Source organism: Phaenicophaeus curvirostris, chromosome 2, assembly GCF_032191515.1.
Source record: "Phaenicophaeus curvirostris isolate KB17595 chromosome 2, BPBGC_Pcur_1.0, whole genome shotgun sequence".
Taxonomy (NCBI): domain Eukaryota; kingdom Metazoa; phylum Chordata; class Aves; order Cuculiformes; family Cuculidae; genus Phaenicophaeus; species Phaenicophaeus curvirostris.
Window position 1 is genome coordinate 33,695,663 of NC_091393.1, and position 125,576 is coordinate 33,821,238.

Here is a 125,576-nt window from a genome sequence, read left to right on the forward strand (position 1 = left end):
ATCCAGTGAGAGGACAAGAAGCAATGAGCACAGATTAAAATACAGCAAACTACATTTAAACGTGAAAAACTGGTTTTATTGTGTGGGTCATTGAATGCTGGCACAGATTGCCTGGTAAGGTTGCAGAGTTTCCACTCCTGGAGATATCTAAACCTGACTGGACATGGCTCTGAGCATCCTGCTGTAGGTGACCCTGCTTTGAGTAGAGGTGCTGACTTAGGTGATCTCCAGAGGTCCCTTCCAAACTCAATCATTCTATAATACCATTTGGGGACTGTTTTGTTGAATGAGCACTGAAGAACAGTTTTAAGGTAATCTAAAGGCTTCTTCTCTTTAAGCTGCTGAGCTACACTATCTTCCTTGACAGGTAAAATGAGTAGCAGCTGCATCACAAAAGAATGGACTAAGAGATTTGAGGCACGCCTTCACCGAAGTCTTTGTCTCATCATGCCATTGTCTCGGCTCAGAGCTTGCAATGCCCACAGCAGCCTTCAAAAGCTCTATTCCTGCCTTAACAGAGCAAGTCAGGGGCTAAATCAGACATGACAGGTGTGGTTGGTTTTCCCCTCCTCCCACACAACTCACTCATGTTTACTTGCACGGTGAACCACAAACACGGGACTTATCTTACTGAAAAGATTCACCTCTCTGTAAAAAGTATCTAAATGAAAAAAAAAAAACATACTTCAGCCATGCCCAGTTCCCAGGCTGCTTCTCAGTTGAGGGAAGGCACCATTTGTGCCAGAATAGGCTTGAGGCAGAGCACTTTTCTTCAGTGACCCTTCCAGCTTAGTGAATGGCTCAAATTTTGATGCATGAGAAGCTGTCCCTGTAAACAGAGACCAGCTGTGGGAAAAGAAAAAAGACCTATCTCTGAGACAGGTATCGTGTCATCTAGACTACACTCTCTTCCAAACTGTGCTATTTGTGAAAACAGATCGTCTGGGTTGGGACCAAAATATGTTGATGTCTTGCAAGAACCCAGCTACTTTTTATGTTCAGCTACTGTATATCTGATTATCTTTCAGAGAGTTGTCACTTTGTAATCTCTTATTGGTATAATACTCGATTATGCAAGGAAAAAAAACAAAACAAGTACAAACCCTATGTATATGAGCAAAAATCTTGTGCTTTTTCCAAGAAAGCCTCACCCACTAGTTGCTTTGTATCTCTTTGCTGTTCCAGGCTGAAAAGAGTTCAGTTTTCATCTCTCTCATAAATGCTTTATGTCTTCTTTCCAGGCTTTTTTGTTAGCTTTTCCTCTTTCTTCAGAAGAAAGCAAGCTTGATAGGTTTTTAATAACGATCAAACCACTGCTTCTACACTAACTACAACGCACGTATAATTAACAATGGAAGCAAAAGGTTGAGTAAACGAAAGGTCATGGTAATTGAGGTTAATTTCATTAGACAGTGTCAGTACGTTATTGTTCCCAATGCAGAAATCTAGGTTTGAAGGAAGATAATGCATTCATGAAACTGGGCCACAGGAAATGATCATTCTTCCGTTACTTTTGGGTCTTCTGCAACTATTACTTTAATTAGGGTCACAAGCAGCCACTGCTAATAAATAACCTGAAAATGATATATGAATGTGCTTCCATCAGAATAATTCACAAACCATTAGATTCTTCTACACTTACTTGTTGTGTAAAATTTCACAGTATGAATAATCAGTTGTATGTTTAAGGGTGAAAAAGTCTCTCCCCTGGTTTGTGTCACTGCCATTTTAATCTCTTAGTAATAGGAAAGGAATAGGAAACTCAGGTCCACATGTTTTGATAAATTAAAACAGCTAGCATTAGGAAGCAATGCTATATCACATGAGAACTCTAGCACAGTACTTGAAGAGACACACAAGAGCAGCTTTCAGCTCCTTAGATGAAGGGTATGTTGCTGAAGTACAGATAAACTGCTTGAGGAAAAGGACAGGGCTTAAAGCTGCAAGTCACAGATTTGGCTACTTAAACACACAACAGTCTACGTAAATTGCAGTACTGGTGGTCAAGAATAATTTATTTGATACTTCTATTGCCTGCAGTGGAGTTTTTCTAGCAATGGAGTTAGCTCTGCGCTTTAGTAGCCTATATTACTAAGAATAATAACGTCAGAATTATCAATCAGATTATGCTAGTGCTCTGTTCCTGAGAGAGAAAAATGCCATACACCTGGATGGTTTTTATATATTCACAGTTCACCACCCACCTTTCCAGCTGTTGAGTGTTAGCCTTGCCTCCCTTCTTCCACATGTCCATCTGAGTCTGGCATAGAGTCTTCTCTTCAGTGGCTTCATTAACAAGCCAAATATTGCTGATACTTGCACTACTCAGTCCTTCAGCAACTGTCAGATTTTTGATGCTCCAGTTTCCCTGCCTTCCTTTTCATCACCAGTAGTTTTCCCCAACTGGATGACGAAACTTTACCTTCTTCACCATTCTGTAGCTGATTCGTTTGCTTTATTTTTTGATGGGTGGTTACGAACCAGAGGACGTTTAATGAGCACCCCAAGCACTGAGCAGCTTATGCTAAATGAAATAAAAGCACCTTAGCATAAGGCCTCACAGCTTTTGCACCAGAATTAAAGCTAACTTTGCAGAAGAAGTAGCTGCTGTAACTGACACACTGTCTTCAAGGTTTCTCTTTTCAACAACAGAGAGTTGTTCTACCTTATACTCCTCTCATTTCTCATGGGAAGCTTTCCTCAGTAGTCCTTGACTTGTTACTTTGTAGTCTATCAATTTGTAGACTGAAATGTTCACATAGCTATTTCTCATGGGAAAATAGAATAATGTATTGTAACTAATGATTACTTGTTGCTAATGAAGAATAGTCAAATCAGTTTGTAAAACAATGGCTTGCTTCAGCAAGTAAGGTATAAAATGTGTTGTGAACTTCGACTAAATGGCTTCACTTGGATCATATTGATCACTGCGTGTTGTCCCATGTTTTCTTCCGTCAATTTTGAGTTTCAGACATGCCTTTGTTTTTCATACTCCAGAATCTGTTGGAAAAAAGTCACAAGACCTTGCTCTTCCCACAGCAAGCTGATCCTCCACTTCCTAACTCAGTTTTATTTTGGCCAAGGAGCATCTCTTTTTCTCTTTTTGGCTTCCAAGGTTTTTCTCTCTGGCTGTTATCTGCTGCTTTTTTTACATATCTAAAAGAGCAAACAAATAGGATTTGCTAAGTTCTACATTCCATGCTTCCTTACCCACTGACAATTTAACTTGATCTCTGTCTGCCTAATTGTTTTCCAAATTAGTTCTGATGGCAAGAACAACGGGACTTAAGCTATACTGACATTTAAAGAAAGTCACAAAATAACCCCAAATCTATTAAAATACCATACTTCTATTTCCATTGTCTTTTTTTATTTATTTAAAAGCATGTGGGAAATATGGACACTCTCCTCTATGAAAACAATATTCATCTGAATCTGCTTAGCTTTCCATCAGTTCATCCTTTAGCAATGTGGTTTACTTCTGCAATTAATCTATGAGTGAATTCTGATTGACTCAAACTCAAGCGACAGATGTAAGGACTAAAGCAAAATTTTGAGACAATATTTTTGAGCACTTTAAGCCTTGCCTATCAATTAAGTTTTCTCTCTTAAAATTCATGATTAACAGTAAAAGTGACATTAAAAGTGAATGCTTGGAAATTACTATTCTAGTCGCATATTGTTCTAGTCCAGTGGAGATGCAGAGAAGCTCCTTTGAAATCACATCAAATGCCCTACTTGTTTTTTCAATATTCAACAGAATGAAGAAATGCTGACCTAAATGACTGTAATTAGTTCTTGTGATTGGAGTAATGATAGGTGAAGAAACAAAGTAAGTGTATAAACCAACTGTGGCTTACCACCCACAGACACATGAGGAAGGCACTTTCTCATTCTACACCCCCAACCCCATGTAATCATTTCCTTTCTTCACTACTGTATACTTTGAAAAATGTTCTGTAATTTTTTTCCTAACAGCTATCAAATCAGGTTTTTTAGGCTGCAGTTCCCGCAGGAAACCAGTTAAGACTCCTTAAATCAAGCTGTTATAAGGAGCCAGACAGTTTGAGCTGATGAAAACTGCATGCAGTGTAATGCAATAAAACCCACAGAACAGTCTTGGTCATAACAAAATAAAATTTATTCCTAATGCTAAACTAACATTTTCTTATAGTTGCTATTCTTAGAGGCTACACATACTGATTCTAAAAGCATAAAAATGTTACTGGTTAACCAAGTATATGTCGTTGAATTCTTAAAAAAGTATTTGATCATGACCGTGGAATAATTGTTTAAGTCAGTCAGGGGATCTTGAGCACTAGTTCAGCTTTACCATAAATCCCTCATCCTGCACCAAATTCTTTGCTGCTACTTTTAATAAGCACTAGATTAAAAGCTACACATTATTTTTCCTTATTAAAGTGCTATAACCACCACTCTTCTGTAGAGGAGCATGCTCAAACTCTCTGTTTGAACTGGACAGAACAGAAGTCAAAATCCTGGGATCAGAAGTAAAACAAACATTTAAAAACTTGGCCACAAACTACCACTTTGGGTAGTCAGCTGGACACAAGGAGATATGAGCTCGTATTCCCTGCCTACTATCTTTTCTTTTTATTCAGTGACGATGTAATGTAAAACGTAGAAGCAATTTAGACCAGTAAACAATGATCAGTCTCCTTGGAGCTAGCTCTTACAAAAGGGGTCCTCATAGCAGAGACTCTCCTTCTTCTCCTCCCACCACCCTCACTGTGGGGTCAAAACCCAAAGGCCATGTCTATACTGGCAAATAAAACAGTACAGGGGTCATTTTCTGACCTTGTGGCTAACTAGCCTGGCACCTCTCACAACCACACAAGGGTTTAACCAGTTATCCCCCCAACCAGGCCAAAAGCAATCTGCATTTAAGGCTTGGCTTTGGCCCATACTAGTTCCCCAACCCACAACCTGGCACCAATTGTTTCAGTGAGGCCTGGTTGGCACAAAACCACTTCATGGACTGTGCTCAACCAGTGGTCTGGCATTTGCCCTGGCCCTGTCCATTTTGCTAATTCTTACATGGCCACAGAGTCTTCATATCCCTGAACAAGCAAATGAGCAGTGAAGACCCAGGCACAGGATTTTCCATCCATGAAACAAAATATGATAAGGGGAACAGACAGATTGAGAGCAGTAGTCCAATACTGTTTTGTCAGGAGTAAAATATTTGTCTTTTTCCTTGATCTTTGTCCTTGATGTAAAACCGATGCCTGTATGACACACACGTGGCATGCTCATTCGCATTCATAGGAAAGCCCAAGCCAACAACACCTTTTTCTGTAGTTGCTTATATGGCCTTATTCTAGAAAGCAGAAAACAGCATCTGCGCTGATTGAGGGGATTCACAGCTTCCTCTTTGGTTTAGTTCTTTCTGATCAACTGATCACCAGCTGATGCCATGGCAAGTTTCTGGATACACACAACTCAGTTTACACACCAGTTTGAACAATGAGCATAACCTCAACTTTCAAATCAGCGTATCTGAGCAACTGAACAAGGGCAGAAATGATCAAGCATTTCAAGAAACCAATATAGCCGCCAGTTTGGAATTAAATGTAGTCTTTACAAGGTAGTAAATATTGGTTTAGAAAAGGCATGGAGAAGTCAACAGCTGAGGCTTGGCTGAGTGCTCTGAGTGTGCCTGTAATAAGGGTTTGACTGAAATACAATCGACTTGGCTGCAACTAAACAAATGTCAAAAAAAGGCATTTATGATAAAACGCCTTTCTCTGATTACCATACCAAATGCCTGTGTGCCTAGATATCTGTCTAGATTTGCACATGGAACATTTTTGAGAATCTTATGTTACAATTTCAATCTTCATAATATGCTGCAAGATTTTTACAAAACAAAATAAAACAGAACAGCATATTTTGCCACACTTTTTTCAAATTAACTTAAAAAAAATCACTTCCTTTCTTTGGCCCTGCTGGCAAAAGCAAATAAAATAGGAGAACAACAGAAGAAAAATAGGAAACTTTTCTGTTACTAACATTTTCATTGGGTCATTAAAAAACTAGAACAATCTCAAAGGGCAAAGAAGGAGACTAATGGCTAAAAGGAGAAAAGAGAAAGTTCTGTAACTGCATACAGCCACTGACAGTTTGGACCTTCATGAGGCATGAGCAGTTCTGGGGGAAAGAAAACAGGAAACAGAAACAAGACCCTCATCAGGGTCCTTCTATAACGCATTTTATATCAGCTTTGCTGCCAGCATGCAGGGAGCACTTAGCTTTGCAACTGCGGTAATTTTCTTTTGATTGAGTTCTACAGTATACTTGATGTGCTTTAAAATAACAAGTTAAAAAGGAGTTAAATAGAATATTTGGTAGTCATATGATTTGTCACCAGACTTGAGACTTTTAAGGTGTATACCTGGTGTACATCTTCCAAAGCTTAAGGTGCAATCTTAGTGCAGTCCTACTACACTGCTTCTCCTGAGATCACTGGTGGAACGAGAAGCCATAGGGGAAAGCCCACAGCAAGCAGTGCCACAGACAGGGAGGGGAGGCTGCTCCACTGGTGAAGGGGAACCAGGAGCCATGGGTGACATCAGGGCCTGCGGGGTCCTCTCCAACAAGGGCGTAAAGCAGGTCTGTTTGTGACAACCAAGGCCAGTCAAGAGTTCAGATGGTCAGATGAGCCCACGGGGATGAGGCAAGGCTGAGGTCAAGCTTGTCACCTGTTAGGCTTCAGATTAACAGACACGGCCATGGCTGCAGCGCAACTGCAGTGGAGTTTAAATAGGAACAAGGGTGGGGGCCTCAGCTTAAAACCAGCTCCTGTGTGAAGGACCAGCAGTCCCTCACTGAGGTTTCTTCTAGTGTTTCATTTCAAGGCTACCAGCTACATTATCTCTAAGCTGGCCCTAAGCCCAGGCAGCCACACACCCAGAAGGGGGAATGCATGCAGGACCCGCATACACCAGCCATGTATACTGTTACCATTCTGAAGTTTTTCCTATGTTTCTTTCCTGCTTTCATCTACCAGAGTTCCTTATCAAATCTACTTCAACACTCTTGTAACTCTCATCTTGCAGAAAAGCATCTAAATTTTGTTTTCTTTCTCTGCTGCATTCCTAGACTCTTTTCTTTCTTTTAGAGTATCCTTTTTGCCCACTAACCTCCCACACTTCTCTCATGGTTTTGTAGTCAAGTCTCCCCCACACATACTCCCAGTTCCTGCCCCTCACAACAAATAGGAAAGATGCTGCTACTTCCCACAGATCCATATAACAGTGACCCTGGTGTTCATTAACTCTTACTTCACATATTGTCGATTACGCGATACTGGCAAATAAGCGTGCTTATATTAGGTGAAATGCTCTTAGACAGTGTCTGCCTCTGCTCTCCGATTTCTAGACTTAGCTTTTTGTCCCCTGAACAGTTATGATCTCAGGAGACTTAATCTATTTTTTTTCCCCGCTCATTCTGGCCTGGCATTTGTCTTTTTTTTTTTTTCCACTTGACTTGGATGGCTTCTTCCTTCATGTTTCCAGGGTGTTAGCAGCAGGGTCACTAAGAGGACAAGAGAAAGAATTTCCTTGTTCTCAGTTCCCAAACAAGAACATGTTTGGGAAAAGCAGCAGCTAAAAGCATCCATGGAAAGTTTTCCCTGAGATTCTGTAGCCTGGACAAGGAGGGGGAGTATGTGTGTGAACTGTACTCATTCACTGTAGACAACTTGGTACACTCAGGATGTTGGGCGTTCAGTGTTGGAAACAACTTGGGTTTTCATTGGGCTCAAGGTTTTGTAGATTTCATCTGTTAATCAAGTCCCTCAGTGTGTGCAAACTGTGGTTTGGCAAGGGGTTATAGCTCAGCCAGACCTGGATTGAGTATCCACATGAACAACAGGCATTCTCCTGCCATTACTCTACATCTGAAATGCCTGCTTTAAATGTTGGGACCACTAAATTATTTTAAAGAAAATAATATGGAACAAACGTATTTCTAAAATACTTTTTCCTGGAAATGACTGGGAAAAAAATGTGATGACCCTGTAACATGAGGCAGAGATAATTTCATACCAAAGCGCTAACTTGCCGAAGATAGAAGCAACTGGAAAATTGTCTTATAATGGGAAATTTTTAGGCAATTTTACTAACAGTTGACACAAACACACCCACCTAAAACAAACAGCAGTTCATAGAAATATTGCAGAAAAACCTATACACAATTGCCAGAAGTACTTACTCAGAGCCCGATTAAGCTAGCATAAAGTAGACTAATGAAGGAGCTGGCACCTGGGAGATGACACCATCAGGAAAGGAAACACTGCATGATCGAAACAGAACACCAAGAGGATAAACGTGGAAGAATGGAAAATCTGAGGCAGCACAAAGCTGCGGGAGCAGCAGACCCTCCCTGCTGTACAAAATCAGTAAATGTACTCCCTGGTATGAGTAGCAATGGAGGTGGAATAGGAGGAACTAAAGCCTGGCAGCTCTGGCTTTGGACTAGTTTATGGAACCCAGGAATATGCCAAAGAAAGTATTACCTGGAACCTCAGTAATTCGCTCTCTGACATTAGTTTCTCAGCTCCTTCTTTTTAAATGTTCAGTGAATATTTCCTGCAGCTGGAGACACCATTACAGAATGGAAAACAGCACTATTTACTGAACGTTCTTTGTTTTCTTTTTTTTTCTTTCTTTCTTTTTTTTAACTTTAATGAAAAAGCTTTAGCAGACTTTGCTAGAGAAATATTATATATAATGATTTTATGACATTTTTTCATGAGCTATTCCAGAATTTATTTTGGATTGCAGCACAACACAAATAGACTAATGCTTTATTTTACTTTGGGTGGAACATAATAGCATGAAAAATTAAAAGTGCTTTTTCAAGTACTATCTTTTTTTCCAAAATATCTTCAGTGTTTTTTTCTTTTTCACTAGGGATGGCAGGTCACTTTAACACATCATCTCAGGAAAAAAAAATCTTTCCAGCTGCCTACTGATTGACTTCCCTGTTAGCTAATCCAAGCACAAGTGCTTGGTGAACCTGCCAGCCTACACACTGCTGGGAACCATCTCCGTTTTGCTAGTGCACAAGGGAGGGGGGGATTATGCGAGCCTACATAGAGGAGACAGGTAGAAAAAGGATGCGGAACATTAATCTGTAGGTAAATAAGCTTTTTCAACCTTCTTGTTTCTAGAATGATGTACACTTGAGTGTACACTTGGGTGAAGTGAATTCATGACCGTACATAAACAACCACTGGGACATTCTGTGGATATGTGAGGACAAGCTAGAAAAATGAAACTTGGGGATTTATAAAGTCTCATGCCTCGGGGAAAAAAAAAACTTGATCGTGGTGCAAGACAATTGGGAAGTAACAAGATCGGGACAAACCGTTCGGACAGCAGAAGCCTGCCTGCTTTGGGGATTTGGACAGCATGTCCTGAGATCTACCACCAGGTCATGGCCGCAGCTGGTTAAGGTGATATCATAGAATCATAGAATAACCAGGTTGGAAGAGACCCACAGGATCATCAAGTCCAACCATTCCTATCAAACACTAAACCATGTCCCTCAGCACCTCGTCCACCCACGCCTTAAACACCTCCAGGGAAGGTGAATCAACCACCTCCCTGGGCAGCCTCTGCCAGTGCCCAATGACCCTTTCTGTGAAAAATTTTTTCCTAATGTCCAGCCTAAAAGGTCTTCTGCAAGGTCTTCCACACAACAGTGACACCCCCACCTGCAGATTTGGGGATGGGATTTTCTTATTTTTTTCATAGAATTTCTATGATTCTATTTACTTGCAAGTGAACTGGACACGTTGCAGCTACAGGTGTTAAGAGCCAAGTGCAGTGATGGGACTTTGGACATTTGGGAATGGCTTCCATGATGCATGGAGATGTCTTCAAATACAATCATAGAATAGTTTGGGTTGGAAGGGACTTTAAAGACCACGTAGTTCCAACCCCCCTGCCATGGCAGGGACACCTCCCACTGACCAGGCTGCTCAGAGCCCCATCCAACCTGGCCTTGAACACCTCCAGGGATGGGGCAGCCACAGCTTCCCCGGGCAACCTGTGCCAGTGCCTCACCGCCCTCACAGTGAAGAAATTCCTCCTTTTATCTAGTCTAAATATGTCCCTTTCCAGTTTATACACGTTCCCCTCGTCCCGTCACCACTAGCCTTTGTAATCAGTCCCTCCCCAGCTTTCCTACACCCCTTCAGGTGCTGGCAGGTGGCTGTAAGGTCTCCCCGGAGCCTTCAGTCCCGCAGGCTGAACAGCCCCAACTCCCTCAGCCCGTCCCCCCACGCGGGCTGCCCTGCCCGGCTCGGTCGGACGCCGCGAGCCGCCGGCACGGGCGGGACGGGGCGGAGCGGCGCGAACCCGCAGCTCGTGCGGCTCAGCCCCGCGCGGGGCGGGGCGGGGCGCGGCGGGCGAGTCCCGGGCGGGGGGGGCGGGAGCAGCGGGGTTGGGGCGGGGGGGGACACCCAGCCCCGCCCCGGCGGCTCGCGCTGCCCTCGAGCGCCCCCGCGCGTGCCCGCCCTGCCCGCGGGGAGGGCGGCGGGCAGGTGCGCGGCGGCTGCGGCGTGAGCCGGCGCTGGGGCCGCGTCCCCCCCCGCCGCCCCTCCCTCCCTTCCTTCTCCTTCTTCTTCTCCTCGTCCTCCTCATCATCCTCCTCCTCGGTTCCGTCCTCCCGGCGGCTCGCGAAAGGCGAAGCCCCCCCCCCCCCGCCGCCCTCCCCCCCCCAGCGGGGGCGCCCGTCGGCGGGGTGCGCAGCCCCGCTTCGCCCGGCCACCATGGCGCGCGGGAGGTAAGCGAGCCCCCCCCCCCCCCCCCCCGCCCTCCCGCCGCACCTGCCGGGGCGCGGCGAAGGGCGGATTTTTTTGTTTTGGCTTTTTTATTTTTTTTTCTTTCTTTCGTCTCCCTCCTCCCGCCTTCAGGCCGGAGGGAAACTTGCGCCGGGGCGGCGGCTCCGCGCTGGGGCGGCGCGCGCCCCCGCGGGCGGCGGCGTGGCGCGCGCACTTCCGGGTTCCCACCTTTCCCACCCGCCCCGTTCGCCGCCGCCCTCGAACGGAGCCGCATCTCTCGCCCTCCGGGATGCGGGAGACAAGGGCAGCCGGGCCGGCCCCGCGCGTCAGACGCGAGTGCCCACAGCAGCCGTAGCGGGACGGGAGCGGCGGCGCTGGGATGTGCGGGACCCTCCGCCCGGCGGCGGTGCCCCACCTGCCACCCGCAGGTCTGGGGCGCGGCGGGCCGGCGCGGGGCTCCCGCGGCTTGGCGGGGGGGGTGGGATGAGGCGGGGGAAAGCGGCGGGGACCGCGTTGCGGCGCCGCGAAAGGCGCGGGGTCGGAGCGCGCTGCGGTGACCGGGCCGGGAGCCCCGCGCAGCGCCGCGCGGGGGGTTCCGAGGCGAGCGGTGCCGCCATCTTGGATGGCCCCGCGCCGCGGGGCTGCGCGGAGGCTCCGGGCGCGGCGCGAATAAAGTGCAGAAGCGGCTCCGAGGCGCGTGGTTTGTGCTCGGCTGGTGCCGCGGCCGCGGGGGGGAGCGGCGGCTCCGCTCGGTCGGGGCGGCGGGGGATCGCGCGGTGGGTCGCATCAACCGCAGGCGAACGCAAATAAGCAAACGGCTCAGCCGCACCGCGCGTAAAAATACTTTGGCCAGGCTATTACGCAGTACAAAATCGGCGGTTCGAAATAAATCTGAAAACTCTAGGTTGATTATTTTAAATATCTTTTTGTTTTAACGCAATTTTAATCTGGTAAACGCGTTACCTAAAGATATTTGAGTCATTTACTGGTTTCTCTCCTGTCAGTGGTCGTGAGTAAATTCTGCATGAGGTTGTTACAGGGCTGGGACGAAAGAGTAGAGCCCCCGGCCAGTTTGTTCACAGGCTTCACGCTTTTTCGTTGTGTAACTGGTCTCGCTGTTCTTTTTAAGTAGGCCTTCCGCAGGGCTGGGGTCTTTCCCTCTCTAACAGCCTGTTTTGGAATTTTACATCTTGCATGGGGACGCTGTTGATAACTGCAAGTACGGGGAGCTGTCGTCATGAGCCAGTCATCAGGCAGCAAGAAAATAATTACAGCGAAACTTGGTTTTAATTTGTTTAAATAGAGCTGTGTTTTGTTTGAGTGGTAGCTGGGTGTAATATTGTACTAAAACGCAATAGTCTGTGTTTACCTTTAGATTGATATCTGTATGCTTTGTTTTACAAGCCCACAAGTCTTTTTTATTTTTATTTTTTTTTAAAACATTAAAAACAACCTTAAAACTTAGGAGGAGGCAACACTGACAAGCTTGTTTGGAAAACATTTTGTAAGATATACAACTAAGCCATAGTTCTTTAAAGAAAGGTGATGGGGTTTCCCCTTGCTATAGAGTGGTTGGAATCAATATTGAATTAAATTATGACCTTAATTAGTAATACACCAGGAAGCTAAGTTTCCTTTGCTGTAGTGTAATGACTCACGTGTGTATGGCAAAAGTAGTGATTATGGCGGATGTTTGCCCTGTGTCGTAGTTACAGAAATGCAGCCTAGTGAAAGCCGCTCACATACGTATGACAAGAATAGCTGTATTCCACGCTGTTGTTAAAATATGTTCTGTAAAGGGCATGTGCTGCCATCTCGGTCTTATCAAAACTTCATTTTTTAATCAGAAAATTTATTAGCTAGCACCTATAAAAAATTTCAGAAGGAAAAAAAAATGGTGATAGATGGATGAATGCAGAAGGAAACCCCAAACAAACCCTCTCCTCTTAGGCCTGAACCTTCTGAGCCATTGCTGGGATGCGGCGGTAGGTCACAGGCAGCCTTCCGGATTGCATCCCCGAGCACAGAAATGAATTTTAAAACCCGGGAGGTGAAAATCTTTGTTCGTGCTCCTTTTCTTTCTCACAACGCCGCGGCAGCGCTTTGTTCGAGCGGCAGCCGAGCCCCGCGCCGCGCAGCCCGGTGTCTGGGCGGGTTTCCCCGGGAGCCGCTTCCCCGCAGCGGGAGCGGCGCGAGGGCCCGCGGGCCGCCGCCCCCCCTGCTCCGGCCGCCGCGCCGCTGGCCGCGGTGCTGAACGCCGCCAGCCATGTTGGTCTCGGCCGCAGCCCGCGGTCCCGGGGCGGGTGGTGCTGGCACGGGCACCGCTTGTGCCGCCGCCTCTCATTCCTCTGGTGCGTGTTTGCGTCGTTCACGAGGGGTCACGGTAGGGAAATGCTTTCGCCGAAAGCCTTTATGTAATGCGCTGTGTCACTTTGGTATTGTCTGCCGGTAGTAAAATCGGTGACAGAAATACTATAGAGCTTCCTTCTTTAGAAAAGGAACCCTTTCAGCAATAAAGATTTTTTCGGAGAACACTTGAGAAATGTAATGTTGCCTATGTAAAATGGAAGTGCAGCTGAAAGCAGCATCTGGACAGGAACTTGCTATTTTTAACCACAGGTTCAGTTTATGAAAGGACACTGAAAGCTGATATCAAAACAGCGTGTCATCAGTGAGAACATAATAAGCACTGATTGTATGGGGAAGGTTCAAGAAAAAAACAGGTATCCGCTAGCAGCATTACACACACAGACGTGAGGTTTATTTTGTTTTCCTTTCTTTAAGAGAAAACAGTGAAATTTCTACAGGCATGCAGTCCAGAGGATTTTTTTTTTTCTAAATTCACTTTAATGTGCTTCAGCATCTCCACAACCCTATAAAAAATAAAAAAGCTCTTTTTTACTACAGAGACAAGTGTTCATTTTCTGTAATTGCACACTGTGTGGTTCAAATGCAGTTGCATAATAAGAAGCAAATATGCTACTCTGGTTTGATGTGTAGAGGCTAAAAAGAAGGAGAAAATCAACCTGGTGTGTTTCATGTGGAAGGATAACAATTTTAAAAATACACATACTTTTTAACATTCTGCTTCTAAAAATAGAATTAATTGATATGCAGGGTCTTCAAATTAAAGGTCAGAGGTGACAAACCAGGACAAAGGTCATGCAGCTCATTTTCAGGCAATCAGTTCCTAGTTTTTTCATGGTTGAACAAAAGCTTAATTATACAGAAGTGAGGAGTGTAATATTTAACCAGTCAATTTTAACAGAGAAGTAGATATAGGTTGACCCAATTCCCTTTTTTCTTGAATGTGGCTGTAATGTGGAATTATTTGTGCTGTTGTTACTGATACAAAAAAAAAGGTCTGTCTAAACATTTAAATATGTTTATTAATTTATAATTTGCGTTAAGTGCTTATACTTGAGAACTGAGAGAAGATAACATAGCCATTTTGTGTTTTTCCAGTGATCTTAGCAAAAAAAAAAGAGGTCTATCCTGATGACAGATAAAACTGTGTTTTCAGTAAAGTTAAATTGCAGGTCCATGCATTTTTGGTAGTCATGCACGTACTTATTCTTTCTAGGACAACGCTTTCCTTCCCAAAAATCCTGCTTCCAGCCTGCAGCATTCCCTATGTCACTATGCAGTAATTACACACACCTAAAAACTGACCATGATTATCATTTTCTATTGTGCAGTGTAGTATTCTTTCAGTAATTAAGGTTCAGGTTTCTTAATCATTTGAAGGGATTGTTTCAATGTTTATGTTAATAATTTTACATTTACACTAAATCATGTTTTCAGAAACATTCCAGAAGTATTTAAAAATGATTCTGTAGGGAACATTTGATGCAGTACTGCAAAAACCTAAGGATAAAGCCCACAAATAATACTCTTAAAATTATACACTCCTTAGTACTTTTGTATAGCATAGGTGTTGTTTTTTCTTTCAGACACAGTCTCTCCTGTACCTACTTGAAATACTTAGGTGTGCACTGATTTTTAAAGATTTTCATCTTTGATTTTAGAAATTATGCATTTTTAGTGACGTATTACTGATGTTCCTGTGTACTTTATTCTGTTTGAATTAATGACCTATCTGCACTAACTTTCTAAAAGACGAGCATTGCGTTACTTTATTTGCTCAGTTGTTTTAGATAGTGACTTGGTCAGAAGATAAGACATACAGGGCTGCAGTCTGCTCCAGTTAAATCGAGAAAACTGTCATACGCCCTGTACCATCCATAGTTCTAGGAAAGACAGTGTCGGTGTTTAAAAGACAGACTCTTGTCTGATGTTTTTCTTTTATAACCTTTAGTGTGATTGTTTTAATCCACGATATCTATAGCAGTATTTGGTGAGCATGTTATAAAATGCAAAAGATAACAAAAATCTATCTTTGTTAATGCTCTCAAGTAATGATTTAGTCATTTTAAAAAAAAGATCCTCTGTTTTGTGGGTAAATGGCATGTACAAATAAACCAAAAATTCTATGCAAAGGAAAATATATGTGAAAGAAGTGTAAATTCCATGAAAAGAAGTCTTAATCTAAAACATCTCAGAATGGAGGTCTGAAAAAACCATAGTAAAATTGTTATAAAAACAAATTTAAAAATCTATATAATATACTTCTAAAAATAAAACTCGTTGCAGTGCTATTGCTTTTGAAGGAATTATGTTAAAGTCTTTAAATTAGTTACTCTTATAACCTAGATGAAAGTTGTAAATTATACCATTTGTTTATAGAATGTACTTAATCTTGGTTTGATATTAGGTTTGCATTGAGGAAACGCGCACAGTTCTGGATTAAAAATATAACATTTCTACAGTGATTGTCAGTAATTCACATACAATTTAGTGCAATCGGGGAAAATGGGAAAAAATGTGTTTTTCTTAAAGCTAAAAGCTTAAATATTGAATTCAAGTTGTTGCCATAATGCTCTTTATTTGGCCTTTAACATGTATCTTTTCACAGTTTCATTTAGTGTTGCTTTGTTTGCAAATAGCTTTTTTTAAATGGGGAAATAAAATCTTATGTATGTGTAGTTTCTTATAGAAATAAATAAATACTGAATAAATCAGTCATTAAGCTTTGAAAAAAAAAAAGTTGATCTATGATTTGAGAATTGTGGCTTTTAAAGTTGGGGTTTTTTTCCTTACAAAGTACTGATACTAATTTAAATAACAGAAAGAAAAATCCTTCTGAAAACAAATGTAATGAGATCACAAGGTAGCTTTCTCATGGTTTTGTTTGCTGTATAGCAGATCAATTTGTGGCAATTTCAATAGGCAAATGCTAACAGTAAAGTGGGAAGAAAATACTTAAAATATGACGGAAGTAGAAAAGCAGTAGTGATGGGTTTTATTTTTAAATTGTGTAATTTAAAAAAATTCTTGGAATCTTACAAAATTTTGTTTGAAACATACTTATCTTACGTTCCTTTTAATTTAATAATAGTCATAGTTGCTTTATACATGTACAGTAAAATGTAGACTATATGAAACTGCAGATTGTACTAAATCAAACAGAATAAATATGAGAATTGTGTATACCCATTTTCAATCCTTAAAACATAAATAATCTTGTTCCTTTAGTTAAAGTTTTAAACTAAATAAATACTAAAGAGTTTTTAATGCTGAAATAACTGTCACTATTAATATAACAACGGTATTTCATTTTGAAGGGAAACTTTGATCCTGTTTAAGTAGTTGGCAGGCTTTCATTGGTTCTAATCCTGATACGGTGGGTTTTATTACTCCTTTTGTATAACCCAGAAGAATCAGATTCATAAGAACGGTGGAAGCACATTTTACCATTCTGTGTTCCTGTTCCCACTGTAGTCAAATGACACTCTTACAAGTAGTTGAAAGGTGCATTAACTGGATGTTTGCTCTTCAAAAATGTGTACTTAATTTCTTAAAAACTAAGGTATGCTTAGCCTCTTTTTATATCCAAGACACATATATCTGGGTTATTGCCACCCATTTTATTTACTTCAAACTTTAGTTTACCCTCCTTCAGACCAGCGAGAAAATAGAGTGAAATTAGTAAAGAGAGACTAAATTTTAACTTGATAGTTGTTCAATTACTTCTCTTGAATCACCATTTTTAAGATGTTTTGGCATCTCACAGGAGCTTGCTTTTATCATCATTTGCTAGAAAAATATTGTAATGATGTAAGAAGAGAAGTAGGGGGGGAAAAAAGCAAAGAAAATTATGGCTAGACTAAGAATAAAATTGTGACAGCTTTCAACTTTGTTTTCCCTCTGTAATTGCATAAGGACATTGAGTTCTGAGTATACATTTTCATGAAAACTTTTCTTACTTATGCATTTCAAACTAACTATGTTTTACTGAATTAAACAAAAAGGAAATGAGTTAAAACAATGAAAACATCTCAGGAGGAAACTCACTATTCAGAATCGTACGTTAAGGAATCCGTCTACAGACTCTTAAAACAAGTTAATTCAGAGTATAACATATTTATGATGTTTGAAATCATGTGTGCATAATGCTTCTAATCAGCAGTCAATAATTGTAAACAAAAATAAAGTGTTAAAATTAACTGTGGTTGAAAAGACATACAGAAAATTGCTAATTACAAAATGCATTTTTTAAGTTAATATATCTGATCACTGTGCGGATGTGTGTCTGTATATGTATTAAAAGCTGATGTTTTATGTTCTTTCTATGCTGAGGTTCTGTACACAGAGCTTTATAAATTTTTTATTTACTTTACAGCATTCATCTATTCAAGCTTTCACTCCTGCTGCATTAACCAGAAGAACTCCCTTAACATCTGAATGTTTTCCCTTGTTCCTTTGCATCACTATCATACTTGTTTGTTATAAAATAAAGTATTGGTGGAGTTTGTTCTCTAGTTCTTCTGCACTCTGATCATACTTACAGTATCCAACACTCTTTTGAAAATACACTGCAGGCTTCATTCGGTGGAAGAAATCTGTGCCCTGGCTACCTCTGACTGTGAAATAAACAGATTTAATATCAGAATTTTTATTTTCAACTTGGTTTTGGAGGAAGTGTATAGCTTATTTAAATGGGGTAACTATGTATGCCTGCTCTATTTTCATCCAAGCAAATTAGGTTTCTCAGTCTTTCGGAAGCAAACTTGCTTCAGCTTATTAATTTAAAACAATGCTTATCAAAGAGAGGGAACTTTTTTTTTTTAAAATAGGTATAAATACAAATTTACTGTTTTCCTCTGGCCAATGAGTTGTCAAAAAATAAACTATATAAGCTGTTAAGTAAGTTCAGTTGTAGAATATGCTACCTGTAAGGAAAAGGGTATTATTTTTGCTGGATGTCTGTGTCTCTGATACTACTCTTTTCACTGTATTTCCCATTCTGTGATAACCCCATGTGGTGTTCTGTTGCATTATTTTTTTGTGCCTACTGTTACAGTATCCTTCCACGTGCTGTGCATACCTAGTTAAAACAAGGATTGCTTTCAAAGCAACTAACCTTTTCCTCCAACTCATCATGCTATTTAGCACCTAATTCTTAAACAGCATTAGGTTATTTGCAGTTACAGAGTTAATGTAAATGGCAAGATAGTTTCAGAACTAAAATGCCAAAATACGTTTCATTTTTGTACAGCATAAGGAGGAACAGGAGACTTCACTGTGAGCCACTTCAGAGCCCAAACCTGCTTCTGTTTAAGTCAGGGACTGATTTCTTATGGCTTTCAGTAAGATGCAGTAAAATACCTGCTACTTAGTTTCTCATCTAATCTGGTTTAGAATTGGAAACACTAATGTCCCTTGTGCCAAGTTTTAGGTATTGAGAAACTACTTACAATAAATACTTTATAAAAATATTACATTTCCTTTTTTCTACTCAATGTGATACGTTTATGTGACAGTCTTAAAATATGTGATGCTTACAAATATGTTATGAAATGGTGGTACCAGTAACAAGAACAAGAAGCTTGTGCTGTATCCTGCTGTAATTTTCAAGAACTGTACTTTATCCCCTTGAGTCTGAACACCACTCCCCCAAATATTTATTTTTAATCTCTTCATAAACTGAAGCGGGCTACCTGCCAAAGTCAAGAACAGATCCTTTACTTCTATGCTTGCATATTTCATTAAGTTGTATAAATAATGCAAGTAAATCCAAAAGACACAAAAGCCACATAGCCACAGGTTGACAGAACAAAGAGGCAGACAAAGGAGGTTGGGCTTCAGCGCCTGAAGGTGTAAAAGCAGAGCTAGATTTAATAGCAGGCAGAAGTCCACATAGTTGCAGTGGAAAACTTAGTTACTACAAAAGAAGAGGAGTTGAATCAGCTTGCCAGCGTTTTTGCACTGAAAATAAAGTTGTACTGTCCCCTTTTCAGATTTCTGGTCTTGGAAAGGATTCAGGGTAACTGACTGTAGGGGAAAAGAAGTTAATGAAATGTGATTCTCACTGGTCTTTGGTCATTCTGGCTTTGCTCATTCCTAGTGGAACATCCAATTTTTTAGTTAGAGAGCAGGATAAGTGTCAGGATGTGGTCTTGAACTGGAAAAAGATAAATCTCATATTTCTCCTAAAGAGTACTTGGGTTATATCTAAACAGGAAGATAATGTAATTTCTTGTTTGTTTTGGATGGGTTTTAGTTAGAGTATTCAAAAGACAGTAGAGTGACAAGAGGACAGGCTTGTAGCAGGTGAGTTTGTGCATGCTCCTCTCCACCTTTCTCTTACTAAGCAAACTGGTCAGCCTAAGTAACAGGCTTATTCCAAAACTAAGGTCTTTTTCCTTCATGCTTCCTACCATCTGTGTACCCGTTTTCTGTGTGAAATTGTTATTTGGATTATACAAAATCAGCCAGGTGTTGCTCAGCTATATCAAAAGTACACCTTTCATGAAGATTCAAGTTACACATTTGTACTTTTATGACTAATTAGTTTTGGTCGCATTGAGACCTGGGATTTAATATTCTTACGTATGCTGTGCAATTTTGTAACTGACGCAGTTGAAAACATTTTTCTATTGATGCTCGTAAACTGGCATCCATTTACAATTTTTACCATTAAAAGAATCATGAAGAATCATCTTTATTGTGTTTTTTTTAATCATATACAAGGCTTGACTGATTGCTTAATTTGTAGAATTTTAAGCGTAGTAAAGACAATTCATTAGTTCTCAGGTTACCTATTGCAATGAAATATTGATAAAGGAAACAAACACCTTCCAATGTCCTGCAAATCTCTGTCTTTTCGCTCTGCTGTTGTGAACTGTATAGCTTTCCTAAGAGAGCAGTGAAGGGGGCAACGCCTTTGTGGATGCTTTAAAGAAAAAAAAAAGCTGCTCATTTTTATCTTACACCTTGGTTATCTCATTGTGGTTCTGATGAGCTAGGTAAGTCTCCGACAGTTAATAAGTTTACAGGTCACTTCACAGAGTCAATGCCCTGGCAATTTATGGCCTTCTAATGAGTTGTTAAACTGGAGAAGGGGTAATTAAATATGGTACCCTGGCACAATGTACACAGTACTGACTCCAGCTCTCTGATTTTAGGTTCCTCAGAAGACGATGAGGTCATTCAAGAAGGTCTCGTCAGGCTCAGGTCAGTCTTCTCTATAGCGTCTTACTTGGCTGACTTTGTGTCTATAAAACTGAAGCACTGTAGCACTTGTGCCCTACTGATTCGGACGAACTTAATTCTTGGGGGGAGGGGGAGGATAGTTAACTTTGTGCACAGGCTTCAGAGTTCTTCCTTGATGCGTTTTGAGCGTTCTGCTCCTGTAATACAAATAAACAATTGTGCGAGCAAAGTTTACAGTAACCCAGCGTCAGGTACCTGTTGGATGCGGTGTGAGCCCGCCCGCCTGTACCTGTCACTTCTGGACCACCTACCGCTGGTCGCCGGCTCCGATTTTACCTCCTCCGGTTCTTTCCATGTCGTTGCCGAGTCCCGGCGCCGGCGGGGCGGCCCCGCACGCAGCCGCCTCGGAACGGGGGGCGCGGAGCTCCCGCCGAGAGGCGCTACCTGCCCGGGGGAACCGCGCCCGCCAGCCCTCCCGGTCCCGCGGCGGGGGGCGGGTCTCCCGCGACGGCCCTGGAGCCTCCCAAACCCGCCGGGAAAGGGCTGCGACCCCGCAGCTGAGGAGGCGTCAAAACCAACGTGAGACCGCGTCCCTCCCGCTCCTGCCCTCGGCTCCCCGCGTTCCGCAAATACCCCGCGCGGCACCCGCGCTCCGTCCCGCCGGGAACGCCCGTAACGCGCCCGCCGGGGCGAGCCCCTTCGGGCGGCGCTGCCCGACCGGCAGCCGGGGCGGCGGCGAGAGCCCCGCGGTTGGTCCCCGCGTCGGGCAGATCCCGACCCGCAGCGGGCCCGGCCGCGAGAGCGGGGATGCCCTCCGTTAGAAGTTGGGTGCGTGTCCCGCGGGAATAGCGAGACCCAAGCAGGGAAAAAAGAGCGCCGGGGGGTAGCTGGGCACGACTGACGGTGCTCTGTGAAACACGCCTTCTCCCGGTGGGAAGAAACCGCATTTTCTGGAAGCGTCTTAAAGTCGTCAGTGCAGAGCGGGACTTCGAAAGGGGGTGCTCACCTCTCATTCTCCGACAGTAACCACAAAGAAACACGGCAGTGGCAAAATCCCTTGCTGTGGTGGTCTGTGTTTTACATAACCTTCGCATAGCACTGCAGGATTTATTTTTATGCAAACGTTCACATAAAGGTGCATAACTTCGGGATCAAAGGAAACTTATGATATTCTTAAGGCGAAACCAATTGAATATTAAGTTAGATTAACATTGTATTTATGTTGTACGTAATGATGAGACTTTAGTATGTGAGATAATTGGATAAATTATCTCATTTTCTGTTGTCTGTATTCCAAGTTTGTAATTGCAAAATCTACAGAAAGAGCACAAAGTAGAGGGAAAAGATCACGATTACAGCTCAGTGCAAGAAACAGCATCAACCACACTCCTGACTGGGTTTACTCGGTCATGGTGATCCATGTGTGCGCAGACTGCTGTTGATGCTTGACAAAATTGACAGTAACCACAGAAGGTAATTTCATTATGATCTACAACATTACATTGATAGGAAAGCGACTGTTGCAGGAAGCTGGCATGGGGCTGGCACAAACCGTGGAGGACTGAGTGTAGACTGGCAGCTGGCTGGGATACTCGACGGTTTCTCACAATGTAGCAGACACCTCTTTTTCGCCCACTGAAAGCAGCCAGTGTTCCGCCAGTTTAGTGAGTGTTTGATGTAAAACTTAGTTCAGTTGTAACAGCGCAAGCCCTTCAAGCTGGGCAACGCTCATCTGCGGCAAGAGCGAAGGCGCAGCCAGGCTGGAGGTGAGGAGGTTGTGGTGGGAAGAGCAGAGAGCCCTGGTCGGGGGAGGGGGGGAGTCTTTGCCCCGAGGAAGCACCCGGAAAGCCCTCCCCCCCGGCTCCTCCTTAGGACGAGCCGGTTTCGATAGAAATCGGGTAGGAAACACGACGGGCGCCTCATTCGGTCAAACCTCGGCGGGGGCGGTGCGGAGCCCCCCCATCCCCCAGCGAGCGGAGAAGGGGGGCGGGGGGGCTCTCGGCGCCGTCCCTGCCCGCCCCAGAAGCGCTGGCTGAGCTTTGAAATGGGAAGTCGCGGCAGCACCCCGAGCTCTGCTTTCAAGTGCAAAACGCGTTTGGTTTCAAATGCACGCGGGGCCGTCCGTTTGTTTGGTTTTGTTTGGTTTTGTTTGGTTTTTTGGTTTGTTTTTTTTTTCCCTACTTCGGCTTTTGGAGGTGGAGGGGTTTGGGGGTTTATTTGTTTGCCCTGGAGAAGAGGAAAAAAAAAAACCAATTAGGACTTTAACAAGTTTTTAGGAAAGTGACAAACTGGAAATCCAACACTGCTGGTTTTGGTTACATAGTTTCAAGCGAGCTCTTACTGTGCATTTAGAAAGACAGGTTCCAGCTTCTTATAATCGTCTTTGCCAAAATTAGCATCTATTTAGCGAAATGTAAGGATGGAAATATATTTTTTAATATGTGAACTATTACCATTAAACTATTTTTTCCATGAACTGACTTGTTCTGTAGGGCTTTCTCCACCTTTATCTTCTCGTCCCCTTCCCCCCAATTTATTGCGAATGAATTTTGGAAGATTGTTAGTAGTGGGCTGGCTTATTTTCCTTTTTTTTTTTCCTTTTTTTCTTTTTTTTTTTTTTTTTTTTTTTCTAGAGAGTTCCCAGCTGGCATCAGCTCTCTACCTTCGACAAAACTTGAAAGGCTGATGTCCCTTGCAGGAAATGAATGAGTCGATAACATCTGACACCAGTGACCAGTCCAGTGACCCCAACCTTAATTTTACTAATACTGGAGGCCTGAAAATCTCAGTAAAGACCCTGTGCAAATCCCCCCTCCATTTTACAAAATCTCTATTTGTCTTGCAATATAAGAGATACTTTGCTACAAATATCTTTACATTCATGTATTTATGGGGTTTTTTACTCTTTAATTTATTTATCGAAGAACCTATTATTCTGAATTTTCTTTTAACTTGATTTGCTAATAAGACATTTTTTCCATTTAATGAACTCCATCAACTCGTTTGTGGCTGTTTAACCAATATTCTAGCCTCTAAGGAGTTTTTATACCAAATGCGGTGAAATAAATCTATCTGAAAAAATAAAGACCTTTAAAACTGTGTTAAACAGAATACTTCATATCTTTTCGAAAGGAGGGACACAGAGGGCTCGTATTTTATGAATATGCCGTTCTGCTACAGGAAATGGAGTCTTAGGCACTTGGAGCAAGTCTAAGCATTTTTATTCCGGTAATCTTAATTTCTTGTTCGTAGCTGGGGTTTCACATGTGTTAAAATCTCATACATTTATCATATATTAGATATCGTCCCGGTCATAAGATCCAAGCATATAAAATTACTCGTGAATTAATATTGTAAAATAATCGCTTTTGTAAAGGGGGAAGGGAGGGTACGGGCAAAAAGAAGTGGTATGTTGCACCAATGCGCAGGTCAGGTCAGTGTAAGAAGTCGACCTCCACTGTTGAAATAACCTATAGGAAATTTACGGTTGAAGTCTGCAAAGGAATTTCAGGATTTAAAGCTTTTGCTCCACTTGCCAGGCTGCTCCTATTTGTACACTTTTGCCCACCCTCGCTTCTTTCTAGCAAACGATCCAACCGAGCACCTTGGTATTTTCACACAGAAACGAGGCGCTAGCAGGGAATTTACGCTTTCCTGAAAGGCAACAAAAGGGGTAAACAGGCCCATCGGGGCAAAGGCGTCCCCTGTAATTGGGCAGACTGCTCGACGCCACTTCCAAAACAAGAGCAAGTGCTTTACAAATTCATAAACCCCTTGTATTCAGGTTCTGCGCGGATCGGCTTGGTGCTTTGGCTTTTGTTTGTGTGTGTCCTTGGGATAAGAGAGGATGTCGGGGTTGGGGGGGAGGGGAAAGGAAGGAGGTTTAATAAGAAAGTAATTGAGGCCAGGTTTTAACAAGGTATAGTCAGCGTTTAAAAGTTACGCACAGTGGACGTAAAGTGAGGTTGTATGTGAGTAGGTGGCGAAGACAGAAAAGACCTGTCTGATCTTTTCATACCTTCGTCTGTACCTTTGCATTGAAGAAGATAGGACAGATGGTACATAAAACGGGATCTCACCTAATGGCGGGGGGGGGGGAGGTACATTTCTATAAGTATTTTTAAACAAACTTGCAACCGTGCAGCAACAGCAGGGGCTTGCGGGCAGGGCAGGAGCTGGATACCAGTGTGAGAGCCGGGGAGGGCTTTTGTACAGGGGTCCCGTTACACAGACCACATTTCTTTTGCGAGTTGGATTCCCCCCTCCCGCTGGCAGTGAAGGCTTAAAACAGCAGTCCCCGGTCAGCGATATTCCTCTCCTCTTTGTCTTCCTCCTCCGGCTTTTTTTTTTTTTCTCCGCCTTCCTCCCCTCCAGCAAATCCTTTTCTCGATCAGTCCTCGTCCTCCTCCTCCTCCTTTCCCCCGCGCTCCCGAGGAACAATCGTTGCTGATGGAGGTTCACTCCAATACTAGGCTCGAAAACTGGGCTCTTATTTAGGAAGTCATTAATCACATCCCCTCCCCCGGAAAGAGATGGCGGAGAAACCTGTGAAGTACAATTCCTCGCCCCATCCCCCTCCAAAAATGTTTTGAAACGCTAAACCTCCGCGCATTCCGGGCCGCGTTAAGGTGATACCGCGTTTCCGGCGCGCTTTCCATTTGAACGCGAGTTTATCCCCGCGCAGCCGCGGCGGGGGCGCGCAGCCCCGCACACGCGTGGGAGAGGCGGATTCCCCGCCCCCTGTGGCGTTTCCCCCCCTCTCTCACGTGGGCCAAGGACGGTGCCCGGAGGCAGCGGCGCCGCGGGGGCTTTTCTTCAGGTGGACACGGCGACCCGGTGTCACACGTGCTTTGCGCAGACGGTAACCGGTGCGGGTGCCTCCCGACCCGCCGTCTGCGCACACGCGTGGGCTCGTTTGTGAGCGTCTTGTGCGGAGCCTGCCTAGAGCGGGTGGAGACACCCCAATAATCTCCTCTGCGCGTCTGCCTCCGCATGTATTTGTTGTTCTCTGGGCTGGATCTAGAAACACGCCGATCTTCCTGCGTATTTGTGCGCGCACGGGAGCGCGAAACCCCAGAATTGTACGTCATTTCGATTTCCCGTAAAGAAGCGCGCAGCTTAGCTGTCGAAAAATAATAGTAATATTGATAATAAAAAAAAAGTTGGAAATTTCTTGTTCATTCATAAATTATTTTGGCGTGTCAGCCCAGTTGAAATGGCGATTGGCTGCTCCTGCCTCCTGCCAACCCCTTAAGGATCCGATGTGAAATTAGTAGCAAGAAAGCATGTAATTGACCGAGTCACGTGTGCGCAGGGGGCCAGAACCGGAGCGAGCGAGAAGGGGAAAAATCAAAAGAGGGAAAGCACATTAGACCATGCGAGCTAAATTTGCGATCGTTCAAAATCAGGATGTTAGATTAATGCAGAAGACCACTTCGATCCGCAGGGAAAGTTTTCATCTCACGAGTTTGGAGCAGAGGGCCCGTGGGGCAACATGGCCGAAGGTTAATTTTCTTTTTCTATTGTTTTACTATGATTTTCGCTCGGTCGCTCGCTCTCTCCCCCCCTCCCCCCCCACCCCCCTTTTAACCCAACTCTGCATTACCCTTTTTTAGCAGCTCGCGCGAGGGGGCTTTCTCCAAACCCATTGTTACCCGGCTCAGAAACTGTTCCGTACCGCCCACACCGATTCACAACTTGAAAAGCTTTCAGGGGGCTATTGTTTGAATTGTTCCTGTTTGATTAAGCGCAGTTGCGGTGGTGGGATGAGAAAACGGCCGTACACCTGTCCCAACTTTAATCGAAAGTTTATTCCAAGGAGAGATGGATACACGTTGGAAAATAGTGGTTTCGGCGCTGCATGTGCAATAAGCAGTTGTGCAATCTACCCAATTTTGCTTATTCTCTCTCCTCCACCCTTCCTCGCCGGCCTCCCTCCTCGCCCCCCGGTCCTGCGCCTTGCGAGGAGAGACTAATTGGGCTGAGAAGCTCTGGTGCGAAATGGGATCGGTCTTAAACCAGCAATATTCAAGTAAAGTATTTCGTTCCGTGCTGTAATGTGGCTGAAAGATGGAGTTAAATGGAAAAATACACGTATGTACAGAAACGTGGGCTGACCCGGGCAAAGAGAGAGGGAGAGGCTCCGTATGTAGTGTTTCCTCTCTGTAACCTCCGGTGATTTTATTTTGTTATGTGTCTTGGGGAGAAGGTTTTTTATTTTGGGACTTGAGAAAAAATAAGCTCTTTTCGTCGTCTGTGTTGCGATTTTGTTTTGTTCTCCTTTCCCCCCCCGTTTCTTTAATAACTCCTTTAGGTAGTGGCAAAAAGGATGTTACCAGAATTTAACTCTTTGCTTTGCATCTTGTGCCCCCCTTCCTTCTCCCCCATCCCCCTTTCCCCCCACCCCACCCCCTCTCCCTCTCCCTCAGCAGGGGCGAGTAAAGGTGGAGACGAGCCCGGGAAGTTGCCGGAGCAGGAAGAAGAGGAAGAATCCCAGGTTTTGCACGGAACCGGCCATTGCAAATGGTTCAATGTGAGAATGGGATTCGGGTTCATCTCCATGAACAACCGAGAGGGAAGCCCTTTGGAGTCTCCAGTTGATGTTTTTGTACACCAAGTAAGACCCATTCTTGTCTTCCATCTCAGCCTGCCGCGTTTGGTTAAACTCAGTGGGGCTCCGGGTTTATGTGAAGAGAAGTAACCTACTTTTCCTAGGTATTTAGGTTCATCTGTAATTTAAAAGTTGCCTTAGGTAGTGGTTTTGTTGGCTGCCTACAGTTTGAGTAAATAAGGTCGTTAGATGGTGCTTAGTCTCTGTGGCCGGAGATCTCTGCAAAAGGATAACCTTGTTTCTTCATATGTTACTCCTTGGTTAGAAACGTCTCCTGTGTTTTTTTTCATTCTTTTCAAATGCCACTTTTTTTTTTTTAACAAGATTTTTCATTTGTCACCAGGCTGATCAGAAACAGCCTTTCCTTGGAAACTGGTTAAAATTAAGCTCGGAAAAGGATAAATAAATGTCGGGTTTAATTCAGATAACATTTGGATACAATTTTAAACGCTTTTCTTGTAAACCTCGAATTGCTTTTTAAAAGCTCATCTAAGATTAGCGAAATTAAGACGTAATTATCGTGTTATTCTACAGTAATTCAGACCTGAGAGCGTCCCTGTGGTGATACAGTGAAGCGTGCGTGTGGTTTGTTTGGTTGATTTTTGAATATTCCTTCCTAGAATAAAAAAGTGAGGATTAAGGAATCGGCCCAAGAGCAGGGTCCCTGTAAGGCTGCTCGGGAGAGAAGGCGCCCGGGGCCCTTGTTGGTATTTTTAAGCATAACTGCCGTGTTTCGAACATGGCAGCTGGTCTGAATGCCTTCACAAAAAGGGGGTTCAGATGCAAGATATGTACAAATTCGTACGGTTAAGGGAACTCTTCCCAAGGTTGTAGTGTGGTTTGTCAAGAAGGAGCATGTGTAGACCTTCCCCTGTCCTTTAGTTAATCTCCAGTTCCAGCATTTTGATCTTCCCCCGTGTTTTCTGTGATCAGAGAACAGAAGAGCGGTATCAGGTAAAGAGACCATTTTGGGTTTGGCTAGGGCCATGTTAGGAAGGGAAAAAGGCATCTTAACTTTTTACGTGGTTGTCCATTTTCTATGACGTTTGCACTGATGGGGTGGGGGGGGGTGGTGTTCCATGATTATATAATGAATACTTTTTTAGTGTTCCATTTGATGGTCCGGCCTTATTTTCTGGTAACCTTCCTCAGGCTTTTTTAAAGAACACACCTTTCATTAGGTTAATAAGAAGGTGGCTGAAGCTTAGACAGAGCTCTGCTGCTGTGGCGTGTCGCCTTGCTCCTTGCAGTGGTGGAGTGGGTTTCAGATCTTGCTCTCTTAACATGTACCCTAGGGGCCTGCACATCAATATTACTTGCTTGCATTTGGAATTCTGTAGAAAATGTAGAATCCAATAGCGAACTTACTCGATTCTTACACTTCCTGCTTTGTACTGGCATATGGGTGCCTCCCTCTTTGCTGCTGCCTTTTCTGCTTAGGACTGAATGAATGAAACCCTCCTCCGAGAAGGAGCAGTCCTATTTTTCTCCTTTTCTTCCCTTCTTTGTACCTTTTTAAGTCATGCAATTGCTCGTTACAGTTCTATAAATTTACTACCTAGATAAAAAAAGCTTTTTCTTGATCTAATTTTGTGTTAACACGTGTCATCCTCTTCGCTTCTCAAATAAAAGAAGGCAAATATTTGAAGTGTAGCAGTGTTGTTAATGAAAAACCCACATTTGGAAACAAAGATATTCTTGGAGCTGCGGAAATAGAAATCTTGAACTGTATGGTAACGAAACATTTGAGTAATACCAGAGAAGGTGTGCTGTTCAGTAATGGAAAGTAGACACAAAAAATAATAAAAATGTATGTGGTAAATTTGTAAGTCGCTATTCAGTTGTGTCCCCTAAAGGAGGGGACAGGAATGAAATGTTAAACACGTTTATTTACACTTAAATAATCAACAATTTTTTCAATATTCTTAGGTCTCTTAACACATATCACAATGTAAAAGGCAGTGAAAAATCGCATGTTTCAATGCACATGAACTGTACACCTCAGTAATTTTGACCATTACTTAGAAATATACCTTACAGAGTCAAGTTATTAGAATTCTGCAATGGATTGCTCTTACAACAAAGGAAATGTGTTTCTCACCTTTTTCTTTCTGATGGCATCTAGGGTATCCCCAAACTTCATGGTGACCTGAATCATCCTTCCATCAGTCCAAAGCAGAATTTTTCTGTTTAAATGTGATGGGGAGAAGAGGTACCTATTCCATTTCAGAGTACATGTTAGATAATGTATATTGCTGTATAGTATACTTTGTATTAGCTGACTACTTGATCAGTGGCAACTGTAGCAGCCAGAGCATAAAAATGTATTTAAATCACTACGTTATTTAACAGTGCTGCTTGTACAGCAGAGTCTGTTGCCTGAATAGTGATTGGACCCTATTTCTATTAGTTATAATTTGAAAAATTTAGTCAGTGTGAAAAAGCCTTTTCAAGGCAAAGTTGTTAGTTTATTAATCTGTTGAAACCAAATATTGCTGTTCACACCTGGTTTGAAAACACTTGATCATTTATTTGTGTGCACCTAGTGTTGTGTGCATTCACTTGTTCTGCAACGTTTGTAACTACTAGTATCGTTTTATAGAATCAAACAATCTGAGCAGGGGAAAGAATCTTTCATCTTGTTTAGTCCAAGTCCTGTCAAAGCCAGCTTGAACCCTGCAACAATATTTTTACTGCCTTACCTTATGTTTTCTAGGTGAGGTTGTGCCCAGTTTATGAGAATTTGCTATAAGCAAATGCTTACTGGATGTCAAGTCAAAATTCCTGTAATAGTTTGAGTTCATTTTGAGTACCTGAGCTTTTGAACACACAGCAAGTAATTTTGCTTTCTTCTTGGGAGTTCCCACTTGGTTGTGTGCAAATTATAGTCACGTTTTTCTGCAGTCAGGGCTTCGCTAATTGTATATATTGATATATCTTTAGAGGACTATCCTTTTGTTTGGACTTCTTTTCCCTTTCACCCAATTAAAGTTCTGTTCATGAAACAGCTGAAGTATGGAGTTTTAGCGCTAATAATTTTGACTGATCTTCTCTGAACTACCTTAAGGTTGTTGTTACCCTTCTGGTAATGACATATCTAGAACTAGATGCATTATTTAAAGTAGAAACACATCAGCCGTTACACATGAGTGTGTCTGTGTGTACAATGTAGATAGGGTACTTTTACAAACATCTACAGTATTGTCCATTTTTAGCTTTATTCTGATACAGATTATACCTTCAGGTCATGTGTTTGAGTCATTCAGCATCATGTAAAAATTACAAGTCATAGAAAACTATTTAATTTTTCAAACACAAGCCATGTCCAATGTAGCAACCTGCCTAGTGTTTATTTTACAAAAAAAACCCAACTAGTAGTAGCCATGTTGGTCCTATGTAACTTTCAAATTCAAGCAAAGGAGTACTTTATTGAATTTGGCTCAATATTGTCATTTGGACAATAGGTTAGCACAGAATGAATAATTTAGCTTGCTTCTCTCTTACGACATGAATTCTGCACAGTTATGTGTGAACAGCTCTTTTTAAATTTTAGAAAAAGATCTATTTGTGAAAAACAGGCTGGAGAAGTGAAGTGAATGAAACTTTCTGTGGTGCACATTAGAAAAGTTAATGATAAGAACTGAGAGTTCGAGCTTTCATAAAACCAGAGAAAAGGGTGATGCTTATTAAATTTTTTTTACATGTTCAAGATTGTACACACAACTTAGATACACACAGCTGCTTTGGATGCTGGCAGTAAGGCAAAAATGCTGCAGATGTTTTTTTTGCACACGTTTTGCATGGTTTTGTTAGAAACATGTCTGTTTTCCTTTGCTTAGCATCAAGCCCAGATGTTAAAGATGATAATGAAGGGTAGAGTGCTGGCTGTAAATAGATGCAATTAAATACTTTTATGAATATCAAGGTTTATAATTTTACATTTTGTTTCTGTGTAATGTGGTCTTTCAGGATGAGACAGATTGTTCAGTTTAAAAGATGTTTGTTGGGATCTGGCTCTGTAGTCCAAAATTCTTACTGCATTCAGGGATTGATGCAGAATTTCTGAACTGGGAGTTTAAACCTGTCTGTCTTTGGGATTCTCTTTTATGAGATGGGGAGAGGAAGGAAGGGAGGAACAGCATACAGGAGTTGGTGTATTTTGTTTTCTTATTAATAGGAACATGGTTGATTTGAAATATTTCATTTTCATCTAAACTTTCATACTGTTGCTGTAAGTTACTGTAATTGCAAGATTAGACAGAAAGGGGAGAGAGCTTTTTTTTCTTTCATTCATTCCTTCTGCATTGTGCTATCATTTGTACTTTATAAATTTTGCTCTTATTGTGGCAAGTACCTATCACAAAAGAAGGAGGGAAAATTACTGAGACTATTCAGCTACAATTGTAAACAGAAGAATAAATGGAAAATTAGACATGTAAGCAGTATCTGAAAAGTATTTTCTCTTAATTTGGCTGACTGTCCTTTTTCATGATGAATCAGATGCCTATTCTTTAAATTCCTAGGATTTTAGCTGCAGTTAACTGCTTTTTCTAGGATAAAATTGGGCAGGGCATGATGCACTGAACATTGACTTTTTTATATTGTGACACATGGGATCCTGTGCTTTTGCAAGGATGCATTAATACATCTAGCACATCTTTTCCATTTCTGCATTATTAGAGGCCTGTAAAAAGACCTCTTCTACCTCAGGATAGCTGGAAGTTCTGAGTGAGCAAGTGAGATCAATATTACATTGCTCCTTATTGTTAAATGGGACATAGAAATGCAAGTACAGAAATCTTCATGCAGAGTATGCTATTACAAAGTTGTCATCTTTGACTTCTACTGGGGACCAGGCAAGCCCAGTCCTAATCAAAACAAAAGTGGCTAGCAGGATTTAGAGAGGGAAGCTGAGGAAGGAAGCGAATGGGGAGTAAGTATGTGTCTGCAGTGAACATGTGTATCGCAGATCTGGCAGAGATCAGACCTGTGCTAAAAAGTGGGTGTTGAAGTCTGCTCAGCAGCCTCAACACATGTAGAAACTGTAATGGGTAACTGCTAGGGATCCAGAGCTAAGTTTTGGCACTCGCCATGTGTGCAGGATCACACAGAGAAAATTTGCTTCAAATTGTGGGGATCATGGACTTGTGGTGTGGTATAGCCCTGTTGAGATTTTTTTTTTTAAAAAATTAATTTTAGCTACCAGTAACGACCAGCCCTATGTTTCAAGCCCTGCCTGTGAGTGCATAGGCAGATGGCAAAATACTCCACCAAGAGCCTGATGGTTTAAGATGGTTGTATGAAGAAACTTGGTAATTTGGTATTTAATTTATGAAGTTGCCATCTGTGGAGGTATCTTCCAGATTTCATCTATTTACGTCTAAACCCAACATTACAGTGCATTTTTGTTGATAGACTTACATAGTATTTAAGTGAACGGCAAATCCCATTAAGCCTAAATGGTGTGAAACCAGATTAGATTTTGCTGAAGAAGTTTGAAATTAAGTGTTGACAAGCAAAAATCACAAGCTGCCCAAAATCAGAGACCTTCAATGGAACTGTTTTGTCTAAAGAGAGATTTCGCTCTTTGCCAGAGCAAAGTACACCCTTTCCAGAGCATGCTATCCTCCTTTTCTCCAAGACTGAGGAAGTTGTGCGCAGGGGTTAGGATACTGGAAGGAAGAGGATATTTTGTCTGAGGCACGAACATAAAATATCAAAGCAGATATATGAATTGAAGCTAAAAGGAAATTAATTGTCAAATCGGGAAAAATGTCATTTTTGCTTGTCCTGGTTTGCAGTTAAATTGCTGAGTTAGTAAGTGTATCTAGAGCCACCCAGAGTTTTGGTTTAGGCCCTACAAAGTGTACTCTCATCTAGGTATTGTTTGATTAATCTTCCTTGTGTAACCCATCTCAGTATAAGGCCTGTCATCTTTCCCCAGTAGTAATAAACAGAAGCAAAATTAGGGCCATCAGTTTCTACAAAGGTGTAGAAAAGTGGCCATAAAGGTATAATTTAAGTAAGATCTTAACGAACCTAGAAACCAGAGGGTAAAGACCTTTTATGATGGTCCTTAAACAAACACAAAGAAATTAGGAGATACCGCGTGCATTTTTCATTCCCGATATTTAAGGGAATGAATTTATTTCCCCCCCCCCGAAAGCTATCATGACGGATAGAAAGGTATTATGTGATATTTAACTCTTTCTAAGGGACAGTTACTCGGGACAGGTCTGGATTATGTGTTGCTTGTTGGATACCACTGGCCAAAGCAGTGAATCCTTAAATTGCTTTTACATCAACAGAGTATCAGTAAACACCTCTGCATGGAAGATGGGAAAGTGCTTCTGGTTGCTCAAGCATATTTGCTGGAGAAATTGGTGTCCAGACTTTTCCTCAGATTATTCTGGCTGGTCCTGACTTGAAATGGGAGTTACCTCCTTGGGAGACAGCTAGAGGGAATTCCAGATCCCCACTCCAGAGATGGCTCAGCTGTTTGCAGAGCAGCTGTGGAAGCTGCCTCAACTTTTACAGTCCACAGTATTAAGGAAAACTGGCACCGATTTTGATTTTTTCCTAATGTGTGAAGCTGTAACATGCAGCAGGTCAGTCAGCAGCTGCTCTGCAAGCAGCTGAGTTGGCTTTGCAGTAGCAGTGTGGTGAACAGGTGGAGGTTGAAATTCCTGCAGCCACACTTCTTGGTGGGAGCCCTACAGCCATGATTTTACATTTGACAGCAGTGCTGCTGCTTAAGTAAACTTCAAAAACCTTTAGCACTCTCCCTGTTGGATTAGCATAAGTGCTTGTGAAACTGCATGGCAAACCCAGCTGGGGAAATTTTGGGTTTTGTATCTGATTTTTATATCAGAGAAACTGTGATCCCCAGAAATAGAAGCTGGTAGTGTTGGCACCGTGGAACTGCAGGCAAGGATGCTAACAAGCAGCTGCCAGTATGAGGTGAAGGTATAGGAGGAAAGAGAGCTGGAAGCTACTGTTGCAGAAATGTGAATGAAACTGTGGTCTCTTCTGGTGCAGAAGAGCAGAATATTGGTGTTACTTTTGGCTGGGGGTGGAGACACAGACAGCAAAAGTGTTAGTGACTTTTCAAGAAAAAGGGCACTAGTGGTTACTAGTGGAGTACAAGCTCCTTGCAAATTGAATGTTTCAGGAATCTTTTTTTGGGTCACAGTTTAGTTCAATCTTACATTTTTGTCTTTTATTGATTACAGTTAAGCGGTGTTTTAAATCAGCACTATTTATAAAACAAAACCCAACAAAATAGGAAGCAGTTATTATTTGTGACAATCACGTGTTTCTTACTTCTTCAGAAAAGAAGTAAGTATACTTACAGGACATGTTCATAATAATTTAGATCTACCTTTCTATGAGACAGAAGAGAGTTTAGTGAAAACAGTCAATAATGTGAAAAGTATAGCTCCCTAATTATTCCATATATATGACTTTGAAAATTAAGTACACTTGAGAACCTACCTGTCTGAGAGTTTGTAGAATATCCTTGTTCTGTTACCAGCAGAGGAGCCAAAAAAGTCACATGGATACCATCTATTCCAAAATTCTAATCTAGTGCTTTGGAAGGAAGGAGACTGAAAGGTTCGGTTTGGTTTTGTTGACATCATAGGTTAGTATGTTCACCGATTAAAATTGTTTAACAGGTAAAATGTGAGTGAATGCATGTATTTGGAATGTATGAATTTGTCTGCAAAATCAAGGTAATATTCCATGACCTACTACAGATCTTATGATGCTCTGTTGAAAACAGTGATATTGTTATTACACTCGTAAGCATGTGCTTCGTAAGCATGAACATAGCTGATAGTGGCTTTCTCATCAAAGCTAATCTGTTCCCAGAGAGGCCTTCTTGTAATTAGTCATGGTAATTTATAGCTATACAGCATTGAGGGATTATTTTTTTTCTTTTATTATAGTGCCACTTGGGGCTGCTTTAACATTTGTGTTATAACTTTCTTCATTTATGGTCATATAAATACAGGCACCAAAATAATCCCAGGGCTGAAATTGAGAGTGGAAGTGATAGCCCTTGTGTACTTTAGGTAGACTAGAATAAGCATGAACTTGTAATTTTTCAAGGTACAGATGTCTTTAAAATCACTCAATAGTGCACGTGTGTTATAATTTTAAAAATGTTTTATTTCATTTTACAACAGTGTTTTGCAAGCTAGTAATCAAAATCTTGGTTGGTTTTATGGGCTATTTGTAATAATACAATCTTAGCGGAAACATGGGGCTTTAAAAAGTCTCTGCTGACCATGTGTAGTAATTTCTGAATATTGTTAGACTCATTATGATGGAAATACTAGAAATATATTAAAAAAATTAATCTCGAATGTACCAAATAGACCCAAGCTGACTTCTGCAGACCTTGGATTAGTCCCCCAACTACTCCCTTGATTTAACAGATATATATGGCTGTCTTACTCTGTTTAATTACTTGGCCTAAGACACTTAGATTGTGCATCTCGAGAAGTAGCCATTGCTGACACTGAAGAAGAAATAATAATTCCAAGCCTGTTTGCTACCCTCTCCCCCAGATATTAAAACTAAAACTACATCAGGTGAATGGAAATTAGAGGATTGTTGCAACAGTAAACAAAAAATCTGCCTTAATGTAGTGAAACCATGACACCTTTTCTTTTCTTGTGGATATTACAGACCTCATGGGCCAAATTCTGCCCAATTTTCTCATGTGAAGTGGCCCCACTGACTGGTGAAACTTGTTCAATAAACTGGACAGCATTAGGAGTTGATTTTAAGTCTTTTACGTGAATGGTGTTACTAGAAGTATGTAGTTTGCATCCTTTTGTTTTTCTAAATGTATAAATATGCATTTTGTGCTCAAAAGCTTGAGGGCTGGATCATAATCTAATTTGCTTCTTGTACAGTGCCTAAAATGTAGAGTAGTAAACTAGCATTTAGGTCAGTGCTGCTTAATGAAAAGTGAAATTAAAATGATACAACTTAACATAATGTGTGTGCATTAACTTGACATTTGTCTAACTTGTATTTGCTTTTCACAATATGCTTATTTTTTGTACTGTGAATGTATAATACTTAATGCCTTACCTCAGTTCACCTGACCACTAACCAGAGAGGCTGCTGTGGTGGAAAACTGCTATGCTGATACTATGAGATTTTTCATCTTCCTGTTGAAAAATTGCTCAGTCCCAAATCGTTCCCTCACAGGAGGAGAAAGTGGTAGAATTAGTATGTGAAATGCTCCTAGTGTGAAATAGGTTCTGTTGAAGGGGAATGAATGTCATCCTTGCAATGAAAGCGCCTTTGGGATCTTGATCAGCAGAGCCAGTTAGTTGTGCGAACCTGTACAGGGCCTTTGGTTTCTGGCAGGGGTAATGGGTTGCAATAGGTCTTGGGAAAACTTCTGAAGAACTTTTTAACTGCATTATTGTTTATCTGTGTTCACAAGGGGAAGGATAGAAATCCTCTTGGCAGTCCTTCACAGTCTGCCTTTTTCCCAAGCCGGGGTGTAAGGGATGTAGAGATCCTACTCAGATAAAAGGGAAAGCACTGACTCTTGGTGAGAGCAAGGTAGCTGAACCCCCTGTCCATGCAGGAGGGTAGTGGACAGTTTACAGATCTGGAGGCATAATATGGTTAAATATTTGTAAATGCAGTCAGTAAAAAAGTTTCAATTTCACCGCAGCGCTTTATAGCTCTGTACTACAGTGATTAAATTTGCATCTGGCTCTGCCAAACCTGCTTTGTTTGTCTGCTTTGTTGTTTGGTTTTGGGGGTTTTGTGTGTGTGTGTGTTAATTAAAGGAAGCATGTTACATTTGTAATAGCTGTTTTTATATGAATCAAGTTCACATTTGTTTAATGTTTTCACATAACTTGTTTTACAAAACCTGTTTAATAGATGGGAAATGTTTGGTATAAGGACTACGTGGTTTCTTGTATAGGGGTCTGTGTGGCTGTAGCATGCACACTGATTTTTAAGTAACAGGACATCCAGCAGGGCATCCTGTTCATTGTGTGTGATTCTGGTTTAGAAACTAGTGCAACCTAGAAACAAAGAGAAAAGTAAAATAATTTTTAAGTGTTTTTAATTGGCTTCAGGAAATAGTGATAATTGTTAAAGACAGACATTACTTGAAAGGTGAATGATCTGGATGTGAAGCAGCTGCATGAATAAACAATATCATAAATGAAGAGTTTCCTTATAGAGAAGTTTGCATGTAACCAGTGAGTTTAAAAGGACTACTCACTAAGAGAATACTGTGATATTGACCTGTAGATGAAACAAGAGCAAAAGATTTTGAAGGTGTGACATCGAGATGAAAATCATAGTATTTTCAGGCAGAAGTACAGTACATCTGAAGATAAAATCTTTGTTTAGACTAACTGGAATAGGACTTTGTTAGTGTTGATTCATGCTTTTGTGAACACTTAATGCAGCAGTAAATACCACATCTTTCACAAGGGAGTGCTTAATTCTCCTGGACTATAGTATATTATCTACCCTAAGAAAGCAGGGTATCAGATTCTACTCTTAGCAGTGCCTTCTCTTCAAGAGGAATTAAAAAAAGAAAATCTAAACGTTCAAAACTCTGATCTATCAGATTTGAAAATGTTCAAAATTATTTAAATTTAAAACACTGTGTTTGAAAAGATTCCTTTAAATTTGATCTATGCCTACATCTTCTTCAGTACAAGTTAGCAAAGATTTGTTGTAAAAAATAAAAAGGCATTTTCCATTTTGTATGATGTCCTTGCATTTAATGACTTCATAGCATTTTTGCAAGACAGCAGATACTTTTCAAAATTAATCTAGAGCCTGCTTTGAACAATAAAATATCTTTGTGTTTAATAATGTAATTAGTGGATTCAGTTTCCCTGAAGAATTTTTACATTAGTCTTCATTCATATATTTTCATTAAGCAATTATGTATTTTTTAAAATAGCAGATTATTTTGGTTTTGTAATACAACAATTTCTTTTTTACTGACAAACATTGACAGTTTATTGGAAACTGACAGCTGATTCCATGCTTTTATATAGGAACCCGTCATTTTTCTAAAGCAATACTATGCATTTATAATTTTTCCTTTTATCCATATGTAAGTTAGTATTTATTGCTTATTAATAGTATGTCCATTAGAAGGGAGCTAAACCAGCACCGACCACAATAGTTGTCACGAAATGCACCTATAGCATATTGTAGTCTCTTTAGAAGTATTGAGGCAATTGGCATAAAGTGATTGATTTTGCTGTAATATTTCTGGGTTTAGGATGATTAATGTAATCCATTTGTTAAATTCTTTAAAACTGGTAAACCTTAGCTTAGTTTCTGTTTTCTCCCTCCGTATGAACACATTTTAAAGGTACAATATATTTTAGCTACTCTTGAAGGACTAAATGTTACTAAGAGATAAAATGTTGAGCCAGGTGAAATCAGTGGAATAGTTGTAAAGAAGTTTCAATATGCATGCACAGTTTCTCTCAAAGATTTTTGTGTGATAGTTTCATTTGGGAGCTTAAATAATTAAACCAGAAAAGTTTGATTAAATAAATGTAAGGGGAGGTTGTGTGTATAAAATATCATTCAGTGTACTTGTTTTTCCCATGTGAGTACCTCACAATCTTTAAAATGCCCCCCAAACTAATATCATAATAACACTAATAATATGAAGGACAGTAGTCCGTGCTTTCTTTAAAAACTGGTTTGTTGAAAAATACTAATTACGTTTTTGTAAAATAATTTTGATGCATTTACTAAGCAAAATATTTTCACATCAAAAGCAGGTGCTCAGATTTTTAAATGTTTCCATTAATTTTACTAATTTTATAGAGAACTTTCTGGTAACAATGTTGCTCTTAAATTTAAGAAGTTGCAGTCAAACATTAAGAAATGAAATAAACAAAATTCATTAGATATTATGCAAAAAATGAAATATTTATTATTAATTAATATAGGATCTCTTAAATATTTGTATTCAAGCCTTGTTTTCATCTTCTACAGTGTTTGTGCCTACCTCAGGAAGGCAATACCAGTGTAGGCCAGTGTACATTCTGCTGCATAAAGGAATGGCAGAGACGGATGCTAATTGTAACAGTGTTTTTTGTATTTGTCAGTCCCCTTTTGGATCAATGCCTTGCAAATTCATGTAATTAGTATTTGGAAAGAGCCAAAAGTAAAAATTCTGGGTCTTATTTTTTCTGCTTGCTGACAAGATTTGCCAGTCAGCTATTGACTTCTCTGCTGTGCTGTAGTTGGATGGAGGAAAACCTCTGGCCTCACAAGACTTTTTCTTGTATAGATGTTGTATTTATTGCATGCTCAATTGGTAATATTCATGTAAGGCAGGTTGCTTCTAATATAAAAGTTATCTTGGACTGCTCTGATAATGAAGAGACTGTAGGATAAATGCTGTAAGTACCTACCTTCATTTAAAACACGTTTTAACTGCAGGGGGGGTTTTTTTGTGCTTGTTCTTATGCCTGTTTTTATCATCCTCACCGTGAACATAAACAACAGCAAAACATAACCACTGCAGTGAACAAAACATCAGAAATCCTGTTCTCAGTTACAAATTTATAAAGTGTGGAGTAATTGAGTGGCTGATGTAAAGACAGATGATTCTTTGACTCTTTTTCATGCCAGTGGCAAAACAAGCAGGAAGATTGTGGGGTATTTTTAATGTAGCAGTATAAAACGGTAACTGGTTTTAATGTTTCGCTAAAGAATTTGGCTAGATTAATTCAGGTGGGCAATTACATGCTTGGGAGTGAGGTATATTGCTGCTCAGGCATTTTCTTTAAAACAGGCCACATACCTGGGAGCACAGCAAGCCCGGCAGCAGCAAGTTGGACATCGCAGCCCCTTCCGCAGCAGCTGGAACCCGTGGGAGGGATTGGTACCCATGGACTTGGGCTGTGGACCCTCTGGTCCAGCTGGGAAAGCCAGGGCTCATCGCTGCCTATCCTTTCCGTGGGCCATTCATAACTCATCCCGCCCTGGTAGCAACCGCAGCCCGACGACGTGATGGATGGAAAAGATCAAAGATTTTCTTTTTATTACTCTTATTATAGGGTAAATTTTTCTTTAAAAGAAAAGCTAATTTGGCACGCAGTACAGAACTGGAAATATTGATTTAATAATAGATCAGAAAATAGGTATCTGACCATCTGACTTGCTAGAGCATGCAGTGCTCTGGAATGAATGGATTTAATGCCCCACCGTGTCTTTCAAGCAGTAAAGCGCGTGCTCTGCCTCTGCAGACTGTTGGCGTGGCTCAGTGGGGGTGACCATCGTTTCCTGTGCTGGAGGACCGGTTTTCCATCAGCCACAGAGCAATTAATGTGCAACAAATGGGTGACATTTCCCGGAGGTTTGCTGCTATTTATGCCGGTGTGTAGTGCCTCAATAGCGTGGGTTCCTGCGCGTGGCTGTCACAGAGACGTCGAACTCAGGCCTTAGCTTGCCTTGGGATGTGCTGCAGCCCCATCACGTGCCACCCTTTGTTCTGTGGCTGTGGGGCCGCCACACGTGGGCAGCCTGGAAGGTGCACTGGGAGCGGTGAGTACTTGATCAGCTCCAAGGTTCCAGAGGAGGCCTGGGTGGGGGTTAGTCCCTTCCACTGCCTGGGAGTGCGATGGAGGGGTTGCAGAGCTTGGAGAAGGGGATAGTGGGTGGTGATGTCTTTCCTCTCCTTCACGTTGTAAATGACTTTGAAAAGAAATGCAGTCTCTCTTTAAGGAGCATATGGAACCTGAGCGAAGTGTTGCATTTGTCGTTGGCTGTGTCGATGCTTAGAGGAAAAAGAATACCGGATGGAGAATGAAATGAATGAATGAAAGTTGGATGTACAGTGATTTTCGTAGACCTCTCAGTAAACAGCTAGACTCTCCCTCTTACTGATCAAGCAAAGTTGAATAACACACTGTGTTTGACTAGTTGTGTTGACAAACTATGTGACAGTTTTAAAGTAAATACATTTTTAGCAACAACCAATATTTTTCTTAAACTTATTAGAACTTCTCGGCAGCGTTTTACCTCGTGGCTTACAATTTCTCTCACTTCTGAGTATTGTAAGTGACAACACAAATTCTTTGCAAAATATTAAGCAGAATTATATGCTTTTTTTTTGTTTCAAAGGAGAACATAGTCCTTCATGCTAAAAATCATTCAAAAAGATTAATGATTGTAGGATTCTTGTCTTGCAAACACTTGTCCTTTAAAGTAAGAACTATTCATATAAACAAGGACCTTAAATATGTGAATTCTATAATTATTCACCTCTTGAAAATGGTCTTCTGCTTTAGTCTGGCCTTGGGCAAAGTTCCTCATGGAGGAGTTTTGTGTGTGTGTGTGTGTGTAAGAACTATAGTGTCACTACTTAAAATATTTCTTTGATTGAGGAAAGGATTGAGAATCTGTTGGTTTTTTTTCTTTTTAAAACCAAAAAAGTACATGCATATGCATATACTTCATATCATGTATATGAACTATATATGTTTCTTCCACAAAACCGGTTCCGCTGTAAGGGCAATAAGCAATCTTTAACAGCACAGGTCTCAATATGTTGATTTCTCTGTCTATGTGGGCAAGTTGTGTAAAACTGTTTTACAAGTTCTCTGACTGTAGTTTATAATATTATGATTAAAACCAATACTTCTTACATATGAAAATACAAAATACACTTCTAGGCTTTAAATAGGGTGTAACGATTCAGCCCTTTAGGACTCCTCTGTGTCTCCTGTGGCATGAGTTTTGGTGTAATGCCAGTGACCATGATACATTTCTGTCAGTTGCTTCTTCCCAGTCAGCATGCTGGAATCTTACGTCTTTTTCTAATAACATTTTTACTTGCAAACTATTTTTTTCATCTGCGTATGTTATGAATGGAATTTGTACTGACAGAACCCTAGGGTTGCTTGGAAATAGTTCAGGGCTTAAAGGCTGCTTTTTTTTGTGTTCTTAGCTTTGAATAGGTGACACATGCTTTTTGAAAGTGTCTGTCAAGCAGAAGTATTGCACGTTTCAAGTACAGATAACTTTGTCTCAGGTGTTTTATAGTTTGAATTAATTCATATATGCTGTCTGGCTGTGGATTTTCAATTAAACATAGGTTGTTCTACAAAATGTGCAGGCTTTTTTACTGCATATGTCAGATAATTGGAATAATGAGATAGTTTCCTTTGGAGTCAGCAACTTATTTTAGCCTTTTGTGTAAAATTTTTTTTCTGTTTTTTTTTAAGTAAATGTTGCTTTTACAATCCCAAGTGGTAGAAATGCTTTACAAAAATCACAGATCAGAGAGCCCGATAACTGTCATTCCATACACCAGTGCTTTAATGACATTTTGGTTGATACACATCAAACTTTTCGATGCTGTTTTTGTAACCTTCAAAATTTTGCTGCATGGTTAATTTTAAATTAAGCAAGCATCTCTATTACTCTAGAAGAAAAAAAATGTTTGCTGAAGATGTGATACCATGCTAGGCTTTTATTTTGTTTTGATTTGCTTTTTTTTACCCCAAGGGCAAATCGTTGCTTGCTATAATCCTGCAGTTTCATTGTTGCCTTAAGCCACCTAACTGTAGACTTCTGCTAGAAGAGGCAATCCCACCTAGCCCTTCCTCTACCCTGGCCTCATGTTCCTGCCTGGACTCCTGTGTCAATTCCACTGCCTAGTAGCTGCAGGAGGAATTATAATCCTTTATTTTTCAAGCTGAAAACTAGTAATCTATTTTGCATGTTAAGAATTTCGTTTGTATCACAAAGCTCATAGGACTTTGGTTTTGCTACTTGAAAATTTAAGCTCAATTAAGGACAGTGGTAGAAATATGCAGCCTGAGAAAGGATATGCAGAACAACCGCTCTGTTTGGTGTCAGGACAGTGGTAAAGTGTACTTTTCAAGGAACTGAGTCAAAACAAAAAGGGATTTCTTGTTCCCTGAACTTCTCTTTGGTCTCATTTATTTAACTTGCTAGCTTCGAAAACTGGCAGAGCGAGACTTTGCTCTACTGCATCTCCCAGAACCTCCGTCTTTATTGGCATATGCTTCCAGCGACTGCAGGCTGTATCAGTGCTGTACTTGGTCTGGTGTCCATTTGCTTAGAAAGAGACATTTACAGTCCAGTCCTGCAAATGGTGGATGAGTGTATTTCTGTAACTTTTTCAAAAACAGAGATTTCAGAGCAAGTTTCCCATTGCCATTGGTGACATTTAATTTGTGACTGTCAGGTATATATATATTTGTGACTAGCAGGTATAATTGAGATGTCTCCTTTACCAATTCACCTTTTATTTAATATTGCAAGAATACTGAGTTAAGCTCCCTCAAAGAGTCTCCATGATTTAAACTTTCTTAGCAGACCCTATGTAGTGTGTGTATTAGTTGAACTTGGTGGCTGCTTTGACTGAGGTTCAGGGCCAATCAGTGCTTCATCAAATAGCAAGGTTTCTCTTCTGGTGCCTGTGCTCTGTTTCAAAGCAGACTGTAGCAGTAATTTTCGTTTCTATTTTAAAGACACTTGAAAAATATTTTCACCAGAATAAATCACTGAAAAGTCCAGAATTAACTGAAGTATTTTTAAAGAAATAACTTCTTCTCATGCACATGCATGTGTTTATCATTCATGGTGTTAGTACAGGGCTGCAAAGTGTCAGCTACCTGTGCCACATCTACTGAGCTAAGAAGTCACTTGGACTTGTTTGGACTTGGCTGCTGCTGCTGAAGGTCCCAAACTGAGCTCTGTGCAGGACTCTCATGTGTGGCAAATTCTAGGACAAGCTCTTGATTTGTCTGAGCAGGTAGGACAGAATTCTGTCTGTGAAGGGTCGATGAAATTATGTCGGGTGCTGCTTACGCGTAACCTGGGCAGATTTAGTCAACAGATTGAAAATGTTGAGGTCTCATTGCTGTGAGTTTAACGTAAAGTCAGAAAGATGTCATAGTTAATAAAAAGCAAGAGTGATTATCTTCAGGTTTTCGTTTACCCAAGCTGTGCTGTGGCTGGCTGAGGTGCTCCACACTACAGATACAGTAAACATTATTACTATATGTTAAAGTCCACGCCTTTCCCCAACAGCTATTTGGTGAGGAGGTAATATACAGGTGTATGTAAATTGAAGTAGCCTTTATTTATATACATATATTCTATTATAATGTATATATTTGTTGGGAGTGAGTGGCCTCAGTCAGCTAGGATGGGCAGAATTGGAGTGGAAGGGATCTGGCAGCTGTTTAGGACACTGCTGCCAGTCCATGCTGGGTAGGGTCAGTGGTTTGGGAGAAACTGCTGTGTGTGGCTTTAATTGAGAAAAATATATATCATCAAAATTTGGGAAATACTTCTCTCATACAGATAGATTTCCTCTGATGAATGGATCCTGTCCAGTAGCAAAGCCCTGTGTTTAATAGAATTTGATCAGGGTCTTCATGATAAAGTTGCCTTTCATATATAAATTTATATATGGTTTGAATTTGTAGCTGCTTTTCTTTAAATGCATCTAGGTGTTCATTTCAGAAAGAAAAATTGCCAAATGCCACTAAAAAAATTCCTTCCAACTGCTACGTTAACTGTGAGGAAATTATTACACTTTTCAGTAACCATCATTTATTGCTTAGATTAATGGTTTCTTAAAGTAATTTGACAGTGTCTCTTGCAGACAATAGTTTGTGTGACTTATGCACTGATATTACATACACAGTCTAAGTGGATCATGGCTGTACACAGTTGCCTTAATGTAAGACTGACTAAAGTAGGCATGGCTGTTTCTGGCACACAGATAAGAATAAGAAGAATATCAGTATTAGGTATGTGGTAACAAATTGAATTATTTGGCATATTATTCTAGCAAAGACTCAGTTAAGAGAACAGAATACAATTTATCTTTATTTGTAGGTTGTTCTTTGGGTCATTATTGATTTCCAAATTTCAGGTAGTTAAAATAAGTTACCACCATGACATTAGCAGTAAACAATTTATCTTTTTTTTTCCAGTGGTTGGGGAGGGTAAGTTGTGAGCAAATGGGAAAATTAATGTAAGAAAGAATAAGCTGCATGCAAGAAAATTTTTTTCGATGGAGTATGAGCTATGAAAGCAATGTTTGAAGTCCTTATTACTATAAATGTAAATTTAATTTCCATTTAAAGATATTTGCAAAACATAAGGGTTTTTTTATTTTAAAATGAAGCAGTATCTACCTTTTCTGGGGAAAAATACATAAATTGTTAATTTCACAAAGAGAGAACTTTATAAACTAATTTTTTCCCCAATCAGGTTAGTATTTTGGGGCCAGCATTTTACCATTAAATCTTGAGTTCTTTACAAATAGGACATAACTTATAGTAAATAAAGAATTTCAGAACTGCCCCAGGAAATTTGGGGAGGTTGCCCAAGGAAGAGGTTTTCTTTAACACCTTTTTTATTTTAGTTCTCAAGTATTGATAAGGAAACACTGCTATGGGAGAACTGGGCAAAATGCGGTGTATGCTGTAGGCATTTCTGCTGGCTTTCCTTCATCTTCTGCGGGTGCCCCTCCTCCATTTTGTTTTCCTTTTCCGCAGGTTTTCTGGTTGTGCTCTCTATTGACCCCATTCTGTGAGCTTGTAGCCATGCAAGACACTGGTATGATCAGAGATTAATATTGTTGGATAAAACAAGAGTGCACAAGTCAGGAAAGAGACTGTAAAGGCAGCAAAAGGAAAGTAAAGGTCTCCTTTTTTTTTTTTTTCCCCCTATAAAATGATGTGGTAGTCCTAAACCAGGGCTTGAGATTTTGTGCACATTGTTTGACGTTTAATATTGCAAGATAACCCCGCTATTTGTAAAAATTCCCTAAATAGATTTTGTAAGATCTGTGTTTCTATTGTGATTCATCATTATAATTTGGGAAAAAAATAACAATAGTTAAAAGCACTCTTGATCTAAAAAAGCAAGCAGATGCCAAATAGAAAGATTATTTCCTTTCGTTTTTCTGCATTTCAAACAAGTTTCCAAAGATAAACTCTGGAAAACTGTGTGATACAATTTAAATATTAATTGGTCCTTCCGAATTAACGCCTTTTATTTATTCCTTAGAAATTACATCTCTGAGCTGTGCATAAGTATACTTTTCATTCAGAAGTTCACCTTAACTTAGTGTTTTGTTATAATGATATTTTAAAACCTTTTATGAGCATATTTACCCTGTTTCTTGGCATTAGTATTCCAGGATCGGTGTTCTGTAGAACAGTGTATTTACAGAATATGAGCAGAATATCCTTGTACTTTTGTGGTACAGCATGCTAGTTGAGTAGATGCTGAAGCTAGTTAACAGTGTTTTAGAAAGTGCTTCTTTAGACAATATAAGAAACCTACATTCCTCTTGTCCTTCTGTCGCCAGAGTTATATCTAACTTAAACTGTGATTTTCATCTTTTCTTTGACAGGATTTTAGCATTACTATTTGTTAACTGTGCCAAACAGTTAAATACCAGGGAACACTTTATGCAATCAGTTTTGCATTTCTGTGTTTACCAGTCATCATTCTCCATGTATAAAGAGGGAAGATATTCACAAGTTTTGTGAAATAGGTGCAGTATCTTATTATAGAATCTCCTGAATACTCTATTCAGTTACTTTTAACAGTCATTTAAGACAAAATAAGTGTTGCAATAGTTTGCTATTTGTCTGTACCTGGGGGTTTGGTTTTTGCACATCTTGACTATGGATTCCGTTTCTCAGCAACTGCTTGTTGATTATACTAAAAAAGTTGTGCTGCGATCCAGAGAGAAGTGATCACTGCTGAGGTGTGCTCACAGATATCGAGGTTCTTGCATGGGGCAGCTAAACATAATCGCTGCAAATACCTGCCTGCTCAGTAGCAGAAACTCTCTCTAATTAACTGAACCAGTATGATTCACTCTGTGGGCTTTGAGACTGCATCTGGTGATAAATAAACCAGGGTCAGGAGCAGGCTGAGGCAGCGGAGCGTGATCCTCTGTGCTATGTGAGAGGTAGGATGTTGTTCCCTATAACTATTTTCTCCCCACAGCAACTGCTGATGCATCTGGCATATCTGGCAGAAGGGTGCCTGCCCGGTGGCATTGCTCCAGGCAGCAGAGCACCACTGCCCTGTCTTTTGGGAACTGGGTGGAGATGGGGAAGGAAAGAGCTTTGCCAGATGGATGCTCAAATATGCTGTGCCACCTTGCTTCAGAGCCAGGGAATGATGCCCAAGCTGTTTAAGTAGACACATGTATGTAGTCTGAGACACCGAGGGATGGAAAGGCGGGAGAGGCTTTGAAATGGATGCATATGTGGCTGCCAGCAGATGTAGTCAGGAGCTCATGAATCACAATGTTTGTGGTAGCAGTACCATTTTTTTAGCCCACACAGTTTTGCTGATTTTTATTATTATTCATTTCCTCCTTACCTTTCTGTTTAATAACAGATTGCAACAATTGGTATTTTTGTTTACTTTCCAGAAGGACACAGTAAATTTTAAAATGTGAGAGGCACTACAGTGAGTAGGTAAAGACACACAGGGTTAGTTTGTACCTGGTTAAAGACACCTTTGCAATAGCCATATGCTGTGCAAGTGGGATAGAGGCATTTGGCAGCAGTGTGTTGGCTTGAACCACAGGTGAAAGTGTCCTGAGCTGCGTACTGTTTAATGTGATTGAGTGAAGTTCCTGTGCCATGTGGGAGGTAACAGCAATTCACTAAGCACACGTGCAAATGCCATGTGTGGATGCACTGACTCATGTTAATGTAATTACCTCATTGTAATTGAGTTAAGTACAATTGATTTAACAGTAGTGAAGAGGAGCCCACAGTCAAAGTCTAAAATGTGAGTTCATATTGGATTGTCAGGGTTACTGATTCTTGCAGGTGGCTGAAAATTTTCTTCATATTACAGTGAATGAAGAATGTGCTTAATTTTAGCCACATCCACAGGCTTAGTGGAACTTACACAGGATGGTAGTTACTGTTCCCTTGCATGTATTTTCCATACACTTGAGTGACCTATTGATAATACACCTTTTGCAGAGTGGGAGGGATCAGCACATTGTGCACATCACTGTTTTATTTGGTTGTCTGTTCTGTAGGCTGAGTTCCGATACTGATGTAGAAGTATCTTTTCTTGTCACTTAATTAATTTTTGGGGCATCTCCTGACAATAATTTTTTAAAGACCTGTGGTTCACTGCTCTGCAAGCTTGATCTTTTCTCAGAAATATTTTTAATTCCTGCTTTATATTTGTTCCCAGTTACTAAGAAGCTCAGCTGTTTACCCAGACTTACTCCAACAGTAGTCGGCTTCTGTAATTCAGTATGTTAGCATACTGATCCATGGCTTTGGAAGCAATGGGTGTTATCAACTGCTATGTGATGACATGAGAAAGTAGTTGAAAAAAATTAGTAGCTTGATTGGTTCAGCAGCTAATGGGCATATCAGATATGAATTGTATGGAGTCGCTATATTATGTTAATATGGATTTAGTTCCCAGTGAACTTTTTTTTTTAATTTTGCAAAAATTTTCTCCTTTGTGTAGAGAAGGCTGGACTTATTGATAGAAGGGTTTTGTCACAAATTCCAAATTTTCCATGAAGAGTTCATCTCTGTCCCTTTGAGTTCTGAACACAGTGTGTTACTACTTTAGTGAAACATCCCACAAAGAAAAAAAATTTGAAATTTTATTTATTGAACTTCATTGATCTTTTACAGGTTTAGATGACTGGTACTCTCAGGGTCTTCTTTGACATTACAATTTTAGCTACATTGGAAGGAGCAGTCTTACCTTCTTCGTTCTTTCTGCACAGGCCCAGGCTCCAGAATGAGTCAGTTCAGCAAGCTGAACCTGTTTTAAAAATGAAACAAACCAAACCTCTTTTTTTGTAGAATTAATTGCTTGCTGGCAAAGCTACTTAAACTGATGGTGACTGAGATGAGTGTCAGTTCTGGTACAGGAGGTAGAGGCAGGAATCTATCTGGAGCTGGGGAGAGCAGAAGGGGGCTGCTCCTTTCCTGAGAAGGTGTCATTTAAATTAAAAGTTATATTAACGAGTTTAGAAGAGTAATTATAACATTTTAGTTTTGTTTTCATCCCATAAATACTCAGTTTCTGAAAACAGAGTATTCTCTATATATTGATATAGAGATATTTGTATATCTTGTCTTTTTTCCACACGTGTTCTTAGGAATTTAGTAAGATAGCATAGATTCAAGCTGCTATTTAGAGAGTTTGGTATTTTTGTTTTACGAACAGTTCATTTGTAATGTTGGCAAGCTGGTTGGTTGTTTTGGTTGGTTTTGTTTTTAAGAACCAAAATGTCTTATTTGACAAAAAAAACTTGCCTGGATAGTTTCTCATATTAAGTGAAAGGGAGCAGAAAACAACATGAAGAAAACCAAAATATTACATGCAGTTGTGAGTAAAACATAATTATTATATGTTATAAATCTAAGCATATTATTAAGCATATTATCATTTATTTATTACTTTATTTATTTATTTATGACCAATCATATGTAGCTGGTTCTGTGTCCCTTTCATCAGACAACAAATGACTTTGCTACTGGTTTTGATTTCATGTGTGATAGGCCTTCGTTCTGTATCATATCAGGGAATTAAAAATTGATTGGATAAGTAACTGTGTTATTTCCCAGGAGAGATAACCTTTGGCTGAGGTGTCTGTGAGTACATTCACAATATATGTATTCCTTGATAAGAAAGAAAAGGGTTTAAATGCCCATTTTCCTTCTGCATCCTTTGGAATGCAGGGCAGAGGGATTGTTAGTTTTGAAAAGCTGCATCCAAGGAACAGCAGTCAATCCCTGGTTTTACTCTCCCAGAGAGCTTTTCATTCACTTTAGAGTATGTCATTAGGGGAAAAAAAACGAGGTCTTTAGCTGTGCTGAGGTATCCATTCCATGGTTTATTCTTAAATCTCTTCTAAATCAACAGCTGAACTGAAAATATGAACATTTTACTAATACAAGACTAATTCTTGCATCTTCAGCTGTTCCTATGTTCTTGCATGCAATAGGGAAGCCTGAGGTCTTGAGTGTATGGAGAAATATGCTTCTCCCAGCTCTGTATCTGTTTTATTATGTCTTTCCTCCTACCTCTGCCAGTAGCTCTCGCCTCTAGGTTTCTCATGTTTGTGGTTAGCCTCAGGGGCTTAATTCTCTGGAAACACTGAGGGTGATGAATCAAGCTGATTTGTGTTAATTTTGAAAATCCAAACAATCTGACTTTAATTTTGTGTAGTCTTAACTTGCGGTTTTCTTGTTAACATTTCTTTAAAATTTCTTATCTCAAAAATGTCTCACCTGTCTACCTAACAGACATTTATGCAACTGATTATTCTGAAGAATATTCGTAAGTCCACAGAACAAAGCCAGCTATAAGAAATCCCACATGGTTTATGAACTGCAGAAGCTTATCAGATGACTAATTCTGAACTTCCCTTGCATTCTTAAAATAATTATTCACATGACATGATGGTCATATCTCAGTGATTTTGGAGGTGCAGAAGGACTGTGTAGCTCTAAAGAAAAAAGTTGGTGTACTAATTTGTCCTTAAGATCCATTGAAGGGGTACGTGTTTTAGAAAGTGAAATAGGTTAAGTAAGATTGGTCTCAGGATGATTCATATCTGTTCAGCCAAACAGATGTAGGGAAGCTTTTTTCTTGGTTTGAGGTTTTTTTTTTTTTCCTATGTCTCTGCCCATGAGCACATTTTCCTTGTGAGCAGAATGTTTACTGAGCCTACATTGTCCTGTAGACCACGTTACTTATCTGTTTCTTGGAAGAAGCAGTTTGTCAGTCGTAACTGTGCTGTGTGAGTTTTTGCCTCGGATGTGGAAACACTCTGAGTGTGCCTCCACTCTTGGTGTCCAGTCTCCTGACCTGCTGAGACTGTGTCACGGCGCCTTCTGGGTATGTGGCTGCACAGCCTGCCGAGCCTTCCATGCAGCCTCATCTCCACACTTGGATAATCATTGTGTTCTCTGACACTGAAACTGTGGTGCAATAGCTTTGTCATCTTCTCCCTGCTGCGTAAGGTGGTAATCAGCTTCTGGAATTAATGTGCTACTTCATTGTGGATATAGATATTAGTAGTGTGTTTTTTGAACTTTAGGAATACCAGACAAGCAGATTTATTGGTTTAAAATTGGCAGCATAATGAACAGAAATGCAAGAGGTCTACCATAGACCAATTCCTTAGACTATGCCGGACTAATTAGAGACATACTTATTGCATTATCCTAAATTGCTGAAACTTTTTTTCTGCAGGAGGCCTTAGCCTCACTTGTGTATCAGTACCTTCTTTGTCTTTCAGTCAATGAAATCTTATCTGCTCATCTATTTATGCCTTTAATCCGTCATGTGTTTTTTAAGACAGAACGAGACTCTCCATTGTTCATGTTCCATTTGGCCGATGCAGGCAGGTCTGCTCTTCAGCCCATCCCTGTGTACCCCTGTACAACTCCAGGGCTCTCAGGCGTCCTCTCTCACAGCAGGAGGGAGATGTGCAATCCTGCTTATCATGGTATGGAACCTGGATGATTCCTGACAACCAGTAGATCCTGCTTGTCCCCTTTCTTCTCTGTACCAGTTTTGAATCTTCATCCGAAGGAGGAGATAACTTTTAACTGAGTGAGAAAAATCTGACTCAGCTTAAAAAGTGAGCATTTTCTCCAGCTATCTAAGCCTCATGGAAACAGCACAGCATCTACTCTCTGTTCTTGCAACTGGTAGTACTTATATCTTCTCTGATTCTTTCACAGTAGTTTTAGGAGTCTAATTAAGGTGGACATGAACAGCTTTTTGAGTGGGACTGCCACTCATGTTGATGACATTCTGCTTGCTACTACTGTATTTTTGGGAAGTTGATGTGGTATTTTGGGGATTACAGAGGACAGTAGTAACAAATCTTCCCTGAAGATTCACTGTGTTCCTACTCAAGGTTGTCAAGTTAGTTCACATTACAATTTCACCTGCCATCTTTTGTAAAACCACATTTACAAAAGCTGAGTCATTCCCACTCATAGGCAGTTTTTCAGTTTTTCCTGGTAAACTTACTTCACTGCATCTCCAACTTCACTGCATCACCACAGCTATTTTTAACTATAACTGAGAGTCAAAGACTGCACAGATGGATGTTGATCCATGATCAGATGAATGTGCTGGTAATAGAGCTTATTTAACTAGATCTGGGACAATTGCTTGGTAGCCTTCCTTCTCCTGTGCTTCTCCTCCTGATTCTGCTCACTTTCTCTCACAGTGGAGTATCTCTGTGGATGCTGCTGGTGCAAGAGCTGCTGGGTACATGCATCGCGTGTAGGTGCTGCTTTGATTTTAAAAAGCCTTTGTAGGTAAATACTGTAACATAGCTGTTCTTCGCCCTCCCCCAGCACAGTCTGTACAAGAGGCATTTTTTTCTGTCAGCAAACCTTTCTTTCTAGCTAGCCTTTTATTATACTTTGTAATGGGTACCTTGTGTGGCCTTGTGTTTAATTTGGTCTTCGTTAAGTTAATGTGTTTGATAAAGCTAGGTTATGGAGTTGGCTTTAAATTACACGTTTTCACGTGCACACACATGCATGTACACATGTATATAAACTGTGATAAGGAAGCCTAGCAGGAAAAACTTGAATTCTGAAGCCGAAGTTGCACACACAGCTGCAAGTCTACCCCTTTTTATTTCTCTCACTTTAATTTGTACTTAATTGATTTATGATAACCTGCAACCGCCAAAAATAACGTGTGGTGCTTTCATCTACAAGTGGTTACATCTTGCGTAGTAGCTAGAAAATAATTGTTGGTGTGAATGTGGTCATAAGATACGTCACTGAAATTAATCTAAATAAAGCAATGATACAGAGAACTTACTGTCTCCCACAACTCAGCTGTGTTCTTGCACCTTAGTTACTATGTGATGTACCTCTGATTTGAGCTTTCAGAGTTTTCTCTTTCAAACAGTCCAATAAAAACGGAGCCTGGAATTTGTTTACTTTATAGTATTAAAGGCAAACAGGCAACTTTTATTGAACTTGTAAAGGAGTAATGTAGATGGTAGAAATTTCAGGCTGTATTTTGTTTGTCGTAAGTTCTGGCACCTGGGGGTACTGAGCTGTTGATATGAAGAGGGTTGGCTGCTTTCACTGGTGTTAGGCAGTCTGTTAGACCTGACTATTGCATTAATACAGCAGAAAGAATGAGTGGAAACATAAATATGTTTTAGTGAAAAGACTTCAGTTTTTCTGCGGTTCTGTTTTTAGTTCCCGATGAAATACAGTGTTATGAGGTGGAAAAGTCTTCGATCAGAACTGAGAGGAATAGAATCATTACATATAGAACTGTTTTAGTGTTACTACAGTTGGGTACAATAGAAATAAACTCCTCAGAAGTTAAGCAAATGTAACTACTGCAAAATCAGTGTCCCTGGTCTTGTGCTGCCTTGCCCTGGGATGGGTAGTTGGAAGAGAAGATACTCACTTGTTGTTTGCTCTCCCTTCATCAGCCAGGACTTGTATCCCCAACAGGCAGTGGAAACCTGAACATCCTGTGTATGCCATTGATGCCCCGTGAAACAACATGCATCTAGTATTGAAAGAAGGATGGACAGGGAAGAGTCTGCATCTCACACTGTTGTATTGAAAGAATAGAACTAGATGATGCACCTAAACCATAAATGTGTGTTTGGAAGGATTTCTCTATGGAATATTTGCCATACAACTGCATCACCTGCCTGCATTTCATAATGAGATGTCTGGCATGTCTGAGGTGTAACCAAGCCACAAAAAAATTCAGAGTTGCAAGGCTGATACTTGTGGGTCTGCTCTCCCCCATGAGTGCTGATGAGAGCTGTGTCGTCAGAGTGTAAGAGGAAATACTTGTCCTTAAGGAACCCTTTTGTGTCTTCCTGCTGTAGCTGATCCTCTTTCAGAACGCCTCGGAAAACATTTACACTCTTTGGCCGAGCATGCTAAAATTAGGGCATAAAAATGACAGATTCTGTATTGGATTCTTAAATAATATTTAAGTAGTCTTGTGTAATCTGAGGAGAAGCCAATGTTACTGTCACTTGATTAATGCGGTTGTATGCGTGATACTCCAGTTTCACAATTACTTCCTCAATAAATATAAGCGTAACTATAGTAATAAGATACTATTTTAAAAGCAAAGTTTTTCAAGCATTTCCAAGTACTTCCCCAGTACCTATGCTAATAAATCAAAATAGTTTATCTTTGCTATTTAAAATCCTTTGTTGTCTTTCATAAAAACTGCCTTTTGTTTACTTTAGAAGGGGTTTGCTTGAAGTGCTGTTTTCTCATTTGTGTCACTATAAATTCAGAGATGTTTCAATGAAACATGGGATATGTCCTTTGTAACAGAATATAGCGTGTGCTTTGATACCAGAAGTAGCACCAAACCAATCATTTCTGTCAGCTTCTAAAATGCAGCTGTCCAGAGAGCTAGTTCACAGTAAAGCTACAAATTAAGTACTCTCTCAAATAACAATTTAAAGTTGCTGCTAAGTTGAAGTTACTTCTTGAGTCATCAACGCTATCTCCTTGTACTGCTGTGTATTTCTAAAAAGTAATTTCATTTGAAGTCACCCACTCATTTCCTGTTATGTCCAGAAGGTATCAGACTTTTAATGCTAGTTTCACTGCTGTCTAGTACCTTAACTGTCACGTATTTAGATGATTTGCCGTTCCCTTCCCTCCCAAAAAGTGATAGAGGTTTGAAGTAAAAAAAATAACCTTGTGTTCATTCTTCCTCCAAGACAGAAGTATTATTTTATTCAAAATCCGAATGTATGATCAGTATTTATAATTCTGACAATTGTGTCTAATTAAGATATAGCTGATTATAACTTTAACTTGGTAGATTATCTAGTACTAGATTTTAAGAAATGAACAATTGGTAAATGCATAATGTGCTGTACAAGAATAACTAAGGAAGATTAATCCTAATTAAAAAAAAACAAACAACATAGAAATACCAGAGAACTTGGATCATAAGTCAGGAATTGTTAATACAGTTGGTGCTGTTTAATTTTGCTTTTATAGTAAAGGGAAAAGTGTTCTGTTTTTACAGTAGAGATGTCATGAAAATAACTATAACTTAAAAAAGAATACCATCCTCAACAGAAATTTCAGCCTGTTTACCATTTCTTTGCCTTCTAAGCAAACATATTTGAACCCCACCAATTTTGTCAGATACTCTTGTCTTATTTTTGTGTGCATGGTGACTTTGGTTTTAGTAAACAAATATTCTAACCAGCGTTTTATTTTTGTTTCACTTCTACATTGGCATTTTAAATGCATTGAACTAAAAAAGATATAGTAAGTGTAGGTTCTGACCTCTGAACAATTTAGCAGCATTAGTGTATTGCCTGTTGATAAACCATGGCTTGTACGTTCTGTGCAGAACCTTGCACAGTGCAGTGTGAGTCCTTGGTGGGAACTGAGGACGCTGATACCTTAAAAGTAAAAACTGCATTTGCCCAAGAGCTTGCGAACAATTCAAGAGAGGTTCCTGTTTGCAAGATAATGGATTTTTATCCTGGGATTGCTTAGGGCATAGTTACTCTTGGTTGGCTAAAATATCATGAGTGCTCACTTACTCCGTTGCTCCCCAGCTCGCTGTAGCTTTCAAGCAGACAGCTTTCTTCTCTCTGAAGGGTTAGAAGAGGTCATTGAAGCATAGAGGGGCTTTGCAATAATGCAGCTGATCGTAGTTTTCAGAAAGCATTCTCCACCGCAGATATCTCGGGTTTCTGAGGTGAGGACCTGTGATGGCATCATGGCACAGGGCATGCTGGCAGGCTCCATTTCTTAGCCCAGGGCCTAGGAGAGGAGATGGTGGTGGTGTGAGGACAGTTCTTCGGGCTCTAACCTACAGGTAGCTGGGATTGACCAGAGGAGAAGAAGAAGGAAAGGGAAGTAGTGGCAGGGCTGGGCTGCCAGCACTTGAGGTGCTCCTTTGCCTTCACAGCCTGGGAAGAGAGGGGAGTTGGCTTATCTGCAGCTTTGAGAACCTGTAGCCACTGTAACTGTCAACCAGTTCTTATCCACAGATCAGTTTTAGCTTGAATCACCAATCAGACCATTGCCCCAGGCTACCACCTCTGGTTCTTTCAGCATGACACAGCCCTTCCACCACCCTATATCCTGCCCCAAGTTGCTGACCTCCAGCATGATCCAATCACTGTCCTCTCTCTACCTCCATCCTTCCCACAACACAGTCCTACCTCAACTTACTTCTCACAAGTAAGATCCTTTCTGTCTTGTGTATGTATTACCCTCTACCTGCCAATACAACTCGGCTACCCTCTCTCCAACTCGTTATTCCCTTGTTGGTCTTCAGAGTTGGTAGCTACCTGTTATACCATGCTTCAGGAAGAAAGAGGCAAGTTGGTGTGATTGGGATTTGTTTTACCATGACGATAGAGTGGGCTGAAGTGTCTTAACAGGTTCAGGACTCCCTCTGCACTGGTGACTTGCTAAATCATTTGTGTGAAATGCCTTTTTTCAGTGTCAGCCTGTGGCTTCTGTAGTTGCCCACAGTGTTAGCCGTTCCTCTATTTACTGATGAGACATGAACCACTTGATTTGCTCATGTAAAGCTGGGATATAAAAGGATGGATGAACCTCTTTCTTAGTATTTTTCTGGTACTATTTTTTGCTACTTGTATCCAATTTAGAGGTTAAGGAGAGCTTCCCAGAGGTGGATATTCAGGGTCTGCAGTAAGAAAACATGACTCTTGGGCTACTTTTATGCAGGGGAAGGGAAGGGTACATGTGCAGTGAGAGATCCTACTGTACCTGAATTAGCAGAGCACAATCTGGGCCTAATTTATTTTTAATTATATGCAGTCTCTTGGGGGCAGTAGGAGGTGGTGAGGGAGGCGGAAAGGAAAGCTTTATATAGCTAAAACATCTCCTGGCATAGGGGATCATCATTCCCATACATGGCAGTATACAGAGGAGCACAGAAATGAAGCTTATAGACATCATAGGGCAGGAATGGATGATAGAGGTGCTGCAGTTGTTTTTGAAAATGTGGTTAACGACACCAGAAAGGTGTAGTAAATCTGGAGGAAATAGTGGTTTTAGCTGCCATTGAGTCTATGCTTTCTACTAGAGTACATTTCCAGTACTTGAAAAATGCAGAAAACTGTGGGGCTTGTACATTGCATTATCCTCTGCTCTTGTGCTTCCACCCATGTTTATGAGGTGACCTACCTTGAAATCAGTTGATATTTCATTTGTTAGGGGGGAACTGTTCCAGTATGTACAGTGTGTTTTTCAAAGTGAATTGTAGCCATACTGCATTCTGTCCTCACCATTAAACTCATAGAGGGGAAGCGAGATAGGAGAGAGCTCAACCTGCATTCATCTTGTAGGTTTCAGTGCATTTATATCCCTTGTGGAAGAAAGGAGAGAACCGGAGTCAGTGGCATTCATGGATTTTTTTCTTTGCCAGAATGGCAATGGGGGTGGAGAAGGGAAGGTCTAGGTCTCTGTGTGACACCTTTTTCCAGGTAATAGAAGAAAAGCTGCAATAACAGCTTCCTTTGATGTCTGCTTGGGAAGTTTGGGTTTTTAACAGAAAAGAGGCTTGAAAAATAGTCTGCATAGGTGGACACTATGAAAGTACAAAGCTCACAACTGTCATGAATTTTTCATTGGAAGAGGTACACTGTGCTCATAGCCTAGCCATGCTGGTTTTTTGCACTTGACGTGTCACTAAAATGAACTGAATGTCAGTGTGCCTTGGTAAACCTGTTCATCTGCACCTCAGACCCATGTCTGGGTAAAGAAGAAAAAAGGAAAAAAAAACAGTGCTTCTTCCCAATGAAAATAGAAAGAAGGTAATGTTTCCTATTTAGTGATTGCATAAAAGGTCATGTCTGTTTGTTCCCAAGTTTTGTAGAAAAAGCCTTCAGGTTTCTGCAAAATTGCCTTACAGCAGACAAGACTGTAACAGAAAACAGGGTGGTTTCAGCTGCATGAAGTGACTGTACTCATCTGAGGGTACAGATGGTGCTCAGTGGTGAGTGAAGAAAGGGGAGGCTCTCCATCCTGAGGAGGATCTGTGGAGCTCCCAAAGGCAGTGTGGTCAGCTGGTAGCGAGGAAGAGCTTGTGAAGGGGGAGCTTGGAGATATTCGACCATTGGGAGGCTGTCAAGATGTCACATCCCGAGGGAGACAGAGTAGGACCCAGAACAGCATTTAAACATTTAGTTTGTTACCTATAATGTTACAATTTTAAGCCAAGAATATAAGCTTAAGTCTAGACCAATATTAGCATCCTATAAGGGTTTGTGAGGGACTATATGACCTCTCTGGAGTACAGTGATAGACTTTTTAGATGTTTCCACAAAGTTGCTGCAGGTGAAGTTTTGCAGATTCTCCGGTGCTTGGCAGGAGTGGATCCATCATGTTATGTTGATGTTGATGGGGGTCTCAGACCAAGTGAGAGGGAGCTCTGATTAAGGCTTATTCTTCTCATTCTCTTATAGTCCATTCTGGAGTGATAACATCTGGGGTATCGGGCAGCCCTGCTCCTTATCTTCTTTACCTTTGGCCAGTGGCACCGCTGGTAAGGGACATACTGGGTTACTTTAGCCGCCCTGCTGGTGCATCCCCCACCAGCGTGTAGGGATCTGAAAAACTCCAGGGTCATACATCAAGCCATTTCCAACACACAAAACTGACAGTTTCCACATCCATAAGTCATAATCTTATTAGTACTCGTGTTTTCATGATCACCTCTGATTCTTTGTTCTGTGGCTCTGGTGTAACTTCATGCCTGCGTTGATATGCGGGAAGGGATGACCAGGGGCCAGTTTGGTCATCCTGATTGGCAAATGAGTAGCGGAGACATAATGGCTCATTCATTCTCTCCGACTCATCCTTGCTGTGCATGTTGGCTTTGATGTGGCCGCTGATGTGGAGCAGCCACCAGACCTCCATCTCGCTCCTCTCCACCCCGCTCCTCTCCACCTCGTGACTCAGCAAAGCAGCAGCCCTCTTCAGCAGCTTCGTCGGGGAGGGATATGTCACAAGAGAAGATGATGCTTCTTGATGGTTGGACTTAAGAGGGAATTATAAATTGTCTGGGATTAGCAGCATGGTTTCAGGAGATCATTGAGGCAATGTAAGTGGTAAGTTGGCAAGGTGCTGCACGGGACAGCTTTATCTATCATGGCTGCACACTCTTGCGGCTTCTTGGGTTTTTGACTGCATAGATCTGATACAGGAGCAGAAACACAGCAGAAAACCTGACGTTACCAAGAGGAGGAAAATTATTTTCTGCCTGAGTCAATGTGAGAGTGAGGGGGAGGAACTGTCCCTTTGAATTGATTGAACTGAGTCCTAAAACTGTTCTTGTGACTAGCACGACTGATGAGAAAATACTTAAACTAAGAAATGGGAGAAGAGGCTGGCTTAATTTTCATGACTGGTTTAAAGCACAAAAGAAGGAAAACTGGGTAAATGAGAATTGCACATGTGGTAATACAAATGGTCTATGCAAAGGAGAAAAGGAAGGGTGAAAACTAGTAGAAGACTCGTCGTGTAGGTGCTACACTAACAGAAAAAATACTTACTATAGCGAGAAAAGAGGGTGAGGTCAGGGATATACTCTCTAGTATACAAACTAGTATACTCATTAGTATACAAAACTAGAGCAGCTGGTGATTAACATGTAACCAGATATAGAGGCAGCAGAAACACGGTCAAATTGCATTCATGGTCTGAACATGATTACTGAAAATTGTGCAGAAAATTGGTAAGGTGTTGTGAACAAAGTGGCACCATGTAAAGAAAAAACAGTAGCACAGGCACAGTAGAATCTGTTTGGTCAAAATCATTTTGGGAAGGAATTATGAAAGACATGTTGCAGACCTCAAACTTCATATACAGACAGTGTAATAGCAATATCATGAGAGAGGAATACTGGTAGGAACAGTAACATTATAGATAGGCTATGTAGTAGGCCAGATCTATATTTAAGCACAGATGATATTATAATGATATGATGTTTCTGTACATAACAGTCGATAGTTTTTCTTATCAAAAGAATAATTCAGAATAGAGGTTGTGTTATTTTGGACTTGGAAGGAATTGTTGACCTTACAGAATACCTGATTGTTTTAAAGATTAAGACAGAGTGTTAGGTGGGTTAATTTGGTTTAAGTTAAATGGGATGATGAAAAGTAAATAACAATTTTTTTAAGGCAATCATTTGTTAAATTAGGCAAAACAGTTGATGAATAGAGGTGAGGTGAAGTACTGGAAGCTTAGATGGAGAAGAGGTTCAACTTGAATCTCAAGTAAAGGAAAAAGAGAACTGTGGGAAAATACCTAATCTTTCTAGCAAAGGGCATTCTCCTGGAAGGGATATTGGTATAGAAAAGGTAATGTGAAAGGAAGGAGGAGTAAGTTATCAAAGGAAGTCCCTTCTTGGAAGTTGTGGAGCAAGAACTGAAAGTATTAAGCTGAATTTACTTAAAGATCTTAAGAGTTGAAGCAGTTAATGAAAGTTTCTTTAGATATATAAATAAATAGAGAAAGAAGAAATTATTCTGTTGTACAGGGAAGGTGGTTTGGAATTAAAGGAAGCCTTTAATTCAAAAGCTAAATAAATACCTTTGCACCCTTCTCAGCAAGAATAGTGACAGTGGGGGACAGTGACAGGATGATGAGTAGAAACCAGGTTATGAACCTGACTACAGTCGAGGTGGAAATTCAAGACAGAAACAAATTCCAAGTAAATAAGGATGTGAAATTGCAGTGTACCTGCTGCATTGTGGTGACTGCCTATGTATGAGTTCTTTCCCTCCTGTAAAGTTACTCAATAGCTTATCCTGTCTGTTACAGACATACCTAGATGTTGTATACATGGCTCTTCATTGCTAAGAGCTGAAATGCAATCTTTGAGAAATGAAGTGGTTCGTAGCTTTATTTTTAAAGTAAAGTTAATTCACTGAGCTGAAAAAAACATTAATACTGTGGATTTTCTTTTTTATGTAAAATATTAAGAAACACATTCTCATCTCAGAAGTTGCCATTTCCACTGTATATACCCTGGAGCTCATTGAACCTTTTTGTGAACAGATTTAGCTCACTGGAAAAACAAAACTCGATCCCTGTTTCCTCTTCCTCTTATACTCCCCTCTTTTTAAACTGAGTTTGTTTCCTGTCAGATTAGTGAGTTAAATTGGCTTATGTGGGGGACCAAGAAGTGCCAGATTTGGTGCAAGATAAACCTTGGGAGCAGGAAAGAGCCCTTGAGGTCAGCAGTAGCAATGGTGAGTTATCTTGTGGGTGCCTGGCCTTCTTCTGTATTAGTGCAGCAGAACTGCACATTACTCTCAGAGAGGCTCTTGTTCAGTTTAGTGGATTTTTTGTTTGTTTTAGCATTCTGCCTGCAAACATACATGATCTTCACAAACCTCCTAAAATGAACTTTTGGTGGACAGCAAAAGTCCTTGCAGCAGTGTTTGTATCGTGCAACTGATACTGTTTTGCAGCGCTTCTCCTAACATTTGCAGTATACAACAGTTAAATTCTGGTTTTGACCTAATGCAGATAAGAGCACTAGTATAGATAAAGTGTAAATTGTTTTATTTGTGTCCTCTTACTCTGTACTCTTGCTTTACTCAAAGGCTGCAAGCTCTTGACGGAACTGTATGAGGTTTTGGAGAGAATTTCATATGATCTTCAGTTTGATTTGGCTTCAGGATATGCTTTAGTCCGTGGCTTGATTTAATTGCAGATAATTTTGGAGGAAAACCCATTTTCTTACTTTGGGAAACCCGGCATACTGGTGGCATCTGGTCATTGTACTGAGCAATCAATCACTAGATAAAATGGAGCAGAAATGAGAGGTACAGAAAAGAACAATCCTAAGCAGAATGCTGCCAAATTACTCTCTGCCCTGCTTCACCCCCAAGAATTTAATGTCTGTGACAGCAGTTGTTCACAGCCCTGACTAGAAATAGCAAAGTTGTGTCGAGGAGGTGCTTACCGGGACCCTATTCCTTCTTCCCTCCCCACACGTTAATAAAAGTAATGCACATTTATCGGAGGGGCCCTGTAATGAGACTTAATTCCAAGCTTCCTTTCTTTTGCACAGACCGGTGGTGGTTGTAAAGCATTCCCTGACACTGCCCAGGAAATGGTACTTTTCCTTGGTACCATCTTGTTAATACAGTTTATATATACGTTTTTTGTTTCACGGCAGGAAATACTTTCCAAGAACTTGTGATCATGGGTTTCTCCACTCCTATACTCTTATAACATTATCAGCATTTTGGACCAAACCATTGCTTGTGACAGAGGTGTGAGAAACCTTACATTGTAGGCTAACTTAACAAGAAATAGTAGAAGAAAAAAGAAATGGCACTGTAAAGTTAAAAAAGAAACTAAAAAGCCCTACTCTGCAATCACTGTATTGACTGCTGGTAAAAATAACAGCAAAGACTCTGACAGCTGAAAGAGAGAGAAAGGAGGAAAATCATGTTGCTTTTAAGTTTTTCCCTTTGTTCCTTGGCGATGTGCCCATACACCCCGTTCAGGACTCTAGAAATGGTTCACTGACTTGAAACTCTGGCTGCTTTTAATTGTGTGAGTTTTATTTGTTTAAGTAATGTGAGGAAAATACCGAACTAGGTCTCTCAACATTAAATTATCAACTTAAAAGACATTTTTTGTCCAGCTCTTCAGACAATTTAAGAGGGATTCAGTGTTTAGATTTGTTTTGCTGGTTTCCAAATGCCATTTATTTGCTATGGCTTTGAATTGTTATCGCATCCTGAGAGAATCTCACTGAGCTGGCTGACAGCGTAGTAGTATATACATTTACACAATAAGTCAGAAGGTACCATCTGTAACATTGAAAAGCTGTTGAGGTGTATTCAAGGAGAGTACTGTGCAAGTCATTTGGACTGCTTTTTTTCAACGTTTTTTGTTGTTTAAAGTGCTTTAAAAAGCAAACATGCAAAAATGTCCACTTGCACAATATGAGATTTATGAAAGCATAGTTGTTCCATTACTTTGGCTCTTAAATATATTTTAAAAATCCTTCTTGTAAATATAGTGCTCTGTTTGGATATAAAAGTTCTGTTGCTAGAAGTGAAATGAGAAAAATAAAAACATTTTAGAGAAAAATGCGTTAAGTCATGTTGAGACTTAAAAATATCTTCCTTATGTTGTAATTAAACAAAAAGACACAAGCTTCCATGTTGTGTTCAGTCTTACCGAGAAATAAGGGCTTATGTTTATCTGCCTGAGGTTCCTCTTGTGATTAGCACCATTCTGTGTTGTCATGATTGTCTAGTTTTGGAACATTTAACTGTGTTTTAGTCTGGGACAAAATACATGTTGTTCAGTTGTTTTCTTATAAGAAGATTTTTTTCTAGTGGCTGCTGGAGGCTGAAGAGATGTGTATGGACCTAGGCCTGGTTTTGTGCCACAGGCATAATCTGTTGTTTCAGTTGATGAGTAGTGGTGTCTTCTTTGGGCGTATTCTCAACTTCGATGTTTCTTCATTGTGACAAAGATCCCTTTACAGACAGTTCAAAGTGGAAGGCTTCCTTGACATAGTACTACCTCCCTGGGTGGTTTCTTTAATTGGTTTATGTGCATTTACTCTCTTCCAGTTGTATTAGTGAGAAAAATGGCATATTTCCTTTTTCATACTTTATATTTTCATTTCAGAAAACAGGCAAGCTTATGATTCAGGTGACATTTTATACATTTCTTATTCCGTGTGTATGTGTCCCCTGTACTGTACCCCTTTTTTAAAATAATGCTTAATGCTCAACCTCTCACTTAGAAAAGTCAACTATTTGACTTATTCTTTGCACTGTTACTAGATTTGGTGGAAGAGCCACCTGTACTAGAGCTCCACAACTGGATAAGCAAGAAAACCAGCCTTCATCCTAAACAGTGGAACTGCATTCTTGCTTAGTTTTGACTGCTGGAAAAATTATAAGCAACTGAGTCTCTCAGTCAGACTGGCATTACAGAATCACAGAATCATTGAGTCCAACCATTGCTATCAAAATGTGTATTAGTATGACATTATAATTATGTATTGTAATAATAATATGTTATAATATTAATAGTGCCTTGTTGCGTTATGAATGTTTGCTTTTCTGTAGACTGTGAGAACTCGTCTGGTCCAATACTTGGGGGTTTTGGGAGCAAAGGTGTGTGTGCTTTCACATGATGTCATTATAAATATTCCCAATTATACAATAATTTTTAAGTTAGTCTGTTAGTGCTGTGGGAAATGGATTTTGTGGTGGTGTCCCTTTTAGAAAGACTGGGAGAAGTTAAGTGACACAGGTTCCCCAAAGTAACTCTGCTGCAGAATTTGGGACTGGAAACCTGTTTTCCAGTCTTACTGGATGTGATTCAGATCTGGATTAAGATATCTAGAAAAGTCTAGATTAGAAGAGATCTCTTGAGATCTTCTGGTCCAACCTTTTGCTGCAAGCAAGGCCTCAGGTTAGGTTATTCAGTTCCCTGTTAAGCTGAGTCTTAGCTATTTTCAGCAAAAGGAACTACACTACTTCTCTGGTCTTCTCTGTTTAATTCTTCTCACAATGAGCAACTTCTCCTTACGTCTGAATGGTGTTTCCCCTGGAAAACTCAGGCCACTTGCCTCTTGTCCTGTTCTCCCTGTGTCCTTGTGAAGGGACCAACTCCCTCTTTGTATATGAACCGTGAACTCTCAAGATTTTAGTTCTTGAGCTCTGCTAAAATAGTTCCTTGGTACTGCAGACCTCCTATAACCCATGAACCCATGTCAGGGATTGCTATCTGAGTTGAAGACGTTCCCTAGTTTCACTTGTAGAATAGTAGATGTGACTTTGAGAGCTGAGTGCCATTTTTGACATGTGACTGAGTGGGATGGCACCTGCAGTGAATATTCCCTTCTTGAGTCCATGGTTCAGCCATGTGAATGTTGGAGGGCAGAGTAGGGATTGGTGAGGATACATTTTCCTTTTTGCTGTGAAGAGTTCGTGACCAAAGGAAAAAAATACTTTCATAACTCTCCTGCAAAAACTACATCTGTTTGGAAAATGATGGATTTTGTAATGTTTTGTGTGAGTCCAACTGATCTCATTCATGTAATATGTAACTTCTGACACTTCTAAACATTTAGTGCAACCAGTGTCTATAATTTTCTCTTTTTCCTCATAAAGACTTGTCTTACTTAACTTGATGATAATTTTATTTAAGAGTTTGATTCATCAAATTTGTCCTGGGATGTAGACTTGCTATTGTACAGAATTTATTAGGAATTGAGATGAAAATTTTCATTGCATCAAAATTCATGGTGAGCTCCTGTTGTATGAATTTTGTCCAATATTTTGCTGGCACAATGTAATATCAAAAGGTGTATCAGTGTTTAGTTCACTTGCCCTGATGATAATAATTTCCTTTTCTGTGGATGAAAATACAAATCCATACCTAAATCATGCGAAATAGGTAAGATTTTTGTAGTAGTGGACAGAAATTTAGCAGCTCACTAGGGAATTGCCCTTTTCACTTTGTTCTGAGTGCCTTCCTCCTGTCTCATGCTCATTGTATCTTTGGTTCATGTTCAGAGCACCAGAGCTGTGTCCCAGATAAAAAGAATATGAATTATGATAATTTTGATTGTAAATGAATTTACTCTGAAGTGAACACTTCAGAGCTTTATTCAACGTTCTCTTAAATATTTAAACATTTCAGTTTAAATATTTAAATATTTCAGTTCCCGTTGCCTGTCAGACAGGAGTTTTAAGAATACCGTGTCTTCTCTGCTTCTTACATCTATAGCATTCATCACAGAAAAGGAAAATGTTATTTCAGTTTTGTTGATACTGGAAATAGATTCTGTTACTTGTTTAGTGTTGAATAGTGTTTTCAGTATATGCAGAACTATAATTTGTAATATTGTCTGCTATAGCTCATGCAGAGGACATTGTTATTCAACTTGTATGTATTCTAGAATAGTAGGCAGGATAATTTGTCCTGTTGATTGTGAATGTATGTACTGTTTTTAAGGCAATGGTAACCAAGAGTATTTTTCCTATTTACAGAGCAAGCTTTACATGGAAGGATTTAGAAGCCTAAAAGAAGGAGAACCAGTGGAATTTACTTTTAAGAAATCTTCCAAAGGCCTTGAATCAATACGGGTAACAGGCCCTGGTGGGAGCCCCTGTTTAGGAAGTGAAAGACGACCCAAAGGGAAGACAGTACAAAAAAGAAAACCAAAGGGAGATAGGTAATTACCTTACTTTGCTATTCCCTCCTTTTTTTTTTTTCTTTGAAAGTCATTTTCAACATTTATTCATTTGTGAAAGGAAACCCTCCTATGTAGATTTGGCTTGTACATGTAGCCCAGCAATTCGGTTGAACTTAGTAAGCTGTATCTATGCAGTTACGTATGTCACCCACTTGATTGCTTTTACTTGAGAAGGTTGTACTGAATTAGAGGGAGCCTGCGAAGGAATGTAATATTATTTTGAAAATATTGCTATTAGACTGAAAAGAGAAGTTGGTCTGAATACAGGTGAAATAACATCATGTTTAGATGAGAATTGCACATGCTAAAGAGACTGTTGTGTGCAATGGGGTTTTGAACTGTGTATCAGTAGTTTTATACAGAAGAAAGTATAAGTGATGCAGTCATGGTTGAGATGTACATAATTTGTTTAATTATCTTTTAACTTAGTGAGCAGAGTATCAGGTGTTGCCCAAAGTTTTAACACCTGGTGGTCGGAAGAACTGTTGTAATTTTATTTTATGAATTCCAGGTTAGTCTCGAGAGCTGCACTTGTTTATACACACTGCAGCAGCCTGACTTGCTCTGTTTTACTTTACTTTCTGCCTCTGATGGCTTGAAGAAGTTCTGTAAACCTCTTCACTACAAAGGTATCTACAGCTAGTTCTCCAAGGACAGTCATCCTGCCTCAGATCTCTTGTGTTTAGGTCAATAACGCTTTTTCCTCGCTGTGTTGCCCTGCCCAGTAGCTGTAATGACTGTGATCAGGAGGTATACATTACTTGTGAAGGATCCCAGTAAGAACATGCAAACAGCCAAGTTTTGCTTGCAGTATTTTATCTATGGCGTGACTGAGAGGTGGTTCTCTTCCACTGCAAGTTCTGAATGAGAGAGTAGCTTGGGAAAGAGGATGTCACCTGGAAATTCAGTGTAGCCTAGCCTTGAAAAAACCTTTGCCAGGTACAGCAGAAACTTTTGCTGGGTACTGATGAACTCTGGTTGTCCCCACCTCTGTTAAGAGGTTTGGGGTTTTTTTTTCCCACTTTTTTCATATTTTTTTCTTTTATTTTTTTTTAATTAAGGTCTGTAGACAACATGATAGTTGTCTCTCTTTCACCTTCTTTGTAAAAGCTAAAGGCCATGAACAAAATTTATTACTGCTGTAACAGATCAGAGTCCATAACCACAACAAGGAGAGACTTTGTAAGGCATACAAAGCTTTCTTTTTGATTGCTCACCATATCTGGCCTTTCAGAGTTGTGGTGCATGCAGTGGCTGTGAAAAATCTTTTCTCTCCCCGGCCTTGCTCACTCCCCTGCTTTTTTTTCTTTTTTTTTTTTTAATGAGCTAGACTTTCAGTATAGTTCATACTTAAACCATTTGTTTTCCATGGACTGTAATTACTATTAGTATTGTCATTGTTATTGATGTTTCATACTATGGCAGCAAATAAAGGTCACAGTCATGATGCTGTTGTCCTGTTCGTTGCACATGTATATGAAAGAAGATGGTCCTTGCTTCAAAAGCCTGGAAATTTAAATGAACAGGTTGTAAGTAGATCAGGAAAAAACTACTTTTAAGGAGAACAGGATCTGAACAACTGTAGATACCTATAGTGCACAGTGTAGTAACTGCAGAGGAAGTAGTCCTTTAAATACAACTCCTTTCATACTTGGTAAGCATCTAAAATAGAGGGGGTGAATCTTGTCTTGTTGCTGTTTATCTTCAGGAAATAGAAAGGCAGCCTAGCTCTGATGCTGTAGATACTTACACATCTTTAGAAGTTGGGCAAGATGAATCCTACTTTCAATGATGTTTTTACATGAACAGATACACCCTGATAAACAGTGCAGAGGTATGATCTATGAGACAGTGTACTCTTTAATGGTCACTTGCCTTTAAAGAAGGAAAAAATTCAAAATTAAATTTAATTGATTTGAATAAGAAAATGTAGGCAAAAACATCTACCCACTTCTGTCTCAAAATTCTTATGCTCGAGTCATAAGATGCCAAAAAAAAGGCTGAAATGTGAAATGTTTGAAGTAGCATTAACATTATCACTCAGTGAGCAGTGTTTTTGCTTGAAGGAAAATAGTTTTAACTGAATGCCTAGCCAGTAAAAAAAAAGGGCATCTCCAACATGTATAGTGGAAAAAGTATGGAAGATTGCTGGTTTACTGTGGTACCTGCCTTCATTTGTGAAAGCTAGTAACTTCTTGTGTTTAGCTCCTTTCTACTTGTATCTTTTTATATGGATCCTATTTGAATGGATTTCATGACTCTGTTAATGGTGTATTAGGCAGAAAGAAGACAGGCAGAAGGAGTTAGAGATAGCAAAAGTGAGGAAAAAAGGGGGTAAAAGCAGCAAGGTGTATGGAGAAGGGGGAAAAAAATGTCATGACATGGAGGTTACCAGTATTTGACACTTGTTGGTAGATTTTGTGATTCTTCCACAGTAGACTTGGATTCCCTGTAATTTGCAGTGTTGCTGCTGTGGGAACATTGCTATGACAGGATTTCCCCTTCAGGATTATTGTGAGCCACACTTATTTTGTGACATGGGTAGGAAGGCTTTGTAATCGCTGTTGATGATATTGGCCACTTCATCATCTTTCCTAGCCAGCACGCTAGCGCAGGCCAGTACAAGGAAGGGAAGGTCTTTCGTGGTCCATGTGAAATGAAGCTGCAGGTGTAAGCAGCCTGCAGGAATTAGGTTCCCAAAGCTTACTGTAAGTTATTGCAATCTCTGTGTATCTTGCCTATATATTTTTTTCACAGCATCTAGAGTAATTTGGCTAGAGAGGAGGTTTCTAAACAAGGCATAGCTGGGATTTTCATCTGACAAGTACTGGGTTCAGAAGTGGTGTTTTATGGCAGAGATGCACAGTGGCAGCTCTTGGGGCTGATCTCTACCTAAGCAAGCCAGAGGGTGAATTTGCAGTGCGTTACACTGCAGCAGGTTGCAGCTCCCTTTGTAGGAGATTTTAACACGTGCTGAACACAATGTGTTTTGCTAAACTTTGACAGTGAGCTGACACAGAAATATGCTGTGCTGCTCTCTAGGAGTGACTGTGGGGAGCTGATACAGAAAAGATAAAGTACTGTGAATTCACACCTTGATCACCTGCTCAGTAACTTGTAGGCAAATTTGTGAAATCTTGATTTGGAGTTGAATAAATGAAATCAGAACCTAGCCCACTGTCTCAGAATCAGGGTTGGAGGAAGAAGGAAAAAAAATTACACTTTTTTTTAAAGTAAACACAGTGTTTGTGTGTGACCGAAGGTAAAGGACCATTTTATTAGTTGTAATTTGTTATTTATCATTATTTTTATGAATTTGTATAGCTTGGAAAATATCCTTCAGTGTAGTGTGTATCTAAATAAATTTGATCCACAAACCATTGGCACAATATTAACAAAGAAAATGCATGATTCTCATAGGACTAGAAGCTACAGTTCTCTTTGGGACCTAAAGGTATTATCCAGTATCTGTAAATATTTCTAGTAGGATTTCAAACTTGAATACGTTTTCAGCAGTGTCTGTGGTGCTGCATCTGGTCAGCTTGGCTCTTGCTTCATGTGGAATGTTTCAGGGGACAACTTTTTTTATTCTTTTTTTGGTTTTGAAGTATTTATTGCAAAACGGAAGCAGTAAAATAAAGCAAGAAGGACGGGACAAGGAAGAAATAATTAAGGGTATAGCTTCATCTCCCAGTTTTAATTTATGAGGTTTTAGTCCTTTGCTATCCTCTACTAACATCACACTTGTGGCAGGGAAGCTTTCCAGCCTGGGTGACCTGTATCAGTAAGTGGTTTGGATTTAAACGTGTAATAATTAAGCAGTATGTTATGAGATTCGGGGTTTCATAGCATTATAGAATAGTTCAGGTTGGAAGGGATCATCTAGTTCCAACCCACCTCCCTGCCTTGGGCAGGAACACCTCCTACTAGATCAGGCTGCCCAAGGCTCCATCCAACCTGGCTTTAAACGCCTCCAGGGATGGGGCAGCCGCAGTTTCCCTGGGCAACTTGTGCCAGTTTGACATGAAACAATTCACTGACTTGGTTTAAAGTACAGTCCTGCAAGTAGATTGTGAGGGAGGGAGTTGGGAGCTGCTGGAAATGAGTGAGCTTAATGAGGCATCACCACTGGATAAAGGGCAATGCTGAATTATGTTCTGTGAATATGGCTAGTGAAATAGTGGTGTATTTCTAGCTCAGTTGGCTAAATAGTAATGAGCACTGCAGCACTGCTGTAACACTTCAAAAAACCTTTTTCCAATGCAGACATCTATGAAGGGGAGACAACTAGAAAAGAAATGGTTTTATGTTATGATATAATAAATGGTATTTACCAGTAACTGTTGGACATGATGAAAAGCATAGTTTTGAAACGAAGAAAAGCATTATTTCTAAACCGCTGATTAGGTGGAGATACAGCCACTTAGGGAAGGGGGCTGTAATAATACTTCCCTGATGAACTGTGTACTTAAAACTAGTTTGTGTCTGAGTCAGACTGAAAACTAATTTAATATCTGAAGATGTTTCACGGATGATCTGAAGTCAGAGTATAATAAGAAAATCTTAAAGTTTTCTTTATAAGCTCATGATCTGCACAAACAGCTGCTGGTAAGTGCTGTGGAAGACATTTAGGTTGAAATTAACAGAACTAGGAGAGCTTGTTTAGGACAGAAAAGTTACATGATACAGAGTCATTTCAAACTTGAGATTATACCAATCCCATCTCTACTGACTGCTCAAATGTGTAATTTGATTTTCAAAGAAAAGCCTTCTATGGTTCAAACCAAGGACATTTTTGTGAAGGAGATGTGAATAATGGGAGTGGTACGGCCTGGGACGGAGAGCCCTGAACTAGTACCAGAATGGGAGAAGCTCATAAAAACTGTGCTTAACAGACAGATGGGACTGATATGGGTGAGGAAAGCCCATCAAAGTCCCTTCACCCAAGAGGTGGGACAGAAGGCCAGGCAGGTGGCCACCACACACAGCTATGCTACAGGGGCATGGCCACTTCTGCCCTCAGTCAGCCACGGGGACCTGCTTTCAGCAGGTCCTGAATAGCACTGGGGCAAAATGGGGGGCAGATGAAGTAAGAGCACCCAGCTATCTAGAGAAGCAGATTAGAAGTTCAGGGAGTTGTAGCCTTTGGTACAAAATGATGTCAACATGTCACTGTCAGAGGGTTGTATTTTCCTGCTTCTCTCTGAGTGATTCTGTTGGACGTTTAGTTCCTCTTTCCAATGATGTTTGAGACTGCTTTTAGACTTACAGGCTTTGTTCCGTTACATGAAAACTGACGTATTAAATGAGTTCTCTCAGGCCTACTGTCCTGTTTCCAACAGGACCATGTACTGAAGTAGAGATAGTGAGAAATAAGGAGGTATAGCTTTCCATCTTTGGCAGTTAGTGATTTAGGCGTTTTTTCAGTATCAACACCTAATCCGCAAAAGACAATTAGATGATGTTAAGTACCCAAGCTGCTGGATGCAACTTTCTTTTGGATCTTCAAGCAAAATTTGAGATTGCTTGTGCAGAGTTTTATGTAGTTAATAATTTGCACACTTAGAAAGGGGGATAAACAGCAATCTGAAATGTGCTTTCTTACATGATCTTATTATTGATATTTGCTGACTGTGCCATAATAAGCCATTAAACTAGTATGAACTGTTCATAACAGAGCAGCAGAATGTCACTATATTAAAAAAAAAGAAAGGCAAAACCCCAAAATGCCCAAGAGCTTTCCACTACTCCAGTAATTGAAGAAGGTTAAGGGAGGAAAGACAAAACAACTGCCACTGGCTGCTGTGTATAGTGCCCAGTTATCTGTGGAGCATACACTATTTGGCGTGATTTAATCTCCAGCGTAGAACGTAGCTAAACTTCAGCCTTCTGGAAATGCCAGGTGTAGGTAGAATAAGTGCCCCAGAGTGAGAGCACAAGCAGGAAAGCTTTGCCTCTCAGAAGGCAGCACGCCATAGCTAGACTAACTTTTACCCCCAGATCCAGCACACAGTATCAGGAGTTGCCTTCCTCAAAAGATAATCGATTTCTCTTCCTGTCTGTTTCTGTAGCTCAAGCAGTAAGAGCCAGGATACAGAGCCAAAAGATCAGTACTCAAATGTTGGAGCTGTGTGTAGGAATAGTTACAGTTGTACATAGCAGTGTATGTAATATTGGGATAAAAGGTCCATTGCAAATTTCAGATGTAGGGAACGCTGTTTAATTTGCAAAGCTAAGTGCCCACAGCAGGCTACAGAGCTTAATTTAGTCCCTTACCCGGCTGCATTGCTTCTGAGACCAAGATCAATTAAGAGTTATTTTGGGGTACTCGGGCACACCATAGTGTGTTGGGTGGTGATAAAAGGAATTCCTCGTTCATTTGAAGAGCAGTTTTCTTGTTTAACATATTTTTAACTACCAAATTCATCATAAGGCAACTTGAAAGGAAGGGCTTATTTCAGATCCTCGATTGATAGCGAACTTGCACGAGCCATGTGGTGTTTCAGCCCGCTCACTCGGATGCAGATGGGGACTGGGCTTTGCAGTTAGGCACACAAATTGACAAAACACATGAAAATACATTTCTATCAGATGTGCCTTCTGATAGGGCTGTTCGTGTGCTTCACGTGAATAGAAATTTCTGTGCTAAAGCAAGAGATAGAAACCTGGTGGTAGTGGTATCACTAAGTGATATCCAAGCATAATTTTCCTTATTGTGAGCTTGTATTAAGAACAGAGCAGAGCCTGAATAAAGTTGTATTTGGTATCTGTTTATGAGTTTACAGTTAAGAAGAGAGAGGCCCCAAATTTTTCATGGTGTTTGTAATAGGAATCCCAAATTTTATGCTAAAGTAAGTAGATAAAATTATGAAAATGTACAGGGAACAGATGAAGTGAGTAGGAAGGTGTCGTTTTTATGCAGCCTCATGTTGAGTAAAGCTGTCATTGAACAGCAGATGGGTTTCTAAAGTACATATACCGTTTTCTGAATGTGGCATGTTTTCCTTTAATCAGATGTCTTCTCAGGCCGTGTGTTTTCTTTCACCCCCTTTCATCAAGGGGTGAGCTTTCTCTCGTGTACAGTAAAATACCAGCATGTATTCATGCCTATGCTGTGGTGTACTCATATGCCTAATGATCACACTGGAGTCTCACCTCTGGGTCTGGGCAAGTAAATTGCTACAAAGAGTATTACAGGTAGTTGAACTGTTTTAAAACGCCATGCTGCAAAGTGCAAAGGCCAGGAGCTGCTTCATGAATGATGAAGCCATGGGGAAGCAATGTGTAGGAGAAAAAAGGGGGTAGCGTTTTCAGCCATCCCAGTTCAATCTCGTACTGTTATTATCAGCTTTTTAGGTCCTGTTGTGCTCTGAGGAGCTCATGGCGATATTTCATACACTACTTAACTTACAACACTTCTGATAGCACTTGCTTGTTGTTATGTCAGGAGGACAAGTGTATACTTTACTGGTGATGGATTTCTTTGTTTTGAGGGGATTTTGAGGCAAGGGGGAGAAGTTAATTGCTTTTAGTCACCTGATTTAGCCACATTTCTATTCACAGAAGATTAAAAAACATGAATTAAGGATATGCTGAATAAAAAATTTTTGTTTATGCATTTTGTATCTGTTTCAAACAACTTAATGAAAAATCAGAACAGCAACATTTCTTTCAGTAAGAAAGAAAACAGTTAAGTCTCTGCTGAAAAACACATACTCTTACATACTTCCTTGTCATCTCATGAAAGCTCATTTTGCACTGAGCATGTACACTACCAAGCATAATGCTTTATACTGGTAATTCAGGAAGAAGGAACTGCCGATTTTGTGGAATGAATGCCAACTGCTTTTTTTCTAGTCCTGTGGTTAGGATTCCCCATGCTCAAAGAATTTAGAAACAAGGAAGAATTGAGAACTTTGGACAATTTGATAGCGGTTATGCGTAACTCCAGTTGAGTGTATGTTAAAAAGTATTTCAGTAAACAGATTACAAAACATCATTTCTCTTTCTAAAAAATCTTCCTTAATATAACTGGTATCTTCTTAATTCAAATTTGTCTCTTGGTTTTTAGTTTTGTATTACTAAGCTACTTTTAAGTAGACAAGAATAACAAAAAAGTGCATATATTTTCAGGGTCCAACTCAGTAAATACTTAAACCTGTGCTTTGAAGGTAGTAGAGGAGAGGGCATTATTTGATAAGATTTCCTGGGTGGTGGAAATGTTGTTTTAAGTTGATGTTGACCCTGGCCTACAGACTGTGCTGCTTTTTGCTAATGTGCTCTGTTATAGCTGTCAATGAACTGGGAACAGAACTGCTCACAGGACTGTCTTTTAAAAAAACGCACACAGTCTGTACTATATTTTAGTACAAAAATGTTCAGTGTAAATAGTTAGGCCCCAAATCCCAGTGTTGAATTCCAGTATCGCATAATAAACATACTCAAAGCATTTAATATACATGACATTAAGGAAAGACTATAGTGGTGGTGATTATAGATGATGGAAAAATATGCCCAGTATCTTCGCCTGTTGAAAAAGATACCAAGAACTTGAAAGACAGAGAAAACTGAATCACAGCATGGCTGCTAAATCAGATATTCCCAAACCATTGCCTTTGATTTAGCACTGTCGATTAATCAGAATATCTTCAGAAGGAATAAAAGTTCTGCAGTCCTTTAACTTCAAATTAATAAAGTCTGTGCAGTAATATAATTCCAGATTGCTACAGCTGTTTTTTTTTTATTAGCTGTGGCTTCATGTTTCTGTCCTTGACACTTAAAGATCAAACCTACTTAAAGATGAATCATTTAAAAACGTGAATTTACTTAAATATATTATTTTGTCAAGAAGCTCAGCAGCTCATTATATAAGAGGAATGTGTCACAGAGGTTGTCATCTCTGTAGTGGTGGTGCAGGCACACTACTGCTATTCATACTGTGCAGACACCTCCAGCCCCACAAGTGCTCCTACAGTGTGCTAGAGCACTTCTCAAGCAGGCTGTGTCCTGAAAGAAATCATGGGTTTAAGGCATATTTACACCAGGAAAGGTACGTTAATTTTGGAAAAAGTACTTGTTTAAGCCACCCCTGCACCGCAATGTAGCACCCTCCTCCATCCACAAGCGGCATAACTGATTGGGACTTGGCAGTCACTTCTGGCTATGGGAAGCTGTTCAGAATTGAGACAGTGGAACTCAAATAGAAATGCTCCTGTGATGTCCATGATCCCTCAGGCAGGATGGCATTTATATCTGCATGCACACACACCCTGCCCATCCTTTACTGTCCTCTTTGCTATAATAACTGCATAGGATTGAAAAGTCCTAAGGGCAGGGTCCTGGTATACCCACCGCATTACTGCACTGAACAGACATCTCCTTGCACTGTAAAGTCAGAGTCTCAAAAAGTCCTTTTGATCTCACTTCAGCAAAGCAAGGTGTTTGCATACATTTGAACATGTAACCGTAGAGCTGTGCAAAAAGATATTTCAACAGATAGGGAGAAGATTAGGAAGGAGCAGGAATATGAAAACACAGGCACAAGAGAGATCAGGAAAGAGGGAGAAGAAGAACTTGGAGAGGGGAGTACAGACCTTTTAAAACGGTGCCAATATGTGAAGCACAGAGTTTTCTGGTCTCCAGATCATCACCTCAAAGCTGGTAGTTGGAGCACTTTTCAGGGAGTGTGAAGAAGCCTGACCCACCTCAGGCACACGCAGGGATCGAATCAGTGCTTCCTCCATTTTGAAAGATTGCTGGGAATTGAGAGCTGAAGTGTAAGTGAGAGCTAAGCTCCTGCTTTGCTGCCCTGCAAAGACTGAGGTGATTCCAGTGAATCTGAGAGGACTGATCTGAAATGGGACTTTTTACAGTAGTCTGCTTATTGTGTGTTCCTCATTTACTGGGTGACAAATGTGACACATCTGGAGTTTGTTTTGTAGAACCACCAAATGCTCCCAGCTGTTATAGTTGCTCAGTTTGAGCTTTGCTGTAAATGTATTGGGTGCTATAAAATAGTAAGTGCTCTGTGGGCTCTAATATTTCAAATTGGGCATCTAGAATAAGTCTCTTGAAAACAAATTTGCCCTTCTTTTCTTGTGCTCCAGAATGCAGTGCATTTCCTTGAGACCAATTAAACCACACAATTTCCTGCAGCCATTGCAAAGTAATTAATACTTGTAATGCATGAAAATATTCTTGTGAGAGCCCCGAATCAACACTTCTATATAATGTTCAAGATTTAGCTGGACCTAGTGGTGAGTCTGGGCATTGAACTGAGTAGGCTAAAGATGAAGTATACATTATCTATCTTACATTTTGTGCAGCAAAAGAGGAAAGGTGATGTAGGAGAACTCACAACTCATGCAGTTCACAGGCTGGTACTACAGTTGTAAATTATTTCTTTCTTTTTTGAATGCTGACTTTATGTGTAATGGGTAGAAAGGAACCTAAATTCAAGAAGCTGGGCTTTGGGGATTTGGACCATTTCTTCTTTGAAACTGTGCTGGACATTCCAGGATGAGGATGAAGGGACTGGTTTCGTGGAATAAATTGCATTTACGTGTGCAAGAGAGAACAAAGGTGGCCGTGAGTAAGCTGGAGGAATAGCGAGCCGAGGCTGGCATTATTGATGGAGCAGAGGGAGCTGGGTTTGCTCAGTAACAGACCCGTGGAACGGTTAAGGAGGAAAGAGTTGTGAAGGGTCACTATGAAATATGGGGGTGAACTAAACAATTTCTTTTCTTTGATCTCCATTCATTTATAATCTTATTGGTGTTGAGTGTCCTGCACTAGAGCTTTTACAATGAATAGCTGAAAGTACAAGAATTTATTTTAATTGCACTGGTCCTGTACTGAATGGCTTTCTTTAACCTAGAAGTTACTTGGAGTTTTACTCCTAGCTATTGGACAGTTTAAATACTAAGCATTTAATTTACTTCAGACAGCTCTGAAAACAATAGCAAACCACAGACTGCTCTTATTTCATTGTCTGCAATTAATGTTGCAACAGCCTTTGCATCAAAGTTTCACCACAATGCTTTTATTTCCTCAATGATAAATAGATATCTTTTGGCCAATACAAAAAGCTGCAATAGTTCAATGTTTCAAATTCAGCTTCAGATTTGCTAGTGCTTAAAATTAGTACCTCTGCCTTTTTGTTGTGCTAAACTAAGAATGTAAAACAAAACAATAACATGTGTGTGTCAGTCTGTGCCTGCACGATGGGACAGGTTGTTCTATAAAATTATACAGTGTTGCTTCTTTCATCAATGGAAGGGTATCATCAATAGTTGGCAATAAGCTTAGAAATGCTCAGATGTAAGGAAAAGCCTGTTTATTAACCTTTTTGAAGGTTTCATTTTATTCTTTTTTCTGAGCTAATACTTGTAAATCACTTCTTTCCGGTAAATAAATTAAAAATCATTAATTTCCTGTTGATCAGACTCATTTTTCCATGTTTTAGTGCTTTGATATATTTTTGGAGAGTCACGGTTAGCAGCTCACGTAATTAATGCCAGGAATATATGCCTGTGTCTCCTCTAAATCATTGCTTAAAATGTGCAAAGCACTTTAGTTTTCTAAGTCAAAGAAGAACCCACAGAATGTTTTCATTTACTTTTTGTTAAATAGTTCAATGGGATTTTATGTCATTAAATGTGGGAGTGCCATTAATCACTTCACATTTAGAATTTTTGTCTTTTTGTACATTGTGTAATGTACAAATTTTACTTGGAGCTCAGAAATTGTTTTATCAAATAGTTCATTCCTGTTATCCCTGTATTTCTAACTCACTGGAGCCTCATGAAGTTATCTTTCTCCTTTACAATCTATACATTTCATCTATGCATAGAAAAGAAGCATCTGGCATTTTTTTAATGAGAGCTGTACTCTCATTGACTGAACAAGCAGCAAGGAATCTGTTGTATGGCTGATTATCACAAGAAAATGAGGTAGTGGTCTTACTGATAATCAGTAAAATTTGTATAAACTGGTGCTGTTTCATTTTCCATGTTAGCTAGTCTCATGCTTTAACCATTACAAGAAAACAATTGTAATTTAAAGTGCCTGGTGTGAAAAATGCTACTTTCAAATGTAGGTATTAGAAACATTTTAAACGTAAGTGTCTGTGGTTAAAGACACTTTATCTTGAAGTTTAGTCATTATTCTGTGTCAATGCCATTGGTTTTATTTATTTTTGTGTCCTAAAAAATGAATTTGTATCATTTAGATCCAGTCTTTTTAGGATAGTTATGAATGTAACATATCAACAAGTTTATATTTTACACAGCCTGTGGGGCTGGATTTTGGAATTTGCTTTTTTAGTGGTTCTTTTGTGGAAGAGAAATCTTTCAGGCATGAATTGATAGTCCAGATCTTTTGAGGTCTGTCTGTGCTAACCTATGACCTCTGTTCTTAGGAGGTCAACATCTGAGGGCAGGAGATTAAGGCAGTTAAAAGATTGGAATGGGAACTGGAATGGAAAAATTAGCCAGCACATTTGGGGTGGAAAACATCAAAGTCATCAAACAATTTGCTTATTTTAAACTCAGTTTAAGGGTAACAAGCTAATTGTACTTTGTTTGTTGATGCAAGCAATTTATATTATTTGAGGACATTAGCACTGAAGAATTTTTTTATTGGAGAAACATAATGCCTGTTCAATATTAATGCACTATATATTTTTTTATACTGAATGCTTACATGCAACATATTAAGAATAATGTTTCAGGATCTGATCATACAGTCTGTATGCACTTAATTAGCTCTGTTTCTTATAAACGGCAATAGTAAGTGTTATGGAACCTGAATCTTGCTTGTGGTCTGCCAAAGACCCCTCGCTCTTGTTGGAGAATAGAGGTGCTCTCAGTTCATTGGAAAAATTATTCCCATATTACAATTTCCTGACTGTGATGCTTTAAAACATTTATAAGCATCTCTCTTCATTACAGTTTTTCAAATGTGAATTCCTTTCCAATGCAAACTTGTCACCAAGGAATGTTCTTTCCTAGATTATAAATTGCTTTGAAAGAAAACAGCACTGTTTTTTCTTGTCTGTCATACTTCAAAATTCATTAGTATGTGTTTTTAGAAGAATGAGAACTTGCATCTTTTGTCTGTACAATCAATTTCAAAGATGGCATTGTCTAGAAAAACACACCTTTCCACATCTGAATATTATGTAAGTTCAAGGATTTGTTTAAGCAGTCATACTTTTGTCTTGCTTGTTCAAAGTGCAAATAGAAGTGATTTCATTATCACATGCAAAAGCCAGACTAGTGTTACAGTGTGCAAACCCACCTAGCAGGAAAAAAATCCCAAATAGTTAGGGATATCTCTTAGCTCGGGCTCTGACTTGTAGTGTATGGGTTCTGGCACTTGTCCTATAGGTGTGGCTACTAATTGAAGTACTATAAGCCACAGCTAAACTCAAGCAGACAGCTATCTGTAAGCCTCAGTCTAACCTCCATGTGTTATTATTGTTCTTTTCATAGTGAAGGATATGAGATTTAAACCCTTCTGCAAGTTCATAACTTTCCTCGTTATTCCTCTAAAGGCTAAAAGCTTCCTTTTGTAGCATTTAGCGCTGACTTGCTCCTGAGGGGAAATTGAGAAAAATTATGACCATCATTTCTTCTATCTTTGTGGAAGGAAAAGAAGGGAAGGAGGAGCTGTTGTGGACTGGAGTAGCCCATGGACTGTTCCCACAGACGCAGCCACTGCTTTATTTCCTTCCTGCCGTTTCACTGGGGTGGCTGGAGAAGCTCTACTGGCTGCAAGGGCTGTTGCCACGGCTGGGTGTGCCCTGCGACCCAAGTGGTACTGCCGTGGCCCACATCCCCAGAGGTACCACAGGTGTGGGGGAAAAAGGGTTTGAAGAGGCAGGAGCAACCCTGAAAGCCTTTTGTATCTTGGAGATCTGTTCCCCGTTTGAATTCCTGGAATAAAATGGAGTAGCTTCTGATCAGCCATTTTGTGATGGTTGCTTGTCAGCCCTCTCTGTGGTTAAATAAATCACTTGGATTGATGGATGGAGAGCCAGTTCTATTTTGCAGAATGACTTTGGTTGCCCACTTGAGAGAGCACGTGAATCATCGTGAAGGAACAGAGGAATTGTTAATTAATAAAGGAAAAATGTTAAGCAACTATAAAGACAGCATCCCTGATGTGATTTAAGATAATTTTCTTTTTTGCTGAAGCCTTATGTTACCTTTCCTCTGTTCTGTCTGTTCAGATGGTAAACTCTTCAATGCAGACTTGGTTTCCTCCTTAGTCCGTGCAATACTTAAAATCACTGCTGTTTTTATTTATAATAGTAATTGTGATTCTTGGTTATTTCATTTATTAGAAAGCAGTGAAATACACACACACTTTTTAATCTGGAAGACCTGCTCCTCAGGATTTTTGTTGTGTGTATCCTTTTGTTTCATGATGTTTGATGATTCAAACATCCTGTTCACAAGCCTTCTCTTCTTAACTATGTTTTGCCTACCCTTTAAAAGTAGTCTATAGACACATGAGATTTACAGACTGAAAATCGCTATAGTGGAGAGTAGGGTGCTGGAGGCTTTCATCCCATAGTTACTGTTGCACAATTTCTAAGTGTATTGAGAACTGCCTCCCAAGTTTTGCATGTCATAGCTTGCAGGGCAGAGAAGACTGCTTGCTGAATTTGCAGAAGGGGGTATTCAAACCTCAAAGAAGTTACAATACAATTTTTTAATTACTTAGAAATTATATTTTACTTTTTATGATGAAGACCTGCTTTGGTATTGCTTGATCTGTGTGAGAAACGGGTAGAGAATATATCCTCAGTTCCCTCACAAGTTCTTTTCACAACAAAAAATTGCTGCAGAGCTAAGCAAAACTGATTAGAATTACTGCAAATAGTATTTTCAGGCTTATGTGCCTGTGAAGGTTGAAATTTTTGGCAGCGCAGCTGTGCCATATTTCTGACTGCAGCCCCCAGTGCTCTTGGAATCAGTGTCTCCAAATGGGCTCTGTAATTTGCCTCAGCTGAGTCATTTCCTTACCCAAACTGCCATAAAGAGATGATTTCTTCTCCTTTGCTTTCTAGGGTTTAACCTGCACTGTCCCCCTCCTTTTGTAGTAATGCACTCGAGTTCAGAGGGTTTCAGAAATCTGGATTATTGGTGGCCTTTTTTGTTGGAGAGACTATTGTTTATCTTCTTTTTTTTTGTTGTTGTTGTTGTTCCTTATCTGTTTCTAGCTGCTAATTTGAACTAGAAGCCAACAAAGAAGTGTTTAATTTTTTTTGTAATTAGTGGTTACAGTTGTTCCCAACTGCCAGGTGAATGTGAATGTCTATGAGGTACTTTAGGTGACAGCTATCCATAAAATCTTTAGAAGTATATTGTAATATAGCTAGGCTATTCTATCTCAATTTTCTTAATGACCCACATTTCTTGCTTCGTTCTTGCATAAAATACGAATTAGTCAATTTTGAAAACTTTTGCATTTGGCAGTATAATAATAATAGTCTTTATGCTATTGTAATGTTAAGATGCATTTTATACACGATTGACTTTAATCATAAAGAACCTGAAATATTACTTAATTTCTTGTATACATAAGTGTTGTATACACATGTATAGTATACACACAATAGATTTATGAAAGGTTGCTTCAGCTGCATTGAAGAAAGTGAGTATCAAAAGGCAGATGACTTAATAAGAGGTCACTTAGGAGTGACCTGTATGTGTTGATGACCTCATTGATTTAAAAAAAAAAACACCAAAAAAACAAACAACAAACCATAGGTCATTTTTATAGTTGCAAGACAAAACTGACAGGATCCAATTAATGTTCCTTTCTAGTGCTGACAGTGATACTCACTTTCTATTTCAAACTTCCACTGTGTGAGGTTGTAACAAAGTCACACTGTGGAACTGGTGAATCCTGGCATTGTAACCCGGTTTAGTTTATTGCAGTCACTGGTAGCTAAGACGCTGCGTGACTAGGTTCTTCTGAAAGGTGCTGCATGTGTTGCATTAGTAAGGCATCTTCCTTTAATAAGCCAACCGTCCATGTCTGTAGTAAGCGTGGCCACAGCATGTGTCCCTTTCTCCCAGTTCTCTCTGCTTATGCATCCCAAGTGCATTGTTTTATATCATTCCTCTTTTGCAGTGGGAGATAATAGACAAAATTAAGCTCTACCAGCATAGCTGTGTTGGCTTGCTCTCATTTAGGCCAGGTAGCAACAGAAGTACTAATGTCATGACATGCCCTTCTGGCATCTGTGGTCTTGCCCATGTGAAGTTAGTCAAGGGTGTTCATAAACCTGCGAAAAAATAATGCACTACAAATGATGGTTGAAACTTTAAGTGAAAAACTCTATGAATTGTAAGGCGGTATTATTACTGGAAATTATTTGTGACACTGTGTGCACACTTATCACTATGGTGGAAACATCCAGTTGCTATAATGAGATGCTGTGTTGGGAATGGGATACCACCATGTTCCCTTTCTGTGGCAGCAGGTGGTGAATTTGCTTAAGTTTGAGTATTTTGTTACACTGTGGAGGACTATGGTTTGTGTGCATATAAATGCATTTTATTTTAACTTGGAGTTGTTTTCTTAAAGCAGATTCTCATTTAGTTAAAGCAAAAATAAAAGATTCCACAAGGACAGGTTTGTACACAAAGACTTGAAACAAATTTGTTGGGGTTTTTGTTTGTTTGTTGTTTTTTTTAAAGGCACTGCTTTATTAAAGTTTGTCCGTTTAAGAATCTGTATTTCCTTAAAGTAGCCAGCTGTGACCTGTAATGGCTCATGCATGTCAGTATGTAAAAGTTAAATGTGATGATTAGGAGCAGAATCGGGATGAAAGTGAAGGTGGGGGTGTGAAGAGCCAGACATGGGGAGGAAATGTGGAAAAAGGGATAGCTGGATGTGGTAGTTTCTGGGACTGGGGCTGACTGGATTAAAGAGAAGAGGTGGGTGGGCAATGCTTACCTCTCCATGGCAGACGAGGCAAAGCTCCTTCTGACTTGATGCTTTCTGGGGAATGAAGACTTGCGGTGCCTGTAGACAGGTGTTCAACATACTTCAAATCAAGCAGGCTGTAGTGTTTACCTTCCTTTGCCCCTCTTTTCCCCCTAGAAGAGTGAGGAACACTTAGAGAAGCTTCTTTAATGTGCATATTTGACACAATTCAGAGGAAGTGGAGTGTCAAACATGGGTCTGCTGCAAGGTGATGAGTCAAAGAACAACACAGACTGTAGCTGTGTGCTTTGCACTCATGGCCCAGGGCACCTGACTGGCCAGGGGTCTCTCTAGCTGGGATACAGCTCTCTGCTGGGGCATACTGGGTACTGTAGCCGCCCAGGGGCCCCAGGTGTTCTGTATGCATATGCACGGGGTTTGCATTATCTGCAAAAGCCAGTGCAAACGAAGATGTGTGCCACAACTGTGTTTGCACTGAAATCTGGTTGAGTAATGGCTTGGTGCTGAGTTCCAGGCTCCCTCTGAGGTGTGCTGTGGCTGGTGTATAGCCCGAGGGGCTGGGAGAGCTGGTATTCCTGGCTGTGCACAGACTGTCTGAGGAAGACTACCAAGTGTGTGGCCTGAAGGCAGGGGTTCTGCTAGTGATGTGTGGGAGGTGGATGAGCAGGCTCAGGTGTTCCAGGATGGTCCCCCCTGAGAGAGTTTGTTGTAAAAAGACAGATGCTTGTAAAATCCCCCTCTTGGTATTTCAGACAGGCAGCACTTGTGGCAGTACCCTTGGGCTGAGACTACTGAGGTGGTCAAGCAATGTGGCCAGGAGAGTTCTTCTGAGGATGCTGTAATAGATGCAGCCCTAGAGACCTATTTGGCAGAGTGTGACAGTAACTTAATTCTGCAGATGCTGCAGTCTATACAGAGGAGAAGAGCCTCTCTGAAGAGAGATGAAGATGAGCGAGGTACAGAGATGGCCTTGGCCCAGCCCCAGGCCATAACGTTTCTTGGGGCAATTCAAAACAGATTCATTCAGATTTAGGGGTTAACTTTAGATTTCTTGTGTCAGTAACAATGGTTCTTGAACGTGCAGTAAACGTGTAGTGTTTATTGTTGATGTAGGCATTGAATATAGTGAGATCTTTTTTTCCTTTGTATGTGCTTGTAAATCATATATGCTGAATATGAAGTACATAAACTTCCAGTGGTTGGTTCTGTATCTTATACCTGTGTCCTTTTAATACCTAGCTGGATCTAGGGACTTTTCCTCATCACATGCTGACATCCCCCAGGGTCATGCATCTGATCCAGGCTTGCCAAAACTCTCCAACAATTGCCCCAAAACTCTTCAGCCAAAGACTCAAGCAGCTGTGCTTGACAACACCACTAATTTTTTTTTTTCCTGTGGCTGACAAATGATGCTTTTCAGGCTGTTTTCTTTGTTAGAGAGGCACTATTAAGTTGAAAATACTGTAAATTTTAGAAAGCAATACTGAAGTAGTTTTAAGTATAAAGCATATGAGGTTTTATAGTTGTTGATTTTTCTGCCCCGTGCTGGTCAAGCTGAAGAAATGGGAGTTTCACAGGTACTGGTCAACATTAACAAACTGACTCCCCATTCATTATTTTTTTTTCCTGTAGAGGAGCTGTGTCTTTGAAAGAAACGGATGCTGCCCCTGGCTCTGTGAGCCACGTCTCTGCTCGGGTGCAGTTGCAGATTACCAGGGGCCATCCAGCTGCTGCTGCCGTCTGCACCCACAGCCAGTGCTGTGGTCTGGACCCCACAGGGTCACTGGTGCTGATCTGAACCTGCAGAGAGCCAGTTCAGGGAGCAAAACTGAGAGAAACTGGTCCTGAAAAAACTAGCACCAAGGGGCAAACAGATAGGGTGATAGCAAAGCAGGGGACACCTCTTGGAAACAGCTCTGCTTTTGGTGGCTTTATCTGGAGTATGAAACCCTACTGGCAGCTTGGCATGGAGCATGTTGTGCTCTTTACTTGGCATGGCAGATAAGTTCCTCAGAACATGGTGGTGGCTTTGTGGTCCTTGTAGTAGGAACAAACGCAAAGTCTGCTCTCATTGGTGGCAGGTGGGGATTTAAGAGCCGGAGGAGTTTACTGGAGGAAAGCATCAGGAACACAAAACCCAGCAGGGAGTTGGGTTTGGCCTCCAAAAGGCCAGAGGTGTGAAAGGCCAGGTGTGTCTTACATCCGCAAGACCTTGCAAAGGGTTTGGGGAGCGTCTCAGGCAAGGCCTTATCTATTCAAGCTTCCCCGGTCAGACTGCCACCCAGGTCTAACATACTAGACCTCCCTGCACACAAGAACAATGGTACGTGCTTTTAGCAGTGCTGCAGCTTGTGGGTTTCCTGGCCAGCAAAAGAAAGCAGGATGAGAAAAGCAAATCCTACCTGTTTTGGATGCTTTGGTGCCACCACACCATTAACTTTTCTATTAAACTGTACTGTACCAGGAAATCAGGGACTGTCTGGAAAGGTGAGCGGTATTCCTCAGCTCTATGCCCAGCATCCCTATTGGGCTGAAGAGCAACCTTTAAAAGCTGCACTGATCAGGCTTAATTCACTGTTAACCTCTAGTTTGGTATTTTAGTATGGCAGAGTACACATATGCAGTGGTCATTTCTCTGTTCCCTTCCTGTCTTTCAGCAGCTACTCCTCAAAACTTGCAAACTGTGAGCGGTAGGCTTGGAGGAGTGAAATGTGTGGTGTAATCACAGATCTTCCTTTCACACTAGCTTCCTCTAAGCAATCTGTTTATTATTTTTTCAGCTTTTGTTGCATTAGTTTGAACTGCTGGGAATGACGTGAAGACAGTTGGAAAAAGCTAGCATTTCTTACTGTAGTGTTCTGCTATTTCACATAAATCATAACAGCTTAAGCATGTTGTAGTTTCAGAGCTTTACTTTCAAACTTAAATATAGTAAAATGATAACCTGCCTTCTTTGTGAGAGGGAAAAAAAATGTAAATTTCACGCACAGTAGTAAGAGCCATATTCTTTCCGTCTAATTTTACTGTATGCATCAGTTGTAGAGTGTTTGTGTGTGGTGCACAAGAAGTTAATGTTTCAGGTTTCTTAATGACAGTTCTTTGAAAGACATTTTCGCACTGAATGGAGAGAAAGGTTTATATTAAATCAGCATTTAAAGCTAGTAGTACTGTAATACTGAAAAGTACACGAGTGTCAGTAACCTTTTGGAACTCAGTATATAATCCTTTCAACATTGTGTTTTCCAGGCTTCCAAAGAAGGAAAGCCTGTATTCCCTGATGCTGCTAGGCATGCGTATTTCCCTGGTCTTTGCTAGGAGTTTTCAAAGCATTCATAAATACTGATCCAAGTATAAAAGTATGTTATAAAATGCTGGTTGAGAGTGCAAACTAGTTTTATTACAAACGTTTCAATTGCCCTCAGTTATCAGGAAAGTGAAATAACTACCTTCAGAAAAACCCCGGCCACAGTTCATTTTTGCAAAATAGTTTATTATAAAGCTCTACCGTGATACGAATGTTACTCAGAGTTTCTTTTGTACAAGGAGTGTGTTATTGGCAACTATGGTCCTGCTTTATTGATGACTCCACTTTCTATAGGGCAGCTTAAGGTTTTCTTGTTGAAATCATCACAGGAGAGTTACTAGCTGAACTAATTCCTTCTACAAGACTTCATAGGAAAAATAATTTTGCAGCTGTTTTTTCTAGCTGGTACACACAAGATTTTAACTTTGGTGGCAAGAGGGCAGGGTAAGGTATGGAAATGCAGACAGCTGCCTCTGAAAGAAACAAAGCTTCAAGGAAGCTTAACGTGCTGAAATCAAGGGGGATGTATAATCTCCATGGTTATTAACAGCTTTTGCTTTGGAATATGGACTTAGGGCTAAAGAGTGCTCATGAAAAAGGACATAAAAACTAAAGGCAATGCAACTGAGCCAGTCCCATCTCAAAATATATATGACAGCCTTGCATTCTACTAATAGACCTGGAAAAATTAGAAAAAATGAGTGAAGTACAATGTTAGTTTATCAGATGCAAATTGTGCCTTACCTTTATTATGTACTTTACCTAGCATTTGTATTTTGTTAACTAGATTATTTTCTGAGTCAAGGGAAATACACTAAAGTTAATCTGGCTTTCAAAAAGGATTTGTTACAGCGTGCAAGGGAAAGCTGTCAGTTAAAATAAGGTTTACCATATGAACTCTGAAATCGGTAAAACAACTGATCCCAAGAGCTTCACTTGTTCTTGAACCTCCCATGCTCCCCTGTGATTTATGAGTTGAAATTAGAAATGTTTTTAGCAATGTAGTGAGTATAAAACTGCTGTGCTTGTGTAGTGTTCCCCCTGAGCCACCCGGTAGCATCCAGGCAGACTTTAAGGAAAACCACGTTAAAGAAATATTCAAGTTAAAAATAACTTTCCCAAGTTGCACCCTGCTACTTATAAAGGGGTGAGTAACAGGATTTAAACTGATCTTGTTGTAGGGATAAAGTAGAGGTTACCATGTTCTGCCTTTCTTCTCAGAGTGTCTTTCTTGTGGCTCCCCAGCTCAGTGGTCTTTCTAGCAGCCAGGTATGGTTACCCCAAAACTTTTATGTCGGTTTATAGGAACTCCAAGAAGGAGTTTTTCTGGTACTGTTGTGCTCAACACTGCTGAGCTTCAGATGCCTCCTAGCTCCTCTTCCCAAAGGCACACAGGCCAGCTGGGAAGGGCAGGAATATATTTCAATGAGTCGTGTATCTCCTACACCAGAAGAGGCACTGACCTGAGTATCTGGTAGGGGATTTCTGTTCTTACCCTGCCCATGAAGTGCAAAAGCAAGTCACTTTGAACAGGTATGGGAATTTGCTCTAAGCTATCAGTTAGGGTTTCTCAGCCCTTTTAATAACCTAATCAGCCCCAGTGCTGCAAAAGCCGCTGTGTAGTTTCTGTAACAACAGATAATTGTCTGCAGCATCCCTCTAATATAATTTGCAGGTTAAGCTAATTGTATTGTCTTCAGGAGCCAGTATGTCAAAAGTCCTCTCACAAAAAGGCAGACACAGTACTTGGTGCTTCATGGTGCAATTCAGTCATTTCTGGCTTCGATCTCCTTTTTGTGATGTGCAGTTTGCTTTGTTGATAGCAGGCCTGTTGGGGAGGAAGGGCTGGAGGGATGGCTTCATGCTTTTCTTATCCCATTCAGAACAGCATACACCACCGCTGGAGTAAACGGGGAGAAGAGTGCTCCCCTCTCTCTCAGCCTCTGACACCTAGTATCTCACACCACAGCTGGAAGCCTGCTAGGCAGCCAGCTGTAGTCTTGTGGGTTTTTCACTGCCTCTTCTGCGTTATGTGTTGCAGCTTTTCATCAGCAAATGTCTGATGTGCTGCATCATGGCACAGGCATTGTAAGATGTTATCTTCTACATCAAAAGCGCTATACAGATGGGTGTTGACATGTAACAATTTGCCAGCTTCCCCTTATTTCTCAGACTGAGGATCCTGCCGTGGGCTATCTTTACTCAAAACTTCTCTTGCTTCTATTTACATCTTAAAGGCACAAAAGAGGTCAAGTCAGGGCGATCAGTAACAAAAAATTATGCAGGCACAGGTTAGCTGGGTTTGGTAGGAAGGAAATTACATGACTGTTGATGAAGTCAGTGATGATTATTTGTGTGATTAAGAACCACTGGGGCAGGGTCTGATGCTGCAAGGGAGAATCTGAGACTATTTGATGAATATTTGGGGTGATGAACCTGAGGTAATGTATGATGTGCTACACAGGACAGAGTTAGGGTTTGGTTTCACCAAAGAACTGACGGATCAGGATTTTTAAAAGGGCAGGGGGAGAGTGGGGGAGTAGAATGGACCTGCTGCTGCTAACAACCATTAAAAAAATACAAAGCCAGCTGCTCTCAGAGCAGAGCTTGATCCTTTCAGTGCCTTTAACAGCACAGTATATATTCAGAGGAGGGGAATTCATGAGGCCCTATGGACCTACACCATGGCATTACACAAAAATGCAAACCCGAACAATGGGTGGCCTCAGCCGTTCCATCTGGCTCGCCATTAACAAGGTTAAAGTAAAGTGGGTTTCCTTGGCTGTGTCACACACAATTTACACTTCAGATGCTTCAACTTATGAGCTGGACTGGAGGGAGCACTGCTCTAAACACACATGGCAAGGGTCTCCTAACAGGTGGGGTAAACACATTTGGTATTGATGTTCTTTGGAAGATATACAGTAGTAATAGCATTTAGATAATTTGTAAGGACTGTTTCGAAAGTGCAGATTTTTTTTGCTAAGTCATTTACAAAAAAAAATAAATTTCCTGTCAACAAATTAGAATTACAGTCAGATACTGTTTACTGAAATTTTAAGGACATTATAGTCTTAGTGGTTGGCTTCAGCTAATAGCAGAAATTATTAGCAATATTAATGCTGGTTACTACCAGCATTTCTTGTACGGTAACCTGAAAACTCCAATCCAGTTTTAAGCCAAAAGGGATATTGATACATGGAAATGTGTTCTGTTGTAAAGCACTTTGCCTTCAGAGGCAACAAAATACTTGACTAATAGCATCATTTGCTGTGGTAAACAATGACTTTTAAAAAACATTTTAGCTGTAGAGAGCCAATGGTACATCAACAGCTATATTGGCCTGTTAATTTCTATGCCATTAAGTGTAATAAAGCGTTGGAATTGTCATAGCATTTTGCAGAAATCATGCTATTTTTCTCAGGTTTGAAATGCTTCAGGAGGACCCAACTGTCCTATGGGCTGTCTCATTCTTGAATATAAATTCAGTAGTCATGGAATGGATATAACAGTTGATAATGCAATTGTCAGGCTGTTTTATGATATGTAGGACAAGCATTTGAGCATTTAACTCTGTGGCAGAGATCCAAGGTAATTTCCAGAGAGAGAACACATCTACTGTTGCCGTGGAGGTGCTCAAGGCAATCCACAGAGCAGGGAGTGTTGCAACAAATACAAGAAACCTAGTTACGTTATATGCCTTTGACCCCAAATTGTGAGTTCATTAACAGAGCAGAAATTCATACTGCTCCTGAAGTTGGACAATTAAACTTGTGTACTGTAAAACCAGCAGACGTTGTTGACTAACAGTTTATCCTAATGACATCAGTAATCTTGCATAGGAAGGCCCTGAGCCAGTATCCTGCCACGCCAAGCTTCCTCCTTGGTGAGCTGTGCAGTCCCTCTGTGTCAGGGTACGCTTCCTCTTGACCGTGCTGCTGAAAGGTTGGCTTCAGCTTCACCAGCATTGAACAGCCCTGCAGTTGCTTCATGCCTTCCAAGGTTTGGCAGCTTCCAAGATAAACCAGTATCACTGATGTTGAACGGTGTTCATACTGTTAATGGAGGGAGTGGTGTGGATGGTCCTGTGCTTGTTTAACCCCCTCCCTCCTCTGTTGCCCAGCTCTCCGAACCACCTTCATGGCCTCTGCGTGCTGCCCTTTTGTATCTCATACAAAGACAGGAATATCCTTCAGCATTATACTTCAGTTTCTGATTTTATGCAGCAGTCCTGTAATCATAGCCATGATTACTGCAAGATTCCATTTGACAGGCATATCACAGTGGGTAGGTTCTGTGCTGTGTATGTACTGTGACCAAGGGTATATCCCAGAAAAAAGGTGTGGTTTCATACTGCGGTTCCTCTGGCAGAATTGTTTGAGGGTGATGGGAATCTCACTGCTTAATCTACTCCCTCCCGCCTCCTGCCAATGTTTATCACGCCTGCAGTTGTGCCGGGTGATTATCTTCCATTAATTTTCACATTACCAAGGAACAGCTATGAATGAAATGCAGAGTAGTTCAGCTGGAGTTCTGGTCACCACTTAAGGTTCTGGACGGATCAGAAGGGCACCCCAGGAGCTGTTGCTGATGCTGCCAAGACAGCAAGCAGCAGTGGCACTCGCTGTGCAAAGCTTTGAGGGAAACAGGGATGAAAGCTAAGCATAGTGGTTTGTTGAAGACATTCTGGTTCAGGCTTTTGCACCCTGTAGAAAGTGTGTGTTTTCCTCATCTGATTCTCACTTTTGTGCTTCCTGCCAACAGGGAATAAAAAATAGGTGTGCACTTGTGCGGTCCAGTTAAGTTCTTGATAGCCTTTATTTTCCATGCAATGTTTGGATTGTAGGCATAAGTGAAATAAATTTTTCACAACTTGTCTATGACTTTTCATCCTAATAGTTGGACAGTAGTGAAATAGCTATAAGAAAGGTGACAAACTCAAAATCAGGTATTTTATGCATTATCCAGGATGTGGCTGATTCCTATTCTAGTCCAGTGAATGCCCATTAATTTGTGGCGTGATCATCACGTGGTTGTACTGTTGTACCGTAACCTTTTTTCTTTTCTTGCTTTGCCAGATATAATCCCTAGGGGCACAGACTCAGATCCTTGCTTGCCTCTGAGGTCAGTGAGGCTTAGGTATTTAAATACCTGTAAACATTTGATTATACACGAGAGTCACACAGGCTGCCTATGACAAGAAGGTGATGCCATTTTCTCCACAACCAGCTTCTGAGTCTGGGAAGGATGATACTTTTTGTGAAGGGTATTTGTGGGCTGTGCTTGAGGTCCAGACTTCTGGGTAGGGGACACAGTCTCCTTCCACTCTGTGTTTTTTTTTGAATTTGGTATTTCCAGGTATTTTGGATATTTAGAATTAGATTTGTAAGGAAGAGGGCTAAAGGGCTCTCGGTTTAGGAGCAAAGCTTCCAAGCCTTCCAGATTTTCAAGAGTGAGCCTGGTTTAAAATTGTTTATTCCTGAAAGAATCCGGGAATAGCGTGGGAAGTCCTAGACTTCAGGTCTCATCCATTGTCCTCTACGGTTAAAACTGTTCAGACATTACTATTTTCAACCACACCAAAGGTGTTAGGTTTCTAGATTTAATGTTTGGGTGCTGCCAAGAGCCTCAAAACCTGAATTTACTTGCTGTTTGTGTCTTGTATCCATTGAGATTTCTACTGGACAACCAGCAACTCAGTACCCTAGCTTACAGGTGAGCCCTGCAAAATTCTCAGATTGGCTCCTGAGCCCTCCCCTTCACCTGTAAGGCTCGGAGCAGTGAGCACACTTTAACCTACAGAAAAGGTCCCTGTAGGTTCACCACATACCTTGCTCAGTGTGAAAGACATGTTTGGATGCAAGTCTTCCCTTTGTCAGGAGGGTGCTGTGATCTCCAAATAGTAATTTTTCAGCTTTTTGAAGAAGGATGAGTAGATTGTAGGCAAGAGACAGGGGTTTCTCATCTTCACCCTCTGGGGAGCAGAGGTCACTCACCATTTCCAGGAGGATCACACCCAGTAGTGGAAGGAAGCAGCACCACGAGGTGTGGGGGGAGGCTCTGCTTGAAGAGGGCAGGCAGCGAAGGAGCCTCTGGGCAATACAGGGTGAAGAGTTCAGCTACAAAGAGTACAGCAGCTCCTAAGGCTGATGTTGCAGTTTTTACAATGGTGCAGTAATATCTAATGCTGACAGCCAGTACAATTTGTTATTGCACAGATTGAGGGTTGTGGTACCCATACACCAGCCCTCAGGACTAGGTGTAAGGAAGATTTCACACAAATGGAGGATGCAGCCTGGGTGGCGGGGGCCCTACTCCAGCCTGGTGCTGAGCAGCTGGGCTCCCTTGCTCTGCCTGCCAGCAAGCTTCCTGCTCTCTCTACCCAGTGATGGACATTTATCCAGAGCGGAAGAAAAAGTAGATCCAGTTCTCTGTCCAGCTGTGAGTTCAAATACAGCTCTGACAGTTTAAGGTCTTGTGGGAGAAAGATACTCTGTCTTTGGTTTTTTTTCCTGCAGAAGGTCTGTCACTGGAATAATTCTGCTCAATGAATAGGAAGAGTTGTCTCCATAACCTCAGAGCATTATGGCCAGTAATCATTAAAACAGGAAGAAACTGGTTTTCAGTCAGGGCTAACAAAATCCTGTGGATTCCTATGGATTTGACACATTACATGTTCCATTACTTGCTGCTACATGATGTCCCAGTCACCTTTCCACGTCTTTAACCTGATCAGAGGAGAGCAGACAGGCTACCAGCATAACTGAGTAATCCTTTAATTTTGCCAAAAGGTGGGATTTGCATTCCAAAACAGAAGAACTTGTAACCATAACCCCTACAGAAATTCAGTACCTTGCTGGCCTGTGCATGCTTCGCATAGGTGGCTGCAGAGACATACATGCCTTCTTCCACAACAACCAGAGGTCTGATTCATCACTAGCCACTTCAGGGCTTGCATTAAAATGTGTTGCCCTTTCTGCCTGCACGCACTTCCAGTTTTAATTGTATGGTTTTCCTGTCAGTAGCAAGTGTTACTGGTAACTGGAAGGTGGTTTGGGTTAGAATATAGGTGAATTATTTAAGGCACAGACATGGTGCTGGCATTAATCACTTTTCTGGTTTGTGACTGCTTTCAAAATTGTAAATTCAGGGCTTCCATAATTGGAGTTGTGGCTTGGGTATGAATTTCTGATCTAAACGGCATTCTGTGCTGAGCTCAGTGAGCATGTTCATTGTGTTTTTCTTTGGTCAGTGCATTCAGTGTCCGACTTGTAATCTGCTGTCCACTTTCATTGATCACAACTGGGTTGCATTTCTCTGAATTGTTCTTTTCTTTCAGACATTTTATTTAAGTCTAGGGTTCCTATTTTATCTAAATCTCCTGATTTCATCCTGAGTTCATAAGTCATGGCAGGAAAATTGATCCTTAAACAAGATAAACCTATAGACATCCTTACTTTTGAAATCATTCGGCCATTTTTTCTTAACCTTAATGGCTGAGCATAAACAAGCAGAAGAATCAAACTCATCCCTCCTCTACCTTGGCCATAATTCTTGGTTTTCTTTTTTTCAACTTCATGATTCTTGCTGTGTTATGCTTTAAATTGTTACATAAACCAGCAAAAACAGATTTGCTGATGAAACTGAGAGGCTTCAGCCTGCATTGCCTCACAGCTTGTATCACTGTGACCTCTGCAACCAATCTTGGCTACTGCAATGTGACTTTTCAGTACTCATACACAGTGGGGAATTATTTTCTCAGTTACACTGTTAAAGTTAACAGAGAATAAGCTCAGTGAAATCATCAGAATTGCTCTGGATTTATGCCCATATGACTGAGAGCAGAATTAAGACTATTAAATTGCTCTTTTAAAAAAAGTTTTATTAACCTCATGGTTACCATTTCATTGGAGTGGTACCAATTAATCTATATAATCACAACCAAACCAGATAAAGTTACCTAGTTTATTACATATAATCAAATGTTTTCAGTTATGTTTCATTAGTTTTAATTGTACACAGAATTAACAGAATTCAGAGAAAGATGTTTTAACCTATGCATAGGTTAAAACCTATGCAAACCTATGCATAAGATTTCTCATCCTGGGGAATATTAAGAAAAAGGAAATGCCAAATTTTGAATTAACAACGTTGTTTTTATGGGCACAAATGTGGTTTTTATTTTCATGTACACAATTAGAGAGAAAATTAACATTAAGGATAAATCTGGCGGTGAGGTGGGGTGAGTAGTAGAAAATGGCATTATTTCACTTTTAATTCTCACGGATCAGGCAGTATGGGACAACAGAAATGCCTGCCTTATGTGGGAGTTAAAAGCTTTAACATATGATAGTTAATCTTGATGCAGCTGAAATAATCTGCATGATTTACTCTTGCTTCTGCATTTTGATTTTAAAAGTTTCACAATCTTTTTTTCTTAAGGATGTGAAAAGCTGTTTAAAAATGTATCATAAAAAATGCTGAATGCAACAATTTAGTAGTAACATCAATAGATGGAGCTAATCTGTTTGAGACATCTTCAAGAGGCACCAATTGGAAAAGTTACTTAGGAACCAATTGTTTGCTTTTTCAGTCAGTGCATCACAGCGATACAGATTTTCCTTACTCGTAGAATGTGGCTATAGAGCAACTGAATGGCTTAATTCTTCTTGCTGGTATTGAACACATGTACTTACAGGTGCTGTTTCAACAAAAATGAGCCACCACGTTTTATGTCCTTTTGTTATACAGTTGGGAAAGAAAGCAGTGAATGTATTTCATGTGACAAGACTTACTCCATCAGTTGCATGAGCTCTGGAAGGAACCCCTATAGAGATAGCTGGCATGGCCTCCTCACATAGTGTCTCGGACGGTAACCGTTCCTTTATTTCTGAATAATGAAATGAATATGGGGATTGCTGGTTAAATCCTGCCATGCTTAACAAATAATAAAGACTCTATTCGTGCAAGTCATCTAGTTCAGTGAATGTAATAGGAGACTCTAGTTCAAGGCAAGGATCAATCCATACTCGTGTCATCAGGTATTTGTGAGGGTACCTTTGTGCATGATAGCTAATTATAAGGGATGCTTAAAGTCATATGGCTCTGTGGGGATGAAGAATGTGGGGTATGTGGGGAAGAAGAACAGGTCTTGAACTTCCAGAGTAGCATTCCTCCTCTTCCTTTACCACTACGGGCTTCAGTGCTCCAACGTACTTGCCAGGATGCCATTTGCCTGCTGTTGTGAGGAGTCCTAGTTACTTGTATTTGCTGCTAATGCCTAGCGTTAGCAAATAAAATAAGGAAACAACAGAGATAAAATAAGGAACAACAGAGAAATGGCAGTTTTTAACAGCTGATTCCCAATTACCTACTAACCTTTTATCTTGTCTGTAGATTAGCTAATCAGAGGGTGTGGAAACCGTGGAACTGGCTCTGCTGAGAGGCAGATAAGGTCAGGCGTTGCCTCTTAGCTCATGAACAGCATCTCACTGACCCAAAAAGAGTTGAGCCAGTTTTATGCAGTGTGTATCCTTATCCGCATGGCCAGGAGGCTCAAGCCACCTCTGTGAAGACTTCTGGTGTTACTGAACTATGCTGCTATAAGCAGGGGCACCCTGTGGTGGAAGTGGTTTCAAACTCAGCTAGCCAAGGTCTACTTCGTTCTGGCCACCCCCAGGCCGGCTAAGTGTGGCACCCCAGCTAACTTGGGCAATAGGCCACCAATGTGGGCATGCACAGCAGGGAGACCCAGAGCAAACCGCCGACGTGAACAATGGACAATACTTATTGTGCTTCTGTACTGCGTACAGAACTGTTTTAATTAATTTCTGTAGGAATAATAAAAAAATTATTTTAAGGCTTGCAAGGGAAATTTGAGCTTGAGAATATTTGTGTGTGTGGTTTTGTAACACAAAAAGCTTAACAATGGTAGACTTATTTGAAATCATGATATAGCATTTCATGTTCCAAATGCGTGATGTATGACTGTTTAAAACATAACTTACTTAAACCGTCACTGATCTTGCGTCTGCTTTATCTGGGTGGGTGAAAGCCATTAAAATAGTCACATTCTTTCCAAGCTGTATTGATACTATTGAGCAAAAAAACCTTTCATGTTATTTAGGAAAAAACCCTCACTTTGTAAATTGTTGTTTCAGGGGATCTTAACTCTCAATATAAAGAAAACCCTTTTGTTGTAACAAATGAAAGTACATCCAAAGCATTCCTTCGTGAGGGTGCATTTCAGAAGGATGTTTATGTGATCATGTGAAAAATCATTTTCCTCCATGTAGGTAAAGAGGGCTGAGTGGCTAGCACAGATAAGGATTCATGAAAAGGAAGAAGGAATGGAAACAACATCGTTGAGGTTACTTTTGAAGAGCTGTGTCCGTGTAGTCTTTTCCTCTTTTTTTTTGTGGAGAAAAAGGCTGCATTTTCAACCGCCTCCCTGTTTTATTATCGTTCTTGGTTCTCAAAAAAACCCAAAGCACAAAACAAAAAAACTGCCTTGCACTAAAATTGTGTTAGCAGATTTTAAGTTTGTGAGGAAATGAATTTGTTTAAGCTAAATTGTATCCCGACAGGCCTGATTTATCAGGCAAATGCCCCACGTTGTTTGTCAGCTTCTTTGTTGGGTGGGGGAGGGGAAACCCAAGCAACAAAAGACCGTAACCTATTGATATTACTTCTGCAGTACACTGGGGGAAATAGATTGATTTAGAACTAACCACAGTAAAGTAGTTTACAATGGAGCATTTTTATTTATTTATTTGTAACAAGAGTAAACATCATCAATATTTGGCCCTGTGTTATTGGATGCCTTGCAGACAGTGGGTTTGTGTCAGCTTGCTGAGGCTATCTGGAAGATGAAAGGAGGCAAGCTTAAAAAAATGGAGGGGCTTTCTTTTTCTCATGAAATTGGAAGTCTCCAATCTGTGGTACCTTTACATATGTTGTAGGGTTTGGAGGAGAAATAGGTAGGTGAGCATTTTTATTTTACTTCATCTTTATTTCTTTAGGAGGTTATCATTATTTTTTTTTAAAAAGATGATATTTCTGTTAATCTCAAAAAGCTAGTAAAGCGCAGGAAATCTTCAAACTGAATTTTACTGAAGAACAACAGCCTGCAATTAACTTACCCAGCATGCTGCCCCTTCACAGTATTTTATATGAATGAGGAGTTCAGGGTAGCAAATACTCACAGCATCAGCACAAATCTAAATGTGGCCCTGATGTGTCACTTTCTGAATTGGTAGTACACCATTTTCCAACTTAGATAGCTAAGAATAACTACAGTTTTAAAATAAAAAAGATTAAAATAAAAAAGATTAAGTTTTTTACATGGATAAAGTGAGAGTGCTAGTGAGGTTTTCTGGCTTAGTGTGACCATGCTTGCTGGACACACTGTAAATACTGTAATGAAGATGCTAAATGCTCCATTCTCTAGTATATTTAGCAAGATAATTTCACTTTACCTTAAGTTATTTTTTTCAGTATTATTTCAGTATTCAGTAGTTTGAATACTAATACCTTATTAGATCATCTCAAAGTCACCTGTATTCTCTCTCCTGCCTTCAACTACTGCTTAGGAATTAAAGGTTAATAAAGAAAATGGTTTAAACACCAGCAGTGTGCATGTACGAAGAAACATTCCAGCAGTTTCCTTCTTGGAGGGCACGGGCAGAGCATGTAGGTTTGATGCGTCTTGTGTTTGTCTCACTGACTCACTGATGGGTTTTCATCCTTTAAAAACAAAAAGCTGGGCCACATTTCTATGTGTGCATTCCCCGCTGGGTGTGGGGAGTGGGGCGTGGGGCGGCTGTGGAGCACAGCTCAGCAGCGAGGGGGCACAGTCCTGCATGGTGGTAAGGCCCCTCCTGTGCCCCATGATTTTTTAAAAAAACATAGGCTGGCTTTATTTCCCCGTGGGATTTACTGCTGCTTAAAACGCTCAGGGAGGAAGTGATGAGGAGAGAAGTCTCCCGAAACAATGCCTGCAAGGGAATCCCCCCAATAAAAGCGGCAGAGTGGGAAGTGAAATGCCAGAGGAGCTGGTGCCCAGCGCAGGGCTGCTAGCAGGTGCTGGCTGCTGTGGGGGCTCCTGGGGGTCCCCACTGCTTCTCATGCCTCCCCTGCCATGCGCTGCTGCTGCTGCTGCCCTTGCTCCTTCTCTGCTGTTGCACCTGGAGCTTGTTGCCCTGGCAGCCAACCAAACTTTGTTATTGGCCAGGGACAGTTGCCTTTTTTTCAGTTGCGATGACTGCAGCCTCGTATTTAGTTTCAGCATTTTTTGCTCTAAAAGGATGAGATCTGCATGTGCTATCTGTTTTGAGACATAAGGGTAATGACCTGTTTAAAAAAAAAATATTCAAAACAGTTTTTCATTTTTAAGTGTAGACTTCTCAGGAAGAAGAGATTTCATGTTATACCTGTATTTAAATAAAGGTGATTAGTCCTTTTATAATACAGTAGTATACAAGAGGTGCTTGTGTAGCAGCAATCACCTGTGAGTCTGTCAGTCTTTGGAGTGCTGCTGTGATAGGTTTGGTATCTTGGATTTGGTTACTGGAACATTTAAGTAGTCCATGTCAAAGACAATTTGAAATAAGCAGATCCCCAACAATCCAGAAGCCTCTTTCGGTACTGTGGAACTGTTGGATGTGTTTCTTACTTGTCCAAGGGGTGCCCAAGCAAGCACAGGCCTCCCTGAAATTTTCTAAGGGTTCACATCCACCAGCCAGCAGTGTCCCCTTGCACCACTCCACAGCCAGATTTCAAGACAAGTCACTGAAGCCTTTGAAAAGTAAAGCATCTTAGTTCTGTCTAAGATCCATATTCTTTTAGATCATGGATAGTTTAATGTCCCCTTAGAGCAAAATAGAAGCAGTTTGCTGTGTGTTCTGTCTGCAAGAACTGTCCTTTTCTTTACCTATGTCATGAAAATAATTACTAGAAAAAGGCAGCACGTTTTGGTACAATCTTAAGCATGTCCTTTATGCTTTAATTGCTTAATTGGCATTCAGTGTATTGTAAAAACATCTCGCTTGCATATGCTGTTAAAATACCATGCCATTTTTCAAAGCATTGCTAGATGGAGCATTGTTGGCCAAGATGCAGTTTTTTGTTGTCTGATAGCATTCAAAAAGGAAAAACAAAAGAGAAGTTGATGTTTGAAATATCCTGGTGATTTATTTTAGTCTTCCTCTGACTATACCCCCATTCTTCCCTTAGCTGTCCCTGTTAGATGTTAACCCCTCCCCTACCCCTCTCCTCCCCCCCCCCAAGAAAAAGTCAGTCATCAGGGTAATTTTAAAGCTTGTTCTGTCAACAGATAATAGTGTAGAGGCACAGAAATTATTCTCTAATTGTCATATATATTAGATTATCAACTAAATCATATTATAAAGCAGAATGAAGAAGCAAGCAGTTGTGCTTACCCTCCTTGCTGCTTAGTTCAGCTGAGCTGTTATTGTGGCAAGCCTATTTGCAAAACAGGACTATTAGAATTGTAAAAAGGGATAGGGCTAGATTGTACTTCCTAAGTAGGAGCTGACTGCTAAGACAAGGAGAAAAGCTGAAAACTAGAGCCATTTTATTCTACATTTGCATTTGATGTGAAAATGAGTACTTCTAATGCATTTCAGTTATAAGCTTAAAGCAATTAATCCAACATAGTTTATGTTGGAATGTCTACGGTTTTTGCTTGTTCATGGTTCCTTTAATATGTATAGTTTTGTGAAACTACAAATCTATAGTGAAGGAGAATTTACAATTGTTTTTTAACCTTGCTATATGTTCTCTTCCTTCTTCGTAAATAGGTATTAATGTTAGTTTTCTTGAAAATATTGAAATGCAATACTAGACAAGATCCTCAAGGGGTTCCTTTATTAAAATGTTCAGCTTTTAAATATAAAATAATCATCCTTGTTTACCTTACAGTCAGTGCTGTAGTGAAGAAAGGATTCCACATTAGGATAATTGCCATCTCTTTATTCTTTTTGCATTTTTCTTCAGCCTGAAGCTACCTAGTAAATCATGGGAGCCTAGTGTGAGACAGACAATCCTGTTTTAACAAATCCTTCTTGCTGTTGCTTTTTTTATAAGGGTTACTTCTGCTATAATTGCACTTTAAAGGGCTTTTTGTGGTTTATTCATCTCATGATGTAATTTACATATGAACTTTTATGTAGTGTTTAAGCTGGCGTACGTTATTCCCATGGTGCTTCTGAAGTGAAGAAATACTTGGTGTCATTGTACTAATTGAGAATTTCTGAGAACATACTCAAATGAGAGTTTGCTGATTTTCTTAGCAGGAGCCAGCTTGTATATTGTCCTACATGTATTTATGTGTTTAGAGATATGGATGTACGGGCTTGTGTGTGTATATTGTATGCTATTAGGCTTCATAATGTTGTAATGGAAGTATATGCAGCTGACAGGAACAAAGACTTGAAGTGTTTTAGATAGAAGGGTTAATACCATACTCTGATGTGTATGGATGATGCCATGTGGTATCATTTGTGAGCTGTTGTGAGGTGGCTGACCATCTCCATTTTGGTGTAAATTCCTTGAGAAGGAAGGCATTTCAGAGCAGGGTGTGATCTGTTCTGCTAGGAGTGATTGACAAGGAATGAATAAATAGTTAAAAGAGCTGAATAAATACCACCCTCCTGTTTAAGTCCAGGCACACTCTGGCTGGCACATATATATTCTAATGCAACACTTTAGCCAAATACTTGAGTTGGTCGGAAACAAAAAACGTTCCTGAAAAGCCAAATCATAGCTGAATCAGGACTGCTTCTGATAGAGTTTTCTTTTATGGTATCATTTTAATGGTGATTTGAATGAAAGTAGGGAATTACAATATTTTACAAGCAAGGTGTATTGATAAATATATATGCAAAAGGTGACAGAGGCCTCTTGAGTGGAAGCAGGGGCCCTGACAGCAGGTTCTCGGTCAATTGGTGAGGTGAAATGGTTCACTGAATTGGATAACACAGTGCATACCGTAGTGAGTGATTAATTGATTTGTCCATGGCTACCACCTACCCTGCTGCTGAGGCCCTTTAATCTATTTTCAAACTTTTTTCCTGTTTAAACCACTCTAAATACATGTGATATTATGGGAAAGAAGCAAGTGGAAATGCGTTCACTGCTAGAAACCAATGAAGAATATAATAATAATAAACATAATCTAATATAACCTAATTTATTATAAGTACCTCATTTGTGACTCCTTAAATGTATTTATCGGAGGGGGAGAAAGTAAAACATTTTCTGTATTTATTTTGGATTTTTATTGTTGCTATTCTTTTGTTTTTCTGATTGCAAGTTTTACTTCCTTATTATTTTACCCAGAAGGTGTTCAGAAAGCTTGTTTGGGAAACAGTTTGGAATGCCAGTTCAGAAGACTGAAGGCTACTGTTAATTGAGGGTCACTAATTTGAAAGTATCAGCAATGATTTGGGAAAAAGTAGTGAGGTGGATACTGTTTAAAAATGTAAAACATTAAAAAAAGGAAGGGGGAAAAAGCTTGATGTTTTGGTCTTAGATCAGGATGTTTGTACTTTACAATGTATTTAATGTCCTTGCTAGAGAATTCAATACTAAATGAAAATGGGGCTTGTACATATTATTTTGTTCTTGATTCAAGGGAAGCTATGTCTTTTCAAGGGTTATTCTGTAGTACATGCAGAGAGACTTGGTCTCAGCTTACAAATTCCACTGAAAAATCACTTAAAACTTCAGTGCAGTGGTGACATAAACATGGAACCAGTTCACCTAAAATACGTTATTGCAGTTGTCATAGAAGTACAGAGTGCAGTATAATGGATTTGGTTTCTTGGTTTTTATTCAATTTTAGGGAAGAAATGACAATTTAATTACAAGGTTTTCTGAAAGGATAATGAAGTTCTGTTCATCATTTAACTTCTCTAAATTATAGGTCAGTCTTGTAGGACGTGACAGCATGCTGTGGGCGACTTGCGCTGGTTTCTCTTTTGTCTGTTAAAATATGGTTAGTATCTTACTAATAGTGAAGAAGAGATGTAAAGGTGCCAGCGGGTTGTTTCCTAGAGTCGTTATCAGCCATTTTGAAATCTTTAAAAATTTCACAGGTTTTATTCATAGTTTCTCTAAAGGTAAATTCTCTAGATGAGGCTGCAGCCATACACACAGCTTTGCATGGACTAAACTTCTTGGTTTTGCATAGAGTAGTAGTAACCTTGTTACTTTCCAGGAATCTGAAAAATTAAAATATTATAATGCAGGCTCTATCTAGACACGTTGCACTATTTTCTACATCTAGTAAGTTATAGTTACAGTCTTTCTTAATCCTTCAGTTGTCTCCACCAGGTCTAAGTATTTGTGCATTTGTTTTTTAAGTTAGTTGATGGTTAAGGGGAAGCAAAAAAATACATCGGTTTAATTCTCTTCCGAAGCCTGTTAATTATAACGAATTAAACATCTATGCATTCAGTGCAAGTTTTATGAAACAAAGAAACAGAAAACATAGAAAAATAGCCAAAATAGAAGTTCAGTGGTGAACACGGCTGGCTTAGGGTCACCGTGCCAAAGGCGTGTATATAATTATGGCTTTGTATCACGTGTTAGAATAATGGAATGCACAGACTGGCATTCCTGGCATGTGGATTCCATAAGGAATTGCTGGAGATTTCTTCAGGACTGCCTTACTGAACAAGGTCAATAGAAGAATATTTGGTGGATTTTAGCCGGTTTTGAGTACTGGAGACACTTCCTTGTCCATGTGGTGTGGAGGAGACACTGTGCCCCCGAGTAGCCATATCCTTTTGAAAGTGGCATCTGGATCACCACCGCTTGCGTGCAGTTTGGGAATTTCGAGAGAAAACAAACCAACACTGATTTATGACTCTTGCCAAGGCTTTATTTATTTTCTTTCGAATGGACACCGTAAATGCCATTAGGAGCCCTCTGCAGCGTAAGCACCGTGTAAGTGCGGCCCCCGTGCCTTGGCTGAGCCGGTGGCAGCGCCGGGTCCCCCCTCCGAGTTTGGGTTTCGCTGCCCTTTAGGATGGGGCTACATCCAAAGCTGAGCATCTCTCTGAGCGTGGGACGCAGGGGATGCCTGGCTGTCTGGTGCCCTCTAGCGGGGCCGGGGCACTCGCTGGGGTTTGCTGCAAAGGGGCACCTTCCAAATTCATAAAGCAAAACTCAAATGCCTGCGGCAGTGGGTATGGGCGCAGAAGCCCCTGCTCTGTCACCAGTGCACGACCACGCTGAGCTCACCCAGCATCAAAAGTCTTACTGTTTGATGCTGTGTTTTATAACTATCTGTCTCTCTTTGGTTTTAGATGCTACAACTGTGGCGGTCTCGACCACCACGCTAAAGAATGTAGTCTACCTCCGCAGCCAAAGAAGTGCCATTACTGTCAGAGCATCATGCACATGGTGGCTAACTGCCCCCATAAAACTGTCTCGCAGCAGCCCACTAGTTCTCAGGGAAGACACGAAGCTGAGCCGCAGCCTTCCACTTCTGCTTTCCCAAGAGAAGGGGGAGGAACGCATGGCTACTCATCTCCATCATACTCTCAGGAGGGCAGGTCGGAGATCTCGGAGCGCACAGGCAGGTCACCACAGGAAGCTTCGTCAAGTAAGTTGTCTGTGTCACCCGAAGAACCGAGCAGAAAAGGGCCATCTGTTCAGAAAAGGAAAAAAACTTAAAATGTTTGTCATAACTTTGCATTTTCTTTATCCTCTTGGGATGTCTACCTCATGCAAGTACAGGGGAAATAATTTCATTATCAGTACCTGACCTGGAATTTTAACTACTGTTGAGGAACTGTGAATTTTTTTTTTCTTTGATAGACAAATCACTCCAAGCAAAGTACATTTGAGCAGGGTGCATTATGTTTTACCTTCTGTATGTGTGTGTATGAGTGTGCACTCGCGCGTGTGTGTTTGTGTGCATATCTATAAATATATATTTTTTCCATCAGACCACTCTCCAGCTCCCACAAGACATTACTGTGAAGCAATAGGCACAGTATCCACAGATGTTCCTGAACTCATTCCTAGAACCTATTTTCAAACATGTTAAAAAAGACAAGAACACCAAGAAATCTCCTTCAAAACCAAACCAAACCTGAAAAACCACACAGAGAAATGAGATTCAAGACTGTTACTTCTCTTGTGAACCAAAGGATACTTTTAACATTTAAAAGCTGCCATATGGTACTAAAGATATTAAGACATCCCCCATGCCATCAATTCGAGTTATTTTCTTTCTCATCTCCACAAAGTATCAAACCCCCTTCCCTCCCTGTGCCCATGCAGGGCAGTGTCATGACTTGACACGGCTCTCATTGCCACCATCCTTGTTGGTGAGGAGTTTAAAGCTCCAGAAAAGACAATGAATGTGTAGTTTCTGTGCTGGTTTCTCAAAATGTTTTGTTAAATTAATATGGATGTAATTGTAATTTAGACGACTGTTGTGTAGGGGAGAATGTATGAGTTGTTACCAAACAGACCCTTTTAAGTGGAATCAGGATACTATCCTGTTTAACCCTTTCAACTCTGTGAACATTTAGGGGACCTTTGTGGCAGTAGCAGCAGCAGCAGCAACTTCTCTTGGTCCCAAATAGTGCCCCTCAATTTGAAGGGTCTTCTCTCTAGTTTTCTGTTGAAATGCCATGGAGACAACTCCCCAGTGATTTTTGTTGTTGATGTCTGTTTTGGTTTTGAAAGAAAACAAAATGCAAAGCTAATGAGATCCTGGGATAAGTAGTTTCTTAAGAATAAAGGTAGATTAGTACTTGGGCTTGCTCAGCCAGCCTCCCTTGCAGATGATAAAAGCATGTGTACAGCCAAGAAGGACAGGTCTCTGCTGCAGACAAGCCTGAGTGAAGGAATCTGCAGATTTGCTAGAAGCCCTGGGTGTCATCTGCTTCTTGTGAACTGGAGACTGTTGCTGACCAGCCTCGGTCCAGAGCATGCCCGGACCACACACTTCTACATTAAGGAGGAGAAAGACTGGTGGCCTCAGAGTGAGACTCCCTGGGCTGCAGCCCTTGCTCAGGGTTAATAGAGTTGGAGCCTATCAAAACTTCAAGTCGCTTTCCATTTGTAACTTCTGAATTACCAAGTCACACGTAAGATAACGTACTTTGACAAATCCCATTGCGGATGTAAGTTAATTAGGGAAACCTGTATAATCCTTAACATTGGCAATAAACACAGGCTGTTAAAGCTTGAAAGAGTCAGGTAGGTTTAAGCTTGGATAATCAAACTAAAGAAACAGCCTGCGTGAAATGCTACAGCGAGCCAAAGTCCTACACATGGTACCTCCTTTGCAGCTGATTGTTACAACAGGTATACAGCTGGCTTGTTACGTGGCCTTCCCCCTCCCACTTGTCCTGCCAGATGAGACTTCTACTATTGCTGCTGCTGCTGCTTCAGTGAACAGGCAGTAATCAAATGCCTCAGTGAAGGGCACAATTTCAAGAAAACTATTTTGTGTGAAGTCCTTGCCAGTGTTTGTGAGACTTTCGATGGTTTATACTGAAGTTCTCAGTATGCTAATGCAAAGCTTACCTTTGACGATATTGAATGTGATATACCTATAGAGAAGAACTTCCTTGCCTTACGTAAGGATAGTAAACTTATTTAAATTATGTAGACAAATCAAAGTGGCATTGCTTAACCTCCTAGCCGGTGTAAAAACCAGGTTAAACAGCAAAGATGCAAAACTTAGGTCACTTTGAAAATTTAAACCAAAGTTCCTTAGAGAATAGGCAATTGTGGATTTGAAAACTGGTCATTCCCTGTTTATATATAACAAGTTCAGAGCTGAGATAAGGAAATATTTTTAACATGCAGATTGTCATTGGTGCTCTTTGAAATCACCGTGCGCACCAAAGTCAGACTGAACTCCTAAGAGCACATACCAAACCCTATCTTATTGTTGAAAGCTTAAGGTTTTATTTTTATATATTAGAATGTTGTCACTATTACATAACATACTCAGGACAAAGAACTTTGCTCAGGGAATATACCATGTAATGTTGTTTTTTCTTTACAGAATAGTCTACAGACCTGCTTACTCATAACAAAACCAAATAGTCTTAGACCTTTGTATCTCTATATAAGTATTATGTACTGATATTAGTAACTACCTCTGAGTTGATGTAGACCTACACTTCTGATAATCAGATCTCGGCGTTTTGTATTATGAGTTCCTGTGAAATGAAAAAGTGGTGTTCTGTACTGGTTGCTTATATGAGCATTCGTGTCTTTACATTCACAGGGTCTGAGTTTTCAGAGATGCTAGGCAACCACAGCTCCCACTGACTTCCAGTTGGAGTTACTGGTGCTTAGCTTTTCTAGGAGGGGAGGGATGGGTGACAAGGGATGGAAGGAAAAGAGAAGAAACACAAAAGCGTCAAGCCCACTTTGTTTACATAGGTGACAATAAAATTATTATTCTGTTTACAGCAAAAGACTACCTCATATTTACTGCATGAACACACCTTTGTGCTGCTCTAGCCTTAAAGGTGGCTGTTGATCTATGGTACATAATTTTTATCTGTACTGAATAAGTAACTGATAGTTCACCACTGCATACGTTATGGCAAATACTTGTTCAAGATTAAGCATTCATTTGAAATTATGAGACAATTCCAAACATTTCTTTGAGTTTTTATTTTTCTGTCTAAAGGATTATGGGCACTGTTCATGAAAATAAATATATCTCCTAAAGAGACGTGTACGTGCAGCACAAGCTGCAGCAGGTACCTACTTAGCACTGGGCTGCCCTAGAAAAAAAAAAATCTAGTTGTACTCCTTCAATAGCCCGTTCCAAATAAGCAAAGAACCTTATAAAGGAAGAAGCACAGACTGAGTTTGGGATTCTTCCTTCATGTCTAAGGACAAAATTAATATTCTGCAGCATTGGCTCAGCCTAGATTTTTCCTATTCACCAGCCTGTCCTTGCCAGAATGCTTCACAATAAAACTCAATTTGAGTAGAAATAGTTCAAATATCTGCTCAGACATACCTGTTTTTCTCCTAACAATACTGGAGACAAGGTTAAACTCAGAACAAGAATCTCTCTGTGTCTCCCATTCCCCCACCTGAAAATACTCAATTTAATCATAAGGGACATTGTGAGGTGGTTTTTACTCTTCCCTCAAAGAGAGGTCGTTGTATTTACATGCCACAGAAGTTAGGCCATGAGGAAGGCTTGCATTTGAAGGAGGAGCCAAATAACCTTTTGCTGCAGTTGATGGTAAATCTGGCGTTGTGATACCATTTCCAATGTTTTGAATTTAGACAGTTTGAGAGAGTGCCAAACACCACATTTGAATTCTACTTCTTCCCTCTGTAGGCCACCTTTTTCCAGCCCAGTTTTATTCTGCATCAGTGTTATCCTGGAGTTCCTGCTCAATCATACTTAGTTTTGTGAATAGAGCCCCATAAAGTGTTTATAGATCTTGTAACATTCTTTGTAAGAAGAGTTATAAAAACCATGGGAAATCTCATTGAGTCTTAAATTTAATTTAATTAATTTATCTGTAAGAAATGTTTATCATAAAAAATATATATGTATTCCCCTGTGCTAGAATATAAAAGTAATTGGGAAGATATGAACATGTGCAGACGCACTGATTTTTAATTTTTTAGAAGTCTTAATGAGATTTTGAGTATTGTTTTAGAAACAAGCAGAGCCTTGTTAAAAGCATCAATCTTATTTTGCTTAGTATATCAACAGCCTCTTCTTTAAGATCATTGGTTGTGATACCCCTGTTACAACTGTTGACTGATAACAAGAGGTCGATCTATGAACACACACTTCTTTTTTTATACTAAAGCGGAGCTGGATATTACCAGCTTCGGCAGTGTTTTTATGAGAACGATGAAAAGTACCAAGATATTTGCTACCATTGTCATTGAATCAAATGTAAGAGCAACCATCTTTACAAAGGGTAATGGTTTTGACTACCTCTTGGATTACTAAGTTAAGCGACAACTGGCTGACAAACATCACCAGACTGGCTTAAACTAGTATGTGTTGCTTGTGGTAATAATAACAGTAACCATACTAGAGACCAAAGTGAACACTGATTTCTATTAAGTCTTTAATACTGTGTCTTATCTAGTGTTTCTAAATTATCTTCTGTAGTGTAGATTACCTCATTGTCCATTTTGACTTGTATGTTGTTTACAAGGTGAAATAAAAGAAAAATCACTTGAATTTTATGCTTTAAGGAAAAGACAGGAAGCTGAAGTTTTGAAAGTCATTTCACCTGTTTACGCTCTTGAGGGACTAAAGCACTGATTGCCTTTCTACATATCATGTATTTTATATTCTCATTTCATGCCTAATGTCTTTTTTTCCTGTCAGTCATGGATATTGTGAGGTTTAAAAGAATTACTTGATTAAAAATAAAACATATAACGTTGGCATTTACAGTGAGCCTTTGAGATTTTCTTTATTTGCATGGTAAAAAAGCACCGCACAGACACCGGGCAAACTTTTCATACACACCTATGTTCACTTAATTTTAGGATATTATCTTCAGAAAAGATAATTTTAGTTGTATAGGCTGTTGTTAGGGGTAGGGAGAAATAAATGATTAATGCATACTTGGATCATACTAGCAATTCTGCTGAAATTGCATCCTAAACCCTGTTCAGCTGTCAAACTGCAAGATTATAGGTTTTGGTACTTATTTGCTGTGAAAGCACACAGGTCATGAAAGTTATCAGACATTTGGGTTATTCTCTGGTATTTAAATCTCATCCCACCTTTATTACTTCTTCCATAATCTGTAAGCCTGTTCATATCTATTACATGCTAATTTAAAATAATTTGAAGAGTTGGGGTTTTTTTTTAAGAACTGAGTGCTGTCATCTACCATTATATAATTTAGAGATGCAGTTTCCAAGTAAAGTGTATTTGTGAATTAGATGGCATTAGACCATCATTATTAAAATATAGAGGGCTTGTGTATGCTAGTGACAGTGCCTTTATTTCTATACAGGACTCCGTATTAGGTGTTTGATAGCAGAATTTAACAATCTCTGCTAAACACAAGGCAGAAGAAGGGTTTTTTTTCCTATTTGTATAAGTGCCTGCATGAAGGGTTACCATCTATTTGCTCTATCGTATACTCTTCTTGTTGCATGACTTCCCTCCCTGCCCCAATTCATGGCCTCAGAAAAGAGTGGGCTGTGAACATGTATCCCGAATGCATGTCCCATCGCATCCAGTCCTGTCCCCACCCCACTCCAAACTAGTAGTCAAATGGTTTCATCACTTTCCTGGAAAGGGGAACAGGTATCTCTGAATCCCCTTGGCTAAGACTTCTTGAGTCAGTCATGCGGAGCAAGGCTTTCTTTAAAATGGCTTACGAGTGTGTTTGTTGAAGAACACAATTCACACTGGGTTGTTGCACATCGTTCTGGCTTGCCTGACCCCAGTGTTTTGGAGAATGGAGGAGATATCTTGGGCATGGCACTGTCCAACCTCTGAGCTTGACACCTCGGGGAGCTGTGAGCAGCACTGGAGACACACAGATGTAAGAAGCCCTTGGAGCAAGTAAAACGGGAAAGCTTCCCCTCCAGTAGTGCCTAATAGTGGCTGAAATCAAAGTGCCTGGAAAAGCAGCAACACCTAATTCTTCCCATATAGTCTCCAAAACATGCATCCCTCCCTCCCAGAGTGTCTGGAAGTCAATGGTCTTCATCATTTCATCAGTTCCCCAGACAGTTAAGAACAATTTTCATGTTAAAGGCAGGAAGTCATGTCTTGTGCGCTAAGCAAAGACAGATCATCAGGGTACCTAAGTCCAGTGCTGCAAGCCAAGCCTCCCCTTTCTAACCTTTCAGAGAAGATCTGCCACGCAGCGTTAACAACAACATTGATTCATGCCAACGAGAGGAAATTCTCGGGTTGAGACTTCCTGATGAGTCAACAGAATAACAGCAAAAATCACAGCAGCCCTTTGGAATTATTATAAAAGAACCATTCTCATTTGCTTCCCTGTACTCTGTAGGTCTTGGGATGTATGCTTCCAAGCTATTTCCAGCCTTTCTGTAAGCCTCAGTGCTGGAACAAATTTAGCCTTTGTGAAAGAACTAATGTCTTTTCTGCAGCCTATTGGGACCAGGAGCTGTGAACGTAAGTCAGTAATTTCAAAATTACTCTCAGTTCATGAAAGGCTGCTTACCTATCTTCTTCCCTCCACACCAGCTGTATTTTCCCTGATAATAAGCGTATATCCCAGATGCAAATAATTTCTTGTACTTTCAAGCTGCTTACATATTTAAAACTCTCCTTTTCTGTGTATTTGCATGAAAAGAAACTGTGGCAGAGAGGAGGGAGTTCATTCTGTGGCTGTCCTACTCCTGTTAATTAGTATAATTTAGGTGATGCCCTGATTAATTAACTTTAAGACTTTTTTTGCAAAGCTCTCTGCTGTGCCCAGTGGCATCTGCTGCTTGCAATGCTGTTGACCTCTGGACAACCAGTCCCCCTCCAGAGCAGGTTACTCTGCACCCGTTATGTTTTTGCAAGTGTTGCCCAACACATGATCGCAGAGTAGTTGCCATCAAGCCCTGGGCACATTTTCAGACTGCTGCTGGTGCTCAATTAACATGCAGCTGGTCGATTTTTGTTTCCTGGCTGTTCACTATTTGGCCCTGTGTGTTACTTGCTGTGCAGCACTTAGCCTGGATATTCAGGGCTGGAGCAGCGAAACAGTTCATAAACTAACACAGAAGAACTGGTGTCATTATTCCTATTTTAAAGCCATGAAAACGTGGACTAGGTAGAAATGGTAACGAGTTCTGAGCTTTGGTATCCATCCAGCTCTAGATGATTACAACCCAATTTTTTTTCCAAATAATAAAAAATCCAAGGCCAGAAATTCTGTCATTTATCTAGTTTGATCTGCTGCATGATGGAGGCTGTTAAGTTCAGGGCGGTTACCTCTGTATTGAATTTAGCACTCAGATTTAACTGGAGCCTTGTTTGCTTGGCTGCTTTAAGCATATTTTCCAGTCAGGCTTCAGATCCTGCCTGAATGCTCTTGAGAAAAAAGAGATGCTCCACTCTGTGACAGCTTGTTTTAATCACCTGCTGCTAACAAGTAGTGCCTCATTTCCAGTTCCCCTGGCCTCAACTTCTAGCTCTTTGTCTTTGTTCACTAGAGTAAAAAGTCCTTTTGTGCACCAGTAGGAAAATGCAAACCCATTTTTTTTCTATTTTAAAAGATAGACAAGACTAAATATCTCTTTTTTTTTTTTTCTAATGAGTTGCTTTCTCCTTTACTGTCATTTTGAGAAACTGGCTACTTTCTTGCTCCAGAGTCCTTCAACTTTGATGCTGGACTAGTGTGTCCAGCTCTGGCTTAAAACAAGATTATGAATCAAAATCTCTCTCACTCAAAAATAGACACTAGCCAAACAACGTAGCCTGACTAGCCACAGAGATACGGCACATACTGGGCCCTGCAGGAGAAAAGGCAAAAAGCCTGGGCCAGAAATGTGTGGATATTTCCATAAGTGAAGATAATTAATCAGCAGAACAATTCCCCCACCAAGGCACAGGACAAATTGAGTTGGACTGCAATTTCTTTCCTTTGGTGTCTCCAAGACAAAATGTCTAGAGATGTTTTGTAGCTGGAAACAAATTGATGGACTTGTCTTGGCCTTTGCTGAGTAAACCTGTTACTGGCAGTACAACACAAAGGTGAGTTTTTTACAGTCGTTGTGGCTGGTTACACAGATTTATACAGCAGGTGGTTGCATTGCGACACTCTTGGTCTCCAGTATTCTAGAAAATTTGTTCTTTTGTCTTCTTTCCCTTTTAGGAATTCACTCAATTATCATGCCATAGGTTCTCTAAAATAATTAGCTGAAAGAACCCCACCAAAACCAAACCAAACAAAGCAAACCTTTAGCTTCAGCATTTAAAGTATTTTAAACAATCAGACTGACTAGACATTTAGGAAATACTGGCTGAAAGTTACTGGTGTAACTTAAAATAAGTTAAATCTGCAGATATTTTGGAAGCTGCCCATGAAAAAAAGCAGAAATGCTGCTTCTCCCCCAGGGCAGCTCAGCAAGGGCAGGGGTTTGAAGAGCAGCAAGTTCCTTTCCATCCAGCCCCCATTTCTTTCATCTCTCCTTGACCTACCCTGACAGCCGTGACAAAAAGTCACAGTCAAGCCTGCTGAACCGTAACTTTTATGGAGTTTCAAGCCTGAGAGTTTGTGAAAAGGGGTTGTCTCACACAAAGCTGCTCAGAAAGAAGCAGAGGCTTCCCTTGCAGAGACCCTCTGCTTGGCAGCAGCCACCTGGGAGAGTAAAGGGGGCAGGCAGAAGTGCCACCCCAGCGCTCCCCAGCCCTAGGAGCTGTTTCTATGTTAGTGAAAGCCAAGGGAAACTAAAAGAACTGAGAAACAGGCATATGGATCCTGCACTAAGTGATTAAAAAAAAAATTAAGCAGGGGGAAAGGTTTTATAGCCTTTCTGACCAAAGAATCTGGAAAAAATGTGATTACTGGACACATTTAGGGGCAGTTTATGAGGGGGTTTCACAGAGCAACAATAGGCTCAGCTCCCCTTCCACCTGTTGCAGTAACGCTCTGTTTCCAGACCAGGGATTGGGGTTGCTTCTCCCAGCAACTCACGAAGAAGTGCCGGCCTCTTATTGGCCCTTATACTAAAAGCTGCAGCCTTGTTCCCCTGAAGTCGTTTTAGTTGAGCGCTTGGTCATTCTAAGCTGACATCAGAGGGGGCTACTTGGCACACTAGCACGTTCGGAAGTGACTTGATATACACACTCCCAAGCTAATGGAGGAGCGTTTAAACCACCTCCCTGAGGCACTTGGGCAATCTCCCCCATGGCAGTGGGTCAGAGTTAGATTATCTTTAAGGTCCTTTCCAACCCAAACCATTCTCTGGTTCTCTGGCTTAGACTGCTAGAATTTTGCTGTGGGCAAGTACAGCTTCCTGAGTGACACAATTGTTTGGCTATTGTGTTTGGGAAGGGGAAGGCTGGGATTCTCCTTTCTACCCGCTCAGCTGTGTACTTCTCTGTCTGGTTTGGTTTGGTTTGCCAGCATTTCTCAGCGCTGTACTGTTGGATTTAACAGAAAATCAAACTCTGGAATGAGCAACAAATATGAAGAGTCTGTCATGCAATTAAAAAAATTGCATACAGAGTTAAAGCAATCTACAAACTACATTAGAAGCATCAGGTACATTGTTACCAGACAAATCTCACTGCTGTTACTGAAAGAGCCACCTCACTGTTCTGAGAGCTGGCAAGACGTAGGCACTAAGAGCTGAAAATGTTTTTTCCTGGCTGGGGCCAGCCCTATGGATTAGAATCATAGAATCACCAGGTTGGAAAAGACCTCCAGGATCATCGAGTCCAACCATTTATATCTGCCCCTAAACCATGTCCCCGAGCACCTTGCCTACTCGTCTTTTAAATACCTCCTGCTATGGTCACTCAACCACCTCCCTGGGCAGCCTCTGCCAGTGCCTGATGACTCCATTTGTGAAAAGTTTTTTCCTCATGTCCGGCCTGAACCTCCCCTGGTGCGGCTTGAGGCCATTCCCTCTTGTCCTGTCCCCTGTCACTTGGGAGAAGAGGCCAGCACCCTCCTCTCTACAACGTCCTTTCAGGTAGTTGTAGAGAGCAATGAGGTCTCCCCTCAGCCTCCTCTTCTCCAGGCTAAACAACCCCAGCTCTCTCAGCCGCTCCTCATAAGGCCTGTTCTCCAGCCCCTTCACCAGCTTTGTTGCTCTTCTCTGGACTCGCTCCAGAGCCTCAACATCCTTCTTGTGGTGAGGGGCCCAGAACTGAACACAGTATTCGAGGAGCGGTCTCACCAGTGCCGAGTACAGAGGGAGAATAACCTCCCTGGACCTGCTGGTCACGCTGTTTCTGATACAAGCCAAGATGCCATTGGCCTTCTTGGCCACCTGGGCACACTGCTGGCTCATATTCAGTCGCTATCAACCAACACCCCCAGGTCCCTCTCCTCCAGGCAGCTTTACAACCAGACTTCTCCCAGTCTGTAGCACTGCATAGGGTTGTTGTGCCCCAAGTGCAGGACCCGGCATTTGGCCTTGTTAAACCTCATGCCATTGGTCTCAGCCCAGTGGTCCAGCCTGTTCAGATCCCTTTGCAGAGCCTCCCTACCCTCCAGCAGATCAACACAAGATACACATTATCTTGCAGACAAGAGCCACAAGTAGTTACCATAAAAACCTTGTCACCCCTGAGAGTCACACAGAGACACGCTATACTCACTCAAAATAAAACCAGAATCATTCATTTCCTAGAATACTACCACCATAAAGCATAAGACAGAAAGTGAAGTGACAGGATACAAGGAAGGGCTGGTGGAGAATAAAGAAGGTCAAGGTTCTCTGTCAATCAGTTTTCTACGGCTTCAGGGAGATGCTGGCAGGTCCCAAGGCCCACAGGCCGCCTGGGGTCACCCAGAGCAAACCAGAGCTTCCCAGGCCCGTGCCGGCATCACCAGGATCCACCTGCACTCATTACCCACTGTATTTTAAGTGTCCATCTAACCTATTCCAGAAGGGATTCTGAGCCTGGTTTTGTCCCCACTGAGTCAAAGGGTGAAGGATTTGAGTCACTGTGAGCTTTTGTAAAAAGAGCTCCCTAAATTAGCTCCTCTGTTTGAGATAAAAATAAGAAAGAAGCCATCTTTATTTCACCCATCATAATTACTCGGTCTCATCCGTGTCTGCTATTCATTGGCTCTCAGCAAGGCCCCAGCAGCCAGGTCACAGGTCAATGTGGAGGACAAGCCTCTGCTTCCCTGAAAAGGATTGAAATGTCTTAAGTACAGCTTCAGCAGCTTCCAGAAAGTGCCCCTCTCTTCTGATAAATCAGGCTTGGTGAACCGCACTGGCAGTGACACGACAAGGAGATCAGAATCCTGGAAATCACTGCCCCTGCACTCCATTCTCTGGACATTGCTTAGTTCATTCAGCATCTCAGGAGGACAGTTAATATACCCCAAATCTCTTTATCTCTTTAATGTGCACCAGTTTATTCCTCCAGATTATCTAGCAAGGTATTTGCCCTGTGAATTTTCAGTTCTGCTCATGTGCCTCCTCTGTATCTTTAATTGTCTTTAATTCAATTCATGTATTTGTTGTTACTATTGTTATTAATAATCACTGGGTAATTGCCCTTTCCTTCTAAAGCCCAGGAGATTTTATCTGTACTTTTCATACTAGAGCTAGTGTTGGACATGTGTACAGAGATCTAACAGCTCTTCTAACTTCTTACAATACATGCTTTTCTATTTTAAAGTCTTTCATAGAAAAGGTTTCCTGAAAAAAATGAACTTCAACAATTATAAAAATACTTGGTCTTGAATTCATCTATAGCATTAGCTGCACTAGAAGCCCAATCCCCATGTTATACTCATCCATCCAACAGGAATGTGTTTTATTATTTCTGCATTAAGTAACCACCTCCTGGTTCGGATGGCTGCTACGAAGAAGCAGAAACACCAAACTATCCACACAAAGTATTTGCAACAAATTTTTCCCAGTAGCTGATGAGTTTGGACACATCAAAATCAGGCTGCCAGGTGGTCCACAAATAACAGAGGTGGCACATGAGTCAACAGATGAGAGTCACTAACCCAGTCATTCTTGGGACATGAGAAACTACTGGAAATGTGAAGTTGTCCCTGTGCCCAAGATGGGGACTCTGCTGGATAGAGGTGCCTATGTCACAGCTACTCGTCACAACCTGCAGGTAAGGATCCTCCTCTCCTTGCACTGGTCGGGGGCCAGTGTTGCAGTAAGTGCTTTTGTAAACCAAAAGCAGAACAGGCTTCTAAAATTGTTAAGTCACTTCTGCTCTTCAAAGTCTGATGGTAGCAGCTAACTTTTCCCTTGGTGTCCTCGCCTCTGCTACCAGCACCCTCACTATTACTAACCATCAATTTTCACATCTGCTGGCTTAATTTTGGAAACTCAGGGCCTGATCTGCAAAGGTGGTTGGTGTTTAGAGCAACACTTAGAGCTGTCAGGTATCCCCGGGACCAACACTCATGGGAGGGCACCATGCAACTTTGCCATGTTTATAGATGTATACAGGTGATGGAGTTAGAAGGCCCCACTTGAAGTTAACCCACACATATCATCAGAAAATCTGCCTCACATGCACAATAAGTATAGGGGTGTGCCAGCTAATCGAAATAAAATGGCAATGTAGGTTTCCGAGTATAATGTATTTATTACCCTTCAGCTGTAAGGCTTGAGCCAGAATTCACTAAAGCAAAGCAAGCTCCTGGCAGTGTTACAGGACAACACAGGTAAGGCCATATGAGAAAAGCATGATGATTTTGAACTAGACATGACTGAAGCACTCAGAAATACCTGGGTGTATTCATGTCCTGGCATTTTTTTTAATTAAAAAAAAATTAAATAGGCAAAGTAAGCAGTGACATGATTCTTGCTCAGACAGGAACAAGCTATAGTCCTATGTAGGCCATTTACCTGAGGAAGTCATTTTTCACTCACAGTTTAAGCTCAAAGGAAGAGGAGAATGTCACACACACTTAGCTCATTCAAGATTCTGAGAGGCTCTGTTTAATTTGTTTGCTGCCCTGTGCAAAGATGCTTATTCTGAAATAAGGTCCACCTAGATAAGATACACATCTAGATCCACCTTGCAGGATCCTTTGATTGCAGGATACCCACATAGTTTATGCAGCCCATTCAAAAGGGGCTTAAACGGGTTAGAAGTAGACAAGCACTGAACACCCACTTATCTGACCTTACAAAGGAGGGATTCCCAAGTCAGGCAGACAAGGCCAGGAGAAGCAGGTTCATTTTCCATTCCCCTTCTCCATTCTGAAGGCGCAGGGACAGAGGAAGAGTTGCTAACTGTGATCTGGAATGCTTTATGACTGCCACAGCATCAGCTGCCAAAATTAGTCTCCTGCTTTACTGCTGTGCTGCACAATGTACTGAAACTGTAACAAGGCAGGCTTTGGCCATGAGAGCAATTTGGCTCTTGCCAAAAACTCCTCCAATAATAGCTCGGTTGATGTTTTCTTTTTCTCTTCATTGTACAAACCAGAGCTGGACGTGGCTATTAATGCATTAAAGTAAGTATACACAGCGTTCAGCCAACAGAGCTGGTAAAGAAGAAAAAAAAAAGAGCATAAGAAAGCACAAGGGGCTTTGATTTTCCAAACTGAAGTTTAATAATATTTTCCCCAATCCAGAAGCCATTGAAATGCTTCCCGTACTGTTTATATACATAGTCTTCCTTTTTTCAGGTTGACTTTACTGGGGATTTCCATTGCTGTCATCAGTCAGGGCTTTTTGAGTACTTCTAAATGCACTGTATAGGGTGATGAATATCATAGAATCATAGAATCACCAGGTTGGAATAGACCCACCAGATCATTGAGTTCAATCATTCCTATCAAATACTAAACCATTCCTCTCAGCACCTCATCCACCTGTCCCTTAAACACCTCCAGGGAAGGTGACTCAACCACCTCCCTGGGCAGCCTCTGCCAGTGCCCAGCGACATATGATGCTGGACAGGAGCAGAACTCACATCAACTGCTTCAAGACACGAGTAGCTTAGTGATTATTCTTTACACTACTTCCATTACTCAAGGGTATTGATTACTCCCTTGTCTTTTTTCAGTAGGCTCTACTGCATCTTACTTAGAGAGGGGGAGAAAGCATCTCTGAGAGGAAGACAGGAATCAGAAAAAGAGATGGAAGATTAAAATTGTGCCAACACTTGTGGTGCACTGTTAGCTATGTGCTTCTTTAATGGGAATAGCTATCTGGTGAAGTTGTGCAGAGGCAGCTTACAGGCCTATTAGTTAACAAACCAATTCTGTTCATCTTAGTAGTTTTCCCCAAAAGTTTACTATCATAACTATACTTATTCACCCCAGCCCAGAGAAATGTTACCTCCATCACTCACTTCGGGCACCATGAGACGTACTCTAAGCTCATCTGGCTGACCATCAAGCCTGAAGCTTGCATGTGCTTCCACAGTCTTTGCCAAATCAACGTCTCCCAGATTAACAGTTTTTCTTTGGCTTCTCTGCTGATATCAAAAGCATTTGCAAAAATCATGGGAGGTTTGTCCCCAGTAGAGGCTGCTGTTTGTCTGCATTCTTGTCTTCCAACGTGAATGTTTTTCAGATTTTACCTCTGCTGAGCAAAACAACAGAAATTCCAAGGTGCCCTCACATATAACTTGTTTCTGTTGTAGTATCAGACAGTCAATCAGAGTTCAGCTGTGTTCATGCCATCAGGCTGTGCCTGAAGAAACACTTGTGCTGCCTGAGTGCAATCTAAGAAGCAGTTCGGGGACAGGCTCGTCCACATCGCTGCTCACCTTCCCTGACCCCAACAAGGTACTTGCAGCAGAGAAGAGTAACCAACTGAGTTCTGTTTGCTTCTTCCATCTTTAAGATAACGTTCAGAAAGCAACTGGTGTTGGGAGATGCTTGTGATGAGTGGAGATAAGATTTAAAATCTAGCAGAGTCCCCATATATTCACAGAATCACAGAATAACCAGGTTGGAAGAGACCCACCGGAACACCGAGTCCAACCGTTCCTACCAAACACTAAACCATATCCCTCAGCACCTCATCCACCCGTGCCTTAAACACCTCCAGGGAAGGTGAATCAACCACCTCCCTGGGCAGCCTGTTCCAGTGCCCAATGACCCTTTCTGTAAAGAATTTTTTCCTAACGTCTAGCCTAAACCTCCCCTGGCGGAGCTTGAGGCCATTCCCTCTTGTCCTGTCCCCTGTCACTTGGGAGAAGAGGCCAGCACCCTCCTCTCTACAACATCCTTTCAGGTAGTTGTAGAGAGCAATGAGGTCACCCCTCAGCCTCCTCTTCTCCAGGCTAAACAACCCCGGCTCTCTCAGCCGCTCCTCATAAGGCCTGTTCTCCAGCCCCTTCACCAGCTTTGTTGCTCTTCTCTGGACTCTCTCCAGAGCCTCAACATCCTTCTTGTGGTGAGGGGCCCAGAACTGAACACAGTATTCGAGGAGCGGTCTCACCAGTGCCGAGTACAGAGGGAGAATAACCTCCCTGGACCTGCCGGTCACGCCGTTTCTGATCCAAGCCAAGATGCCGTTGGCCTTCTTGGCCACCTGGGCACACTGCTGGCTCATATTCAGTCGGCTGTCAACCAACACCCCCAGGTCCCTCTCCTCCAGGCAGCTTTACAACCAGCCTTCTCCTAGTCTGTAGCTGCACACGGTTGTTGTGCCCCAAGTGCAGGACCCGGCATTTGGCCTTGTTAAACCTCATGCCATTGGACTCTGCCCAGCGGTCCAGCCTGTTCAGATCCCTTTGCAGAGCCTCCCGACCCTCCAGCAGATCGACACTTCCACCCAGCTTAGTGTCATCCGCAAACTTGCTAAGGGTGCACTCGATGCCTTCATCCAGGTCATTGATGAAGACATTGAACAGGGCTGGACCCACCACTGAGCCCTGGGGAACCCCACTTGTCACTGACCTCCAGCTGGATTTCACACCATTTCCCACCACTCTCTGGGCCCGGCCATCCAACCAGTTTTCCACCCAGGAGAGTGTGCGCCTGTCCAGCCCAGAGGCTGACAGTTTCCGAAGCAGAATGCTGTGAGAAACTGTGTCAAAGGCTTTGCTGAAGTCCAGGAAGACCACATCCACAGCCTTTCCCTCATCCAGTAGCCGGATATTAAGACAGTCAATGTAAAAATAAACTGGCTGGAGCTGAATGTAATGTAAGCAACTTGTAGACAAACTACAATTAGCTCCAACTTACTTATCTAAATGAAAGTAACAGAAAAACTCCATGGTAATGTCCTGTGGATACATGTCACCTATGTATTCATGTGCCATTTAGCACAGAAATTAAATTAATGCTGAACTCAAACTGTTGCCTGCTCTGTGAAGAAGACCAGGGTTCTCAGCCCACTAAAATAAAACACCATAAACACCATAAAACACCATAAAAAATACTACTAGCCCACTGCCAGATTTGGTTCAAAAAAGAAAAAAAGGAAGGGAGTAGAAAGAGACAATGAGCCAAACAGCCCCGCAATTCTTGTGTGAACTTCATTTCTCAATAGGGTTTCCAGAAGAGCAGTTCAGATTTCCCATCCTCACCATCAAACACCTTCTGATTTAAGACAAAACTAAGCCAAAGAGCAATGCCACCTGTCCGCTCCTCTGAGTTAACTGCTGCATGGAAAAGTAGCCTAAGGGACCAAGTTAGGGACTTGACTGTTAACAGTAAATCCCTTTTCAAAAGGATTCCCTCCTCCATTATCCCCTCTTCATAGTCCTATGACAGCTTTTGAAAAATCATATGTGGAGGAAATGGTGGAGAGAGAAAGGACAGATCAGTGTTTGGTTTTCTAAGTCAGCTTGCAGTAAGCAGTAGTCCTCAGGGACTGTTCCTTGAAAGTCAAACTAAATATTTGGAGACATGAGTGATCAAACCATGGAAATTTTCAGCTAAGTTTTTATAGAAAAAATTTTCATAAATATTTTTTCTTGAAAATATTTTCATAAACAGCAAGCAGGAAAAGGAGTAGAGAAAAAGATCTGCCTAACTGGTGAGAACAGGTGAAAATGAGGAAAGGAATGAGATTACAGGAAGAATGAAAAATGCACTGAAAAGAGCCTGGCTCCATCTTCTTTATTCCCTCCCGTCAGGTATTTGTATATATTGATAAGATGCCCCAGAGCCTTCTCTTCTTCAGGCTGAACAGTCCCTGCTCTTACAGCCTCTCCTTGCAGGACAAACACCCTTTTGTCATTTACACAAATCTCTCCAGTATATGAAACTGGGGAAGCCCGAGCAACTGCAAGTAGATAAATGTTCAGATGTTTTTTACTTCTGTCTAGACAAACCTATCATCTTAAGTCACCTCCACATGATTGGAATAAGAACAAGAATGTCTTTTCATTCTGCTGGAGCATTTTATACACTAGCAATTTTGCTTTTCCCCTTCATCATAAACAATTTTCCCACTGCTGTGTGTTTTACATCATTTGGGGTGCACCGAACAATTAAAAAAGCACAGTGTAAAACTCTAGATGGTGGTGGGATCAAGGAAATTGTTTTAAAAACTTGAAGGAAGGAGAGCGTGCTTTCTTCAGCATTTAAAAGCTTAAAAGATTCATATTTCTTCACAGAATTTTGGTAGACAATGCCAAGCTATTACTAAATTCCTTAGTTTTCTGGAACAGAGTTGAGTGTGGAGTAGTAGTGAACACAACAGTATCAATGCAGTAGCATACAAGTGGATGTATGTCAAGAGGCATTGCTTTTGATCTGTTCTTTGCTACAAAGGATGATGGGGAATTGTTATCCCAAAGCACTTAGCAGAGGAAATCAGGATGTGGCTGTAACAGATATTAATCCCCCAGGAGAAAGTTAAGGAGGTATTCAAGTACTGCAAATTCCTGTGGCTGGACAGTATTCATTTGACGTATCTGATAGCTATGGTAGGTGTCTGGAGATCGTAAGGCAACATCCATCCTTGTGCAAAGTCCTAATTTCTGCTTGAACTCTGACTTATAAGTCTTAAAGTGCTTTCTGGAAAATAAAGCTCTCAGGCTTCTACAGATACTTAGCAAACACAACAGGCATGGTACGACTCTGACTTAGATTTGTAATTAATTTTATGTTCATTAAGTGCTAACTAAATATTCTTGTGAACTAAAATTCAGCAAATATTTAAGCTCACTGAAAATGCTTTATTCCACCTGTAGTCATAATAATTTTATAAACTGAAAAGCAGATTGTTCTGTTAAATGGCCCAAGAAGAAGCCATCAACTTTTGCCATGTTCTTGAGCCACTCTGCAGTGCTCTCCTTATGGAAAAAAAAAGTAGAGAAACTGTATTGCAATCAATACTGAGCGATCTTGCATCTTTTGCTTTTGTATTGCCTCTCTGCACTCTTTAATGACTCTCATATTATCATCATCATGCTCTCAGGAAGTTTAAATGTCAGAGCTAATTAATTAAGAAGGTTTGTCTTCTCTTATTAATCCCATAAGTACTAAGAACCCCTTCCCTTTTAATCAGAAGCAGCTGTGACCGACATAGCACAGGAGACGGGAAAACATGTTACTCCCAGGCACTTCCTATGACTACATTTCTGAAACAATAATTAAAGTAACTGTTGCTGTAATTCCAGTAATGAGGTTAAAATGTGTCACTACAATTTCATGTCGCAAAAGTCCATCCAAATGATTTGTGAATGTATCTCTGCCTAACAAGCACAATGTTGCTCAAGAAATCACTGCCTTCTGCATATGAAGATAATTTCCCAGTCTCTACCTTCGCAATAGGCTCTACCTAGATGCTGAAGGTTTACTGAAGATCCCAGCTTTTAAATATTGTATCAGCATTGCTACTCTTTTATTTTTTTACAGAAGCACCTCTTTCATTAGATCCTTATTTTGCTTTCTAATGCCTGTATCAAATAAAGTAGTCTATTTTCTATAAGGAGATTATAATTCAGTTGTACTTATTTCTTAAAGGGAAATAGTATAGGAAAAAACTAAAGCATTTAGTATTTGCATGCCAGTTCAACACATTTATTTTTTTTGATTTAAATACATTGGGCTTGTTTATATAATGACTATTTTAGCAAACAAGGTTATTTAAACTATATTCATATTATCAAAATACTTTTGATCCTTGAGTTGACGTTAACTAAGATCTAGATGTTCACCAGTTCCACAAGTGGAGCATTTTTTACATACCTGATTTCCTGAGTGATGGGCTACAGCTGAAGTTCTGAATCCTCTAAATGCCCAAACTCATTTTTGCAACGTTTGGACAACTTCTTCAGTGGGGATTTGCCTCCTGGGGCAGGGGCACACAAGCTGCTGTGTGTGTGAGTTACAGCTCAAGAGATGCTGAGTCAGCTCCAGGTGAAGTTCATTCCACACCATTTAAGAAACAAACAGCACTTTGCTAATGAGAGCAGGACACTCTGAAATTACTCTCCAAGACAATTCCTGATACAGCTGATTAACACCTTTTAGTTCAGTCTCCCTAACAAACACAATGCTCAATGTGTTTTACTGTATCTATATAAATCAACAGAAATCACAGAATTCTTGAAAAAAACCCCAAAATATTTTAATGAAGTATCTTCTTTTTTTTCTCTTTTATTTATCTACAGACATTAGGCATTGAGGTTAGTAAAAAGAACTGTTGGCTACTATGAATCACATCTGCGACATAGTAACAGTTGCAATCAACAGGACATGATGTTAATGATGTTATAATTTAAAACTATGTGTGGGTTTATGTATGATTTACTCATCACACCTTGAAATGAGCTAACAATGGCATTACAGCACCTCCTCTATGTCCACCATGCCCCGTCCCATTCCAAACACTCTTCCTTTAAATCTGAACCAATGCAGGATGCTTATACTTGCCCTCTGCGATGGCTATAGAAAGGAGTTCAATACAAAAAGGCAGGCTGCAGTCTGTTTCAACCTCTGTTGTCTCTGTAACAACTCTACCTGAAACAGCAGCAGCAGAGGTAAACAGAACTAGCAAGCTGTGTTTATCAAGTACATTTATTTGCTATGAATTTTACCAATTCACCAGGAATTTTTAGATTTATAGTTAAATATGTTTAGGTAATAAAATATATTGCTTCTGGTTGACTATCACAGTTCTTTATCATTATTTGCAGTGTTATTGCTATATATCCTTAGCACATGTGATGTTTTGCAGGCATAAAGATGACTTAGTTCTTGTTCGCAGCAGGTGAGAGTTTGTACTCCTGAAGCTGGGATATGCCAACTGGTACGCAGAGCTCTGCTTCTGCAGAGCTTCCCTGAATTTTTTAGGGAAATTCTGTTCAGGAGATGCAGTCTCTCCAGGCATTGAATATTGCTTGAATTTATAACAATATATGAGAAATCGGTCTGCTGGAGAGCAGAGAAAGGAAACTGCTATTTTTACTTCAGTCATGCTGGGTTTTCTGGCTATTGCTGAACTGTACGAGCTGCTCTATTCCACCAGCTTGGTTTTCCTTTCAAAAGGAGTCTGAAAACTGGCAGGAATTTGGGAAAACTTCATCAGGACAAGGATGTGGCTTCCTTTATCTCCTTGTAAGTAAAATAATTCCCATTTCCCCTCTTACCCTCCCAGTAGCCAAGATGCAACCTCAGAGATTTGGTCACTGGCCTCGAGACATTGAACCAGTGATGCACTCGCTCCCTACGTATAAAATATATTTTGTTTGTAATCAAGGTAGGAGAAGAAGGGGTTTTGCATATTTTCAGCATGGTTAAACGGGTTTGTTCTGTGATGTTTTTCAGTCCTAGCTACCAAAACCCATGCATTGACATCTTTCTTTTGACTGACATGTTTTAGCCACAGGCATAATTTTCTCTGGAACGGGAGTGAAATACATCACTTCCTACCTGGAGCTTGAAACTGCTCCTGGGAGCAAGGAAGCCTTCACCTACCAATCAGTGAATCTCTCACCGTCATGTTACTTACAGGGCTTGATAATCAACTACTTGGAACGGTTTTTGTAAAACCTGCAAAAATATACAGAATTGTTCAATTTACAAAGTCTGGCTGTGTTGTAATCCAAGAGGAAGGTAAGCTCTTCAGGTATATGATCCTCACGTGTTGCCATCTTCCTGTAAAAGTATTTGTTAATATTTTTGTTTCCATCATTAATTACAACATTTCCACCCCTTCGGAAGTTGATTCTGCTTCAGCAGGAAGCCAGATCAGATGATCTGCAGAGGTGTCAAACTAAACTATAGAAATATGGACTTATTTATCCCATGGAAATATTCTGCAAGTTTCCTTTTTTATTAAAAGAAACAGGACATCCAAAACCTCAAACAAATTCACAGCTTTACACCAAGCAGTCACTGGAGTTATAAGGATACATATGTATTTTAGTATGCATTTTATGGCAT

At 40.7% G+C, this 125,576-nt stretch overlaps 1 protein-coding gene across 3 annotated transcripts; it reads left to right on the forward strand.

The window, feature by feature from the left end:
• Positions 1 to 10,749: 10,749 nt before the first annotated feature.
• Positions 10,750 to 104,769, forward strand: LOC138717812 (protein lin-28 homolog B). 3 transcript variants are annotated; one of them, XM_069851672.1, is made up of 5 exons: positions 10,750 to 10,815; positions 20,341 to 20,389; positions 26,797 to 26,984; positions 66,100 to 66,284; positions 103,908 to 104,769. In XM_069851672.1, exons 2-5 carry the CDS (start codon positions 20,356 to 20,358, stop codon positions 104,275 to 104,277), a joined length of 777 nt encoding a protein of 258 aa, XP_069707773.1. In that variant the 5' UTR covers positions 10,750 to 10,815; positions 20,341 to 20,355; the 3' UTR covers positions 104,278 to 104,769. The 3 variants fall into 3 exon arrangements, with proteins under 3 accessions (XP_069707773.1, XP_069707774.1, XP_069707775.1); XM_069851673.1 differs by having other exon boundaries at positions 26,800 to 26,984; XM_069851674.1 differs by lacking the exons at positions 10,750 to 10,815; positions 20,341 to 20,389 and adding an exon at positions 25,827 to 25,872 and having other exon boundaries at positions 26,800 to 26,984.
• Positions 104,770 to 125,576: the final 20,807 nt, after the last annotated feature.

Bases quoted from the DNA above. Each gene is read 5' to 3' on its own strand.
- LOC138717812 (XM_069851672.1), top strand. From the start codon at position 20,356: ATGAGGTCATTCAAGAAGGTCTCGTCAGGCTCAG. The intron at 26,985-66,099 runs GTAAGACCCATT...TCCTATTTACAG, and splicing joins TTGATGTTTTTGTACACCAA to AGCAAGCTTTACATGGAAGG. The intron at 66,285-103,907 runs GTAATTACCTTA...CTTTGGTTTTAG, and splicing joins AGAAAACCAAAGGGAGATAG to ATGCTACAACTGTGGCGGTC.